Consider the following 144,179-nt stretch of genomic DNA (forward strand, 5'->3'; position numbering starts at 1 on the left):
TTCGTTCAAAATCGATATTTAGATCTATCGATCGATATTTAAAGATCGATATTTAAACTAGGCAATCACAACAAAAACAAACTTTACCATCTTGTTGAACAAATAACTATTGTTAATTAAATTGTATCCTCCAGTGCCAGCCCTACCAAAATAGTTATAAATTTTGCTCGCTTCTTAGAAGCTTTGCCTCTGTTTGCTACTCTATGGTATAACACCATGTTAGTAAATCTTAGTATATTTTTAACCGACTTTAAAAAAAGGAAGAGGTTCTGAATTCGTTGGTATCTTTTTTTTTATGTATGTTCCCCGATTACTCAAAGACGCCTGGACCGATTTGGATTTTTTTTTTGTTTGATAGGGTATACTTTGCAAGTGGTCCCATATAAATTTGGTAAAGATCTGATGAATATCTTTGAAGATGGAGAACAGAACTCCTCAATGGATAAGAGCAAATTCAATTTTTTTTTTAATGTATGTTCACCGATTGCTCAAAGACGCCTGGACCGATCTGGATTTTTTTTTTTTGAAAAGCTAGGTATACTTTGCAGGTGGTCCCATATAAATTTGATGAAGTTCTGATGAATATCTTCTGAGATGGAGAACAGAACTCCTCAATGGATAAGAGCAAATTGCTCGCGATCAGTGTAATTGCTTAGTAAACAGTAGGGTTTTAGCTGGGCATGGCATATTATTATAGTACAGTGGGGCCACTAAAAATTTTGAAATAAAAAATTTTCAAAATAAAAATAAAACCGACTTCAAAAACCACAATAACTTAAATTATTTTTTACTTTTTAGTGTTTGTGATTTTGAAGTCGGTTTTATTTTTCTTTTGAATTTTTTTTATATTTATTCTGGTATTCTGCTTTCTTGGATATGGATCCCTCTTGGGTATCCCCATTTCTCTCTGTCTTTGGTACTATCAAGCTAATTTTCTCTCGCGATTTGCACAATAGCATTAGACCAACGCGTCTTAGGTCTACCTACCTGTCTTTCTTTCATCTGTAAAAATCGATACAATATGACCATTTGCATTTCAGTTTTAGGGCATGTCTCAAGGTGTCTGTAGGCTTTGTCTTTTTTCTTATGTCTTCAATTCTCACTTTGAATATTTTTTGCTTAATTTATGCACCTTGCCATCGCCCTTTAGCAAGTCACTATTTCTTTTTATATTCTTTGTCTGGACCCATGTTTGGCTGGCATAGGTAAGGCATGGCAGGATGCATGTATCTATAACGGATCTTTTAAGATGTACTGGGTAAGCTCCTTTCATTCTTTCCTTTTGTGCCCAGTAAAACAAGCATACTCGGGCTACTTTGAGAACCCATTAGCAGCTAACAGCAAGGCCTGGACTCAAATTTTTATATGTGGAAGCTGTATTTCCTCGTTGCGTTTATGAGCAAATAAGAATAGTTAACTACTTTTACTAAAAAAAAATTTTATAATTTGGCGCAAACCATCTAAACACCATGATGATTATTATTTCTGCATTGTGAATATTACCAGAAGAAACAGCAAAAAAAATTGTTCCAAGCGGCTCTATTGTAACTTGCAGTCTTCTAAAACAGGTTTTATTTATTATTATTATGTAAAATAGTTTTTGATTTATCGCGCAAAATGTAGAAAAAAATATACAATAAGTCAAAAACTGAAAATCTGACATTTTTTTTAAAATTCCAAGGCGAAAATATACTTAAGAATTTATTAATAGGAATCGAGAGTTTATGCACTAGATAGAGTTCGTTCATTCACTGAAATTCCCAGTTCATTTACTGGCAATTTATCCTTTTGTTAAATAAAATAATTTATAATAATTAATACCACGCATTTTTTTGCGTTTTTGATATTTAAATAATTTAAGAGTGTATACCTACTGTGTATAGACACAGATAAAAAAAAATATAAAAATTATATATAGAACGATTCTCATATATCTTAATTTTAGGTCAAAGTCAGGGTAGTCCTTATTCGTTCATGTACTGGATCTTTTACCCTCCTACGTCAAAATACTAAAAGTCCGCGTAAATTTCGCAGATTGAAATGTCTGCTTGATTAATTGTCAATAGAGGGTCATGACATGTCAAAATTGCTAGTTTGAAGGGGAAATCGTCAATGTCATTCGCATAGGTTTTCCTCTTAATCTAATTCTATGCATTTAACAGGTAGGCAACTGTAGCCTTAAAGCGGTGATAGCTTATTGGTTAATAAGTACTCGGCCTCTTATTCGCGTCCTGAGTTCGATCCCGGGAACGTTCCTACGTTTAAAGTTATGTGCATTTTAAGCAATTAAAATAATACCATTTGCCTTACTGGTAAAGAAAAACGTCGTGAGGAAAGCTGCATGCCTGAGAGTTCTCTATACTTAGTAAAGATGTGTGAAGTCTGCCAATTTGCACTTGGCCTGAGCAGCTACGTAAGTTACCATTAGGTAATACCTATGTGTGTGATTATTGATAAGGGTCATGACCCTTATCAATGAGAAATACGACGCAGAGAGAGAGAGAGAAATAGATGATCGGTACGTAAAGTGAGTCAATAGGTAGTTGAATTGTTCGATAGAATTAAGACGTTATGCAAACCACAAGAAACACTGTTCTGGATCTGGGTGTTCGTTACATTTACATAGCTACTAGCCTATAAATAAATACCGGCTCACACACACGTGCACAATATGACGTTGTTTTAAGTTTATTTTATTTTTATACACGACGTCGGTGGTGCTCGCGCCGCCTGTAATTTCGCGCTGTTCGCGCGGCGCAGGCGCGTACGCACGCCGGATAAAGATGGCCGCGGGTTTCCACAGAAAAACCCTTTAGTGCTTATTATAGACAATGAAATAGATTTTTTTTTCATAAAATCTTTTTTACATTTTATCGGCTGATTTTGTTATCGAGGCGATTTTGAGTGCAAAGGAATATGTTATCACAGTAATGTATCAGAGGTTACGGTGCTTCAGATTTTAGAAGATTAACAACATCCAAGTAAGTTTACATAATATTAAGTAGTTATTAATTATTATTAGATTAAGTATGTATCATATGAAATCACTTGCTCTCTGCGTATAATCCTCATTGCTGAGGATCGTGAGCTTTCCATAAATGACATACCTACCTAAGTACTGTTACCTAATGGTAGGAGTTTTCTTGGAATAATAGTAATTTTTTAAACTAAAAATAGGTACTTAAAGTTATTTCCTATAAATACCTACTAGCGCCTTTTAACAGTAAAGTTCTGTGGAAGTATTTTATTTAATTAAATCTGATGAATAGAGAGAGAATACAAGAGCTCATCTTTACCTACCTAATGTGAAAAAGTGTCTATGAAAATATCAACTCAACTGCGATTGGGCGTATGTAAGTTATCATTATCTGAATAATGTACCTACCTATCTAAGTTTTACTTACTAAGTAGGTATGCAATGTTTGAGAACTCAGGTAGGCAAGTATTAGTAAGGCCGCCAAATTGTACCTACCTGCCTATATTTTGTTGTGCTTTATGTGTTTTTTCTGTACTAATTTTGTGATGTGCAATAAAATTATATTCCTTCATTCATAAGTAGGTACCTACCTAGTACCTACCTACCATATACTTAGGTACCTACCTCATTATTAATTTAATGTTTAGGTACTGTAGGTAAAATAATTATTTGAGTACCTATAATAATAAAAGGAAAAGCTGATATCTATCAACGCACTGCTCAAACTACTGGTTGGAGGCATAAAGGGCTGAAATTTGGCATGCAGATACTTACTTAGCTTTCATGACTTAGACATCCGCTAAGAAAGGATTTTCAAAAATTTTCAGAGGTTGAAATCCGTGTAGTCCTCGCGAACGAAGTCGCGGGCATAATCTATAGTCATTTATAAAATTTCTACCTGATTTCCGCAATTTCATCTGCGTGGATTTAGTCATTATACTTACTTAAACTTACGTAATCCGGGATAAAAACTAACCTCTCCATGGAACAAAATCAAAATAAGCCAATCCTTCGCTACATTGCAGCGAGCTTGAGGAACAGACCAACAAACAAACACATTTTTGCATTTAGGTAAGTAGGTAGGTACTATGCCTAGGCAATAATATGGGTTGATTCGTAGTGATAAGAATAAAGTTTCTAAACCTCAAACTTTAGGCGAGCATAACTTTTTAGGGGTCACAAAAATCTAGCTTATTATTACTTATTTTAAAACTAAACTCTTCTGAAAACCCGTATCGCATGACATAAATACTTTCCTACAAGGAGGTATATTGGTAGGTACCTACTATATAGGTAAGTAGGCACCTCCTATCGTGACTGAAAGAGCAATCAATGATAGTTCGATTTTCACGACTAATATTCGTGCGGATGATACTGAAACGAACTTCGTGAACACGTTTGCATTAAAGTTATTTTTTCTTGATGTCTGGGTCGGTTTATACTTAGGTAGGTACCTACTAGGGATTGCAATGCTGGATCCGCAATCCAGCAATCCAGCTGGATCCAGCACGTTTTTGGGGCTTGCTGGATCCAGCATCTGACGCTGGATCCAGCGGTGCGGATCCGCACTCAGCTAAAAAACAAATAACTAACTTTCTTTTCGTGCAAAAACTATAGAATGTCTTTCAGAAAAGTAAAAAAGAACTGTAACAGAAATGAGAAATGAAATGAATGAAACAGATATCTATTGTCAACAATTGCAAACCTCGATAGAAAAGCTAGCCGTTAAACAACTGAGACTGGTCAATAACTGCTCTAGTCCATTGCTGCTTCAGAGTAACGCTAGATCTCATATATCACGACAGACGATCGCTAAATTAAGGAGCTATGTTTGGAAACACCTTCCATACTCCCCGAACCTTGCTCCAACAAACACTTTTTCGGAACATAGACAGTTTCTGGCAAAGAAAAAATTCAATTTCGATTCAGTTCAAAGGTTCTATTGCCTCCAAAGATTTTATTAATTCTCGCTTTCACAATTTTTCAGCAATGGAATCAATGAATTACCTATAAAATGGCGATAGTGTATAGATAATGAATCATACTTCGATTGATTAAATACATACCTACCTAATTTCATTAAAAAAAGTTTTTTTGCCATATGAAACGCTTTTTTCATTGATAAGAACCTCATATTATAACTACAAACAAATATAGGTAGTTAGTTATTAAAGTTTATAAAGTTAAACCAAAAAAAAATGTTGCATTTATTTGAAAAATCAATAAGTGCTGGATCCGCGCTGGATCCAGCTGGATTTGCTTCAATCCAGCAAAAATCCAGCTGGATTGAAAATGCCGCTGGATTGCAATTCCTAGTACCTACGTAGTACCTAGGTATAATACGTGCTTCTTGGAATGGCAAAATTTTTATCGCAAGCCCGTTATCGTGGCCGATCATAAATCTGTTTTCAAATCGTGAGTCGCCATTGCTGGCGTATAGAGCCGGTGCAAGCTCATGTAAGTAGAATCTTTGCTTTGACCGAAATTGGACCATTCTATGAAAGTCATAAAGCCTAATTTACGATAGCCACTAACCTTCGTTTGCTACGTTCGGGAATTTAAAGGGTTTATTGTCGCATTGTACGTAAGTATTTGCCAATGCACGTAAAATACTAGGCGAGGTTCTTAAAATGCCAGACTTATTTACAGTTCAAGAACGTATTTCCTTACGGAATTGAATTGAGCCTTGGGAAACGTTATGCTACCTTTAGGTCGGTAATATTGTGGAATCAAATCAACAAAATGTTGCTTTTTCCAGGACATATTAAATTATCCAAAGCTTTTGCTTCCTGAATACCTAAGTACCTACTTAAGAAGCAAGGCGGGCAAGTTCTAGGTAAAGCTATAAGTACAAATTATATCGTGTATTAACACAGAACACCCCACTAAGTTAATCAATCGAAGATGAGTGGTCTGGTTTCGTACCCAAGTTTATTCAAAAACTTTACTGTCACTAGAATACAAAAACACTTTTAGGTATATTGCAAAATTTGGATAGAAAATCTAATTATTTCTATAATTACCTATAATAAATACATATAGATAATAATGCGCTAATAAATACCTACCCAGGTATTTATTATCGCTCTCTCTTGAAACTAAATAACCAACTAAGTAAGACATCGACAGACAGACCATAGGGCAGAAGTGGAATTTTTGAAGGGCCTGGAATAAATTCCATGTAGGTAATGGTAGGTAATCATATTGACTTCAATGTTTAATTAAATCTACATTACTTATCTATGTAATTTAAATTTACCTACACTAATATTATAAAAAGTACCTAAAGATTTGTTTGTTTGTAATCGATCAATAGGTAGGTAGGTAGGTACTGTAAGTTTTACGATTTGTATAGGGAATTCTTTCACCATTAGAAAGCTATTTTATCCAGAAGTACCTATCTAACATAGGGTATAGGTATGGGTACCGACCTATTTAAAATATTTTGTTATTGTATACTATGTCTAATCTATAGGTAGTTATATAAAATTTCACCGAGCGAATCCGGGTGGATCACCTAGTTGACTCTATAGATACTTACGTATTTAACACAAACTTTTCTTGTTCTTTCAATGTTTACATGTTTTACTTAGTTTGTAATTTTTCGGTACAAAATAAATAAATATTGTTATTATGTTTGGTTTAAAAACTATATCAAAGAAAGTGTTTCTAACTCTGTACCTTATTCATCTTAGGTAGGCACCTACTACTAAGACCTAGGTAATTCACACGAGCTTTATAAAAGCTTTGGCGGATATTAACGTTGTACGTGTAAAAAAACGTTGTCGTGTGAACAGATACGTGGGAATGATGATTCAAATAGAACAAATGGTTCTATTTGAACGCTTTTTTAACGGACGTTAAAAAAGCTCTCGTATGAATGAGGTCTTACGGTCCACTTTAAGATTGCCATGGCGCTTTTGATTAGACGGGTAGGTAGGTACTCAGGATGATAAGTATCAACAATAGGTTATTATTATTGATAGGTATAGATAAAATCATAGGTATTATGTAATAGAATTAGTTACTTTTTGTACCTACCTACGAGTATTTAAAATAGCACATTCACTGACACGTTATTTAAATAATTTAATCATTACTAATCAAAGTTGTTAACTTGACCTCTAAGGTGTATGGAAATAAATATTTCATTATGTATTTATCTATTCAACGAAGCAGTCGCTGATTATATTAATATGTATTAAAATAGCGTTATATCCACCTTAAGCTAAAGGTTCTATAGTCATTAAAATTGAAGGTAAGTAAGTAATGATTTATTAGCGGTTAGGATAGAGATACCTATCTACCTTGCCTACAAACATGCTAAGGTAACTTTACTTTGACATTCATTTGTACTTTGGGTGTGTAGGTACCTACCTAAAAGGATTTTCGATCAGAATTCAAAATCCTTGATCAGGATGTTTGAAACAGAAAGAACTTCCAAAAATAAAACATGTGTGGCGACCGACCACTGTAGGTTGGTTGGACCGCGTTTTGGTCGTCGCGCAACTAATGAATAGAACGCATTCTGTTCCATGTAAATAATTAGTTAGCATTGTAAATACAACTTTAGTGTAAATTTTCTTATTGTGTATTATATAATGTGGGTAACAATAAACCAGTGTACATAACTTTGGGTGTCTCATTTAACACCAGCGGAGTCATATATATATACCCCACACATGTAAGTAGGTAAGCATGCAGCTTTTTGAATTACAGAAATAAAAGTTTTTACATTTTTATTAAATAAAACTCTACTTAAGTATTTCTTTATTTGATTTCAGTTTGATAAAAATGAGTTACTTTCCGAATGCAATAATTAAAATTCAACTCTTTGTCGTTCATATTCATAGAGGTACGTTAGTAGGTAGGTAGATAAATACTTATCCTCTCTATTTAGGTATGTATACCTAAAGGTTTTCCCGCGACTACGTTTACGTGAATTTAGGTTTTTTATAACAATCACGTAGGAATTTATCAAAATCCTTTTTTTATTGGGGGTCTAGGTTAAAGATACCTACTCGTACCTACAGAGAACCGTAATGCAAGATCTCAAGTAAGTAGATATCCTTGTCAGTCAGTTAGATACTTATCCTAGATTTTGGAAGTTAGAGTCAACGTCAAAGATAAAAAATATTTCCCTGCGATATATACCTACCTAAGTAGGTACTTACCTACGTATCTACAGCTTATTTTGTTACTTCCTACTCTAAATTACAGCGCACCATTAATCCCTGAAGTTTCAGACTTTTACGATAAAGCCGTTATTATAAAATGGAAACTTGTACCTACCCGCAGAATTATATGATTTATCGCCTCGAGATCTAGCGCAATTAGATATAGTGCGGGCAACTGCGGGATTGATTTATGATGATTTACAGTAATCATACTTGTACAGCCGCGAGCCGGTCAGTGAGAGTGTGCCTCGTTTATGACAGACAGTCTCTGATATAAATGCAAATGTTATAAATGCGACGGATGACGTTGTGCGGTTTCGACGCCATTTTGTGGGGACACTGCGAATTGCGGTTACGTTTGGATTATTGGAACTTGGTGAACGTTTCAATTTAAAATCTTGAATTGAGGAGTTAGATAGGTAAGTACCTACCTAATTACCTACTTACCTACCGTGGTAAAAATGAATGGTAAGTAGTAACCTAGTGGTTACAACGTCAGCCATCTATTCGGAAGGTCCAGTGTTCGATCCCGAGCACTTGTAACTTTTCAGAGTTATGTGCGTTTTCAGAAATTAACTATCCCTTGCTTTAACGATGAAGAAAAACATCGCGTGGGAACCTGACCTGAGAGTTCTCCATAATGATCCTAAAGATGTATCTAAATCTGGCAATTTGTACTTGCCCAGCGTGGTGAAATATGACCTAAGTCCTATTCATTGTGAGAGAAAACCTCCACTCAGTGGTGGGTCGTTGATGGGTTGATGAAGGTAATGAAAAACTTTCAAAGGATAGTAGCGCGTTTTACACGTATTCAATTGGACCGTGTTCCTCCTAGATACTAGCATTACCTCAAAGCAATAAACAGGGCACTAAAGGTGGCACACATAAAAAGATCTACTTTACACGAAGCTGATACCGCGTCATCGCTGTCGTCGAGTCGCTATAACCGATAAACAAATCGTCGACTCCACTCAACCCCCACTATCGTGCCCGTAAAAACTTAACTATCCGGTAACACGAACACACCTGAATATAAATCACAACACTGGTAAGGCACTTATCAAAATGTGTATGACACGATCACGCTTTATTCTTTTCGTGCTCACGTTTCCTGATAGCATGAATGTTCAAGAAATATGCGAAAACCACGCGATGTCTACCCCGCTCCAGCCTCGAGCCCGAACTATTTACATGCAAATACTTACAGACTTTCAAAATCCGAATCACTTTCGTTTCCCACAAAATCCAAAATATTTGCCCAAGCCGACCAAAATTATGCAAATTCGACCCTTTCATTATAAAGGACGCGACAGATAATGCCTATGATTTTGGTGCATTGTTTCACGTTTTTACGGGCCCGTACCTCACAAAGGGCGACAATTTGCCTAATGCGCATCGATAATTTATGAAAAGGTTGCGCGTCAGTTACCGTCGTCGATGGCCTGACTTTCGATTTCAGCGTACTCATTTGCATAACCGACTGAACTGACAATGGGTGGACACCCTTTGAATAATCCTTTTCGTTTCACTTTTAAAATGGTTTCATTGTTGATATTCTGTAAGAGCAATAAATAAATCAGGCTTTTTATACGATACTGCGCATGTGGTGTTGCACAACATTGTTGCCTTATGTACCTACCTACCTACTTGACTGACAGGTTTTGTGAGTAGGTATGCTTGGTATACCTAATATTATTTTACTATGCTTGTTGACTTGAAGTTCGAATGCTAGTTGCATTTTTCTTTTAACGTGGTAAATAAGTTTTATTAATTCAACACTATCAAAGAAACTCGTAAGTAATATTATGCAGTTGTATAACCACGTCATTAATCTGAAAAGAGTCCCATAATTTTGTGACCATCTAAGTAGGTACAATATAGGTAGAGCAACCAATATTATCAAACTTACAACCTGCAATCGCCTCTACATAATTCACCATCCGTACAGGTACACTCTCATAGACAATGAATTATCTTTTTTTAGACTGGGATTATAAGAGTGAAACTAAAGGCTATTGTTATGACGCGTATTAGTTTCATGAACATTAAACGGCCAAGCCTTACTTTTTACCAAGATGTAAAGTCTGTAGAGTCAGGGCTTAAGTAGAGTTACTTATTCGTTATTAATTATTTATTGTTATAGATGTGGTACAGTAAAGAGTACTTAAGAGCTATACTTTGGACTTGGGACAGGTTCCATGGTTAGCACAAATCGAAGCTCAGCTAAAGGCTTGGCTCTACTAAAGATCCTATAACTTTTTAACAGTAAAAGTATTACGAACGTGTGAGGAGGTATAATGCTACTGGTGTTGAAGGTATAGGTACCTACTCACTACATCAGAAAACTTTGCGCAAGTCCTAAGAATATTATTGTTCAAAGTTTAAGCACAATCGGATGAACAATGAGTAAACACAATAAAGGTAACGAACAGATAGGCATACAAATATTTTTTTATACAAGTGTAAATTAACAATTTATAATACCCCCGACAAGTGAAGGTTACAGTAACTAGAAAAGAGCTGATAACTTTTAAACGGCTGAACCGATTTTCTTGAATTATAACTAAGAACACTCGATCAAGCCACCTTTCAAACAAAAAAACTAAATTAAAATCGGTTCATTAGTTTAGGAGCTACGATGTCACAGATAGATACACAGATACACACGTCAAACTTATAAAACCCCTCTTTTTGGGTCGGGGGTTAAAAATGTGTTCTATTAGAACTATAATGAAACTATCATAAACGATGAAGTGCTCATTGATGGTAAAATGGTTGAAATAAATACCAATAACACACGTCATTATGGTGTGTAATATCGTTTTACAACTTTAAGGCAATAAATAAATTGACTGCCGTTTGTAGGTACATTTTATTACGATTTAAAAGTCGACGAATGTTTCAAACGAATAATTGATTTATGCCGGTTATTAACGTTAATTTGATGCCAACTTAAGTAATACTAATTTTCCAATTTTATTGTATGTACCTAGGTATATTGACCTAATTTATTTACAAATAAATTTAATTAAAGCATAGTTTTAACTGAGGAATTTTATATTAATTTTATTTATTTAAACAAAATTACAATTTTTAGTTAGAATTAGGTATACCTACTTAGTTAGATATTTATGGAGGTAGGTAAGGCGGTTGTGTACCTACATTTTACTAAAGTAATTTAAAACAGTAGGTACCTAAACCTAGTATAGAAAAAAAAAAACAAAAATTATAATCACAATTTTATCTTATTTTAAAAAAGACGAAGAAGCACCTACCTACCTAATCAGAATAAAATCTAACCATCACCTGATCATCGAAGCATGGTCAGTTCGGTTTCCTAGTTGAAGTTGCACAAACTAATTATTCTGGTTTTCAATTTATTTCTCTTCTGAAAATATAAGTTTTTATCCTGTTTTTTTTTCAGATTTATCAATTACTTATACCTACATACTTACGAAAATGTATAGAAAATAAGTAAAATTAATTATAATCTGTTATAAATATTAATCTTAGAAGGAAATTAGGTAAATTATATTTTATTCTTAATTTGATGAAAATCTAAACAGTCCCTCATAATTGAAACTTTTTATTACCTACTCAGTACAACATAAATTGTGTAACTACAAAATTAGGAACTAAATTGCCATTAAAATAAAATATAGCCATAATTACCTGGTGAACCGTAATATAAACCGAAATATCAGAATGGTAATTCATCACACTCATATGTTAATGATCGGACTTTTCTACAAATGTTTTAGTCTTTTAGTCGTTCAACACGTGTTAATAACCAATAAAACAGTTTAGTGGTACATAAAAAGTTGGGATTTATAACGAATAACTTATGATCGCGCGTGCCCGCTTTACAGTGTGATTAAATCTAGGCGTTTCTATGGTTTGAGTTTCATTGACTTTCACTGCTGTTTCGCGATTATTACTTCCGAATTCTACGACGTGCGTTTATAACCGTTTAAAAGTCACTATATTTTTATATTACCTGTATCTTTAGTTTTATAGAATACTACTCCTTTTTAAACGCTATAAACGTTTACGAGTATTAGTCTAGTAATTTATACTGAGGTAGTCCAGTGGTTGTAAACCGTTGGACGTTGCGGCCAGTTTTAATTGCGATTTGATAATACGACATGAGAATGTTTAAACTTTGTTACAAAATAAACTTAAAATACGAGTCGGATAAAGGAGAGGATATACGTTTATGTGTTACAAGATTATGCACTCACACACGCCGTATATGAGAGCCCTCCGATCCAATCAGAATGCTTCTAAAGGTTCGTTATTATGCGAGCAATATCGATAAATTTTGTTCAATGTTGTTTCGATAATACTACAAACATATACCGTGGTCCGTGTAGGAGGTAAATGGAAATGAGGTAAGGCCCTTTCACACACGCTATAATTAGTATCCATAGAGTAATAACCTAATCATAAATACGTAAATAATTATTGGAAGCTAAATACCTACCTAGATACCTAGTAGATATTTGTTGGGATGTGATGATATTACCCATTAGTAGGTAGCGATAAAACCCAGATTAGGTAAAGAAAAAAACTAATATCCACTTAGGTCTCCGCGAAATTCATTCAGAGTGCATTTTATAACTAAACAGCCATACTAGCAGAGCATGCCAACTTCACCTGAGTTAAACAAAATAGATACTTACTTATGTAGGTACTCTGAAAAAATGTAGCTTTTCAAATTGTAAAAGAATTTTTCAAATAGGTGCGCAGTAGTTCCGGAGATTAACCTTCACATCTACACACAACGAATTCGCTAACATTCTTTATAATACTTATTAATATAGATGTAGGTACGTTCGCATACTTACATTTACCTACTAGGTATATTTCAAAATCATTAAGACGCTATCAGATTAAAACTTACATTATTAAAACAAGAAACATGAAAAATATACCAGAGAAATAAAAATAAAAAGCGTTTTATTCGCGTAGGAGCTTAAGTAGCTATATATTTCGGAAAAGTTGAATGCTTTATCCGTTTTTAGTGAGTGAGTAGGTTTCAATGCATTTAAGGTTCGTTGCACCGCCCGCCTACCCGTGTGAAGGGACATGCCGGCGTGGGAGCTGTATCTGGAACGGGCTGATCTGGCGGACGAGTCGTAAACAGAATTAGTGCTCCGAACTAACCGGTAACAAAAAACGCCGTTTAAATATAGACGCCGGGTAATCTGAATCCACTGCATACCTACCTCTTCGGGTTTTTAGTCTGTACTTTTAAGGTGATTGGACGATACGAAATATTTTCATATTTTTATAGCTGTAAGCTTTTTGACACTGTAATTCAGAAAGGAAGAACTTCTAAGACATTTAACAAGAGTCAACCTTCAGTCCCATATTACTCTATCTATACCTATCTATATCTACTTTAAAAACGAAACGAAACTTTACAAACGAAATACCACTTGAGGCCCGGTCTAACTAGGTAAGTACCTATAGGTATACTCCCAACAAACATTTATGAAGTCGCCATAACGTGCCGAATTTAACTTTTGGTTCCATAAGCTGGTCGTAATTACGTCGCTGTTACGTCGATACAACCGAGAATGGGCCCATTTTATACGAATAAGTGTCTTATTAGAGTCACATAACAGTCATGTACACGATGTATTAGTCGTGTAGTGGTCGTATAGATGTAGTGACATCGCATCGCATCGACATCTTATCGCATAATGGTGTTTGTTACCATTCTTTAACGACATTTTTCCGAATGACAGTGCTAATCACGACTTTTATATGGAATGTTGATGTAAAGATGCAGTAAACTTATACATATTATGACACTTTTTTGACAGAATATTTTATGCAGTGTTAAGAAAAGTTAGTAAAAAATAGGTGCAGCCATTTTTATTTATAATCTAATGTGATTCATCTTTGATTTTGTTGAAGTGGTGGTTATAGCTCATTAATCAGTTGGGAAATTAATGTTATTGAGTAATATGTGCTAGTTTTCTTAATTTAATAAACGCGCCGTAAAAATTCTTAAAATTAAACAATATTTCCGCCTATATTTTAAACAAACGTGCGAGTAGTTACTTTTATTCGAGTTAAGGGTTATTATACAACCGCAATACTACTTACAAACAACTTATGTGTTTTGTTTGTCAGCCATATTAATAAAATTAGGGTTCATTATTGAAATAAAATTTTAAAACTCACAATCAAGTTGTGATTTATATATCGGTTATCTTGCTTATAATAAAAAATGATAAGTGATTTAATGGACATTGATAAGTTTTTAACCAAGACAGATTTTATAATATTGATACATATGTCTTTGAGATGGCCATGGACATCTACACACTTTATACGAGCGACTCGCTGTTTCGGTTGTGAATTTTTGATAACTAACGACGAAATCAAGCCTACGCATTTTATAGTTACAAACGAAAATGTTAAATATTTGATAGATTTGGATTTTTTCTGGTGCCCACACTGCGCAACTTTTGCTATATACAATCACTATCCTGAAGATGAATGTGAATATTGTACTTAATAAAAAAAAAAAAATTATTTAATATTAAAATTAATCGAATGAAACACAAACTTCAATATTTGTAAGTAGAGTCACGCGTTATTCAAACTTCAGCACTATATCCAATCTCTTAGTTTTTTTTATATTTACATCATTTTGCAGCATATTTCTAAAATCAAATAACTGCGTCCTTTTCGCTCCTCCCTCCCACGCCCCGCCCGGTCAGTCAACGCAGCCGCAGCGACTCATCACTCAGTGCTTAGCGGCTCAGTTTGATTTGAGTAGCCGTGGCGTTAGTGTGTGTCGCACCGCCCAGCTATCATACGACGAGTGTAAGTGCTTGTTTACGTCGAATAGCATGTATTGTAGCAAATGCAGTCGCGAAAAGATCAATCAATTTCGTTGTCATTGATATTTATAGATAATTAATGGTCATACTTCTATTCCAGGCGTTTAAAAAAATGCCATTTCAAATCATAGAAACAATCGAGCGAGGTAAACGATTAATCGAAACAGTTCCTTCAACATGGACAAGAGATGGATATCTATTTTGGCCGAAAAAAAATTTTTTGTCATTAAAGAAAATTGAAGGGTCCATACCCCAACATGACTGGAAACCTTACCCTTGCATTATACTACGGGATAACATTTTGGATTACAAAGTTGCAGAACAGGAGGTGGCTCTAATGTCCGATGCCACGGACACAGACGATGGACACAATAAGGAAAATGAGCATCCTGAAAAAACGAAAATTGCATTAGATTTAAATAATTTAGTTATGGAATGTATACAGGTAAGTTGGTTAATCTTTTTAACAGCATTAATATCTACTCGTACTTTATAGTGAAGTGTATTTATCATTCATTACCGCTACAAAAAGTATTATTTTCATGATTATACCGATTTACCAATTACACAGTGTGCCATGTCCAGTGTGTATGGCTTGTATATTATGCCAGTAGAAGCAAATGCGTATGTTCCAATGCCATGGTGCATGTACGTATATTTGGGTAGGTAACTTTATAATTAAATTGTAGTTTGTTTATTTTTTAGCTAAATAAAGCCGCCAAAGAAGTATCCCCAATGGTGACAGCTGAGGAAGCATTCCCAAGGGGTCCATCTGAAGAAGCATCCCCAATGGTGGCAGCTAAAGAAACACCTCCAATGGTGGCAGCTGAAGAAGCACCCCCAATGGTGTCAGCTGAAGAAGCACCCCCAATGGTGGCAGCTGAAGACGCACCCTCAGTCATGGTGGTGGAATCTAATACACTTATGCCTATGGATGTAAACAACGTCACAGTAAAAGACCCCTCGCAAGTTAGTTAACTCTATTTATAATATTATGTATGAAATTATGTCAGTACCTTTAGTTCTTGAAATAAAAAAATTTTATCTGTCAGACACTTATTTTATACGTGAATATGGGTTTATCTTAAAATTGCTATTTCTTATGACATTTTCTTTTTATCACCTAAAACATCCTTTAATTTTTCAGGAAACTGTGAACAACGCTCCAAAAATCGCGGTTATTCAAAATAGTATTCTAAACCCTGATAAGAATTTGTTATTGGCGGATTCGAGTCAACGTCTTGATTTTCAAATTTTTGATCCCCAAACAACCGTAACCGAATCTATAAAGGTTTCTGAACAAGTTGGGTATTTAATAGAACTGGTAACAACTGTTCAAGAAAACCAAAAAGTTCTTTTCGAAAATCAACAAAATATACTTAAAGCAGTTGTTTTAACAAATACTAAACTAGAAGAATTCATCACAAGGTCACAGTTACCAGTTCAGCTTGAACGACATGAAGTTGCATCAAATTTTAAAACGATTAACAATATAGAAGAACTTAAATTTTTTGAGGAACAATTAAAAAATCCCAGTATGGAAACAAAATATCTTCAGGAGTTATCTATTATTTGTAGTGAAAAAAAAACAGGGCATAATAATGCGTACGCATTAGTCGATGCTATGTTTGATCGTCAATTAATGACGCGCTGTTCCTGGGGAGGAGGCACTAAAGGGGAACCTAAACATTGTTTTAAAGCATTTACAAGAATAATTAACTTATTCCTTAAAGTTGTCCACCAATATGATAAAACATTCACTAAACCAATTTGTGAGGACTTCTTCAAGAACGTCATGCGACACTCTATTAAAAGAAATATAGCTAAACGTGTACGCGATTCCACAACAAAGAAGAAGATGAAAAAAAGTGAGGCCACAAAGGACAGACAAGATCAGAACACGGCGGAAGCAGGACCGTCTAATGATAATAATTCAACTTAATAATTTTATTGTGTTGCAATATTTCGTAACTGATTTATAAAAGTACTTTGATTTATATTGTTTAGTTAAAAAAGGTTCCTATATTTAAAAAGTTTGATTTATAATACTTATGCCAAAAAGATACTAGTGGTAAGCTTTGCTCCAAAGTTTAACAAAGATAGTTTAGATATTACTTATAGTGCTTATAAATACAGTAAGACTTTTCGGAGTAAAGATATATAACTCTTTTGCGTAGCAAAGAGATAATTAATGTCATTTTTATTTTATACTAGCTGACGCCCGCGACTTCGTCCGCGTGGATTTAGGTTTTTCGAAATCCCGTGGGAACTCTTTGGTTTTCCGGGATAAAAAGTAGCCTATGTGCTAATCCAGGATATTATCTATCTCCATTCTGAATTTCAGCCAAATCCGTCCAGTAGTTTTTGCGTGAAGGAGTAACAAACATACACACACACACACACACACACACACACACACACACACACACACACACACACACACACACACACACACACATACAAACTTTCGCCTTTATAATATTAGTGTGATAAATTTTTGTTTAATGACAGCGTTAGTGTCTAACAGTGTATTTTCCTTTTCGTTACGCCAACTAGCGCCGTCAATTAATAAAAATTAATAAATCCTAAATAAAAGTGAAATTGTAAATTTTCTTAACTATATGCAGTCCAAAATAGTCTTGCTCTATTTATAAGCACTAAATTATAATTCTTAATAAAGCCATTTAGTTTTGTCGAGTATTCTTAAATAACTAAAAGTGGCTACTTTTGACAGATTAACAATACATAATTAATTCTATACGACGAACTTTTCATAAGAAGTTATCAGCGCTAAAATACCCCCCTATAGTGAGATGCTCGGCAACCAAAGGATGTTTCTAAATCTTCAGTAGTTTAGTTTTAATAAAAGAAAAACATCGAGCGCTAGCATCGACCCACAGTTACCACCTTAATATTTTTAGTTCCCATTATTTTGATTGATTAGGCTTAAAACTTTTGATTGTTTTTTGTTTGTTTACAATAAATAAAACCCACTTATGTATTTTTTTATTACAATTTTATTTACACCTTTTATTTCAGAGTATGAATTAGTGGTACATAATAATTGTTTGAACCATATTCTATAACAACTAACTTACACTTTATATCAGCAATATTAAATGAAGTTTTCAATCTTCTTATACTGGTACAATTGGTCATAAATATATTTAAAAATGACGACTTAATAGGCTTTTCAAAAACCTCGCTGACATTTTGAATAATATTCCCAATGAAACTTATACAAGTGTCGTAATTTACCATAGATATAATCTCGAAAACATCATTGTTGTTAGTTAAGAACCACTTATTTTGGTTATCTGTGGAGAGAATAAATGAATCCAGGCGAATCATCGTTATAGAAGTTTTTTTATATTTATATGTTTTAATAACAGGTATATTGTTATCATTATTACTGAATTGTTCAATTTCTATTGTATTTCTTTCCATTAGTCGGTTACCAATTTGTTGAAGAGGTTTGTTACCTTTTCTTATTGTTCGTTTAATAGAACTTAATTTATTTTCGAACGGATACGCGTTGAAAGTTTGTAATGGACCGAATCTCTTGACTTCGTCAACAAGATGGATCAAGTTATGGACGTTACTTGTTATATATTCTTTACCATAGTGATCTCTGTAATGTTCAACAAAATATAACAACATCATTCGTGCAATCGGCAAAAACTGAAAATGCTGTTGGCTTGAACAAATCGTAACAGCACAAAAGAAATTCAAGAAGTGGTGGTATGGACCATAAGCCAAAACATCCTTTAATATAATAAAACTAGCATAAAGAAGAAATGTGCGATATTCAGTAGCTTTCCAGTTGGATAAATCATGTAAACCTCTTAAATTCCTATGAATTTCCCTTGGCATACGACAGCTCATTATAAATTGCGTCACTTTTGCAATATCTCTAGTCGACCATTTAGTTGTAAGTTTTCCTAAATTCCCATCTCTCCATCCAAACAATAACCGCTTCATGATGCCTAAGTCAACCAAATGAAGAGAATCTCCGACGGGGAAGTCTTCAACCATGTCTATTGGTAATTGGAGAAAAGGAGAATCACGTTTGTGGTGGTCACCATATTTTTTGGCACGAAAGTCTGTATCATTTCTTCTTACGCTATTCGTTTCTTGAAATGTGACAGTATGAGAAACATGAGAGTATTCACCAACTACATTGCATTTAAGACATCCATGTTTTGCGTTAAAATTACATACTCCTGAAAAATAAAATTAATTATAATAGGTACTTATATAATAAGTTTATGCTGAATATTTGCAAATTAATGAGTGAGTTTCATTACAGGCTAAAATAAAATAAAAGTTTTTAAAATACTAAAAACATTATTGTTATATTCATGAAAATGGATTTTAAATGCGGTACCTTTAATTAATGCTCTTGCAGGAGAATCACATATAATAGCTCTCAGGTTTACTGTGGTTGTTGTTTCAATATTCTGTTGTGTGGTTAATTTTAAATTATTACGGTAAAGCTCCAGTAATTCATCAACAAACGGTTGCAAGAATGAGTTTAAATCTACAGGTTTATTTGTGCCCTCATATACACCCACCACCAACGGTGGGATGTTGGGGTATTCATGAATGTTGCACAAGATTGGCCACACTTGATGCTTAGAACTTTTGAATAATGGTAAACCATCAATATTTACATTAAGAGATATTTTCTTTGGTACAGTATCTAAATGTTGTAAAACCATTTTTAGGGTATTGATTAGTCCATTGTGCCAATATTGGCCAGAATCAATTGGAGTTACTGATATATTTATTTTCTGGCAATTTAAAAGTGTCCGAGGATCCTTTGGAACTGAAAAGGGAAATCTTTCAATCAAAATTTTGTTTAGCTCTCTCAACGCATCGTGTGTAATATTAAACTGAATTGCCCATTTTTTTAATTTATCTCTAAGTTTATCATTTTTGCTGGTTTCACTTTCGCTTTCATAATCTGTTTCACTATCACTAAGACATAACTTTTCAAATATTTCATCTACTTCGTTTTCTTTTTCTTCCACTATTGCAGAACTACTAGATTTATTTTCTTCGCTTCGAATAACATTTTTTTGAGACCCACTCTGCACTAATTCTCTTGAGTTTAATATTAAATTTTGTACGGAACCCACTCCAGTTTTTTTTAAATTAACTTGCCTTGGAGAATTACTCAATCTAATACAATCGGGCGCAAGCAGTGCAGTATAGTTTTTTTTAACTTTCCTTTTAAAGCCACCAGTTTTTTTTACCCCTGCCCACCTTTTTCTATCCATTTTAACGAATTATTTTTACAAATCTAGAAAGTAACTGGTGAATTGTAATGATGCTACACTTAACACTTATAGAACTTTCAGTCATTTAATGGTAGTATAATAGCTGCAAAATTTATTACACATCGTGTAAGAGTGCAATACATCACTCTTTCACAATCGTCACGTTAAAGTAGTTATCGGGACTCCAATGCCATTGATGTCGATGTACAAGCCGTATAGACGTTACCAGGACGACAGCATCGCTTATACTACTCAAAGCTGTGTAATAGTCATTAAAGACAGTCGCAAAGAAGTTTATACGACGTTTTTATACCAGTTTAAGTTGTATAAAAATAAGTGGCACTAAGTCGTATAAAAATCTAAAATTACTTTAATACGATGCTTAAAGCATATTGAACCGTATAACTTTCACTTAAACGACTGAAATGTTTGTTGGGCTGTACCTACCTGCCCAATGTCAAAGGAATAAATGTTGTAAGATGACTATATCCCCTCTCACTGTAGGTATACCTATCATTTATTTTTCAACAAAAAGTTAGCTAGTTGATTAACTTGAAAGCAGGAAATCTATAATTTATTTATTTACCTAGGTCTCTCTGTTTTATTATTTCTTCATTGTAATACCTGCTTAATATACTACCTACTGATGAAACGTAAAAATAGGTATGGCATTACATTACCTACCTAGGCCTACCTAAGTATTGTGTTCCTGATTCATGATAGACGTGGCGTCGCGTAGCGTAGGTATAGAATAGGTATCTACGAAGTATTTGCTACGTAATTTGTTAAATTGAAAAAATTCAAATTCAGGTCCAAGGAGGTAGGCATAGGATTGTGTATCTAGTGGCCACATTAAAGTAGTTAGGCATATTATATGTTTAAATAGAAAAGTAAATAGGAGGGTATCATGTTCTAATACACAATATTTTAGCTAAAAGCTTCCCCTCAATTTTCCACCCTTTACTGTCTCTCGTGACCAATTAGTGGGTAACAAGGGCTCCAGCCTATTAAAACTTTTCCCATCAAACTATCACTAAATTAAAACATAGAATACCCCTATTTTTTGATCCGGTTAGAACTTGATTTTATTTCTATAGGCACCGGTTATGACAAAAAGCTTAGCGAAAGGGTGGGAGTGTGTGAAAAGTTCGTGCGGGCTATCATTAAAAGGGAAATAAATTAAAATTACTACTACCGAGTTACAGTGGATAAACCACTTTTTAACACTTAAGTACGATCTCATTGTGGAAAATTAAGCACTTAGGTACACACGTTCTACGAAACCGTAGACGTTAGGTGTTGTAGACAATATTATAGGTAGATCTACTTGTGTGATTATCTTCGGAGAAATGCTTTTTATAATAAAATAAATAATTTAATAAATACCTACCTTTAGAAAAACTTTATACAAAAATCGTGGTATACATTAATACTGGACATCAAGGTGTAAGCAAAAGCTCCTTGCAGCTTTCAAAATTTTTTGTTCATAGAGGTCCGTGGCGAGTGACGCGACGTGTCCCTTCATCATCTTATCAGCTACGACCATTGTGAAGAGTACACGATTGAGCAGAAGAAGAATTAGTATAAAATGCCTTAGTATTTCTACTATTATCTTTAGATATAGAAACATCAACTGCGTGTTTGTCTAACAGATATGCCTAGTACGAGTACTTAAGCTATGTTAGCGTTATCAACGGGGGTTATGACTTATGAATAATGTATGTCATGTAAATCTTCAAAGCATCACAGACCATTTCACCGGAACTATGAGCCGACCAAAATTATCTAACACAAGGATAGCTAGGGACCGAAGGATACGCCGGGGAGATAGACTTTTTTATTATTTATGTAATATTTTGTAATTTTTTAAATCAGAAGGGTGGATCCCCTCTAAAGGGTGGGCCGTAGCTGAATGAATTTATTGTCCTTTGTAGATAAACATATCAATTTGTTAGTGTTTTGTTAGCGACGTAAATATGTGTTACAATTGAGGACGGATTATGTCCTCAGTACTGCTGGTGGCGTTTCACTGAGCACTTGGTTATGAATGAAGAGTGTCTTTACCTATATCTTTAAGTGTTACTAAAGTGTAGGTTTTTTGGATCTAATGAAGGCCTTATAATACTCTATCTGCTGTCCCATGTAAGTGATACATTTGTACTTACTTACTTATCTAAATAATTACAAGTAGATACAATAGTAGGTACCTAGATAAGTAGATAATTAGGTACTACTATATAAAATTTTCTTTGTTATTTCTATTGAGATCTCCACTAAAATATTTAACTAAATGTGTAACCATAAAAGAAAGAATTTACTAGAGTCATCTCTATATTTAGCTAAGTATCTTACTTAAATATAAAATTTTAAAGTTCTATACCTTATTTACCTATTTGTTCTTCAATGGCTTAGCGAATAAGATTTTATTTATGCCACCAACCAATCCCACTATTTTCACCTATCTATTCATCTAACTTGGCTTTATTTTATGCTTTAACTTGAATGTTCATCATCCTCAAGTGCCTTCCTTCTTCTTGTAATACCATCTCCTATATCAGATATCTGCATCTTGGACGATGCTGCGCGGAATAAAGATCGGATACTTACCTACTTTTCCCATACCATTGGCGTAAATTATCTAGCCAAAATATCCATCTTAGGCCAGGTGGTTTTCTGCAGGCTGTTTTCCTCAGAACTATGAGTCTTAAGTGTGTCAAGTGCCTTAAAATTATAATTAGGTTTCCCATTTTCCTGGTCCAGAATAGATCATGAGGAAGAGCTAAACAAGCCAGCTTCACCATACTTTGTTTATCCAACGCTGCATCTAACCATACGTATCCGCCAACCACTTCCTCGTGTTGGAAAAAATTGGAATATACAAGCCAAGCGTAATCTGCGAGCGATTTTATCCGTGAATCGATTAGAAAGCGAGCGAATAAAATCGATTTTCCCCCAAATTGAATAGTCGTAAAACGTAGGTAGCAGTTTTACCGTCCGGATTGTTTACGCAGCGGCGTCACGAGTGTAAACGCTTGTCGATAATTGATGATTTGATTTACAACATCACTAAACAACCGGTGTTTGGGTGATCGATACGGTTGCCTTTGAATGAACGGATGCTTTACTATAATATTTTCAACCAGTCTAGTCTATATTTCTTAAGATCAAATTCGTCACTTACGCAAGTCGTGGATTGATATAAAAACAACGATATTGTGAAAATTGAAATAGGCAAAGTTCATATAAATTGTAAATAGTAAATGCTTACTCAAAATGGCTAGAGTCCACTGAGATTTTTGTCGTTATCATTTGTAGGTATATTAGATTAAGTAACAGAGAAAGCGTTATACTAAATTCTTTTCGCGGGTAGAGTTACGGTCTGTAACTGTACTTAGCTACAATTTCGGTAGGTAGTATGTCCATACAATACAACCATTGATGTCGCAGGGACCTACCTACTACGAATAAAACCCTTCGTCTTATAACTAAGAGTACCTACCTACACTAATTGCATCAAAGGGAAACAAAAAGCCTATATTATTTTGGCAGCAGTCACTGATATTTTAAAATTGGCACGTCATAAGTACTAATAGGTATATTTTAAAAATGCTGTGACGAACTAAAATTATATCTACATAGTTTGCCACACTATAGCTTGCTTACTTTTACATTACGCTCATATATTCCAATTTCCACAGCATGTTATTACCAATGTGTAAAAGAAAATCGTAAAGTTAAATCTAAGTAACTAATGTCCAATTATTCGCAATATTACTTAAACAGTAATCGGTGCGGTGCTTTATCAGACGTAATACAATACAATATTTATAAAATCTTGCTCAGCCATTAAAATGCGTAATCAAGCAATTTAAAGGTCGACGACATTACAAACTGCACTCGTAACCTTAGGTACTATAAAATTTATTCGATAAACAATGAAACAATCGCTGTAACACCCAACTTTTGAGGCAGGTTATGGGCTCTTTGGAGTCGTTCCGTGTTTAAATGAGAACCATAGTAGGTAAGTATGTTTGTTTGGAACGGGAAAAGTAAGTTTTGCCGAGACCAGAAAGAGATACGTAGAAAAAAATAAAAAAAATATAAGTAGGTGTAGTATACGTTGGTATGTGTTAAAATACTTACACTTAGGTGAATTTAAGTTAAAATAAAGTAAGTAAAATGAGATCGATTGCGACGGTTACAATAATTATTGTAGGTATTAGTAATGGCGTTATCGCTACTTCATAATATCGGTATGTGATACCTTTTATACCTGTGGTCTACTTTCATAGCCCATAGCCACAGAATAGATAATAGCCATAGCGCACTGAAAGAACGAACTGCCTATTTTTAATGGATTCCTTTACCGATTGGGGTAAATAGATAATTAAGGCATGTGCGGTAGGAATGGCTCAAGCTCGCGCAATAAACTTTTATCGCTTGTTCTTTCAAGTATTATTTGACAGTGTTGATGCGTTAAATTGCGATTAATAGATGATTAGCCATTCAGGGCCCCGTTTATGGCGGTCGCGTAATAAATTCAGTTTATTGCGTATCAATCATGGGTATGCGGAGGACGGACGTGCCCTCAGCTTCAACGTTTTGACCTCCAAGACGGTTGCTAGTAAATTACTTTTTATTGTGAGTAATTTGTTGCCACGTCACAGGCCTACCACGGTGTATATTAAATGTTGTCTTTGCTTATTTGCATTCTTTAGCAGGTGTTTAGTAATAAAGAAACGAAAGGGTCTACGAGATCGCCGTAGACCTTTGAGTCTACGGTGACGTAATATGGCGTAGCAGTGTTCAATTTTAATTTTTAAAATTATGAAAGTAATTCTTTTTTAAGGAGCTGTGGTTTCATTGTTCTAAGGGAAAGGTTGAATATAATCTAGGCATTTTAGGCATACTACATACCTAGGTAAAAATAATATTACCTATCTCACTGATAAATAATCTTGCACGGAGCACTTCTAACATACCTAGGTACCTACCTAACCTAGGTACCTATATCGGATAAAGAAACAAGGTTTATACACTCATCTTTTACTCTTAACCACAGAATTCTCAATGTATATAAATTATAAATAGAAGTAGTAAAAAAGCGTGAAGTAAAGGAGCGTGAGATTGTAACCGCGTCTAGTGAAACATCATTCCGCAGTACTACCTACTATGGTAGTTGTAGTAAAATAGATGTGGTACCTACCTATTTGAATACTATTGCTATGGATGCTAAAGCTAATATTATGTTTTTCGAATTATATTAATTTATGCAAGAGTGTGTTAGCAAAAATCGGTGACAGGCCCCGGTATCAGCAGATATGAGATACCATTTCTATGACCCTGTTAAGTATTTTGTGATAGCTACAGTGGTTAAAGCATAGGTAGAAAAATTATATAAATATGTAGATACCTACTGCCTACATACCTACTTGATATTCATGTGTCGTCGTTGCCTTATTGTAGTCATGTTAAAAGCGCAGCTGTGCCCCGTAGCAAGCAGCTCAATAAATAAAACCTGTTTGTGCACTAACATACATTATTTACCGCCACATAGCGAGATAATCTTTGCTAAGTGCACATTGGCTCGAAGCTGGGAGCCGGCTGGTTTATGGTAAGTTAAGCAAATATTAATGGCGGCAAATTTATAGCCGCTCTGAAACGGTGGGCTTTCTTTTAGTTGGTAAACGTGTATTTAGTTGAAACAAACATAAGTGGCTGTAAAAAATGACGATAATGGATAGGTAAGCTTTCTTACGGACCAACCAACCTTTGTAGGGTTCCCTATCTTTAGAGAATAGGTAAAAGGAACCTCCATACTTAGGATCACTTCGTTGTCTGTCTGTCTGTCTGCCCATTTGAGATTCACTTTTTATCTTTTTTTGTTACAGATCCCATCAAGATGGATTAGATAAGAAGATTCAGTTAAAACTACGACAAAACTTTGCCTTTAAGGTAAATAATACCTATATTTAATTATTGTCATAAGATTCTTACACCCAATAAGGGTCTTTATTTAAATACTAGGTATAAATAAAACTTATTGCCCTATTAACTTTAATCCAGGGGGTTTTAAAAACTTACCTAGGTACTAGGTATACCTAAACAAAATTTTATGAAGTTCCTATAGCTAAGTAATGGTGGAAAAAGTAATCCACTTCCTTTGTTGATTTAAAAAACTATTTAAGTACCTATATCATGCCAAAATTGTCACCCGGGTTAAGGACCACACTAAAAGACCACTAATAAGGACCACAATAAAATTGATTATCCTTATTGGGTGCAAATACCTACCTTATTTTAAATTTTTTTTTTAAATATTCATTTAATTAATTTGTAACAAAATCTTAAAATTTCTCTGAGCTTTATTACCGCAAATTTTATTTCTCAAGAAAACTATTTCAATAGTTTCGTTTGGGTAATACCGGTAGTATAGGTAGGTAGGTAGGTAAAGGTCGGTGACCTACCAAAACAAAAGCTCTAAGTACTAGTAAAAACCTAAGAAAACTAAAGTTACTCTTATTTGATCACCCCTATAAAATTTATTCGGCGCCATAATCAAAAATACTCCAGCAAGAATGCATTGAAAGCTCCGCCATGCGACGCTTTTAAATTTTTCATTCCCCTCTCAAATCACAAATGAATCCAATCTACTATCAATACACAAAGGAGATGGCACTACATTCTTTACCTCATGTGACACGTATAGTTTTCTTCGAGATAGAATGAGATGGTAGATAAACAAACATGGCGTCGAGGAAAACGGGTATGGCACCTGAAATTCTCGACCACACATGCAAATTGTTTATGTGTGAGTTCTATCTTACTTGAATAAGGGAGGGTCCACTGAACAGATGTTCTAAATCTTTGGTAATTTTATATTCACGCAGACGAAGTCGCGGGCATCATCTAGTATCGAATAAACTTTATAACCTGTATATTTATAAAGTTAAAGATACTCACTATATAGATTTATTATAGATACTAGAAGCACTACTAAAATGTAGAAGTTCCTACCTAAGTATGCCTAGTACTTACCTACGTAGGTATTCTTTATTAGTTACCTGTTACTTGTGTTCCCGTAACTATCTGATCCGCTACAGTTTTTCGTTCGGGTGTCCTTTTCGTCCTTAGTGGTCTACGTTGTAGACAAAGACTAGGTAGGTAAACTTGTAACAAGTGCAAAAGGTTGACGACATCTGCTACATACGCGATGATCATTTAGTTCTATAAGTAGCACATAGATGGCGCTGTTCAACAAAAATAAAAAGCTCTTCAGGCTGCGCTGCTGTCTCTACCTTGAAAAATTTTTCAGATAAAAATACATAGTATCTAAAATAAGGCATTTTATTGTAGGCTATATCTTCAGTCTTTACCTATTTGCACAATATAAAATGAAAGATCGAATCACCACTTAGTGTTATAATGCTCTCTTTAGTTTGGGAAAAATATTAACAGATGCCTAATTTTGTAAAAAAAAAATCTAAGCCAGTGTTAGAAAAAACATTCAATAGTAGGCATCTAAACAAAACACTGTCTATCTAACGCTTTAAAGTGGATCTTCTTTCAGGCTTTTTAATCTATCTATCTAGATAAGTAGGTTAATCACCCACCCATATTTGGTGGCATTGAAAATGGGAAACTATAGGTACTGTATGTTGGTCCTAAAGTTTAAAATCATATTAACTTAATGTACCTACCTACTACTAATACGAATAGAAAAGACATTCGACATAGAGGCAGAAAGCTCGCTGATTCTTGCCTGCAGCGTATTCATCCACAAAAGCTCCGGAGCTTCGAAGCTTGTAACAGTTCAGAAGTATTCCACTAGAGGGCGTTAATCAGCATTTAACGTGGGTCCGTATATTGGAGGTAGAGCAAAGCTCATAAACGCAAAACATTGCAGGCTACCTGCACTCCCAGAAAAAAAATAGAACTTTCTTATAAGATGATCTGTTGAAGAAATTTTTTGTACCTAAAAGGTAAATGCATTAGTAAGTAAATAGGTACCTAAGTTGGTACAAGGTACCTACCGCCTAATTAATTATCTACATACCTATCTGTCATTAAGTAGGTATATATTCTTAGTCTTACGTCCGTCTGCCGATTTAAATATAAACTATAAAAGCTGAATTTAAAGAAAATTACTACTAAGTAGGTAGGTACTACTAGGTAGACGTACTTATGTATAGGTATATCCTACTTAATATTGTAAACGCGAAATTTTGTATGCATGGATATTTGTTACTTTTTCACGCAAACTACTTTCATCCAAAATGGATTTGGCTGAAATTTGGAATGGAGATAGATTATACTTAACCTGGATTAACACATAGGCTACTTTTTATCCTGGAAAATCAATGAGTTCTCATGGGATTTACACAAACCGATATCCACGGGAACGAAGTCCCGGCCATCAGCTAGGTTTTAAATATGTCCTGAAAATGAAAAACTTGAATAGAGAAAAACTACTTATAAGGGTTCCTTTTTTACCCGACTGCAGTTCCTAAAGCCTAAAAGGTTATGATGTTTACTTTTGAGGTACGGTACCTAGCAAGTAGGTACCTACTAGGTAAGATATAAAACACCTGCTAAAGAATTCTATCAAAAATATGGAAATGGTCAAATGACCCTATTTAAGTAGGTATGTCACAAACAGTAGGTACAATGTAGCAATAAAGCTTAACTTCTTAGAATAGTGTGCTGGCCAAATTTTGTATGAAAATTCAAATTAGTTTTTTTTGCTAGTGAAGAGAAAGCTTAGACGAAGTCAGTGCAGTTTTAGAGTTTAACCGTGAAAGTAGTGTGCTGTGCAGTAATATTTAGATTTCGGTCATGTTTGTGTTATTTCCGCTTATTTTTGATATGAAAGTAAATATGACAACATGCGCTTGCGACGGCTGGCATGTCGCCAAATGGCTTGTGACAAGATGGAAAACCAGATGGCGCAGGACGGCCGAGGAAATCTACATAGGTATTATCTAACTAAATTAATTATTTAAAATGGCACCTATATATCTGCTTTCAGCATTCTTACCTAAATGCTAGTATAAAATTATTACTAACTGTCTTCGGGAGGCGACTTCGTCCGCGATACATCCATCCATCCATTTAATATGATATATTTATTATACCTAAGTACCTACTGATACAAAAAATTATAGATTATGTATTATTAGAAAGTTACAAAAATGCTATGTATTTAACTAGGTCCTATCAACTAGGCGCGTGAAAACCATATAATAATAATAACCACGTTAGCATGTCCAACCACGGCATTTAGGTACCTAATTGACTTTGAAAACATACTGCTGGGTTGGTTTATTTTAATGCCAGATAAACTTTAAGCTCAAGTAAACTAGAAGTTAGGTAGTCGTACCTACCTAAGCATTAATTATTTTATGAATAAGTACCTACCTACATTAGCTCGTGGTAACATGTTAAGTTTATACATATAAGCAATTAACAGATACATATCTAAGCTTAGTTTCATTACCAAGCAAATGCCTACAATTAGAAAAATAGTTATGTAATTTTGTTCATGTTTGGTAGAGTTAATTATTGTTTTCATGTAAAGATAGAGATCTTCTTGTAGGTATGAGAATCTTTATGGACGTTAAATGCGTTTTAGGGTTCCGTACCCAAAGGGGGAAAACGGGGCCCTATTAATATCACTACTGTCTGTCCGTCTATCCATCTATGCGTCTGTCCGTCTGTCTGTCCGCCGGTTACAGATCTCTAGCTCATAAACGAAATGGCTTACAAATCTAAAACTTTGACGTTGACCCAGGACCGAATACCTATCAAATTAGAAATTAAATTCAATTATTTTTCGGGGAGCGGGGGGAGGTTTTTTTTACCCTAGTAGGTAGGTAGGTATGTGGGATATCATTGTTTAGACCTCATTGAGTAGGTACGAACATATTTTTTATTTTTTTATCTTACCTACTTACTTACCTACCTACCTACTTAAAATTATATAAAGAGTAGGAAATTTTCTTATGTAGCTACCTAGTAGATACTTATATTCCACATCATCGTAATAGGTATTTTAATAAGCAAGATATAATAAAATAGCAATTTAAGGATTTTATTATTATTTTAATTTTTGTATTGAAGTGGATTACAAAAATAATAATATTATTTTTAATTTTTTACAAAAATTAAGATTTATTAAGGTCATTTTAAATAATTTTATTACCTCCATATTTAATATGATACCTAGGTACCCACCTAAAGGATGTCTGATTAAATTATTTAAAAAATTAACTACTCAATCGTATTTCGCAGTGTGTGGTCTTTTACATAGTTTTATTTCAAAAAGCTTTATATGCGGACCGGCCTTAATTAACTTTACGACGACTTAATTTATCGTAAAGTGAATTCGCATGAGAACAAGTTATTAATTAGGTAGGTATTCGGTGATTATCTACTTAAGCCTTTTGTTTGTAACAGAGTTAACGACGGCGAAATGTGAATGTCGTGTTTGAATGCCAACAATGCAAGTTGTTAACGTGATAATGGTAAAAAAACTATGTAGCTACCTAGGTAGATTTTATTCGTGTGTGTAATTTAAACAATTTTTTAGTTACGTTTAGCAAACTACTTCCAACCCGCCCTTCACACATACCTAAGTAGGTAAGTAACCTACTCACTGTATGAAAGTGTTAATATTATCTACTAAGTTAGTAGGTATATAAAAAAATCTACTAGGTATTTGATACTTTGGAACTTATCTATGTCGAAACAATTAATGTTAATATTCTGTCGGTTACTTTGCCATAATAAGGATTTAGGTATGGCTTAGGGGTTTTTATGTTGTCAGGGTTTTTAGCGTAAAATCGAACTTCAGCTGGTAAGTAACCCTTTTTTTAACCCACGACCCAAAAAGAGGGGTGTTATAAGTTTCACATGTGTATCTGTGTATCTGTCTGTGGCATCGTAGCTCCTAAACTAATAAACCGATTTTAATTTAGTTTTTTTTTGTTTAAAGGTGGCTTGATCGAGAGTGTTCTTAGCTATAATCCAAGAAAATCGGTTCAGACGTTTGAAAGCTATCAGCCCTTTCTAGTTATTACTGTAACCTTCACTTGTCGGGGGTGTTTTAAATTTTTAATTTACACTTGTTCATTCACGTGATCCACACAGATTAGGTATGTATTCACTAATTACTTACTGTACAAATCATACGTTGGAAGCTTAGATTATAATAATTATCCTATGTTAATGGTTGGTAGGTAGCTAAGTACTTATACCTACTAAGTATAGGTAAGTAAGTACCTAAGTACCTACTGGCTGTATTTCCACAGTGACCAATTAAACAGATCTTTTGCGTTTGGTATCTTATTAATCTACATAGTTTTAAAGCAATCAAATGCCGGTAGCGTTCAACGCGGGTGTTCCAAGAGGCGATGTGATATAAGTTCGTCGACGAACATCTTTACGATACGAGATAAAAAGCTGCCTACTTTCTTTACTTATGAGTGAAACCGGTACAATTAGAAGAAAGCGGTTTCTTAGATAATGCATCGTCACTACCACTCTACTTACATAGAACTTGAGAAGCGTACGTGCCAGCTCACTACTCGTATAACCGTGGGTAAGGTACCTATCTGACTAGGTATTCTAACTAGTAGTAGTTTTCCTGCCTATCTAAATATGTAAAAAAAATATTAGTTTAAGCTCTGGTTTCCTTAAGTTGAGCTTTAATCACTTAACAGCCACTAGGCGTAACATAAGTATAGGCGCAATTCACGACAGTAAGGGAACTTTTATCAAAACGTTGAGGTTTCGACGTCACTGACAGGCATCAAATGTTAGTGCATTTGACGCAGGTAGCCGTCAAGTAGCCCTATTTTTTTTATTTTACGTCACCATAGCCTAATATTAAGTATTTGATTATTATTAAGTATCGTCGATTCAGAATTAAACCGAAACTTCACTCTGGTATACCTAGGTGTTATAGTATCAACTGACGTCAAATACTTGCTATTTTATAATCGACTAGCTCATGACCACGACTTTACTCACGTAGATTAAGTTTTTAAAAATCATATTGAATTTCCCTTTGATTTTCCGGGATATAAAGTAGTCTTATGTCACTATCCAGGGCTTTAACTATATCCATGCAAAAAATCACGTTGATCTATTACTCCAGCATGATAGGAAATAAGTTTTGGTGTCAAAAGGATCTCTAGGAAACCACGCTGGCTCTTGTTTCCATACCTACCTAGGCGGTCCCATAATGAATTGGCCTAGCTATGAAATAGTCAACAAAATGAAATGAAACCAATTTTATTTTTATATGTAATCTCCACTAATATAAACACACTTTTGAAATCTGAGAATTAACACCTCTAAACCTTCATAAAAGTGACTTCAATCTTTGTCTTCAAAATGACTAAAAACGGCCACCTGCAACTCTTCATCGTTTGAAAATTTCCTTCCTCTTAAGCCCCGCTTTAAATTTGGGAACAAATAATAGTCTGATGGGGCCAGGCCTGGACTATACGGTGGATGTTCCAGTTCCGTGAACCCGCATTCACAAACTGCAGCCTTCGGAACACCGGCAGTGTGAACGGGTGCGTTGTCGTGGAGCAACAGGACGCTTTAAGACAACTTGCCTCTGCGCTTCTCCTTAATCGTGTCTCGCAGTTTATATAGTAATGAAGCATAATATTCGCCGTTTACGATTATATTACGTTTTTTAAATTCTACCATCAAAATCCCTTGAGAATCCCAATAGATTGTACACAAGACATTTTTGTTGGATTTTTGCACCTTTGCCTTACTAGATGGCTTTTCACCCTTGTAACACCATTCCATTGACTCGCGCTTGCTTTCTGGATCATGATATAAGACCATAGTTTCATCACCAGTAACTAGCCGCTCGATTACATTCTTTGGTTTTCGTCACAAAGACCTAAAAACTCGGCTGCACAGCGCACTCGCTCTTGTCTTTGGACAGCTGAAAGAAGTTTCGGAACTCATCTTGCACTAACTTTTTTCATACGAAGATGGTCATGGATTGCACGATGGATGGTACTTTTAGAGAGCCTAAGTCTAGCTGCAATTACTCTAATCTTCAAACGTCGGTCACTTAAAACCTCCTCTTCGATTACAGCAATAGTTTCAGGAGAGAGCACTTCCACCGGTCGACCGTCATGGCCGAAGTCTTCGACCGTTTCTCTCCCGAAGCGAAACTCTTTCACCCAGTTTTTTACTGTGCTATACGAGGGGAAAGACTCCTTGTACACATCATCTAATCATTCTTTTATTTGGGCGGGAGATAAGTCTTCTTTAAACAGAAACTTGTGACGCTTCGATATTCGGTTTTCGACATTTCCAAAAAACACGCGAATCTTGATGTTCAAACCACTGCTGAGCTGAGACTACGCTTTTCATGTCGATGCATGTTAGTATATAAAGTAACACGATAAACGTACTGTCCGATGTAACATAACATGTATCGATATGTTGCTTAGAACTATATCAGGCCAATTCATTTTGGGACCGCCCACGTACTTAGACAATATTTCTATGACATTATTCGTTATACTAAAGCAGCCGTATATACTTAATGCCATGCATAATAAAAACAAATTCACAAACCTAATCTACCCTTGAAGTAGCTACTTACTTAAATAATTATTTTACAACCGGAATTCACTCAAGTCATTTGTATTTTAAAACACGAACAACTGAATGAAATATTTCGTTTAGATTTTTATGAGTTTCCGTACAAGAGGGGTGTAAGTGAAAACATATCGGAAGCGGGGAAATCCGTGCAATAACAATAACTCATACAGTCCGCGCACCCCCCGCTAGATGGCGCGCCGCGGACATAAGTAATCCATTTATTCTCGGGGTGCGCTTTATGTAGCGCACTCTTAAGGAAGACTCATATTGTTTTATATTAATATACTCTTAGTTAAATATCGTTGGTTCGTGTTCAGACTGACGCCTTTGGGATTATGAGAGGGCATTTCTTAAGCCACTATGTACCTACTTAATGTACAACTGAGATAATTATTTTTTCACACTTTCATGAGTAGATATGAGAGCTTATGGCCAGATACTGAAACGTACTTTAAAACTCTTGTATGGATCGCATTCCGAATACACTCCTTTGAGTATTTTCAGTAACAGGAAATTTTTGGTAAGCGTTAATTCAAAATGAGAATAAAGTAGGTAAATAGGTACCTACATTGCCGTTGGCAAGCGAGAGACATCCAAAGAATTCGCGAAGTCATTACTGCTGGCAGAGGGGAATCTGGAAAGTTCCCGAGGCTCGGAATTTTGCGGATAAACGTTTTAATTGGATCGCTCGGGAATATTTTGTAATTGCAGCCCACGGCTTAGGAATCTGGGCACCTTGTAATTATAACGTCTACGGAATACAGATAGGTGTATATTAAAAAATGGTGGAGGCGGTTTTGAAGAATGTAAATAACCCATATTTATCTATACTTACCATAGAGAGGAAAGATTTATTTGTTTGTCTGTAATCAATGAACTCTGAAACAACCAAAGCGATTTTGACAAATCTTTCACCATTAGAAAGCTATTTTATCCATGGTTGCTATCATGACTTTTTCCGCGTGGACGACACAAATGTTAAACTCCTATTTTACCCCTAAGGTTGAATTTTCAAAAAATCCTTTTTTAGTGGATGATGAATGAGTGAATATATTTTTACGTACCATTATGAACCAGTGGTAGATGCTCTCGACGATTCAAAAGTAGGTACTTACTTGTAAAAGTCTATTTGAATAGGTACCTACTACCTACCTATTTGTATTTCACCCGAGCAAAGCTAGGCAGATCAACTAGTCTTTTATATCTAGAAATCCTACCTATTAATTTGATCTATTTCATCCTTTTCATACATTGCTCTTAATCAGCTCTTGATCTTCTTGTTTCTTATTAGAAAAATCTATAGGTACATACTGCCTAAGGGTAGGAAGGTATGCACGTAGTAAATGAAATACCTAGATACATACAAAGTATCGTAGCGGTGTTAAAATGTTATTTAACCCTAGAAGTTTGCAATTTTCCCTCCAAATCGGAGCGTTTGAGCCAAATGAAAGAGTTCCGCCCCGATAGTATCGGATAACAAAGAAAGTTTTTACGGCCCAACTTCTAGTTCTTAGATTCGACCCGAGTCTGCGTTTCCAATTTAAGGAAAGGTGGTAATAAAATCTTTTACTTATCCGTGTATTTACTGATTGTATGGACTTTAGTTACGATAAGTTATCTTTATTTCTATTTAGATATATTCTACTCGTCTTAACTTTAACAGCACTAATAGCTTTTTATTTTATTAGCATAACATCTTGCTTATAATCTCCTTGCACCGGAGCCTATTCATTTTAACAGTAAGAGAATAGGTATCCAACAATCAAATTCGTTTTGGCTGTTACAATATTTAAAACACAACTGAATGCGGCAGGCGGACTTTATATTTGAATTTAAATTGATGCAGTCTATAATAATGTCTTTGAGAGATGCCGCGCCCCTCATTTCTTTTTCCTTTTTATAATGTAATTTTCTTAAATCACCTCCGGCACTCCTCCACCCTCCAACCTGTCTATTAACGTCCACACCGCGAGCTAAAAAGGTGATATTTTTCTTTTATCAGACTGAAAATAAAACGTGAGGTAAAACAAAATTAAGTAGGTATGTTTTTATTAATCTAATCTAGAGTAATTTTAGATTATTATCTTTTGCTGTACATTAACTTATTTTTTAGCTACCTTAGGTACATAGAAGTTTCTGTGCGTGAACGTTTGTAGGTGACGCTTTATTAACATCTTAGGCTAGGGACAAACCAAGCGGTATTTCACGCGCGGAAATCTACGTACTGAATTTCGCTACAACGTAAATGTGTAGGTATCCTACTAATAGTGACGTTATCTTCGAGGAGCGAGATAATCTACTTATCTGCGTGGAAAAGACACCCAAGATAAGCACGCATTTTTCCGGATGCGGAATTCCGTTGATATGTCTTTAGCCTTTCTTCAGAGCCATAAAGAAAATTTTACGGCTAATTTAAAATGAAGAATGAAATTAATCACACTATTATAAGAACAAGACTATAAATCCAGTAATTGCTTGTCAAAATGTCAATAGCATTTTACTCATATCCAATTAAGGACTTCTTTTTCCTGTGATTTCATTGCGCAGACGCAACTAAGAACGAGCGGTCGTGCAGGGTCGTTCACCCCAAACATCTGTTCCTATATTTCAGTCTTCGTATCAGACGGGTTCGAATAAATATCAACTTGTACGTACTGCACTTGGCCTGTTATCTTGCTATTAGAATACATTAGTCTGTAATAAAACTAAGTTTATCATACCGATATAGACGGTTAACACCTAATTTTCACTTTGCATAGGAAATGAAAAACAAACTTGGATAGATAGGTACCTGCCTGCCTACTAGGTAAGTAGATAGAGACACGTGTGAATTAAAAGTTGCTTGTAAAATAAAAATCAACAGGTATAAGTAGGTAGGCAAGTACCTACTTACTACCTACTTACCTGCTTCCTACCTATATTTTTATAACTTGGGCTTTTTATCCAATAAAACGGTTTTTGTTTGGAATAGGTAGGTCTACGCGTTTATTTCGGACGAGTTATTTATCTCCTAAAAAAATACCCTGATACCAAATTGAAAATAACTTGACATTTACACTTGAAAACTTTAATCCTTATGAAAGCTTTTGATGTTTTCAAGCTTTTTACTCAGTCCGCATTGCAGCTAATTTAAAATTTTGTCTCCGCTCCAAAATCCAGTATACGTCTGAGGGTCATTTTTAATCTGATATAATAGGGAGTTATAATGCCCATTAGGTCTCCGCCATATTATAACTTCTCAGCGGAATGTTCTGATTGGCGCATGAAGCAACATGGTTGCCGTGTATTTATAAAAGGTGCCCGTTTTGTATGGACCCGTTTCTTTCCGAATACCCGATTACGTTTCACATGCCGTCAATAAAGATTAAACCTTATGCCTAAAGATTAGGGTTACTTTTTGAGTATTGAGGTGTTGGATGTCTCATTATTCTAAAAGGATTTTATTTTTGAAAGCTAATAATAGGTATGCTACGGATTGAGTCCATGATTTTTTTTTTGTGAATGTTTTAACCAGCTATTTTATTTTAAGAAAATGATATTAATAAGTACAGCGTTCACTTTTAAGCAAGTATGAAAATATAAGGATAATTATTATTTAATTATGTTTAAAGGTAGGTAAAATAGATTGTGTTGTTTTTGTAGCAACGCTACGTAATTCCGTAGCAGTCAATCTAGGCTACAAATTTTTTTCTGTTTATTTTTTAAACTATTCTTTTTATTTTGGTAAGTAGGTATCCGTTAAGATTTTACATTCACTTTTGAAAATTAATATTATTAAAAATAATAAATAATGGGCAGATAAGTACCTATTACAAAATATAGTTAAGTATACCTATGGCAAAAAAATATTTTAGAGCCATTTAAGGGAAGTACCTACCTATGTCAAAAAATCATGTGCATATAACTACCTACCAAGGTCATAGTTTTTAAAATGCTAATGTATAAAATGGCTTTACAAGTAGATATAGGTATATTTTGTTGATATCTATAGATAGTTGTGAGCGATCGCGTCATGTCGCTTATTTCCATCCAGCGGGGAGCAAGATTTACGAGCACTTAGGCGTTCACCGATTCGGCACATTCAGTCTCCGCAAACATTACCTACGTACTGACAATTCTGTCCCGTTATTTTGCTGAATTAAATCGATTATTTCTTAGTAGACAAATCCCATTTGAAAGAGTTTTATTGGTTTTAACTGAGTTTCCAATTTTTATTCGATAGGTAGGTAGGTAGGTACCTACTTACCTACCTAGATATCTATGTAAGAATCTTTCGAGAAGAAAACGAATTTTTTAAAAGCATTTTACCGTCATTTAAGCTGAAAGACGTTCACTGCTGGAACCTTGCAAGGAGGAAGAAAATCCTTGCTGGAATGGAAAATGGAAATCAAGTAACTGAGATCGTCCTGGTTCATTTTAGAAAAAGAGTTGGTACCTACCTTCCTACTTACATATTGCATAATTTATATGAATATTATAACAATAAATTAATCATGCTTTCGAGTTAGGACTATAGACATTAAACACGGTGAGTTAGGAATTTATTACGGATAGGTACCTAGGTACCTACCTACCTAAGCACTAAAACGGCTGGTATGCAAACTGTTACGCATGCGAGAGGAACTATATATTTTAATAGTTTCACAATTGGTAGCTTGTTGCCCGTCCTCATATATCTGTTAAACAATGACGTCTGTTTGTGTTAATGGGAAGAATCCCTTCTGGTTTATGTAATTCCAAATGATTTAGAGCATTTTCTACTACAAAATAGAGTGTAATATTGGTTGAATTTGATATAGTATCTACGTTGCCTTGCAAGTTAGTGCTCATGAGATTAATTTCTAGGCGGGAGAAATTAGGAACTAATTTGTTTTAACAAGTTCTTAATTTTTATGCTAGCTCTTCTCAGTAGGATGTGTTTTCCGAACCGGTGTGATAGAGTCATGACATAAGTAATCATAAGTTGCTCTACATGAAATAAATACATTTCATTTCATTGAGTAAGTACTTATGGCTTTAGAGCAGCGACTTGAATCTTTTTTTTTAAACTAAGTAGGTAATAGGTATACTTAGGTATATGCTTAGTTACTTACCTAGGCTTGCACTTGACTACAATCAGACCATATAGGTAATGCAGTGGTAGATAGGTACATTTGACGATTCAAAAGATCTACGTACCTACTTGTAAAAGTTTAATTGAATAGGATTTTTTTTAATATAGCCGGGAAAACGGAAGCCCGAAGGGCATTCCATATTCTACTTCTAGCAGTAGGTAGAAACGAGGAAGAGACGTATGTAGGTAGGTACCTAGGTATTTACTTAACTTTGTAATTTGTAATTTTTGTCTCAATTTTGTTTTGCAGATATTCCAAGTTTTGTTATTTAGTCCAGAATACGCTTTATAGACAATCAAATATAATCCGGGCCTTCATTTAGAGAAGGTGCGGTCGGGCTTAGCCTGTCCTCGAGTTATCCAGGCCGGCAGTTTAATAAATACCCGCCCAAAACAGTTCAGTAACTCGTTGGGATCCCGGCCAAATTACATCCTCGGATAAGTTATACCTACGTAACCCGAGCGTAAAACGTGTGGGGAAATAATTTTGCTAAATAGACTTCCTATCTACCTACACATCAAAATTTGTTGAATTTACATAAGTATGTACTCACCTATCTACTTAGGTACCTACTTGATTTTAACAGAACTGACATATTGTAATAAAGCAAGCGAGACTTGTTTTATTTATAAAGAATACCTATACCTACCTACGTACCTATAGTTCGCGACAGGTTGACATGGCAATCCCCCGCTTCATACCCCGATTGCCATGTCGACTTGTCGCGCACTATCCTATCTACGCACTTACCTACCTAGAAAAGATGTTGATGATTTTAATTTAATATCTAAGTATTTGTTTATATGATGAGTTATTTGTAAGCTTTTGCTTACCTTACTAAGTAATGATTATAAAAAATGTACTCAGTTAAGTATTAGGTAGGTACATCCATATTTAAGTATTTATATTTAGTTTCGTCAATAACGAACCGTCACATTTTGAGCCATAGATAGATAAGACTTACTTACAATATGCAAATATTCGAGTCAACGCTCCCTCGCACACAAAAAGTTTTCCTAAAAAATCCAAAAGGACAAATATCTCGCTCAGCGTGGCCCAATTTCGCCAAGTAATTCATTCATATTCATACCTTTCACCCTTTGTTCCTTGTTACGCAACCACTCTCTATTGTCCCTTTTGTACCCCTTTTCTTTTGTTAATTTTTATTTCCCTATATTAGCTTATTGTTATTCAAATAATTTAGAAATTTTAGTATCAGGACAAATTGTTTGAGTATAAATGACCGACAACCATCTCCTTAAAGCCTCCTTGCAAACTTAATTATTTAACTTTCGTTATTAAAAAAAAGCGGTGGTAGCTTATTGATTAAGGTCTCGGATACGGCCTCTTATTCGGATGGTCCGGGGCTTGATCCCGGGTATGCACCTCTAACTTTTCGGATAGCAATAGGTACGTTTTAAGCAATGTTTTGTGATGCATAAAAAACTTGCTTTCGTGAGGATGCATGATTGAGAATTCTCCACAATGTTCTCAAAGGTATGTGAAGTCTGCCATTTCGTACGTATTCAACCAGCGTGGTTGACTAAGGCCACAACCTTGACATTCTGATACGAGACCTGCCATAGAAGTGAGCCAGTGATGGGTTGATACCTTACGTTAAAATACGATGCAAGAGAGTTAGCGTTTCGGTACGACGACGTGGAACGAAGGGGTAGGTAGGAGTTTTTATCAAACTGTTATACCTACTTACCTTTTCCCAGTTAGCCCACTAAGTACCTTCTTAGACTGCATCATTTAGGTACTAAGTACCAGGTGAGATCGCAGTCATGGAAAGGTAAATGGAATAAAGGGCTATCTTGAAATGAATTAAAAAAAAATCATGTAGGTACCTATCTACATATAAATGCCTAGATAAAAATATCCTGCATAGCAAAACAGCGATAGTCTTTCTTGATGTAAATATTATGTTAATCTAAAACACTCAGCACGGAAAATAGAATATTTGCCAGGGAAGGAAACTCTTTATCATTTACTTAGGTGCTTATGAAGGCGCGATATCAGCGCCGAGTGAGTCCTGCAGAAAATGGCTTATTTGCATTTGAATGATAATAACTTGGACCCGACCGGCAACTGGTTTTTACACTTGCTGTGGCAGATTAGGGCACTTTAATTTTAATTGGAGCAGCGGCGTAGCTAGGTAATTAAGGGCCCTAGGGCAAATCAAAAAATGGGGCCCACTGCTATCTAAACTGTTCAGGCGTAGGTTTCATCAAGTAAAAATATTAAATATACAAATACTTTTAAAAAACTCGCACCTTCAAATGCGAGTCAGACTCACGCACTGAGGGTTCCGTACTCGAGAATTTTTTCGACATTTTGCAGGATAAATTAAAAACTATACGGCATAAAATAATAAAAAAATTTGACTTGAATTCACAATAAAACGCATATATCGCTATCCGTCAAATTGATAACACTGCCAACCCACAGAAAGAATTTGGGGGAATTCCCTGGGTATAACTTTCGAATTTCTCTCAACTGAGTTGCCATGATTGAAGTCGGGTTGCAACCTGTCATATTTATTCTAAACATGGGAGAAATTTTCAAAAGTTCAGTTCAACCGAGATTTTCTGTAAGGATTCGAAGGCCCCCTGAGCTTGAGGGCACTGGGGCACTGCCCCGCCTAGCCCCTAGGTAGCTACGCCACTGAATTGGAGTTTCGAGTGGCGGCGTATAAAGATGCCTTACATGCACATTTTATCAAATCGTTTTAAGTGGCTCTGGTTTCTCACGGACTCAAAGCTTAATTAAGCATAACAATGTCAGAACTTATATAGCTACGTATTATTACTTCGTGTATTTCAGACTTATAAATATATATCTAAAGCACAAAACTAGATACTTACTTAATCGCTGTTTCTACCTACTTTACTCAATCAATCAATGAAATACCTACCTATCTGCAAAATGTAATTTTATAGTTTGGTACTAGTGTTTTGCTCGGTGCGCGAGCTGCTAAAGCAGCTCGCGTGACGTGGTAAGGTTAACTTTTTATTATATAAAACCAAATTGATTTATTAAGATACATAATTCACCCCGAAATTCACCATAAAAAGACACCCATATCGATTTTTTTCTTAAAAAATGCATGTCCGCCATCTTGGATTTCAAAATAAATGTCGTTACCAAAATCAGCACCCTGGAAAACTCTGAAAACGACATCCATATCATTTTTTGTAATAACGGGGTAGTTGAGGCTAATAAAGTAGGGTGCGTGGGTGCGCGGACCACTAAAGTGGTCCGCGAGCATGCAGAGTTTGTTCCACCGAGTAGACCTTCGGACCCTGATCATCTTTTGCCAAGAAACCACTCTTCCATCTTTTATAGCCTCCGAGATAGACATCGACGAAATTTATACGGCGGCCATCTTGTTTTTCCAAAATTTTCCACTTTTCCTATTAATCGTTTACTACATTCTTCAAAGATTGCGAGTTTCAACGAAATCGGTTGGAAAACAAAAGAGTTGCAAAAATCATGTCGGCCGCCATCTTGTTTTTCTGAAATATCATAATTTTTCCCTACTCATATCGTGCACCCGAACATATCTCCCGAACATCATCGTATCGTTTATTGTTTCTTTCTAGGAGAATAAAACATAAAATATTCGCCATACAAAATGTATGGAAAAATAAATTCCGCCATTTTGAATTTTTTTTCTATTCATCGAGTAGACCTATGGATTCTGATCCTCTTTTGTCAAGAAACCACACTTCCATCTTTTATACCCTCCGAGCTGGACGCCGGCAAAATTTGTATGGCGGCCATCTTTTTTTCGCCATTTTGAATTTTTTTTCAGCTTTTTGGCAATTGGATGACGTCATGAATGACATTTGGTCGAGCACCCCCCACCTATCTTCAATACCTTGAGCGGACCCTTCACCCGTCTCCGACATCCTCGATCATCAGCTATTTCCAAATTTTTCCTCGATTTTTTTTTTGTTTTCTATACGAAACCATCAGTGGAAAAAAAAAATTTCATACAAAATTTTACAGGAGGAGTTTTTGGGGAGAATCTCGAAAATCTCCCCAAATGTGGAAACACTGTTTACATATTTTGATACTGCTGGTTGAGTCACACAATCGATTGATATATGTCGACTTTCCAAAATGTTGCCAACTGCCTCAAAAACGTGGTCAAAATTTCGAAAAATAAAAAAAAATACAAAATGGCCGCCAACTCGTTTCACAGAAAGATTTTACACGGTTTCATAATTTTCCTATTAACTACAGGATATACCGCTCCCGATGACGTTTCAATCTTTCCTCTCGCTCGCACCCACGCGAAAGGGGATACCGTGAAAAAGACCATGCCAAAAATCACTTTTTCTTTGATAAATTCCAGTGTTGCCAGTCTTCGGTGACAAAAATACCCAAATGTCATTTGTACAAGCAAAACACATAATCGCTCATACTCGGATTTTGCTAAAAGTGCGTATTTCGAATTTTTACAATTTCCCGAAAATCTTGAAATTTCCCCAAAAAATGGGGTAATTTTTTCCCACCGATCTATACCTCGAGTCTATACGTACAACCGCTTCATAGAAGCCGAATCGCTCCGATGCTGCCAACTTTGAGATATTTAACTTTTAAAATTGCGTTTTTTCGTACCTCGAACAAAACAGCCGCCATGACAGCCGCCATTTTGAATTTTTTAAAACCACTCCCATTCTGTCAAAATACAGGATAATCGTGGGCGAAACACGAAAAAATAGTTATCCTCGACTACCCCATCTCGGATCTGTGGCGCCGCGGTTCGGGGTCGAAAAATCAAAAATTTTGAAACGCTACGACTCGGCCGCCATCTTGTTTTTCCAATTTTTTCGACATTTCCCATTAATCGTTTACTACATTCTTTAATAGTTGCGAATTTGAACGGAGTCCCTTAAAAAACAAAGGAGCTGCAAAAATCACGTCGGCCGCCATCTTGTTTTTCCGAAATGTCATAATTTTTCCCCAGAGGGTTCCCGAATCCGAACACATCTCCCCTACATCACTATATCATTTTCCGTCTCCTTCTATGAGAACAATTATGTCAATGAGTGAGTGAGTCAGTGGTAATTGAGCTATATATAGTATAACTAGTGTTTTGCTCGGTGCGCGAGCTGCTGAAGCAGCTCGCGTGACGTGGTTAGGTTGATAAGTATTAAAACGAATTTATTTATTAAGATTCAAAATTCACCCCAAAAACACCATAAAACGACACCCATATCGATTTTTTTCTTAAAAAATGCATGACCGCCATCTTGGATTTCAAAATAAATGTCGTTATCAAAATCAGCACCCTGGGAAACTCTGAAAACGACATCCATATCATTTTTTATAAAAACGGGGTAGTTGAGGTTAATAAAGTAGGGTGCGTGGGTGCGCGGACCACTAAAGTGGTCCGCGAGCATGCAGAGTTTGTTCCATTGAGTAGACCTCCGGACCCTGATCATCTTTTGCGAAGAAACCACTCTTCCATCTTTTATAGCCTCCGAGATAGACACCGACGAAATTTGTACGGCGGCCATCTTGTTTTTCCAAAATTTTCCACTTTTTCTATTAATCGTTTACTACGTTCTTCAAAGATTGCGAGTTTCAACGAAATCGGTTGGAAAACAAAAGAGTCACAAAAATCATATAGGCCGCCATCTTGTTTTTCTGAAATGTCATAATTTTTCCCTACTCACCTCCCCCACCCGAACACATCTCCCCTACATTATCGTATCGTTTTCCGTCTCTTTCTAGGAGAATGAGACATTCAATATTCGCCATACAAAATGTATGGGAAAATAAATTCCGCCATTTTGAATTTTTTTTCTATTCATCGAGTAGACTTTTGGATCCTGATCCTCTTTTGCCACGAAACCGCACCTCCATCTTTTATACCCTCCGAGCTGGACGCCGGCGAAATTTGTATGGCGGCCATCTTTTCTTCGCCATTTTGAATTTTTTTTCAGCTTTTTGGCAATTGGATGATGTCATGAATGACATTTGGTCGAGCACCCCCCACCTATCTTCAATACCTTGAGCGGACCCTTCACCCGTCTCCGACATCCTCGATCATCAGCTATTTCCAAATTTTTCCTCGATTTTTTTTTTGTTTTCTATACGAAACCATCAGTGAAAAAAAAAAATTTCATACAAAATTTTACAGGAGGTGTTTTTGGGGAAAATCTCGAAAATCTCCCCAAATGTGGCAACACTGTTTACATATTTCGATACTGCTGGTTGAATCACACAATCGATTGATACATGTCGACTTTCCAAAATGTTGCCAACTGCCTCAAAAACGTGATCAAAATTTCGGAAAATTAAAAAAAATACAAAATGGCCGCCAACTCATTTCACAGAAAGATTTTACACGGTTTCATAATTTTCCTATTAACTACAGGATATACCGCTCCCGATGACGTTTCAATCTCTCCTCTCGCTCGCACCCACGCGAAAGGGGATACCGTGAAAAAGACCGTGTCGAAAATCACTTTTTCTTTGATAAATTCCAGTGTTGCCAGTCTCCGGTGACAAAAATACCAAAATGTCATTTGTACGAGCAAAACACGTAATCACTCATACTCGGATTTTGCTAAAAGTGCGTATTTCGATTTTTTACAATTTCCCGAAAATCTTGAAATTTCCCGAAAAATGGGGTAATTTTTTCCCACCGATCTATACCTCGAGCCTATACGTACAACCGCTTCATAGAAGCCGAATCGCTCCGATGTTGCCAACTTTGAGATATTTAACTTTTAAAATTGCGTTTTTTCGTACCTCGAACAAAACGGCCGCCATGACAGCCGCCATCTTGAATTTTTAAAAACCACTCCCGTTCTGTCAAAATACAGGATAATCGTGGGAGAAACCAAGAAAAATAATTATCCTCGATTACCCCGTTTCGGATCTGTGGCGCCGCGGTTCGGGGTCGAAAAATCAAAAATTTTAAAATGCTACGGCTCGGCCGCCATCTTGTTTTTCCAATTTTTTCCACATTTTTTGTTAACCGTTTACTACATTCTTTAATAGTTGCGAGTTTGAACGGAGTCCCTTAAAAAACAAAGGAGCTGCAAAAATCACGACGGCCGCCATCTTGTTTTTCTGAAATGTCATAATTTTTCCCCAGTCGAATCCCGCATCCGAACACATTTCCCCTACATCATTATATCATTTTCCGTCTCTTTCTAGGAGAACAATTATGTCAATGAGTCAGTGAGTGGTAATTGAGCTATATATAGTATAATTAGGTAGGTAGGTACTTTGTACCTAGATAAATAACCTATGAATGTTAAAAACCTACTTAATAAATTGCAAGATTTTATTGAGTTAAGTACCTACCTACCTATTTATAAGAAGTAACGTGAACTTTGTTTACTTACGTCATAATTTATAGTAGGTAGGTACATCTCAGGCAAAATGTAAACACAAACAAAATTATGTAAACAGGGGATTTGCTTTCATTATTCAGCATATTTACAGTAAGTTTTACATTTCTTAGCAAAATAAGTAATTAGGTACGAATATCGCAACTTCGGCGAAAGCTTTGTAAATGTAGCTGTACCTACTTATTGAGGAGGGGTTTCTTCGATAAATAAATTGTATGAGATGAGCTGAAGGACGTCAAAAAATGTCCTACTGTTATTTACCTATAGATAGGTATAGGTAGATGAACTGAGATTTAAAAAATCATGGCGTCAAGCTTCACAAACTTCATGAATCCCAATGTTCCGGAAAATATAACAAGGCGATTTATATTCGGGGGTGGTTCGGGCTGCGCTCGTTTTTCTATCAGCAATCTGGGCCGAGATGTGTGTACCATAAAATATACCTATCAAGGTAAACTTTATTAGGTACTTGAAATTATTTGTAGTGGTTATATTGATGATTGTCTCAATTTAAAAGGTGTCTGACAGATTGAGGTCTTCTAATTAAAATCATAAGTAAGTAGGTAAGTAGGTACCTACCTACTTAGTTACATTAGGTAGATAAGTACTGACTTGTCTAATAAGTTTATTTTATGTTAAAAGAACCTTGATATTCCCAACCAAGTCACGAAAAACAGTTGCATCCTGCTATACACAAGCCGCGAATCACAAACAAAGGGGTGGCGTAGAAATTATTTCTAATAAGAAACCACCGCCCCGAGACAAAAGGTCTGTGTTAAGGGACGCGTTATTTTTATACAGGACGGTCACTGAATAACAATACAGGGATTTCTTCGTATAAATATCTCAATAAAAAGTCCGGGGAACGTACAATATTATATTATTCTGATCATGCGTCTACTTGCTTCCTTTTTCACTGAGCGTCAACGAAATGATTTTGGTCCTTTTGATTTATGTTCATTATGTATTGAAAGATTTATATTTATTTAAAAGGATGTTATTTGTTATTCGTTGTCTAATTTGCCTGTAAATGTACCTATTCAGACGGGATCCGTTTCGTTGAGTGAAATGGGAAAGGTGCGCTGGCCGCGTAGTAAACTCTCCCCTGACGTATCTTTTTATATTTCCTTACATTTGTGCATTCACTTCAAAGTTAATTAGACTTTATAGAGCGTTCCTTCCCAATTCTGTTTCACTCTCGCGTCTGACGTACGCCAAGACTTATTCATTGGAGGGAGGAATGGGAGTGCGGGTATGGGAGGGGAGGTCTGGCCCGAAATAGCAAATAAATGAGACGAAAATGTAAATGTTGCGCTTCAAAGATGAAAAGCGCGCCGCTCGCTCGTTCTTGTTAAGCTCATCGCAAATGTACCAGAATTAGAAGCGGAGCTAAAAAAATTTTTAGCCCAGATGTACCTACCAAACCAACGAGGTTACTGTGTACCTACCTACCTATATTATGTAATATCATTTCATAATGGAACTCAAAAAGAATAGATACCTACTACCTACCTCGTCATCGTCAACCCATCACTGGCCTACTCTCATGATAAAAAGGATTCAGACCATAGTCCGAGACGCTGGCCAATTGCGGATTGGCTTCCCTTCGGGATTTCTAAAGATGTGTGAAGTCTGAACACCCGAGAGGTATGCAGGTTTCCTCACAATGTTTTCTTTCACCGTAAAAGCTAGTGATATGTAGGTAAGTAATTGCTTAAAAACGCACATAACTCCGAACAGCTAGAGGGTGCCCTTTGTCTGTCACTACTTGAACGACGATTACCTAGCACGTCTAAAATACATGTTGCCTACAATGATGCATATCTGTTATCAAATATTTTCGTTTTTGTTTAAAGATTGTTGTTCATAGGTAGGATATAAATAATTATATACCGACCTATGTACTACCTATGTAGTTTTAATAATATTCTTTTAGACAACATTAATCCAGAAAGTTGTCATTCATAGGTAGGAATTTTTCCTACAAATAAATACCTACCTACGGAAAAATTCCCGAAGTAAAAACATAAAGTTTTAGACATAGAAATGTCCGGTACTATTACGGCAGCCCGTCTCCGTTCCAGGAAGTTTAGTTTGTTATGGGGAACACGTCTCTAGCCAAAACAATGGAATCCATAACCCGAGTAAATGAGCTCACGGCATCAGGTTGCCGCGAGTTCTGACTAAATTATATCATAGAATCTAAAAAAAAAATCTACTTGCCTATTAAAGTTATTTTAGTAAATGACCTAAATAAGTATCTAATAACAAATGAATCTTTCTATCAGTTATGTAGGATAATAACACAGGCGGGTAAGTAAAGAACCGTTGCAGATTTAATCATGGTATGTATTTAGGAGTTTCATCACGACGTGGACGGTCGCAAAAGTTAATAAAGTCACTGCACAATATCTGCGAGTCAGCCAACGTATATTTTCCCGAATAAGTCCGCTTAATAAAAGTCGTGACATATGTCCGTGTATTGCCATTGCGGCTCCCCCGCTTATCTTATATTGCATTTGCAATAACCGATTCGGATAAACTTGTTTCATAATGCAATTCAATTGTATTGAGGAAATTGTTTTAGCGGATTTGGAATTTTGAAATGAAATTGTGGTTTAAAAACTTTTGTACTGTAGGTGTAAATGTTGAAAATATTTACCTACCTATACTACCTGCTGCTTATTTTGTAGATTTCTAAGCCATTTATGAATAAACAATTTAGTGTTGTTTAATAATAAATTAAATTATTCAAAAGTAAAATAAAATAAATATAATGTAAATATTGTAAATATTGAATAGCTACCTAGCTAATAGAATACACAAATAAATAAAGGTATATACTGATTATATTATCAAATAATATCTTGACTTATAATTCTTAGATGGTATCATCAACGCCAGGTGAGATTGCAGTCAAGGGCTAACTTGTATCTGAATAAAAAATATAAAATTTTCCACTGAAAAATATGTTTTTTTCATAATATCTACTATTACAATGTTATTTATATTATAAAAAAACAAGCACGTGGTAGATACGTGAGCCACCGACAGTTACGTCGCGACTTCGCAATAAAGCAAGCATAAAGTCGCGAAACAAAGAGATGCATTTATCTCCGCCCTTCTGAATATGATCTCTAGTACCTAGGTATCATAAACGTTGTCATGATGCACTTTTGTGCAGAAATACCTATAAGTATACGCATGGGACATAGTACATACCATTTACATACCCAGTTAATAAGTACAAGTTACGAGTAGGTACGTTGATATGCAGATAAAATTATCATAAGTAGTAGCTAGTTAATAGTGCAGTCCTCAACTACATTTATATTTTTAAAAACAAATGGATAAATATTCGTCTTTGTTACTCTACTATACGTATATAATAGGTACCTATGCCTATCTGGTAGACGATTCTCTAAAAAACCGTGGTAGGTACCTACAAACAAACAAAATGTGTGAAGGGTTATCTTAATCAAACGACTTCATTTAACTCGTGGCCTGAAGAACGTTATCCTAAAGCACATCGCTGCACCGTAAATGGCCTCGAGGCCTCCACGAGATCTTTGATACTGCAGTTCTCGGAAAAGTGCACTACCTTTTTTGCATTTTGTGTGCTTCCTTATACATAGCATTGCATGGCCATTACACAGTGTAAGTACTGAACTAACAAGTTCTTAAAGTTTTATGGAATTTAAATGTAAGTATTTACTTACCTACTTAACTAAAAAATTGCGCAGACGCGACCTAAAAACATTCGATGTAGGTAATCTATCTCTATAGAGAGTTTCTCAGTGTGTAATATAAATCAAATAACACGCTACTTATATTATAAATGCGATAAGTATATAAGTCTATATTATAAACCGACAAACTATCACAGTTTGTCGGTTTGCCCTCCACTCACGCAGCAATTTAAGGAACTTATCGGCGTGATTTTTTACATAGGTAGATAAATCTTAGAATTAAAGGCATGGAGACTAACATAGGCAAACATATTATTACCTATCAAAGAGTTCCTATGGGTTGTTGGCATTGTCTAGTTTATTATACTAAGAACTAACTTATGCCGGGGAATTCGTACATACACGAGTCGTACCTACCTATAATTTATAGGCCATACCAACTTAGAGCTCGGGGATAATGTTGTAGTAGCTAAGTAGGTATCTAGGTAATAGGTATCAGTGAAATAATTTTTGAAATCGGATGACTAGTTTCGGAGATTGTCTTCCTCCTACATCCAAAGTTCAAACCTAAAACTAACACTTTATACCTAATATTAGTGTAGAAACAAGACTGTTCAAAAACTACTTAAATTAAAATTAGCTTTCACTGATCTACCTACCTATTTGCCTGCAAAGCAACGATCTCTATGTACTTAAGTACTTACTTTATTTCAAGACTCTACACAAAGTGCCTAAATATTGCATCTAAATTACACAGATAGGTACTTAAACGTGTCGTTAAATCTTATTATGTAATGAATAATCAGGTACACATCTTGTTTGCGGAAGCGAAATCAATTCGACAAATACGGAGGCTCTTCTCTTGCATTTCGAACCCCGTAAATATTTTATGGCCCAGGAAAAAATACACGAACAAATTACGGAAAAATATTGGGAACATTTTTCAATCTTATTCCTTAAGTGGAACAAACGATAAAAATAAATTTAGCGCTTGTGGGCATTTATAGCTGAGATTTCTAGAGCTTTCTTGGAGGGGGCACGCCATTTCCCTTCTTGCTAATGGAGGCTTCAAGCATGGGAAAGGGAAAACTGTTTTATTACTTTTTGTAAAGTATATTGAAATCTCTCTCGTATCGGAGCACCATTTTTTGAAGCATCAGTTACCTTCAGTCACCAGTCAAGAGGTAACTTGTATTGGAATAAAAAAGTGTTCACAGGTGTCAAAAGATGCGTACCTTATATCTAAACCACCCTGCATTGATATCTACGAGTAATGTACCTACTTAATCGGTGTCACACACAATATAAGCGTACGAATATGTCTTCACTTTTGGAAATACATACGATTGTATGATCTATCTGAAGTTTTTTTTTATAATAACTTCGTTAAGTATATCAAATCCAGGGGTTACAATTTTTAAGTTGAAAAATATTTTACTTAGAAAATTCAAGGCTTTTATATTTTGTCTACTCTCTTTGTCTACTGTCTTTGTAAACTCTAATCAGTGTCCCAACTCAGTGTCATCAATAAGCTAAGCTGTGATACATAGCTCCACGCAGGTATTTACATAAGAAGGTACCTAGAGGTATATTTTTGCTATTCATACAACCTGCATAATAATATTACGATAAGTAGGTCGTCAGTTTTCAAGTCACTGCCACCGAGAATCGGGACAGAATTAAATTGTTTAGGTAGTGCTTTAAATAACCGAGGTGTCGACAAAATTATCAGATGAACCACCGCCGCTTGACAGTTCGTAAAATTTATAGTACCTTCTACCGAATTAAATTGAGTGCAGACGAAGATTGCTCTCACCTTTGCTGGAGGAAGGACGCCGTTCTTTTCAGTTTTATTTTATTAAATATCATTCTGTCTTTACCGGCCTATTTCAAAGGCTTGTGATATTTTATCAAATCAGTCACAAAAATGCGACTGTAACCTTAGTTTGCGGCTTATTTTTGGTATAGATAGGTACCTACTTAAGGTTTTATTTTATCTTATACCTATAGTAAAACGTATAAGATCTTAGTAAAATGACGGTTCAAATAAACTATTTTAAAGATATTTTGGAGGTGGAATTCTTAAGTCAGATCAAAAAAGAAAAAAATTACTTTTAAGTATAATAATTAAGTAATTGATCGATTAATTAAATTTTTGTGGAACATAAATAAAATAATAATTATGTATGTGGAGTCATGTTATACCTACGTAGGTAGGTAAGAACATAGTGTTTAGGTAAGTAGATAATACATCATAGTCCCGAAACGTACAATGGGTTTCTGTTGTTTTATTAAGTTTCTTGAGCCTTCCTACAAAGTTATAACAACGAAAATATTGTAACGATTTTTTTGATAATTACGACCGTTTAAAATTATTATTTACCTACTTCTTCCTTTATTCCCTGTATATTTTTATTACCCTGAGTCCAAGCAGACAGTAGGCTACAGAAACATATAATCAAAGGAATTATTATACTCAATGGCAGTAAAATTTAACTTGTTATGCACATTTGCCTATAGTATAGTATACGAGGTAATTTAGAATGGATAAGTATGAACAACCTTACAATGTAAGCCAATGTGTACTTAGGAGTGAAAATGAACCAAGTGAAATAAGTTGCGTAAGTTGATACAAGCTGCAAGGACTTTGTAACTTCATACTCATTTTAAATGTACAATATTTTTTCCATACTAGTGCACTTGAAGTGTCAATTTTAACTCTCGGTACGATCGGCACAAAAAAATAGGTACCTAACAGTCATTTTTTATCGCACACGTCTTTTAGCGTCCTTACATATTATGTCTATTCCAGCAACTTATCTATACTTAGCGGCTTTAACCGTTTGTTATTCTTGTCCTTTGTTTACAAGGAAAATGTATAAATCAATATAATACTGTTTTTCCAGGCGTGTTGCGGGTAAGGCACGGGCGCGGCGTCCCTCGCGGTCGACCTTTCTAACAGGTGAGGCGGCGACGCCACACAGAACATGATACTAAGGTTTGAATTTGAACTTTATTTTTACTAGGATAGAGCGCATTTTGATAAACTGCATGGTCAGCTTGTTAATTGCAATTATGGCTTGACCTTTCGTAAGCTGCAAATGAGAGAAAACCAAACGGTTTACTTTGAACCTTGTTACTGATTGTGCATTTTTATTAGCATTTTATATTTTTTTAACTGAAGAGTAAGGCTAAATAATGCCTAGGTACCTACTAGGTACCTTGCACAGTAACGTACAGCTTTTGATCGTATTTTTTTTAAACAAACTCATGTTGAACAAGTATAGGTAGGTATCACACCCACGGCATATTCCGTGGGTGTGATATTATCATATTAATACTTATACTTAGGTATATACTTAGGTCCTGATGTTTTATTTCTAACGAATGGCATGTTGAAAAATAGACTAGATATCGTTCTACTCGTAAAAATCTATTTATTGGCATGCGCATAGACGTACAATTTTCGCTTCGCTCAAAGACTGACAAAGCGTTGGAGCGAGAGGTAGTCAGATTAGACCCACTGCCGCGAGCGAAAGCGAGATAGCGAAACAAGATGCCAATAAGTCATTGTTTACGTGAGAAACGGGCCGTAAGAGTTCAGCCTGTTCCAAGTCGAGGTGATTTTTTGCATTTACTAAATAATTTTACGATTAAAACGTAAAATCTATGTCTTGCCACCATGGTGTCTTGTTCAGTGAGCGAATGTGACGTTACAAGACGTTATAATTCGCGTAAATACACGTTTCACAGGTAATTACTGATTATTTATACTAATTGTTTATAATCATTATTTCATCATTTGTTGTTTGAAAATTAGGCAAAATAGCTATTGGAAGCTTAGATGATAGGTTTCCCTTAAGACTTATCATCAAATTACATTGCTAAATGAAGAATTTTTGGATATTTTGTGTAAAATTTAAAAACGTTTGTTTACGATAGGGATTGACAAAGTAATGACGTCACAAGTATCGATAGTCGATAATCGTGTCTACCGGTAGGTTTGATGTGATAGGTTTCATGTGATGTATGTAAAATACAATACAAAACACTAGGTACTTTCCAATAAAAGAAAAGAACGAAATAAATATTTTCACTAATTTTTATTTTATTTAGCGTAACTTAGATTTCATATACAGGGTTAAGGGTAACCCGTACATTACTGTATTTAAGTGCTTATCGGGGAGGTCATTAGCTATGAATTGAGCGCCATATATACTATTTATTTTTATTAACTTGTCACTTAGACATTATATCAGAGTGTTATTGTAATTAATCAAATTAAATTTACTTGCACCCTTTAAAAAAATAAAGGTGGAAAACCAACAAATTCCGGTAATTTATATGAAAATCCCAAAAATTGCTCTATTTCTCAAAAAAAGATTTTTTTAAAACGTCTTTTAATAGTTTTCTATCGAAATATCAATAAAAAATGTTATAAGGGGTTAAAATAACTATAAGTATCTCAGAATTCATTAATAAATTATTTATATAAAATATTAAAGTCATTTCATTAATAAATAATAATCTGTTACCTAGCTTTAGCTTTGTTACTATTTGTGTATTTGAAATGTATTTGATTTTTTAAGATTATAAGATGCTTTTTACTTCACTTCGTTAAACTAACTCATTAGTGTCCTATGATTTCGCCAGTAAGACTATCGATAATACAAATGCTAAAGTCAGGACAACTCTATTTCACGCACACATTTACGTTTCATTTTTTGTAACACCGTTAATCTGTCACTGTTGGTCTTGTAAGTCTTTGGGCATGCGTTTGTGCGTGACTATAGATCACTGTACGGGGAACCGTGTAAGTAGGTAGGTATATCATTCCACTAGTGCTGCCAAAATTATACGATTTTATGGCGTAAGGAAACTTTTTCATTTTAATATGTTCAACATTTGTTTTGTTCCCACGTTCAGTTTACGTGGACGTTAGAATTTAAAATGCGCTAATCTTTATAGTAAGATAGTCTTTATGCATCCAGACGTGCCTCAGTCGAAATTCGCGCAAGCGCATTTGCATTTTTATTGCATGACCCTCAGGCCTTGCAAGTAAGACTCGTTTCATGGCAGATTTATAATGCAGTAGGTAGGTACTTAGTATGCATTATCTACCTGCAGTTCAAGCATTTCAAATTTATACTAAGGTACCTAGATTCTACAATACGATGGTTACCTATAATTCTACAATGTACTTACTTAATCCGCCCAGCTTCGTTTGGGTCAGCGTGTAATTTGATTATGTAAATAATAGGTATATAGATAGTTACATATTATATCTATAACTTAAGTTAGTTCTTGATAAAGTAGTTAAAATAGGTTCAATAGTTTCAAAGTTCATTGATTAAAAACAAACAATTAGATTATTATCTTTCCTCTTTATATCATGGATTTCTTTTTAAATCTGATATCAAAAGGTAAAATTCGGCAATGCAATAGGTACACCGTACCTACCTACTTACCTACATAATTTAACATCGAAAAGTTTTTGTAATTACAATGGTATGTACTTAAATACTAATAAATATCTATTATACTTAAATAGATAGTAAGATATACCTACCTAGACTTACCTGTTCCAATAAAAAAAACTGAATTTTTCTCCATGTTCACAATATTTATAATGCCTCAGTATCCTACTAAGATATGTATATGTATCTAATAATATTATGCATGTTAAGATGTTTAATAAGAAAATATTGCAGTAGGTACCTACTATAAATAATATCGTTTGACTTCGCCGCCACGGCAAACTAATTCAATTTTTTAATTTATCGCTCTCCAAATTACACGCGTATGAGAATAAAAATGCCAACATTGTTGCGATTAAGTAGTTTATTCACGGTGATATTTTAATTTGTTTATTAGGTACATTAACATATTTAGAACATAATAATATTATATAGGTAGGTACCTTTACCTACATATCTACCAAGGCTCCTTTTATTAAAATGCTAATTTGGCTTTACAATGAAGACATTAAAATATAGGTAAGTAGGTATTGATTTCAAAACATAATGCGTGATTATATTTTATATAGTAGGTAGGTATATTTGGATGATTTAGGTTCATGCCGAATAGGTATCTAGTATGCAGGTATATTAGGTAGGTAATAACCTAAGTATGTAGACTACCTCTTTGAGAAATTAAAACACAACTATCAAGGAATAAATATTACCTATTTATTTCTACAACAAATGAATTTTCTATGGTAAAGAAAATACGTCATAGGTATTAATTAAGTAGATATAGGTACCATCTACCTATGCCTGTAGGTATTTGGCTTCCCAAGATCTAAATTTTCAATCAAATCGTAGAACGCTTTAGCCATTGTAATTCACTGATCAAACTTTATATCGGATGATCTATTCCGGGCGATCCATCGAATCACAATGTGTGTCCTTGAAGATAAAAATCAGGCATAAATCAACCAATCGAATACTGAATAACAGAGACCACCGGCTGGTGGGTAGTTGGTATGTAAAACGTGCTTGTATGTCCTAAGTGGTACGAGGTAAGGTCAATGTTCCGATGGGAAACCTACTCGTATTTGCTGCTTTTTATTTTTTTTCTGCTTGTGTTCGTACGTAGACCTATGTAATAATTATTTTACTTGGCTGCTTTGCATGATAATTTCTATAGGATTGCTGCTTTTAAATGTTCCTAGGTAGGTATGTGTGAAGGAAGAGTATTAATTTTTGTCGGTTATTTTATTACACCTAGCTAAACTTATATTGAAGACGTCTTTGCCTGGCTTCCGAAACTCAGTTGCTTTGCGTTAGGTAGATAGGGTACGTTTTTGCTTTAATTGCGAATAGTCTTTATCTTATTCTAATTATTATTATTTAAGTACTGTTATGTTTTCATATGAGGGTGTCATTTACATATAGGTATGTGATATTTATATACTTACTTAAATATTTTTTTTAAACTTTTAAAGACATAAAAGAGAGTTAAATATAATTTTAAATTCACAGATACCGAAAACCGAAAAACATGTAGATAGTAGATACTTATAAGTATGTAAATCTTTGAGCCCATGTAACTTTGATACTAAGTACCTACCTACCTACCTACCTACTTACCTACACACATTTTTATGGAAATCTGAAAACCACAGATAGAGACATATTTTGTTTCTAGAACGTATCTACAAAATTTCATTGAGTAGGTTAAGTAGTATTCAAATAAGAACCAAACCAAAATGAGAGAGACGTCCAAACTATTTTTGTTTGGAGCGCGCTACGAATAAACTCCTCCTAACTTTGAGAACAGTTGTGAACATATTTTCGCCTATTGTTTTGACAGAGACGTTGAAGCGTTGCTAAATCGCAGTTGGAATTGCAAATGAATCGGCCGTTTACATCGTGTCGTAAACGCGGTGATATGATCCAGTCAGTTTCGCACCATTAAACTCTTGGACGTCCTCCCCCGATGTTATTGTAAATATGTCCTATGTGACGTAAATACATACATTTCTAATGTGTCTTCAACTTCTGTGTCCATACTATCCATACTCAACTGGAATGCGAAAGTGTGTCTGTCTAATAGCTTTTCATAGTCCGTTCGCTTAAATGATTTGGACGAAATAGACATAGGTAGTCCCGGGGATGGAAATATGCGACTTTATACTCCAGGATAATTAACTCCAGTAGCACTGAAGTTGTGGGTATCACGATCGTATCTATTTGATACAGAGATAGCTAACATTTCGTACGCACGCATCTACCTATACTTATAGGATTCTTTTTATTCCGAAAAATTGAAGAGTTCCGTTGGGATTTTTAGAAATCTAAATCCAATCAAACTAAGTCACAGGCGTCATCTAGTTATAAATATTTCCTTGAAAAGAGTGATCAACTTTTTACCAAATATTTTTTTTATCAGGATCGACTTATCTTTAACAAAATGCAACGGAATTTCATGACAATCCTAAAGCTTTTAAAATGCAGGAATGGGCGTTATTTTGAGTGTACTTTCGAATTTATTTTAGTATGGAAGTATTTTGTTTTTAAAACAACCGTGGGAGAGGCATTCCTTGAGGCACATACTTGTAACAGAGATAACGCGGCCTGCACTGTTGTAATGTGCGGCTAAACTCGTCCTGTCACCAGACCTATTGAGAACTGTATTGTATGTACCATTATAAATTGAACCCTTGTATTATTTTTATATTCCATTTTCTCCTCGCTGTAATGATACCAGTGCATACTGGGAAGGTCCCATTAAATTGGTTTAAATACACCCGCTCGACTAGCTCGCGGCTTGCTTTGGAATTGAGTCGTAAATGTCGACTCCAGTGCACTGCGCCATCATTCTGCTGTCATTTACTCTTGAAAAAATAGTTAACAAAATATCCGACTATATTACTATACACCATATAGGGTTAATGCATGGAACTTATTAATGCTTACTTATACAGATTTATAGACTGAGCCTGATACCAGTAGAAGTAGATCACGCACTGCCATTTATTTTGCACTAGATACCTACTTACGAGTACGTTACGTAAATCTTTTTCGGCTGTGCCCACTCTTTAAAAATTTAGATAGTGGTGAGATTTCTGACAGATAAGCTCGTCCGCGTCGGTTCAAAACGCTAGGTTACAAGAGGGCTACTTTGAATTTCTCGATTTTTCCTGCCTTGTCTTGATTTTACTGCAAACTTCGAGCGTCTGATGTTAGATTAACAGGGCTCTCTCCGTCACTCGTTTCCACTCGTTTCATACAATCGTAGTTCCAATTTCATTTGAATATTAAGCAACCAAAGTCCATGAAATTTTGCAGACATATTCTAGAAACTAATCTGTGTCTGTGGTGTTTTAGATTTTTCTAAAAATATGTAGTTTTAAAATTACAGGGGCTCCAAGATTTGTATGAAAATTTTAAGACCGCGTAACTTTGAAACCGAATATTTTAACAGAAATCTGGAAAACCACAGACATAGATATTAGTTTCTAGAATATGTCTGCAAAATTTCATGGACTTTGGTTGCTTAATATTCAAATGAAATTGGAACTACGATTGTGTGAAACGAGTGGAAACGAGTGACAGAGAGAGCCCTCTTAAGTAGGTACATCTTGTACTAAGTAGGTATATGGTCTGTTTTAAATCAATCATTACGGAAATACGGGTAATTGTTATGAAGCACAAAATGAAATTTACGATCACTAACATGTCTAGTAAAGACAGAGATCGTTAAAGAAAAAAGCCTGTAAACATGTTTTTTTGCTTTCAAACATAAGTAGGTTGCGTTCCACACCCCTTGGAACTTGGAAAAAACCGTAGCAATCGCAAATCACCTATTTTATGTAAACTTCGTGACTTTGCGCCGTATCGAATGACTTAGAAAGGATTTATTTATATTCGTATCCAGCGGTTAGAAAATAAAATGGTGGAGCCAAAGAGATGTATTAGCTTTGTCAATAGGAAGGTGGGTGGGGTGCGGTATGGATCAAAAATAAACTAGGTACCTTCCTACCACGGTCATCAGTTTGTAATTTGAATAGGTACACTAATACCTAGTACCTATCTAGTAGATAAAGTACCTACCTAGGTATATGTAAATGCAATGAGTTACCTATCTGAGAAAGATTTATCTATGTCATAGTTAAACATAGTTGTCACTATTATTATTTCTATAATAGGTAACACACTAATAAGTTAATTACAAGAAACTAGATGATCTCCGCGTATTTTTCATTTTTATAAATCCAGAGGGAACTCTTTGTTTTTCTGGGATGAAAAGTAGCCTAAGTAAGTATGTTAGTACTTAGTATGCAAGCTAAGTAACTCTGTAAGTAGGTACCAAACGTCAAAATAGACAGACAGTTTCGCTTTTATAATACTAGTATGGATTTCCTCAAACTTGGAACATAATATTACCCACCTATACTACTTACTTATAAGTTTTTAAAGTTATGTTACCACAATTCTTTTTGACTCTTGGGTAGAGATACCTAATAATATTACCTACCTACTTACTTACCTACATAGTAAAGGTGAACATTCTTAATTTATGAACCTTTTTATATCTAAAGTTATGATAGCCAATTAATATTATCTATAACAATAAAAGCACTAATTAGTATACCATTTACTAAATAGGTACATTTTATAATAAATATGCTTTTTTTACAGGTTGCCCTGTCCGTTCACACAAACTTCACTAGCCAGTTTACGACAAGGTGAATATCTTATCTTGGTATTTTTTAATTATGGAAAGCAATAGAAAATTTTAAGTTAAGTTATCTTAAATTATGTACGATATGTATCTAAGTTCAGTGTATAGGTATAACAAAGGTTTATTGCGTACCTACTTACTTACTTAGGTACGTAGGTACCTACTTAGTCAAATTCTTTCACAAAACTAAAATGTAACTAACCTAGATACATGTTGTTGAATGCCATTGATTGTTGATAAAACCGCTGGTCAGAGCGGCGTTTTTGAAATGAAAATAATTAAAATCAAGTCTAATTAGCACGAACTAACCTAATTGGAATCTTTATGCATCAATGATATTATATTTCATGCACCGGTAACCAACAGATTTAGGGTAAGTACATAAAATGTTAAAAATTTATGGTTCGTCCGACAAGAGAAAGCCGCATTAAGTTGCAATTAACGCTGACATAATTTTTTAGTTGTATTGCAGTTACTTATTTAGGACCCGTACGTAATTTAAATTTAATTCAAATTACAAATAAAATTATTACTTAATGAAAATTTTTACAACTAATTTATACTTGCCTATCTAACTAAATGTATTTTTTTTACAATAATTAATATACTTCCTACTCCGTCCACTTTGATCACTAAAATTGGTTTTTAGGATTCTGTACCTCATGTTGTTAATTTTCAAAGAAAGATAACTACCTATACCAAGTGGGGTATCATATAAAAGGACTTAACTTGTACATTTTAAAACAGTTTTTTTTTTTTAAATATTGCGTAGGTATACCTACTTATTTTCCACTTACCGTACTATTCTACCTTAAACTAAGATAATTCCTTGTGCCCAAGGCACTAGTGCTATTGTCACGCTGGATCGACAGACACAGGCGATGTGCTAAATAAGCGCCTAGCTCTTAAGTCATCATCTGACGCGTGTATCAATTTCGGGGACTCAATAATTTTTTTTTTTTTTTTTATATAAATTCATTAAAAAAAGAAAAGTAAGATAATAATCATTATAGTCAATTACTACTTTACCTACCAATACTTATCTAAAAATTAGGCGATCAGTCGTTTTTGAGATGTAAAGATTTTGCCAAAAACGTGGTGGTGTTGTTAATTAAACGCTACACTAGTCATTAATATTTTTAAAGGTATTTAATTTATGAATAATAATTATTTATTGGTTGGCCAGTTAAACTGTGCACTGTAATCATTTTGCAAAACTGTACCTACCTACAGGTTTGCTTGACACGCAGGTTACGGTTTACCTAAGCTCTCAAACATAAACTTACTTATACCTCTGCACAAATGGTCTGCATCAAATTAAAAAACTAAGTTCTCGTTACATTTCCATCAATCCATACTCCATACTAATATTATAAATGCCAAAGTGTGTCTGTCTGTCTGTCTGCTACGCTTTCACGGCTCAACCGCTGAACCGATTTTAATGAAATTTTGTACAGACTTAGGATCCGTTCCGGGGAAGGACATATGCTACTTTTTATCCCGAAAAAACAAAGAGTTCCCACGGGATTCCTAAATACTCATTCGCTTGATCGATTTGTATGAAATTTGGTACCGAGGTAGCTTGTGCCCCTGTTATTGATATAAGCAACTTTTTATCCCGGAATATCAAACAGTTCCCACAGGATCTTTAAAAACCTAAATCCACGCGGACGAAGTCGCGGGCATCCTCTAGTACAAAATATATTCAAACACATAGGTATAAAACGTTTTACGATACAAAAAACCAGCGTAGTTACAGCGTTATATAGTAGGGTAGGTACATAGATCGTATTCTATAGCTCTACCGCGACCGGCGTTTGCGCAAGAAACACGCTTGAGATAAGAAAGCGCACTTTTATTTACTTACGCATACAGTACAGCCGATCATTGGCCTGGCATGTTTTCTAACGTAAATATTTATAGACAGGCCGAGCAACGCGCACTTTTGTTCCTCTGTTTGCTTCTGTCATTCAACACGACTCAAATGAGTCTTGTCCGTTTTCGGTTTCATTTGCAGCCCGTTTAAATGCTCAACTGTAATGTAACCAAAGAAAATCGTGATTATCTTTAACCTTGTAATAATTTAACACTTTCACATAACATTCACGACATTGAAAGTATTGAAACTAAACATCAAACGAATCACAATAAGTCGCTGGTTCTAGGGCTTAAAGCACGACGATGACGTGTGGACTGTGGACTGTGACTTTAGGGGGATATACCTACTCAAAGTGCCTACCTACCAATGATATTTTATTTGCTCAAAATACAAAATAGAACCTGTAATCCCTTTAATAAAATCCATGAACACGTAGACACATAATTCGGCAAATCGGCTTAATGTCGCTGACAGCTCCCTTTGTAGAAAATTTGTAATTGCTCCTTCACTGTAGTTAAGTGTGGGAAATTAGTGATCGCATATTTTATTTTGACAATTCGGTTGGTTTTCAATTATCATAATAATAAGAAATTGTTAACAAGAGTGATAACATTACTCAGCTTGTTATATGTATGTTTTATTATTGTTCGCCTGACAGATTTTATAGCCGTGTCTTGTGTAAACAGAACATGTACTTACAATAGGTGTGAAATATTGTAAGATTTATCGGGAGTACGGCATTGTTCCCTTTGACTGTATATTATGTGAAAAGGAAGGGTGTGCCGCCTTTATAAGGTTATGCGTCTTGAATTACTTCAAGGTCTTTGAAAGCCCCAATTTATTTGCGCAAGTAGCATGTAATTAATCTTAAACCTGACATGAATATGTACATAGATACATAAGTACACATTACTCGTAGGTAGGTCTCTATCTACAATTAAATAAAGCGGTAATTAATAAGTCTAATAAATACTCGTAAACTAAAAAAGAAAATGTAGATAAGACGTCATGCTTATAAGAGAATTTTGTATCTAAAATATGAGGCAGTGGATCACGACCTTGCCATTGACATAAAACAATATATTATAAAGTGTCTAGTACTATGATTATTTGTGGTAAAATTAACAGGCGATAAAATTAAGTTTATACTCACAATAAAACGTGAGTGAGTTGCCGTCATAAAGTCTCGACTTTTTTATCGGTGGCAACTCGGCGATGGTCGGTGACGCTTGCAGTTTGGTTAAACGGCAGTTTATGGCTATTTTGCCTCCATTAATCGCTTTACTACGCACCCGCGCCCGCAGCCGCGCGGCTAACTCACAAATTGACAACCCTTGCTCTCATTCACTTCGATTGTCTTGCGACGAAAACCATTTACCTTTTTATTATTAGTTGTTATTAGGTAAAACATTAACTACTTATTAAAGATTACAAAATACTTACATACCTACTTGTTTTTTTTTTTCAAAAATTAATTAAATAAGTGTGAACGTAGAGTGCAAATACAAAATAAACTCATACTAATTATTAAAAAAACGTACATACTTACTTGCTTAACTGATGAGATCGCTTAAAGGATTTTTTTCGAAATAACAGTTCAGGATTTTATAAGAAAAATTAATAATGAAAAATGAGAATGTAGAGCCGTGAGCGGCGGGCGGGCGGCCGGCTGCCGCCTACGAGTGCGGCGACGGTTCGTCCGCCCGCCACTAGATGGAGGCGCGTCGCGCGCCTGTGTGCTCGCCGCCGTGCGCTGCACACCGCCGCGCGCCACCACTCCGCGCTCGACCGCGCTGCCGATCGCGCGCTTTGTGTTTTTCTCTTCATCTTGCAATCACATTACGATAAACTCGCGACTTCGTTCTCGCCGATAGGAAACTACAATCAGTGCTTGCAAAACTTTTCAGTCGAGACCTGTTTCATGTCTGGGGACTATTAACGATACGATTTTTGTTATTATTATTTAGAACTGTTTCGTGCTATCTAGACTTGATTTTTTCTGATAATATCCTGAACGACCTCACATCGTCGAAGCGTTGACGGGCAGCGTTTTCCGAAAGTTTTCCGATAGTGTCGGGTCGCTGCGGTCGTCTCCCGTCCGGCCGGCGAGCTAAATTGGGAACCGCGTTTTGACTTTCATGTGCCGCTGCGTGGTCGCGTGTGCGCGTGGTGCGATGTGCCCGCGACGCGCGTGAACTGCCGGCCGCTCCCTGCTCCCCCGTGGCTTGCCCGGCCGCCACCCTGTACCCTGACAACCATGTCGGGGGCCTCGGCGCCTGCGACGGGGCCGCCGTGTCGCCAGCGCCCGCCTCCGGGCACTCCGCCGGGCAGGCCTGGTGGAGCATGATGAACGGCGTGGGCGGCGCGCTGTACGAGGAGGCGCACGCGTCGCCCCCGGGCGGCTCGCCGCCGGCCGCGCCCGCCGCCGCGCCGCCGTCCGCCTCCAGCGCCTCGCCCGCGTCCGTGGGCTCCAACCCGCCGCAGCCGCTGCACATCCCCGCCAAGCGCTACGAGCCCGAGCCGGGCGTCATCCGGCACGCGCAGCAGTCCTGGGGCTACCCGCCCGACGCGCCCGCGCCCTTCGACCACCAGTACCCCGCCGGCCCCACGTACTACAACCTGCCGGTCGAGCGAGAGCGCAAGTCGGCGCTGCCCTTCTGGCCGAGTGGGGGTGAATATAAGCCTTACGCAGATGGCTGCCACCAAGGTTTCACCCAACCCTGTTGGAATTATCCCTATGGAGCCCCTCGCGGAGACCAGCCGCTGCCCTACGTCAGTGGGGAGGAGCGACGAACTGCCGTCTCCGAAGCGTCCGGTTTCTCTCACGATGCCTACGGCCTTCGAAACTACGCGCCTGAATCAGTATCCAGCGCGCCCTATCCGCCCCCGAGTGGCCTACCCGGTCAGTATTTTACCATGTGTTGTCTAATCTAGATTCGTAAACCACTTCGAACCTTGAGCACACGTTTATTCTTCCGATCACGTCACCATAATGTTTGTAATCTTTTCCCAAGCTTATCGAAGGCACATGGGCTGCAAAAACATTTCTTAAATTTGTCAACAAATAGCTCTGTGCAGGCTCAAGGTTCGAACATCTACCTACTACCTGTCCAGCTACTTAATGAAAAATTTGTTTATGACCTTATTAGATATCTCTTTAGTGGACAGATGAATAGATTTGTAAATATAAATAATTATTATTTAATATGAGTTTATCAACCTTGACCCTTCCAAGTGTGGGTGGTACCGCTAGCCGCTAGATGGCAGTGGCGCAGCGCACACAGCTTCACGAAAGACCAATGTGTGCGTGAGGTAAGTAGTGTGCGTGCCGCACACGACCTGGCTTCTCGTGTGGGTGTAAGTTTATCATTATCAGCTCCATCCAATGCTGCAGACTGCAGTGGCTGCAGTCTTTATTTAAAAGAATGTTACTAAGGTTGTAGTTACACTTGATTACTTTTCCTACATGAAAATCTTTATCTGAATTCTTGCACTTTTTGGGTGTGGGATGGATATTTTTATCATGGAGAATACCTAATTGCTATCTGAAAGTTCTACAATTAGGTACATTGAGAGTTCCGTAAAAATCTCAAAACTCCATAAAATACAGTTTCTACAATCATCAGAGTAGGTATTGTGCAAAAGCATACATAGGTAGGTACCTACCTACGACACTCAATCAAAACATTTTCTCACAGAGCACCATAAATCTGATGAATGAACGAAACACGTGCTACAAAATGTTTAAAAGCGAACCGTAAGCATCGTTTTATAGGCAATGTTAAACGGCGCTATACAACCGACAATAAATTAAAGTTTACGTAAAATAAAGCGCTAATAAAAATGTATAACTAATAAATAAACACCGATACCTGGGCGTTAAGATAATAAACAGACGATCTTTGAGTAGTGGCAATAAACCAAATATTGCCACAATAAACACTGTTTAGGCTGATGAGGCGATAAAAAACAAACTAGATCCTGGGGGCGAGGTATACCGTACGGTGTAGTACGAAAACTACGCCAGTAAGATGTAGATATATCAATTATCAATTTTATGATCGTAAAACCACGACTACGTCATGCAATAATAACAATACTGGTTTCTTCCCCAAATCACTAGTAAGTAGTAATTAGACAGCCTCTAGCGAGTTGTCAATACAAGCAATAAAAAGTCTTCATTCATAAACGGTCGACGCTAGTTCGCTTTCGATCGCTGAACCTAACCATAAAGATGAGTTTATCGCGCCTCTGTTACGGCAGAAGGTGTAACTTGACATAATTTTGCGTAAAACGTGCATATAATGGGCCATTAAAAGGAAACAATTGTTGAAAAAGTTATACGAGTGTTCACGTCACTTTATGATTGTGTGTTTACGGCCCACCTGAGGTTGACATTGACTTTGATTTGTGCATTTATGGCTTACGAACGGTTTGAAGAACAGTTATGGTCTGTTCGGAAACCAGACTTCGCGCAATCCGGTTTGCTTTATAGGCACCTACCTACTCGCGATCGCGGTTTTCAAGCCTATTGAACAACGTATACCTACATTTCTATATCTTTATTTACGAATTAGTTGATGGAGACTAAATCTATATTAAGTAAGTAGATTTCCCAGTAGCATACTTTGAATAGTTTTTAATGAATTGTCAACAAAGTGTCTCCAGTAGGTAAGTAATCCTACTTCAGCCAATCAGTTTCAGCAGTTTGTAGTACCTATATTCCTAATTATCATATTATTATGTCTATTCCTATTCAGCATAACAATCCTCTTTTGCCTCTGGTACAATTTCTCTTGGGCCGCAAAAAAATCAATATTAATTTTCAAAAACAGCATTTGCTATTTAATTATCAACAATTTCCAGATTTTTCATTTTCTTTAAAACGCTATTTTCAACGTGAATCGCTAAATAACCCTCTCATTTTAAAGCTATAACTGGAATGACAGAAACAAAATGCCAGCCTACACCGTAAAAGACTTTGAACCTTAAGTCTTTGTAACAAGCAAGGTTATCTTGTTAAGGAGTCAGAGCGCGGTCTGGTAGGTAACTTTTATGGGCGAACGGAACCCGCACTTTTATTGCCTCTGATCGCTACCTATCCCCACATAATTGACAACTCCACTCGTCATTATGCCCTCTTTAAACAATTGTTGCTTTCCATAGGCGACACTTAGATGAGAAACCATAAACTTGGTATTTATGTTTACGGAAACTGATTTATTTTCATAGTTTCCACATAAGTAGTATGAACCCGGGTCATTACTCTCATAGCTTTATATATAATATGATATTAAGTAGTGACAATAAGTGGTCTGATAAAATATACCTAATATGTCACATTTAGTGCGACCTTTTCAAAACGAGCTTTTTCATTGAAATCCCTAAAAAAAAATTGACATCATTGTCATTAAAGAATACAACTGGAACCTGACCAAGCGTTCCAATTTCAACCAATAGGTCCTAAGTTATTGTTAAGAATTTCAAGATAGTTATCTGATGTCTTGTCTCACTAAAATTATAGGATTCAATCCAAATTCAGAAAACAGATCGTTCTATGTCAGATACAGTGGATTGACATGGCAAAACGGTGGATTGGATGGATTGGTACGATGCTATAGATAGATGGTGAAAAAGCAGACCCTTGTAAGTCAGGTCTAACGCTAGGAAGAAGAAGAAAAAAGACGTTAGATATATTTACAAAAACTGTGCAAAATTTCAACTCAATCGCATGAACAATACTCGAACGCACTGGTATCGAACGAACAATATTAGGCATAGTAAGAACTACCTAATATATCAATTAAGTAGATATAAAATTAATTTTCAAAATGTGTTAAAGTTTAGTTTTAACACATAGGTAGGTACTTATCTCAGATCCGTACGAGCAACATTTCTGTAAAGTGGGCGACGTTATTGCGGTAGGGCAGTTTTATGAACCTCACACTTAGGTGTCGCTCTTGATGGCATCAAAAACTTAGGGAAAGGTTTATTCGATATTATCCACTGTACAATAACTAGGTTAAAATAACTGATTGAAATTACAGAACGTAGAAAAATTTTAACTAAAACGCTTGTCAAAACTGGAAAAACATTAAGTATTTATTATTTAAGGAAGTTAAAAAGAAATTAAATATAATCTGTGCATATTTAATACAATAATGGTAATGATACAGAAGTGAATGAGTAGTGTGATAATGTGATTTCAATGTTATAAGAGGAAAATGTTCCTATCTCAGAAAAGCTAAAAATTCCAGTTTAGCTTCATCTTAATACTTGATGTACCTGCTGAGTACTGAAAATAAAGTGTACGTAAAATAGTCGTAAAAATTATAAACGAAGTAAATACCAAGTTTACCAACTTTTGGTTTTGCTTGTGTCGAATAGAAAACGTATAATCTCACCTCATGTATCACGATCAAGCTGGAATGCAATAAATTGGTGTGTCTTAGATGATTCATGAGAAAGCAAATGAATTATCCGTTGCCGATGGTCCGTTGTCGAAGAAAGTCTTATTTTCTTTACTGAGATTTATTACAACACATAAATCTGTTCTCGAGGCAAATGACGTATTTCTATGCGTCTGACTTTACAATGACTGTCCATTCCGATGTCCATGTTCCAGTCACTTTCTTCAATTTTCTTTTCCATCTCGATTCGATACATTCATCGACTAGAAATCACTACCCAAGAACAGTTATCAGTGGCAGTGGCTGTCTATCACACTTGATAATGATGATGATGATGATCATGACAAGAAGCAGGTAGGTATGTTTTGTGCGTCTTATTGCAATAAAACTATAAACTATTACCTACTGTAGGTAGTAAGTAGTTTAAAGCTTTATTGCAACAAGACACACAAAACATATGTAGAATAGAAAACAGAAGATGAAATGTTTGCCAACAGATATTTCGATGTATTACGCCACAGCTTACGCTCTTCGCTAGGGTTAGACAATGAGGCGTCTATTTCTCAACTCGAGGTACCGTTTTGCATAATAGGAAATAGTGCAGAGAGTAGCCGGGCATCGAATATCGAAAAGGTCGTGGGTCGCATACAAAGTGTATGAGCGATGATCTCATCAAAAGAGCCGCTCACATAAATCGCGCTATATGCATCTTCTAACGTACCGTGAGCCAGCCTGCGATTGTTTCTTTGAACGTTGCATAGAAATAGCTGGCTATAAGCGAAACGTACGGTCACGCAGCTCTACGTGTGCATTCTTGGTAATTAAAACCTACCTACAACAACGTGAACACGAATATTTTTAAGTCTTTTTCCAACCGACGAGTAAATCTTACTAATTTATACATCCATGCCTGTAGCATAAATTGATCAAGTTGAATAGAGAAGAAATGTTTTGAATTACTAGGGCTAATTAACACGCAAGCCTATATAAATTACTTAATATAATATTAACTAAAGGATGCCCGCGACTTCGTCCGCGTGGCTTTCTATAGATCCCGTGGGAACTGTTTGATTTTCCGGGATAAAAAATTTGCCTATGTCCGTCCCCGGGATATACGCTAACCCTGTACCCAATTTCGTCAGAATCGGTTACACTTTTGGGCCGTGAAAAGGTAGCAGACAGACAGACAGACACACTTTCGCATTTATAATATTAGCATGGATTTTGATTGTATGGGCTTTTTTGATGGTAGAAAATAAATTATCACAATATTGTGTACTATGTTGTATTTTAATAAGGTTTTTTCTCTGTGCAGGATCTCTGTCGATGTCAGTGGGTGTCGGCGTCGGTTGCGGGTCCTCGAATCCCCTAGATTGGACAGGACAAGTCACTGTGCGTAAAAAACGCAAACCCTATTCAAAGTTCCAAACCCTCGAGTTAGAAAAAGAGTTCCTTTTCAACGCTTACGTGTCGAAGCAAAAGAGATGGGAACTCGCGCGGAATTTAAACCTCACTGAGAGGCAGGTGAAAATATGGTTCCAAAATAGACGGATGAAGAATAAGAAGAACTCCCAGCGGCAGGCAGCGCAGGCGGCTCAAAACAACAACAACAACTCGAACGCGAACAACCACAACCACCACGCGAGCCACCACCACGCGCCGCACCACGTGGCGCTGCACCACGCCCCGCCCGCCAAACATCATCAGTGACCCGCGCCTTTCTCTGGGACTTATCCCCTTCACCACGGTATAGCTAGCTAAATCCGCCGGGAGGAAGTTCCAATAAGGACTCAGTTGTGTTGTGCTCGATGGTCGTACTTAAAGATCCGAAAGATGTTCGTTACCCGATAGACTGTAGGAAAGTTTGCTGTACCGATCTGTACGTAATGTGGACGCTTGCCGGACGAGTGCCGGTGCGCCGCGAGTCCCAGAGAATCTCACCGTAAGATAAAATTATTGTGTTGTCGATTTGTGTATAGTATTAATTACGAAATTATTTTCTGTAATTTTAACGAGACTAAGTACATGAGTAGACGATTCCTGATATTGATAATAGTATCTAGTATAGCGCTGATAATGTATTTGAGAATTATTTAAGCGTAGAAGCTCGAATGAAATAGAAACGTCACCTATGAATTATTGTATCTAGATAGTTTATTGAAAATGAATTTTGTAAAATATTTTGTGAGACTGCTTTATTGTTGTATTCGTATCGCTGTTCAGAGGGTGGTTAAATCTTGACTAGTTAACTTTTATTTTCGTTACCAAATTGTTGAATTACTCGGGTTGCTTTGGTGGCAGTTGTAGAAATATTTTCGTATGGAGTGCGTTGGATACCTATAGATCTTAGATTTGTTAATTGGCACATTGAAGCCGGTTAACCCTAATACTTAAGAACGTAGCATCGACGTCGCTTATATAAGAAAATATAATTAAAACGCAAAATGATCAAATATTTATTACTGTTTATTTTCTGTCTCATTATTCATAAATTTGTTATTTAAATTATCGATTTCTGACAAAGCTTTAACTCGGTTCCAGTAGAATTATGCATTAAGTTACTGTTATGACTTTTTGAAATATTGAAGTTGATATTATAATCAATATAATTAGGTTATGGGCATGTGCATTAATACTGTCCTCTATTGACTCATTGTCCTGTTCGCTTAGCCTGTCTATTGCTTTTTTTTATTATTTTTTGTTTTAGTTGAATATTTTATTATTTATTTATACACGAAAATAGCAACAATCTATGTAATAAATATATTATTATAAGTTGTATTTTTGGTCTAGTACATCGAAGGAAAACGTGAATATTAGATGTACGTAATTGTACAGCTGTTTAAAATTATGGTGTAATAGATACCTCTATATACAAAATATCTAGTTACAAGAATCAGCCCAGTGTTAGAATTTAACTATGAATACTATTAAACTTACTAGCTACATCTTCCCTATTTTTATCTTATGTCTATGTAATAAATGTTCTATCGTAAATTAGTAATTTACTCGGATCTATTTCAATATGATGTCCGTTACATTTTAATAGTGTGTAGTAGTTTTTGTACAATAATGGCGACCTCGTCTAGGTAACCGAATTTCTACATAAGCGCAAGGCATCTAAGAAATATTCTTATGATTGTACGAGTAGCAATTCGATTATGAGGATATGGGCACCTATCTTCATAGCAAGCTTAATGTACCATCAGTTTTTACGACTCAAATTTTATTTATCACTCAATGACACAATATGATTATTAAAATCTAATTGCTTCATTACCTTAATAGTTGACTAAAGATTTAAAGAGCTATAGTTTAATATTTTATATGGGAATGTGGCCATGTCCTCGTGTGTCATGTTATCAAAAATATACTTTGTATGTTCCTCTTTACACTAAACAAGATTGAATATTTTGTAAATTATTTATTTCCCATACCAACCATTCTTAAATTCCGATTATTAAACTCGGTCATAGTCAGAGAGACTGTTTGGATATCTACCTATACTTATGTAAAAGGCTACTTGAGCAATATTTAAGTACAACTTTCATATGTTTTTATGGTCTACCTTTTGATTTATTCAACTATATTTTAATTATGTTAAATTAAAAAATCTACTCTAAATCTTATAAAAATATTGAATAGAATTCAGTTCAGTATTAAGATAGGTTTTGCATTAAAAACTTAACGCAACATAATTTTTATGATATTAGCTGAGTAGCTACTTATTTTAGAAAATAACCAAATTCGCCTGTTTTTTATGAAATCAGAAATAGATAGATGCATTACGTACCTACCTATTTAAAATTATGTTTACATTCTTATTTGAAAAAGGTGTGAGCTACTTGTTTTAGATTCCAGACAGTTTCCTTTATACCAGTTTTCATTTTATCACTGATATTTATTTTCCATAGATAATGAATCTATAGATATTCTTTTTAACTATGTAATAATAATTAAAGGTCTCGTAATTATCACTGTACAGATAAATTAATGTAGTAAAAGTCACACCTGCGTGTGAGGTCTTATTAAGTAATAATGTATAATTAAATGAATGTGCTCCGACAGTTTTATGACGAATTTAGAAAAGAATGTATGAAAGGGAAAAGAATTAAATATTTCGTCGTGTCTCGGCCTATTTTTTTTAACCGTCCTATAACAAGTTTAGCTACACGCTTATCTTGTGTTGTATGAATGAATACAGCCAACTCATGTAGGTAAGTTTGAGAGTTATAGGGCCTTATCACTTTTCTACAGTTTTGGCTGGTGAATCAAATCATTAACTTTCACTCCTTCCTTCACCGAACATAATATTGGTAAACTAAGTACATCTATGTATATAGGTACCTCTAGTTCTTGCAGAAATGCGAGTTTTTCAGATTAAGGAATTAGTTTTTGAGCTTAACTACTTAACGTTCATATAGGTAGGTAGAGATGTCGTCTCATTACTTGAAACTTGAAGTCTAAGATGGAAAAGACGGTCCAACGATAGTGCTTGGTAAGTCAGTCAGATTGATATAGGTAACTACGTCATGAACGGAGCTTAAAGCAGGTACCTGATAGGCAGACTATACGGCTTCTTTGGCAGTCTTAGGATATAGGCACGCTACTTCGAAAGGACTGGTAGAGTTGCGCCAGCGGTTAAAGCTATCTACTTTGATCCTCGCCTTGCATAATAAAATCTACCTTGTGGAAATCTAAGCAAGATGAACCTAGATTTCACATGTAAAAAGTAAGTACGAAGTTGTCATGATATTCCTAGGTAGGTAGGTGGCTGATCTCAATTTTAATTTTTATCTAGATATTCCTTGTAGTTATCTACCTAATTGATAGTAGATAGGTAGGGTAAGGTATCTATCTATCTTAAAAGCAAGAGGGTGGTAAACAGACCTTAAGAGGGGTCTCTCCGTCACTCGCTTCATACAAACGTAGTTCCAATTTCATTTGAATATTAAGCAACCAAAGCCCATGAAGTTTTGCACACATATTCTAGAAACTAATATCTATGTCTGTTGTTTTCCAGATTTCTGTTAAAATATTCTGTTTCAAAGTTACGCGGTCTTAAAAATTTACATACAAATGAGCCCCTGTAATTTTAGAACTACATATTTTTAGAAAAATCTAAAACACCACAGACACAGATATTAGTTTCTAGAATATGTCTGCAAAATTTCATGAACTTTGGTTGCTTAATATTCAAATGAAATTGGAACTACGATTGTATGAAGCGAGTGACGGAGAGAGCCCTGTTAAAATTAAATGGCTAGAGGAAAATATTGTATATTTTACTAATGAACTTTTTTATTATTAAACTAGGCTCAATTCAGCCATGCTTCGCAGTGGCTTAGTCTGCTAGTTATTAATAATTAGGTAAATTCTTGTGTAAGTAGGTAATTAACGTTCCCATGGGGGAACTTCGGGCTAAAAGGTAAGTATATAAAAACTCTTATTATAGAAATGTAATGTTAGAAACATTAGGTAGGTATACAGAAATGCAACGACACAAACATGTGAACGCCGAATTTTTATGCATTACAAGATAAGCACAATGGCGCCCTCTTCAAGGAAAATGCGGGCTACAAATCGTTCAACTTAAATCTTACTTAGAAAGCGCCATCTTTTGACGGGTACAGATTGGAAGATTACTTTCAATATTTTCGAACCACGCCTAAATTTTTACACTACATAGGATGTGGCAGACGAAATATTTATTATTATATTTATTTATTAAATTATTGTTATTAATCTTGGAGGTTGAAACGAAACCTACCATCCTACCAACCTATCAAGGGTTTACCTAACGAAAATTTATCTACCTTACAACCAGGTGAGATTGCAGTCAAGGGCTAATTTGTAAAAAAAAAGGTGAGTCAGTAGATATACTGACGTGTGCAGGAAGGAATAGGGCAGGTAGGTAGGTACATATTTTTTTTAAATGTTTCACAATATACCTAAGTATAAATATAATTACTTACGATAAATATAAATACTTACTTATTTTTAGTGCTTAAAGTGAAGCATTAAGAACAACGTAAATAAGTATTAACTTATAACTTTATTGTGCCTACTTCTTAGATATACTTATCTAGATCTGAGAAGTAGGTACAAAAAGTTATTCCTGTAATGATATACCTATGTGCTACATTGTAACCAATAGGCACATGTACTGACCTACCTATGCAGTCTTACCGGTTATTCTGGTGCAGGCCGCCCCCTCGCCAATTAGCATTTAAATGAACCGACCGATACAACTTTATACCACCGGTTATCAATAAAAGACCTACCCGTTTCCCGATCTTTGAACGCACGGCCACAGAATATGGCACGACTCAATAGATGGCACAGAAATAGTAAAGCTTCGTTCACAATAACTGAATTGAAGCGAACAAAAGCTTCAGGAGTTAAGGTGATTGAAATCATAGCGAAAGGATTTTTGAACTTATGCGGTTTTCAGGTAAAATAAGTAGATACAAAATTATAGGTTTGATGAAAAAAATCACCTGAATCACTTGGAGCAGGAACACCCCACTGAGGCTGATTCAGCTTTTGAATAAGTAGGTAGCTAGGTAGGTAGGTAGGTAGGTAGTCATGGTGACTCAAATAATACATATGTAGTTACCTATCTAAGTAAGTATGCAAACAATATTTTTTTCAGTTGGAATTTCTTGAATGATGGAAAATTATACTTTTAGGAAAATAAAATATTATGAATGAATAGAAATTCATCATCATCACGAATCATGCTTACCGGCTCACTACAGAGCACGGGTCTCCTCACAGAGTGAGAAAGGTTTTGGCCATTGTCTACCATGCTGGCCAAGTGTGGATTGGCAGACGGCAGACGAATTGAAATTACATAAGTAAGTAAGTACCTACCCCTTATTCATCTACCTCTATCATTCACTTGGGTAAGTATAACATAACGTAGCTAAGTATACTTATAAGTAAATATTTGTTGTTAATAGTTTACAACTGAATAGGTACAGTCAAAGGCCGTAAATCGTTTAGCATCTTTACCTACTTACCAATAGGTACTTTTTTGGTATCTAAGTAGTAGGTATCAACCGATACTGTTTATTAAACTTAACTTTATGTAGAGGTAAGTATAGACTGCAGCTGAAATGGTATTCATAATAAGTAGGTACCATAATGAAAAGCATTTTAAATAAACAATCGAAGATTAGTAAGTACCTATGTTACATCTAAATGATAAAAAAGCATGGATTGGACTCGCTCCAGCAATGCGCGGGGCTGCAATTGCTTGCAGGTATAGTAAGTATGGAATATTATTGTAAATTGATCAATTGAAAAGAGCAAACGCCGAGTTTCTTGCTGATTCTTCTCGGTAGGAACGGCATTCCAAATTAGTGGTAAATTATTTTGACGATTCAAAAGCACTTGTAAAAGTTTATTTGAATAAAAATGTAGGTAATACGTATTCTACATAAATGGATAAATTAATTTCTATTCTATATGGACCCTTGTCCATAATGATTAATTATTTTATCATACCTACTTGTGGATAAAACTTAATACCTACTTATATGTGGAACAAAGGATGGTTTACGATTCCACAAACACTGATTGACCGACCAGTTCCACCATGAGTTGGTAACCTACCAACTCATGGTGGAACTGGTCGGTCCTAAGCAGATATTCATACAAATCCAACACTATTTCGATGTGCAGAAACGCACACAAATCTACAGATCGTTGGATGTCTACGTTATTGAATGTCTGCAACATTGTAAGAACTTAAGATTGTAAGTATAAAGAGTAGGTAAATAAGAAGCTATAATAATGTTGTTTACTGTTATTGGATCGCTTTGATCTAAAGATCACATTTTATATTCAAAGGGCGAACGAAGTAAGTAGGTATATGCCTACGAGAATTTTATCACGCATAGGTATCACATTTTTATTGAGGCTTGAATTTTTCTTAAATCATCGTGCCTAAATTACTGCAGTTTTGCTGATGCCCGGATTTCAGCCGCGTGGATTTATTTATCATTTACTTACGGGATAAACAGTATCCTATGTTAGGTACCTATTAGGTAGGTACTTAGTTACCTACTCTACGTGAATAAATAAATTTTTACTTCAGTTGAACGTCAAAGATTTTCTCAAATTCGTTAAAGAAGAAGAATTAACTTTAAGAACTTTCATTAAGTTGTACATAGGTACATTTAAATTTTATGTACTTAGGTAAGAAGTGTTTTTCTTTACTTACCTATATCTAACACTAATTATTACTTACATAGATATCTATAGGTAGGTACTTTTCGTATCATTGTATTCGCATCAAAATCCAATTGATCGAATGCACTGCTGGAGGTCTCTAGGTAGCTTTCTGCTACTAGCATAAAATCATATTATGTGTCTCGCAATATCACAGCTGTTGTTTCCTGAAACTTTCATAAACTCTAAAACTAAACAACAGAACTGTAAGTGTTAATCAGATAATGTAATTATGTAGTGAGTGTTACGGGACACCTCGGCTCACTCAGCGTAATTGAGTGCCCCCCGACTCTCTCCCGCTATTAGGCAAATCGAATCTCGTCCGACCCGCCCTCTGTAGGTACTCGTATGTTGGCTGTGAACCAAAGATTCAATTTGCGCGAATGTAAATAAAGTGCCTCGTCAGAACGTATTACTCAATTTATCACAGTAGACTTGGAAAAATTTATACCTATGAATACGTAATAGATGCTAGGGATAAACAGTATTCTTTCATACCTATAATAAATACTTAGCATAGGTAGGTACTAATCACACTTCACACTAATATTATACAGGCAAAAGTTTGTGTGTATGTGTTTGTGTGTGTGTTTGTTACTCCTTCACGCAAAAACTACTAGACGGACTTGGCTGAAATTTGGAATGAAGATAGATAATAGCCTGGATTAGCACATAGGCAACTTTTTATCCCGGATAATCTAAGAGTTCCCACGGGATTTCGAAAAACCTAAATCGACGCGGGTGAAGTCGGCATTGGCTAGTTAGGTATATAATTAGGATGATTTGGAAAAATGTGTGTGCATAGGTAAGTAATACAAAATATTACCCATTTACCAAGATGTAGAGCTTAGCATATTCAAGAGGACTTGGTTCCTAGCGCGCTCCAAACAATCTTATTTTGACTCTCTATTGAATTAATAGATACCTAATCAAACTCGACGAAATTTTTTGGATACGTTCTATAATCTAATATTCTTTAAAAATAACGAAACTTCTGGAAAAAATATGTACCTACCTAGTTTTAAAGTCACGCGGTTTCTAAAATGTAATTGGGTAATTAGGTACTTATTTACAAACCTTTGAGGCTCTGTAACTTTGAAACTACCTCGGTACTTAATTAGGTGTATATTTTTACAAAAATCTAGTAAATATAGGCAGACATATAACCTTTTATTAGTTTCTTAAATGTGACTACAAAATTTCAGTTTAATGAGTCGATTAATTCAAAAGAGAATTAGGTAAACAAACTACGTTGAGGTACGATAGGAGAGCGCTAAGGAGCGCGCTAGGGAAATTCTCTCAAAAGCTCAAAAAAAGCTCACTAACTCGATGGCCGCGTCGCGTCGGTTTAATTTCTCGGTCACTTTTATCATTACCTTCTGGTACGAGGTTTTGGCCATGGCTAGTTACCACCCTAACGGCAAAGATGTGATTTAGTGTTTTGGTAAGTAAAAAATCATGGGTAAGTATCTATACGTACTCATGGGTTTAATTAAACGGCCATATCCCTTTCAAATTAGTCCGATTTCATCTTAGACTGCATAATCACTTTTTACCAGGTGATATCGCAGTCAACTTACATCGGAATAAAAATGAAAAATAACTGGATGTGACCATAATGTTCATGGGCGGGCGGCATAATCACTTAACACCGAGACGCTTGGTCGTTTGCTCGCTATTTTTATACATATAAAAAAAAGTGGAACACATATAAGAAGTAGTTTTTACATTTTACTTAGATAAGTACTTGTTAAAACAATATTAATGTTTTGATTTTTAAAACCAAGCTTTTTACAAATAAGTAGATAAACTGATTGGAAATATTTAAGTATTTCGTTTGTCATTTGAGCTTTCGATCTAGTACCTATACATTTAAAATTAAGTTTTTAAAATCATTGACTTTGACGGGATTTTTTATTACTTACCGAGGTAGCATTAAAAAGCATAGTTTTTAAGGATCAAAAATTAATAGGTAGGTAGGTAGGTACTACATTTCATGTGTGTTAAGCAAAAGCTCTCAACTCGAAAGAATGTTAGAGTGAAGCTTTCGTCTCCCATTGTTATTTTTCATTGAACGATTTATAAGTAAAAACTTGAGAAAAACTTGTAGGGATATGAATGTTCGATCCGAATTTTTGTTTGTGTATTGAACAATAAAAGTTCCTTCAAAAATATCGCTCCCTTTTTTTCGTATAACTCTGTCCCCCTCGGCGGCGTCGGCCGGCACGTCCGGGGACCATAACACCGTTTGATGTTCTGCTCTCCAATGCTGTTGGAGGCGATATAAAGCAAGATGTACGACTGCGCTCTGGGCGACGCCTATATTTACTAAACATCTTTCGGTGTTATAATTTCGTGCGCTATGCTCTTGTAAGTACGTTATTTTTTGTTTTTTTTTTTGTCGCTTGTATTTGTTGCATATTTTTCTAATAGCCTATTTTATTAATTTGAAATTCTACGCGATTAAAAATTTACCCATTTCGCATTTCAAACTTATAGTTTATATTTTGACGTGTTTTTGAAATTAAAAGTAGGTAGGCACCTGTTGCGATAATAGGTATTAATTTTATTATTTAAATTTCATAAAGCCAACTTATCTAATCATTAATTTTATGTTTCCAATAATCATTTTCTTGAAATTTTCAGGGGGCTTAAGGGAAACACGAATATAAGGACGTACGTCATTACAAATCCACGCCGAGTACGAATATGCAACACGGCGCGGTACGTTACAGAGCGGATACCAATTCTATCAACAACCTATAAACCGCAACCTTTCTTTGTCTGGCCTTTTAATACCATCGCGAAGGTGAGCGAGACGGGGATCTACGAGTTTAATGGGCCGTTACGTGAGAAAAAATCAGTTCGCATTCGCGAGCGTAGATACGCGAGTGATAGTGGCAAGACGGAAGGATATTCGTTGTTGGTGCGCTGAGTGACATTGACAGTGCTGTGATACTGATCTACTACTTGTTGCTGTGTACTAACTTCACGTGAGTATTAGTTCTTATTTATATTTCAAGTGCGCAGATTGTGGTGACCCGCGATGGCGCGTCGTGCCAGCCGGCGTTGTTAAGTTGTACTGAAGCGTGTTCAGGCTTCTAACGCCAACACAACCGGTTCCTGCATGATACCTCTATGAAGAATCTAATATACCTACCTATACTAGATTCTGTGAATACAGTTTTGAATAACTTGAGCCTCCTCAAATCCATTTTGAAAGCAAACATTGAAGTAGGCACGGTTTTCTACATGAACAATGGAAATTCTTGAGTTTTCCTTGTTTTGAGCTTTTATTACAGCAGTTTTAAAAATATGATTTTAAAAGTAATAACACTGACAACAGCAACAACCCTTCTCATTCTGAGAGAAGTCCCGTGCTCAGTAGTGGCCTGGCGATGGGTTGATCATGATGATGATGAATAACACTGACAGATGACTGTAATCTGATAATAAGTACAATAATTCTAAATAATTCCTAAATAACTAGGAAGTAGGAATGAACTTCAGACTATTGCACTATTGAACCACTCGTCAATTTTAAGTTATCAATATCTCACCACTATTTTAAGTACTTATTTTACAAAGTTATGTAAAGCGTACTCTATAAGTAATATCCGTTGACTTTCACCTAATTAGCATACCTAGTATAAGCTGAACAAAAAGAGCGGTTTCAAAACCTTTCATTGATAAATGTTGGAACACTGAGCTTTCTTTCCTTATTGCCTTATTTGCATTTGACATTTTGTAAATAAACCGTTAGACACCGTTTGTTTGAGAAGATAATTGAACGGCATCTTTGATTTGCCTTATCGTATGTAATCAACTAGCCTAGAGTGGGTTAACCATTTTGGGCTTGACACTAACTAACCTTTCAACTTATTGCATTATCCACTTAGACGATACTTAGATTACCATTCTAGAAAGGATCAACGATCAGTATGGCTGCTAGGTACGTAAGTACGTATCGGGCTGAAGTTTGGCATGCAGACAGCTGTAGGTATTATTAGGTAGACAACCGCTAAGAAAGAAAATTGAAAAATTCAAGTCTAAAGGGGGTAAAAAAGGGTTTGAAATTTTTGTAGTCCATTGTGGATGAAGTCGCGGGAATAAGTAAGCTAGTTTCGGAAAAAAACTTAAAAGTAAGTTGATTGATTGAATTTTTTATTTAATTTGATAGCTGATTTGATTTAATATCAAAATGAAAAAATGAAAAAATATTGGCATCAAATCTCATACTTAAGTAAGTACCTACCAAGCTATTTAAGAGTAAGTGCCTAAATATTACTTTACTTACTCTACTTAATTATTACTTAGGTAGGTATAAGATATAATACCTAAGTACTCGTATAAGTATTAACATTTTATTTAGAGCACGACAAAAAAATATTTGTCGTTTGCTCCTACAGGAGGCTCGGCCGGATTTAAAGAATGTAGAGTTTCTCTTGATTTGCATAACAAAGAAAAGTTTCTGGCCTGAGCTGACAAAATTCGACACTTGGGTACAACTGTCAACATTTTATGAATAACAAGAGCCCATCATAATAAATAGGAATTCGACTTTATTTTTAATAAAATTAAAAGCATTAAAGTATCTAGGCCTATGACAAATAGGTACTTATTAAGTTTTGCATATTCATATACTTAAAAAAAATGATTTTTAACCATCCAATTCCCAATTCCCCACTTAGTAGGTATCTATCACAGGTTAACTTCCATCGCCAGTTTAAAATGTTTAGATACTGCAATTCAGTAAATTGTGTTTGATTAATCAAAATTGATATAATTTTATTCCTTACTAGCTGTGCCCGCGACTTCGTTCGCGTGGAATAGTGACTTTTCGGGCAGCATATACTCTGTACGTTAAAAATGTTCGCCGTGATTCTTTAAATTGACATAACTTTTTTATTTATGAACCGATTGACATGAAATAAACACTAATTGCTAAGTGAAGCTTACTACAATATATTAGTGAAAACCGTATCTAAATCGAACAAGCGTTTTTGATATTAGCGTGCACAAACACACAGACAAACAGACAAAAAAAAAATAATTACAATTTCGGTACGGCATCGATATAATAAATAACAACCCCTGCTACTTTTTTTTTATATATTTCCATTGTACAGACACCACTTTTCTACAATTTTATTATATGTATAGATTACATAGTCAGAGCTTTTCTTTACATAGTCGCTAAATAATCCAATAGGTAGGTATACCGACCATGTCTTATTAGACGAACTCACGTAAAAGAAACATCAAAATCGCAACTCCATCCATGTACCTGGTACATGATGAGATCGCATGCCTTCGACATATTTTGGTACAAATTCTCTTCAGATATGTTAATTAAATAGCTAACAAAGAGCATTTCGAAAGTCGGTCCCAAGCTGTTTTTGTTTGTCGAGGGAGGGCTATCATTTTCATGCAAATCAGTTTGAGAGAATGCCTTACTTCTGGAGTCTGGGCTATGAATGACTTGAGCATTGAGTTTGTTGTTTGACGTAATACCGGTAGTTTGTGCTCAGTGTAACTAAGCATACCTATTGCCGTAGAATTTTTACTTTCAAAGTTTACTGAGTTATTGTGGATAGTGCTGCTATGCGTTAAAGTGTGAATAAGAGTTCTACAAAAACAAGTGTCTTCTCATACCTATGGATTACTAGCTGATGCGCCCCGGCTTTGCTCGAGTGGAGCGCTTGTAAATTGGTAAGGGGGTGAAACCCTGAAATACGTAAATGCGTAACCCTGAAGCAAGTAAGTAGTTACCTACTTAAGTTTTTTCATTTGCGATCGAAAGCTCAAATACCAATTATCTAGGTACCTACATGGATAGATATAACTTTAAAAACCCGGTCAAGTGCGAGTCGGGCCTCGCTCTTTTAAGGTTCCGTACATAATTATAAAAATTGTATTTTGGGTGTATGAAATATTTCTTTTCCGAGCTAGGGCATCGCAATAAACCGTGAAAGAAAAACTCAAAAAATGTTCCTTATTTTTTGCCAAACTATTTTATAATTAGTTGATTTCAGTTTTTTTGTTGATTAAATACAGTATATGGTATATACTGTAAATATACTGAAATTTCATGTTCCTAACTGGTTTAGTTTTTGAGATAGCCCCCGTCACAAAAATGGTAAGGTAACAATTTTGACGGCCGCCAGTTAGCTTACCTTTTGAAATAAAATAAAAATTAAAAAATGTATTCGTACTCCATGAGCTCTAAACAATGATAGCCCACATTTTAAGTAAGAAAATTTTTTTTCCGGCTTCTTTTTCATTTTTGGGAACCCCCCTGAAAAATAATATAATTGGATTTCTAATTCAATATTTGGTTTTGGGTCAACGTTCTACACCAAATATAAAAATTTCAGGTTTGTAACTTATTATATAGTATACAAGTTAGAGGACCCGTGACATCCGGAAAGACAGACAGACAGACGGACCGACGCGACAGCCAGCGGAGTGACATTAATAGGGCTCCGTTTTTACCCTTTGGGTACGGAACCCTTCATCCTTCATCATCATTGTGTACCTATGCCTTGTGGGCATAGTATGCCATAGGTACAAACAATGGACATACCTACCTAAGCCTTTTCAAGAGCATGCCACCAAACAAGGGTGACATCCACCAGCTTCCCGCTTCCTTTTTCAGGACATCGCTCCAGTGGCCTGCATGGCCGTCCTATATTGCGATTACGCAATCTCTGCTTCAGAACACATCTGTTCCATCCCTAACTAAGTATCTATTATACTATATATAGCTCGATTACCACTCACTCACTCACTGACTCATTGACATAATTGTTCTCCTAGAAAGAGATGGAAAATGATATAATGATGTAGGGGAAATGTGTTCGGGTGGGGAATTCGACTGGGGAAAAATTATGACATTTCGGAAAAACAAGATGGCGGCCGACGTGATTTTTGCAGCTCCGTTGTTTTCCAACCGATTTCGTCGAATTTTGCAAACTTTGAAGAAAGTAGTAAACGATTAATGGGAAATGTCGAAAAAATTGAAAAAACAAGATGGCGGCCGAATCGTAGCGTTTTCAAAATTTTGATTTTTCGACCCCGAACCGCGGCGCCACAGATCCAAGACGGGGTAGTTGAGGATAATTATTTTTTCCTATTTCGCCCACGATTATCCTGTATTTTGACAGAAAGGGAGTGGTTTTTAAAAATTCAAGATGGCGGCTGTCATGGCGGCCGTTAGGTTAGAGGTACGAAAAAACGCAATTTTAAAAGTTAAATATCCCAAAGTTGGCAACATCGGAGCGATTCGGCTTCTTTGAAGCGATTGTACGTATAGGCTCGAGGTATAGATTGGAGGAAAAAAATTACCCCATTTTTGGGGAAATTTCAAGATTTTCGGGAAATTGTACAAAATCGAAATACGGGCTTTTTGAAAAATCTGAGTATGAGCGATTACGTGTTTTGCTCGTACAAATGACATTTGCGTACTTTTGTCACCGAAGACTGGCAACACTGGAATTTATCAAGAAAAAGTGATTTTCGACGTGGTATTTTTTCAGGGGCGATCGTTTCACGTGGGTGCGAGCGAGAGGAGAGATTGCAACGTCATCGGAAGCGGTATATCCTGTAGTTATTGGAAAAGTTGTACAACGTTGTAATTTATTTCTGTAAAACGAGTTGGCGGCCATTTTGTATTTTTTTGAATTTTTCGAAATTTTGATCACGTTTTTGAGGCAGTTGGCAACATTTTGGAAAGTCAATATGTATGAATCGATTGTGTATCTCGGCTGGCAGTATCGAGATATGCAACCGGTGTTGCCACTTTTGGGGAGATTTTCGAGATTTTCAACTAAGAAACTCCTGTAAAATTTTGTATGAAAAATTTTTTTTTCACTGATGGTATCGTATAGAAAACAAAAACTTAGTAAGCGAAAATTATGGAGAGAGCTGATGATTGAGGATATCGGAGACGGGTGAAGGGTCCGCTCAAGGTATTGAAGATAGGTGGGGGGTGCTCGACCAAATGTCATTCAAGACGTCATCCAATTGCCAAAAAGCTGAAAAAAAATTCAAAATGGCGAAGAAAAGATGGCCGCCATACAAATTTCGCCGGTGTCCAGCTCGGAGGGTATAAAAGATGGAGGTGTGGTTTCTTGGCAAAAAAGAATCAGGATCCGAAGGTCTACTCGATGAATAGAAAAAAAATTCAAAATGGCAGAATTTAATTTTCCATACATTTTGTATGGCGAATATTGAATGTCTCATTCTCCTAGAAAGAGACAGAAAACGATACAATAATGTAGGGGAAATGTGTTCGGGTAGGGGAAGCGAGTAGGGAAAAATTATGACATTTCAGAAAAACAAGATGGCGGCCTATATGATTTTTGCAACTCTTTTATTTTCCAACCGATTTCGTTGAAACTCGCAATCTTTGAAGAATGTAGCAAGCGATTAATAGAAAAAGTGGAAAATTTTGGAAAAACAAGATGGCCGCCATACAAATTTCGTCGGTGTCTATCTCGGAGGCTATAAAAGATGGAAGAGTGGTTTCTTGGCAAAAGATGATCAGGGTCCGAAGGTCTACTCGGTGGAACAAACTCTGCATGCTCGCGGACCACTTTAGTGGTCCGCGCACCCACGCACCCTACTTTATTAACCTCAACTACCCCGTTTTTACAAAAAATGATATGGATATCGTTTTCAGGGTTTTCCAGGGTGCTGATTATGATAACGACATTTATTTTGAAATCCAAGATGGCGGACATGCATTTTTAAAGGAAAAATCGATATGGGTGTCGTTTTATGGTGTTTTTGGGGTGAATTTTGTATCTTAATAAATAAATTTGGTTTAGTATAATAAAGTTAACCCAACCACGTCACGCGAGCTGCTTTAGCAGCTCGCGCACCGAGCAAAACACTAGTTATACTATATATAGCTCGATTACCACTCACTGACTCACTGACTCACTCATTGACATAATTGTTCTCCTAGAAAGAGACGGAAAATGATATAGTGATGTAGGGGAATTGTGTTCGGTTTCGGGAACCCTCTGGGGAAAAATTATGACATTTCGGAAAAACAAGATGGCGGCCGAGGTGATTTTTGCAGCTCCGTTGTTTTCCAACGGATTTCGTTGAGTTTTGCAATCTTTAAAGAAAGTAGTAAACGGTTAATAGAAAATGTAGAAAAAATTGGAAGAACAAGATGGCGGCCGAGCCGCAGCGTTTTGAAAATTTTGATTTTTCGACCCCGAACCGCGGCGCCACAGATCCGAAACGGGATGTCGATAGTAATAAATTTTTTCTTGTTTTGCTTGCAATGATCCTGAATTTTGACAAAACGGGAGTGATTTTTAAAAATTCAAGATGGCGGCTGTCATGGCGGCCGTTAAGTTAGAGGTACGAAAAAACGCAATTTTAAAAGTTAAATATCTCAAAGTTGGCAACATCGGACCGTTTTGGTTTCCATGAAGCGATTGTACGTATAAGCTCGAGGTATAGATTGGAGGAAAAAAATTACCCCATTTTTAGGGAAATTTCAAGATTTTCGGGAAATTGAAAAAAATCGAAATACGGACTTTTCGCAAAATCCGAGTATGAGCGATTATGTGTTTTGCTCGTGCAAATGACATTTAGGTACTTTTGTTACCGGAGACTGGCAACACTGGAATTTATCAAAGTAAAAGTGATTTTCGACACGGTCTTTTTCACGGTATCCCCTTTCGCGTGGGTGCGAGCGAGAGGCAAGATTGAAACGTCATCGGGAGCGGTATATCCTGTAGTTAATAGGAAAATTATGAAACCGTGTAAAATCTTTCTGTGAAACGAGCTGGCGGCCATTTTGTATTTTTTTTAACTTTTCGAAATTTTGATCAAGTTTTTGAGGCAGTTGGCAACATTTTGGAAAGTCAATATGTATGAATCGATTGTGTATCTCGGCTGGCAGTATAGAGATATGCAACCGGTGTTGCCACTTTTGGGGAGATTTACGAGATTTTCAACTAAGAAACTCCTGTAAAATTTTGTATGAAAAATTTTTTTTTCACTGATGGTGTTATATAGAAAACAAAAACTTAGTAAGCCAAAATTATGGAGAGAGCTGATGATTGAGGATATTGGAGACGGGTGAAGGGTCCGCTCAAGGTATTGAAGATAGGTGGGGCGTGCTCGAGCAAATGTCATTCATGACGTCATCCAATTGCCAAAAAACTGAAAAAAAATTCAAAATGGCGAAGAAAAGATGGCCGCCATACAAATTTCGCCGGTGTCCAGCTCGGAGGGTATAAAAGATGGAAGTGTGGTTTCGTGGCATGAGATGATCAGGGTCCGAAGGTCTACTTGATGAATAGAAAAAAAATTCAAAATGGCGGAATTTATTTTCCCATAGAAAATGTATGGCGAATATTGAATGTCTCATTCTCCTAGAAAGAGACGGAAAACGATACATTGATGTATGGGAGATATGTTCGGATGCGCGATATGAGTACGGAAAAATTATGACATTTCAGAAAAACAAGATGGCGGCCTATATGATTTTTGCAACTCTTTTGTTTTCCAACCGATTTCGTTGAAACTCGCAATCTTTGAAGAAAGTAGTAAATGATTAATAGAAAAAGTGGAAAATTTTGGAAAAACAAGATGGCCGCCGTACAAATTTCGTCGGTGTCTATCTCGGAGGCTATAAAAGATGGAAGAGTGGTTTCTTGGCAAAATATGATCAGGATCCGGAGGTCTACTCAGTGAAACAAACTCTACATGCTCGCGGACCACTTTAGTGGTCCGCGCACCCACGCACCCTACTTTATTAACCTCAACTACCCCGTTTTTACAAAAAATGATATGGATGTCGTTTTCAGAGTTTTCCAGGGTGCTGATTTTGATAATGACATTCATTTTTAGATCCAAGCTGGTGGACATGCACTTTTTAAGAAAAAATTGATATGGGTGTGGGTTTTATGTGTTTTTGTGGTGAATTGTGTATCTTAATAAATAAATTTGGTTAAATATAATAAAGTCAACATAACCACGTCACGCGAGCTGCTTTAGCAGCTCGCGCACCGAGCAAAACACTAGTTATACTATATATAGCTCGATTACCACTCACTCACTGACTCACTCATTGACATAATTGTTCTCCTAGAAAGAGACGGAAAATGATATAGTGATGAAGGGGAGTTGTGTTCGGATGGGGGATTCGACTGGGGAAAAATTATGACATTTCAGAAAAACAAGATGGCGGCCGATGTGATTTTTGCAGCTCCGTAGTTTTCCAATCGATTTTGTTGAATTTTGCAAACTTTGTAGAAAGTAGTAAATGATTAACAGAAAATGTGGAAAAAATTGGAAAAACAAGATGGCGGCCGAGCCGTAGCGTTTTCAAAATTTTCATTTTTCGACCCCGAACCGCGGCGCCACAGATCCGAAACGGGGTACTCGAGGATAATTATTTTTCTTGGTTTCTCCCACGATTATCCTGTATTTTGACAGAACGGGAGTGATTTAAAAAAATTCAAGATGGCGGCTGTCATGGCGGCCGTTTTGTTCGAGGTACGAAAAAACGCAATTTTAAAAGTTAAATATCTCAAAGTTGGCAACATCGGAGCGATTCGGCTTCTATGAAGCGGTTGTACGTATTGACTCGCGGTATAGATCGGTGGGAAAAAATTACCCCATTTTTAGGGAAAATTCAAGATTTTCGGGAAATTGTAAAAAATAGAAATACGCACTTTTAGCAAAATCCGAGTATGAGTGATTACGTGTTTTGCTCGTACAAATGACATTTGGGTATTTTTGTCACCGGAGACTGGCAACACTGGAATTTATCAAAGTAAAAGTGATTTTCGACACGGTCTTTTTCACGGTATCCCCTTTCGCGTGGGTGCGAGCGAGAGGAAAGATTGAAACGTCATCGGGAGCAGTATATCCTGTAGTTAATAGGAAAATTATGAAACCGTGTAAAATCTTTCTGTGAAACGAGTTGGCGGCCATTTTGTATTTTTTTTAACTTTTCGAAATTTTGATCACGTTTTTGAGGCAGTTGGCAACATTTTGGAAAGTCAGTATGTATGAATCGATTGTGTATCTAGGCTGGCAGTATGGAGATATGCAACCGGTGTTGCCACTTTTGGGGAGATTTTCGAGATTTTCAACTAAGAAACTCCTGTAAAATTTTGTATGAAAAATTTTTTTTTCACTGATGGTGTCGTATAGAAAACAAAAACTTAGTAAGCCAAAATTATGGAGAGAGCTGATGATTGAGGGTTTCGGAGACGGGTGGAGGGCCCGCTTGAGGTATTGAAGATAGGCGGGGGGTGCTCGAGCAAATGTCATTCATGACGTCATCCAATTGCCAAAAAGCTGAAAAAAAATTCAAAATGGCGAAGAAAAGATGGCCGCCATACAAATTTCGCCGGCGTCCAGCTCGGAAGGTATAAAAGATGGAAGTGAGGTTTCTTGGCAAGAGATGATCAGAATCCGAAGGTCTACTCGATGAATAGAAAAAAAATCCAAAATGGCGGAACTTTTTTTTCCATACATTTTATATGGCGAATATTGAATGCCTCATTCTCCGAGAAAGAGACGGATAACGATACGATAATGAAGGGGAGATATGTTTTGGTGCGCGATATGAGTAGGGAAAAATTATGACATTTCAGAAAAACAAGATGGCGGCCTATATGATTTTTGCAACTCTTTTGTTTTCCAACCGATTTCGTTCAAACTCACAATCTTTGAAGAAAGTAGTAAACGATTGATAGAAAAAGTGGAATTTTTCGGAAAAACAAGATGGCCGCCGTACAAATTTCGTCGGTGTCTATCTCGGAGGCTATAAAAGATGGAAGAGTGGTTTCTTGGCAAAAGATGATCAGGATCCGAAGGTCTACTCGGTGAAACAAACTCTGCATGCTCGCGGACCACTTTAGTGGTCCGCGCACCCACGCACCCTACTTTATTAACCTCAACTACCCCGTTTTTACAATAAATGATATGGATGTCGTTTTCAGAGTTTTCCAGCGTGCTGATTTTGATAACGACATTTATTTTGAAATCCAAGATGGCGGACATGCACTTTTTAAGAAAAAAATTGATATGGGTCGTTTTGTGGGTTTTTGTGGTGAATTGTGTATCTTTAATAAATAAATTTGGTTAAATATAATAAAGTTAACATAACCACGTCACGCGAGCTGCTTTAGCAGCTCGCGCACCGAGCAAAACACTAGTTATACTATATATAGCTCGATTACCACTGACTCACTCATTGACATAATTGTTCTCCTAGAAAGAGACGGAAAATGATATAATGATGTAGGGGAGTTGTGTTCGGTTTCGGGAACCCTCTGGGGAAAAATTATGACATTTCGGAAAAACAAGATGGCGGCCGACGTGATTTTTGCAGCTCCTTTGTTTTTTTAGGGACTCCGTTCAAATTCGCAACTATTAAAGAATGTAGTAAACGATTAATGGGAAATGTCGAAAAAATTGGAAAAACAAGATGGCGGCCGAGTCGTAGCGTTTCAAATTTTTTGATTTTTCGACCCCGAACCGCGGCGCCACAGATCCGAGACGGGGTAGTCGAGGATAACTATTTTTTCGTGTTTCGCTCACGATTATCCTGTATTTTGACAGAATGGGAGTGGTTTTAAAAAATTCAAAATGGCGGCTGTCATGGCGGCTGTTTTGTTCGAGGTACGAAAAAACGCAATTTTAAAAGTTAAATATCTCAAAGTTGGCAACATCGGAGCGATTCGGCTTCTATGAAGCGGTTGTACGTATAGACTCGAGGTATAGATCGGTGGGAAAAAATTACCCCATTTTTTGGGGAAATTTCAAGATTTTCGGGAAATTGTATAAAATCGAAATACGCACTTTTAGCAAAATCCGAGTATGAGCGATTACGTGTTTTGCTCGTACAAATGACATTTGGGTATTTTTGTCACCGAAGACTGGCAACACTGGAATTTATCAAAGAAAAAGTGATTTTTGGCATGGTCTTTTTCACGGTATCCCCTTTCGCGTGGGTGCGAGCGAGAGGAAAGATTGAAACGTCATCGGGAGCGGTATATCCTGTAGTTAATAGGAAAATTATGAAACCGTGTAAAATTTTTCTGTGAAACGAGTTGGCGGCCATTTTGTATTTTTTTTTATTTTTCGAAATTTTGACCACGTTTTTGAGGCAGTTGGCAACATTTTGGAAAGTCGACATGTATCAATCGATTGTGTGACTCAACCAGCAGTATCGAAATATGTAAACAGTGTTGCCACATTTGGGGAGATTTTCGAGATTTTCCCCAAAAACTCCTCCTGTAAAATTTTGTATGAATTTATTTTTTTTCACTGATGGTTTCGTATAGAAAACAAAAAAAAAATCGAGGAAAAATTTGGAAATAGCTGATGATCGAGGATGTCGGAGACGGGTGAAGGGTCCGCTCAAGGTATTGAAGATAGGTGGGGGGTGCTCGACCAAATGTCATTCATGACATCATCCAATTGCCAAAAAGCTGAAAAAAAATTCAAAATGGCGAAGAAAAGATGGCCGCCATACAAATTTCGCCGGCGTCCAGCTCGGAGGGTATAAAAGATGGAGGTGCGGTTTCTTGGCAAAAGAGGATCAGGATCCAAAGGTCTACTCGATGAATAGAAAAAAAATTCAAAATGGCGGAATTTATTTTTCCATACATTTTGTATGGCGAATATCGAATGTCTCATTCTCCTAGAAAGAGACGGAAAACGATACATTGATGTATGGGAGATATGTTCGGATGCGCGATATGAGTAGGGGAAAAGTATGAAATTTCAGAAAAACAAGATGGCGACCGACGTGATTTTTGCAACTCTTGTTTTCCAACCGATTTCGTTGAAACTTGCAATATTTGAAGAATGTACTAAACGATTAATAGAAAAAGTGGAAAATTTTGGAAAAACAAGATGGCCGCCGTACAAATTTCGTCGGTGTCTATCTCGGAGGCTTTAAAAGATGGAAGAGTGGTTTCGTGGCAAAAGATGATCAGGGTCCGAAGGTCTACTTGGTGAAACAAACTCTGCATGCTCGCGGACCACTTTAGTGGTCCGCGCACCCACGCACCCTACTAAATTATTATCTTAATTTACAAAAAATAATATGGATATCGTTTTCAGGGTTTTCCAGGGTGCTGATTTTGATAACGACATTTATTTCGAAATCCAAGATGGCGAACATGCACTTTCTAAGAATCAAATTGATATAGGTGTCGTTTTATGGGGTTTTTTGGGGTAATTTGTGTATCATAATAAAAAAAATAGGTTTAATACAATATAGTAAAACCTAACCACGTCACGCGAGCTGCTTTAGCAGCTCGCGCACCGAGCAAAACACTAGTTTAATTTTATATAGATAGGTACTTCCGGATTTTAATTAAGACAGAACAAGTTTTTATTTTTAATAAAAATTCTCATTTTCAAACTCACACGGAATCGTGGCTATAATTTTTAATGTAAAAACTCGACTAAGTATTCGTAGTACTTAGTTTCATTACAAGTGACATTTGCATACAATAATAAAGTCAGTATATTATTGCTTTATAGCAACTAAGTTGCCTTCAATAAATTGCTAATGCAAAAAGATGGCGAACGTTAGCGTGTGGCTGTTTATGCGAAACTACCTATCGGTTATTTAATTGTAACTTAATTATGACACATGACTTTCAAGTTTCAGTTTATGAAATTACATTGTGCCTAACTACTTATAATGTACACAGTAGATAGATACAGCTAATTAAAAGTTATGTTAGAAAAAAATTCATAAGTTGGACTTGCTTATTCTATAAATTTCAGTCATTTCAGCTGTTAGACTGGTTTTGTTACTTACTAAGTAGCTTACAAGTAGCGTAGATAGATAGATTTTTTGTAAACTTAGTCAATATTTTAATTATTTTAATATTAAGTAACTGTTTTGTTTCATATTTCAGTTCTTAATTAAATTTTCAAACACTTGAATAAACACTACTAAAATATTACCCATAATTTCATTTTATGAAAATACATAAGTAGGTACCTACCTATCCAAGCTTTAATTGGCACACAAACATTTTCTTAAACTCCAACGTTGCAGTGAGTCGTCGTTTTAACCGGTTATCCAAAATATCGAAGTGAAAACGACCTATAAACTTGATCAAAAGTATCGACACATTCCTTAAACACATTCAGATAACATACTGATCAAAACAGCCCGATAAAACGTGCATTGGTTTAAACCTTTAAAGGCATTTCTCGTAAACAAAGTCCAGTTTGACTTTTAGTAATATAATCAAGAGCTAAAGTTATACCTAACTAAATAAAAGAGAGTGCAACAAACTTGCATACAGCCTCCAGGTAATTGTCGGCTTGTCTCTTAAATTGTAACTAAATGTAATATTGAAACGCCTTCAATTTCATTTACCTACATACGGTAGGTACCTAGTCGAAGGTAATGTTAGCAGAAAAAAATGTTGAAGATTTTCCTGGCTATAAATTTTAGGTAATTATTGTACCTGGGAATGGGTAGCACAAAGACTTTAGTTTCAGTAGAAATAACAACCAACAGTCAAGGATTTTGTTTTTCACTATGAAATTTCATTTTCATCATAGGCTATTTACAAACTAAGTAGCTAGACTTAGTTATTACCTATTCTAGGCACTGATGCCCTCAAACGACCACCTAATCACAAGGTGTCTTATAAAACTTAACTGTTTAATCTGTTATATAGATATCACTTGCCCTATAAAAAGGGAACCAGTTAAGTAGTTATCGTTTTTTTCAAGACCACCCACAGTTCATATAAGCAACTCCTAAAGGTCATTTTTTTTTACTTAGTACTAGGTAGTAGTAGGTGGTATTCTTGTACACCTAAAAATTAACAATTAACTCTCTAAAAGCCTTTACATGTAGGTACATGTAAAAGCTTTTAGAGAGTTAATTGTTAATTGCAGATATTCCTGTATTTATTAAATATATCGATGTTATAATTTTATATATTACCTAATTGGATGTTGAAGACGCAAGCATATGTACTATGAGTTAAAATACCTACTACCTAGTACCGTGTTATCCTGAGTAGATTAGTGATACCTAACAATATTATTTTCAAAACTTGTTAATGCAATGCAGGGGAAAATAGTACCTATGGCTATTAAGCACAAACACCAAAGATCAATAAACTGTAGACCTAAATTTAAATAAAAATTATTTGGTAGGCAGCTCTATTTTTTTGCTTATCATACATACTTACCACGATGCAAATGTGAAAATATCTTCGTTTTGTTTTGCACCACATAACTTGGATAGGTAGGTACCTACTTATATTATACCTACTTTAGTTATGCCTGCTGCTAACTGGATTTATCCATCCATACTGTACTAATTTATACCAATTTATACCTAAATGCAAAAGTGTGTCTATCTATTGCCTATCTGGAGTTTAACTTTGGAACTATCCACCTCCAAGAGGTTGACAGAATATTGCTATATAAGGTGACCGACAGACTGAATGACTGATCTACAAACTACTGAACAGATCGGGGTGAAATTTGGCATGCAGATAGCTATTAGGTACCTATAATAAAAATTAAACCCCTAAGGCAGTAAAATATAAGCGTTTGAAATTTGATCAATTGTAAATCTATTCAATTCAATTCAATTGTACATCAACGAACTCATTAATTACTACTTCTAAATATTACCGATGTCCTCAATTTTTATTTTTTTCATGTCTGAATTACATAAAATTCATTAAATGGAAAGATTTTCCTGTTACATTCAAGATTGTCTCGCTATTTATACAATGATGGCTCATTTACTTAATTATGCCATTCAGATTAAACTGGGTCACAAAGTACCTACTATTCGTTTTAATTAAGCTTCCTTATTCATGAGGCCTTCCTATTTTATAGTACGCGGTCCTCTCAATTGACTCCTAGATTCAGAGCAATTGAATACAGACAGCTTCGTGTCGCAGGACAATTGCTTAAACTATGAAATATTATAAGGTTTAATGAAATAATATTTAGAACTAATAAACTCAAATAAACTTCAATACTTGGATTGATCAATAAGTCAAGTATAAGTCAGTTTTATCAGGCAAAGTAATCAAAGAACACCTACCTACTTACCTACCTATAGGTACTTATAGATATTAAAAGATAGAATTTTGATTATAATTATAATACATTTGCTAAAAAAGGAACTTCTTAATATTTTAAAAACTTTTTTATATTTAAGCCTGTTATTTTATATGAAGTATAAATTTTCCCAAGAAAAACTTGCTCGGCTAAAGTCTTAAGGGAAACTCCCAGGGGTGTCCTGGACCAAGAAATGTTCTTTACAACATCCATAATATTATATCCTTTGCGACTCAACATAGTTTTTACAGGTAAATTATACCCAGATATACTTAGATATGTAGATACTTAGGTAGATCTAATGTAAGTAGCAAGTAGGTATAGGTTGATATTGCACCTATGTTTCATATGAAAAAAATAGTAGGTATGACTTAGGTAGGTTCCTATTCATATTATCATCGTAATTGTAATGTTCTAGAACTAACGTTTTAAGAAAGTTTGATAAGAATTATTCAATATGTCAATAGTTTAAAGGCTTTGGTCGCGATGAAGTTTTTTTTGAATGAAGGCGAAGTCCAGCGCTGTCTGGGCAGTAGATAGATACCTACGAGATGCGGACCTGTCAATAATCTGATGCAAATTCTGGACGAGACCTGCAACGCGCATGAGCAACGAATATCCGATCGTAAAACTGTTAGAGCTATACCCCCTTCCCCCCATCGTAACTTCACCCGGTCTCTTTGTTTTGGCACCGAGGGAACCTTAAGACCCCTTAATGCTTCTCTGCGGTGGAACTTGCTTTGTCTTCGAAGGGGTTGAGATCAGAATTCCGCCTTAATGTGGTACTTAGTTTGCGCTATTAGAAGACTTGTGTAATTGGAAATTACGACTTTTATAATTAGTTGCAATAAAGTTAAAGATAATATAAATTATTGGATATAATTCACCTAATTGTGTATCCTATCCATAGTTTTAAAAGGAGAAACTTATTAACCATCTTATAAGGTACCATATCTCTACATTTTTAGGTATGTACCTATATAGAACAGGATAACTATGATTTTAAAACATAAATTTTTTACCAACCTAATTTCAAGTTAAAATTATTGACTTACTTTAATTTTAGTTTTCTCTTTCAGTTCTATAATATAAAAAAACATCATACATACTGTATTTAACTACTTATTTAGATACCTGTAGGTATATGATTTTACATTCCGTGTTGTATAAATATATCTACACATCGGTATTTTATAGAAACGTGACGGTATTTGTAATCGCAGATAGGGTGAGCAGGTAGAGAACTTCTCTGACGCAATCGTGAGAGCAAAACGTCTCACATCACTAAGTTGTAGCTGACATCGTCTAACCTATGGGAAACTATTTGACTACAAAATCTTCTTGATGGAAATATAAATTATTATATTATGGGAGATTATAGTACTATATTTTTTGGAAATATGATTATGGTGGTCTCAGGACATTCGCACACGGTGTGGAATTGACCTACAATATATAAAATAAATATTATGTAGGAATTTTTATAGTACGTATGTCTAATAAATGAAAACAAGGAGGACCACGCTTAGGTGCGCAGACCCGGTCTTGCCACGCACGGCTATTTTATGCCAAGTCAAATTAAATAAAATTTTAGTTTGGGTTTAGGTCTGTGTGCTTATGCCAAAAAAGACACCGCGCCTTGCAACTTAATTTTTGTTCTAGAAAACTAGTATACCTATGTATTTGTAAAAAATAAATGTCAGCGCACTCGTAGCATTCTCGTAGCATTTTCGTAGCAATTAACAGACCAGCTGCTGTATAAATATTTTTTACTATTATTAGCGTCATTTTCTGCATGATGTGTTTTTTCATACTAATAGTTGTATTTAATGCCTTATCTTATAATTTATGTGATTGGAATAGTTACGAACAAATTAGAGTTAAAAGGTACAGAGTTTGAAATTAAGATAACATTAAAATATTATAGTTTTAAATTGCTTTTAGATAAATATTTACCTAGTAATTATTTATCCACCTGCTTGTACGTGGGTAGATAAGTCTATTAAATACTTACTTTGTCATTAGAATAATTGTACCTATAGGTATTACCTACTACTAAATGATGATCGCGACTTTATTGGCTTGGATTTAGATTTTTAAAAATGCCGTGAGAAATCTTTAATTTTCCAGGATAAAAACCTTATAACTATCTTTTATCCGTCTATAAAACGTAAACTAATTCAGTGTCTTCCTTTAGGTTGTTTGAAGGGTTGAACCCTGAAAATAACAGACAGACACACATTTACATGTAAAATACTTATTTTTAGAATTAGTAGACATCTAGTATATGCATCATAGAAGTATGGATATAAATACATGTACCTATGGAAGAATGCTATTATAATGCACTTTTTTATTAGCTCGCTTTTATTGTCGGTCTCGTTTGTCCTCGTTTGTCTGTTCGGCACTTTTGCAAAACATTTTAAACTTTAAATTTTTAACTTCCCGATTAGCTTGAAATAATTATGAACATAGGACGGAACAGGATGCTACATTAAGTAACTTGCTTTCTTGTTTAGGTAGGTATATATTTTCTGTACAAATTATTTCTAAGTTCTTCGTTTCCATTCCTCTTTTTGTTTTTCGATTGAAGGTTAGAATTATGCATATTAGGTGAAGACAACACCTAAGTAGTATATAAATGGCATGGATCGAGGTCAATGAATTTAAAAATATTTGGGTACCTAAACGCGTCCTGACGTACTAACTTACATGTTAATTTTTGTCCGTCAGTCATTTGATTGTGACATGAATGTTAATCGGTTAACCGGCAGTCGTTAAAGGCTACGGCTATCGATCAAGCAGATTCAATCCAAATCTCGGAATCCCTCTCTTATAAAAGCCGGTTTTTTACGAATACTCACAACGAAGAATTTAATCTTGGCTATAGACGCCTGCTAGAGCCAGGGCCAGTGCAGAGCTCCCAGTAATCGTTTATTATAAAACTCTGTACTTGTAATTGTAGCCGTGTAGGGAAGTACCTACATAGGTCCAATGTACCTTGGGGCATACAATCCCGCTAGGTACCTAGGTCTAATTCAAAGACAGATGTAGGCCGCCAAAAGCTGCCAAATTCAACTTGGCTAGCTGCCTAGCCAAAAGCTTCGAGATGTCTTCTCGTATAAAACTTCTCAGTGCTTGAATGCCGAAGTTTTGCGTGTTGCTAGTGACGATATACCTAAGTAAATATGGATCCGAGATATGGTCACAATCTATGGGCCTCATATTATAAGAAAGCTCTGAGTCACTCAGCGGTCGATGGAGAAAGCTATGATTGGAATTTCTCTACGTGGTCATATCAGAAATGAGGAAATCCGTAGGAGACCCGGTGTCAGCTCAGCTAGGTACCTATAGGTTTTTTGACAGACACGACGGACGGACGGACGGATAGACAGACAGACAGACAACAAAGTAATCCTATAAAGGTTCCGTTTTTCCTTTCGAGGTACGGAACCCAAAAAAACCGATAAGTAGAGTCCCAACTCCCAAGGTGCAGGAATGGCGACCTCGCACCGGAAAGCGGAAAGTAGGAATAGAACTTCCAAACCTATCTACTACGTGGATAGACGACACAAACTCAGCCGGGTATAGGTATACCTACCTAATAATAAATTGCTTACCTACGTCCTACCTACTTACGAAATAGGTGTTTAAAGTCAATCATAATTAGGTACGTATCTACTAATTTTATTCAGAGAGCTACTGTTAGAATAAATACCTAAGTAGTTTCAAAATCTTATTTTTAAACTACTTAATTAATTTTGATAACCGTCATACGTTAAAATCGAAGGAGTTCAGTAACCCAACAGACGAGAACGCATAAATCCCTCCCACATGCAGTCTTATTATACATTCAACCTACGCATCGGCATCTTAGCCCATATCAGATCAATACATTCAAAAAGATTTTAATCAGGATGTTCTCGAGTTACAAACGCCTTACTTTTGTTCCTCTATGAAATACATTGACTTAATTGACTCGTTACTTATTTACTTCAAAGTCCCCGTTATAAACTCGCACGCATACCTAATCTTGATAAAAATCTGGAAAAAAAATCCACCTACATCGTGAGCCCCCTTCCGTGTCAATTAAGTCGGCGACACCCAATAATAATTGTTGATGATTAGTGACTAATCCGTCTCATATTCAATCAATACCCAAAACTTTACCCACACACCTCCACCCTCTTCGCCCCTCGTCGCGCGACATTTAATGACACCCGTGCAACGCTGCCTGTGCGCCAAAATACTCCTTAGCCTTACCACATAAGGGTTACTGTCCCCCGAGCACGCCCACCGCGTTATATAGCACCGAGGATCTATAAAAGTTACGTCTGTAATCTAACATAAAACTCGGGCCGTTTAGATGCGAACGCGGCCACGGACGACACATCTCGGCTCGCTCCGCACTTTTACCGAAATTCGACGGTGTTTTTGTGTGAAACTATGAGTTTTTCCACGAGAAAATCGCGCAATTGTCTGTCGTCGCGTGGCCGCCGCCGCGCGCCCACGACGCGGCCTCACGCGATGTGTTTCCCAACAAGTTTGACGTTTCCACGCGAGGAACTACCAAAACAGTGAGTAGAAAATTTGAATATTTTATCAGAGATAATAGATAGTTTAGTTTATTGCTCTGCGTAGTCTTTTAAATTTACCTAGCATTACAGAATTTAAAATAAAAGCTACGTACAGCTTCCTATGTAGTTATGTACCTACTTACTTGTAAGGATCTATGATCCTGTAAAAGTTCAGTTAATTATAGAATTCTGAAAAATGATTTCTTGTTTGAAAGCTCAGTTCACAGTACTTATAGCTACTTATAGTTTAACACCAAAGGGAATTCAGACATAAGCTATTGTAAATTAGGGAGGCACAGGTAAGTAGGTACATTAAAGAAAGGGTAGGTATTGATAAGTAACGTAACTAAATTACCTAAATATCAAGACAGGTAGGTAAGTTACCTATATTTAAGTCACACTAAATAAAGTAGGTGTTTTATCTACTCACCTATGTACCCATAGATAATCTAAAAATGACCTAAAATAATTGTAATTATTAAAAAAATCGATCTATTCCTTGTAATCTACTTATCTATCGGGTTTCTTCAATAAGTACCTACAACCTACATGATTAGGAACTCTGAAAAATCATTTGTTTAGGTGTACCTCTGTCTAGCTATAAATAGGTAGATAGGTAGGTACATAGAATAGATATTACTTACCTACCGATCGAACATGTACAATTATGTATTCTGGCTTAGATTATGTGCTCAATATCTTAACTTTGCCATAGGATATCTATACCTATCTAAGGAAAATGGGTAGGTAGATGACCTGCTTATCTATCAAATACCTACCTTTTATAACTGGCAGCCGTTTATAGGTAGGTAGGTACCTACACCAGATTAAAAGCACCTAGGTACCTAGGTACGTACCTAGATAATGTGTAGGTCTCTATGTATGCATACCTAATATTATGAAATTATGAAGTACTTAGATCAATTTTAGATGAGGATACCTAGATAATTATATTAATTAAGTAGATATTCACTTTAAGTACTTAGGTAAGGTACCTACAGGTAAAAAAGGTAAAAAAAGGTGCCTAGGTATAGCTACCTAATACCTACTTACCGGTGTACCTAGGTATTTTAAAACTAATCTACTCAATGAGGTCTAAATAATGATACACCACGTGCTAGGATAAGGAAAAAAAATCCGCCTCCTTTTTCATCCTAATGGGAGCTCCCATACTTACCTAATTTAATTGAATTTGATTCAATAGGTTGCTTTTTGGGTCAACGTTCTACACCATATACCCACCTACCAAAATTTCAGGTTTCCAACTCATTTCGTCTACGAGGTAGAGACCTGTGACACGCGGACAGGCGGACAGACAGACGGACATTAGGTACCTATTTTTGTCACTCCGTTTTTATTAATTCAACTCCTAATTACCTAGTTAATAGCGATTTAAATATTATTATTTTTGAAACGTAGTCTATACCTATGTAGGTTTAGCCTACTAGGCTTCTTTTTTTACTTACTGGATACCTACCAACTTAAAAAAAAACATAATTTTACTAAAATAATTTTTGTCTACATTCTTATTAGGTACCTACTTCAAATAATAATACACAACACAACAACCTAAATGCAACCTATACCTACTTACCTACCAATACTCTATCCGCAAAAGAAAAGTTAGGTACCTAGTTGGTAGGATAGTGCTATCTCTGTAATTTAATCTGTATTAGGTAGGTATATAGGGTGTCACCAGAACGCTATCAAAAACAAAGACAGGTGATAATACTGATGATTACAGATAAGATAGGTACCACACAAACGCGAAAAAATAAAAAATTCTGTATTTTTTAAAAGTTCACAATATACCTATTCCAAATAAAACATCTGACTGCCGCTAGAGGTCAACGAACGTTGCGTAGGTAAGCCATTCGGAGTCAATGCCGCATTATAGGGGGCCATTGACTCGAATTTTGCACGCTATACAATGCGGGTTTGAAAAATACTAAAGCGCTAAAATTACAAAATAAGGCAATTTATTTATTAAGGTTATTGGCATTGGATTGTATTTAGGTAGTAAGTATAATAATAACGCTTAGTTTTTGCTAGCGTTCAGCAGGGCGATTCAGAACACTTCGATAACATAACGAATCGATTCGATTCGGTATCGATCTCGAATCGAACAAATTGTATCGTGCAATTCAGAACGTTCGACAAAAGGATTCGATTCGATTTCGATTACGATACCGTTTTCGATAAGAAACATTGCGATTACATGTGCATTTATAAAGTATGTTATGTTACCAAAATTTTACTTGTTTTTAAATTCAAGTTAAACATTAAAAAATAACTTTTATTCATCTTGAAGGTAATTTAAGTCATTACTTAAAATGATAGCTTATTAAATTATTGATTTCGAGAGAAAAACATCGAAATGTACTAGTGAAGTTTTATTAAAGCTATCCTCGTAAATACAACACAAATGTCAAACATCAATTACGTCTGTCAATCAATGGCAAGTTTGGTTTTTTTTTATTAACTGGTTTTACGGCTCTGGGTTCTAGCTTTTTTAAACTCGGTGTTGTGATTTTTGTCCGCTGGTTTTAGGGTTTTGTACCCGAAGGGCACCAACGGGACCCTATTACTAAGACTCCGCTGTCCGTCTGTCTGTCAGCGGGCTGTATCTCGTGAAGAGTAATAGGTAGAGAGTTGAAATTTTCACAAAATGTGTATTTCTTGCCGCTATAACAACAAATAATATTAAATTTCAAAGTTTCAAAACTGTTGTTTCTTGTACGATGGTACGAAACTAGGTAAACAAAAAGATATCGAATGCCCTATAGCTTTCGATAAGTAAACATTAAAAATTATCGGACGTTCGACAAATATTATTCGGTTAGGTTGTTGTGAATAGCGTTTGATAGTTGTAATCGAACGATATCTACGTCTGTTCGATTCGGTTTCGGTTTCGACAATTTCACTGTCGATTCGGTTATTCTGAATTGAAAATACATTTTATCGAACGACAACTTGCCGAATCGATCGACAATTATGTTATCGAAGGGTTCTGAATCGGCCTGCTGGTTACACACTGTAAATACTTACATAGAGATAAAAATCTCAGTGGGCGTTAATCATTTTGAGTCATCAACCAATCACAAACATGTTTTCAAAAAAGAATCGAAATTCAATTCGAAAATGTTTCAAAAAACATCGAAAACATAGTTTTGTTTGCGATTGATTGGTGACTCAAAATGATTAGCGCCCTCTGACATTTTTGTCTCTATAATTTGTATGGGATTACGTAACAGAGAGAGTAAGACTAAGTAGAATACCGCGGATAGAGTATAAGGTAGTAAGTAGGTAGGGGAAGTCCGGGAGAGTTGAACCGCTTTTTGCTTAAAGTGTCGTATTTTCTTATAAATGAGTCTTAGTGATTCAATTATAATTATAAACAGTAGCTTATTTATTTAGGATTACTTATGCATAATTACATTTTCGATATTATAATACTGAAATATTTTATATATATTTGAATGAAAAATGGGATTTGGGTCAACTCTCCCCAACCGGAGGGACACTTGAACCGGAGTCTGGGGAGAGTTGAACATCGCATTTTAAAGGGGAAAATAAAAACATTTTGTCGCTTAAATTACAGATATATTAAATAAAACATCACAAAATGAAATTAAATTATAGATAAACTAGCTTTTTCTTTTCTTATGAAGAAAAAACCGGCCAAGTGTGAGTCAGACTCGCGCACTCGGTTATTTTTTCCAACATTTTGCACGATAAATCAAAAACTATTATACATAAAAATAAATAAAAATCTGTTTTAGGATGTGCAGGTAAAGCCCTTACATATGATACCCCACTTGGCATAGTTATCTTATTTTGAAAATTGAAAGACATTTTAAAAAAAAATTAAATGATGTAACCACAAATTCGCGGTTTTCAGATTTATTCCTGTACTTTTGCTAGACGACCTACCTATAAGGGTTCCGTTTTTCCTTTTGAGGTACAGAACCCTAAAAAAAAGAAAATTTCAACATATTCTTTAACATTCCACGATCAACATAGTAGTTAATTATTTATTAAACATTTTGTCAACAAAGTTAAATGTATAACGTTTCTTTAATCAAATTTGTTGGTCTTTCTTAACCTTTTTATCAATATCTTGTGTAACTCCTACGCATATCTCATGGACATAATATCTTCGGCATAAACCACATAAACGTATAGTCATAATTTCTTCTGATGTGCAAACAAAACAATACCAACGATCATTCACGTCAGGAATTCTGCAAAATCACTATTACTGGAACTATCAGCGTAAGCAACATCTTCACATACGTCTTCACACTCGGTTTCACTATCATCATTAACATTTTTATTTTTTTTAGCCTTTTCCAGTTTTCTTTCTCTGGGCTTTTTGTTTTGAACCTTGTTTAGTTTTCAAAGTTTTCTTTCTAAATTTCTAAATTTATAAAATAAAACTTCAAATTTCCGCATACAAACACTGTAGAGGGAGACATGAACCACTGGTCATATCTCCCGCACCCGCCATGGTTCAACTCTCCCGCGTATACTACTTTGACATTAAATTTTATTCACAGAAAAAACAATCAATCTTAGCGAAAAAATACTTAGCACATGTCAAACTACAATAATCAGGCAGTACAATAGTAATAACACACAATACGTAACTCTATAAACACGGCCGCAATCTCAAAAATACATAAATTAATAAAATTTACTCCGCCGTAACAAAAACACCTTTCCGAACCTGATAGCCAAACAAACCGGCCATTGTAAAAAATGGCGGCGTGCTGGTTATTGGCGTCCCACGCTTTACCAATGATCGTCTTGACGTGTCATTAGCGCGAAATTTAAGTTGAATTTTAAAAGGTGGTTCAACTCTCCCATCTGATCAAGTCTCCCGGACTTCCCCTACTCTACCTAATCAAAATAAATCTTATGTAGGTATGTTAAAAATGGAAATGAATGTAACTCTGTGTACTTATATTTGTCCATTATGCGTTCCTATATCATTTTCTGGGTGCAGTTATTGTTGTGACTTGCGTAAAGTCTGGCATAGAAAACGCATTATAGGTAGCGTACGAGATGTTCGTACAAAATGGTAGGTATTTTAATGTATGCCGGGCATTACCTACCTAGTAAGTAGGTAGGTAAGTAAGTAGGTATTTTAAAAACAATGTACTTATAATCTTTGTCAGCCCTAGCACTGACTAGGTACTGTACGTTCTATTTGGGCTGCAAATTGCAAACACCAGTCCTATCTAGTGTTTTCGTCTACAAAGTTTGGTATAAAATGTTCACTTTTCATTAGTCTGTAAAAAAATAAAATACCTAAATAAAAATTACCTAATTAATTCTGAAAACTACATCACTATAAATTTTAATAACTAGTGGCGCCATCTATTTAAAACTTACCGAGTTTTCAAGCTAGAAGAAATGGAAACCATTTTTATTCGATCTCATTCTAGCGTACCAATTCAAGATATATCTTATCTCTTCTAACCAGTTCAAGTGGAATGACAGCTAAGTATAAAGATGCAATCGAAATAGAACCGTCCTGTTATTATGATAAGGTTGCACTTCTAATGCAATTGAATCACGCCGTAGTAACTACAATAATCATTCGAACCTCATGTAGTTGCACCTGGAAATATAGCTATCTCACTTTAGATTCTTGGTTATCTCTGTTAGATGCATGTTATTTTTATATAGATATCTCGTTTGGTGAGCGATAAACAGATGTACGTGGGCTGTAGCTGTATGTTGGGTAGCATGCTCACCACCATGATGGAAAAGGCGTGGCGCAGACGGATTTTCAATTCTAGCATGCTAATCATATCTAAATTGTTCGAGCAGACAAAAATGTTGTGTTTCAATTTTTTTAAGTTTTACCTAAAAAAAGTTATTTTCAAATATTGCTTAGGCATATAATAATTTGAAAGTTCATAAACTGCTACAGTCGGGTAAAAAAACATTAGGATTATTCTGATAACGAGTGTTTTGCGAGACATTTTTTATTCGTTTAGGAATAGGTATGTACCTTCTAGGTAAGTAGGATAGGGCGGAGCCGAAAGGTCAAAATTGACTATTTTGAATTATAAAATATATATACCGAAAACTGAGCCATATACCTACCTATTAAAATAAAACAAAACACAAATCAAACAAGCAGTTAAGTAAGTAGCTGTGTTAATCTCAATTTGTAGTTGAATTATCATAATAGAAATAGGTAGGTTATATAATTTTACAATTTTTCTAGACCTTGTCGTCTGTCCCTTTTTGCCTCATAGTAGGGATAAAAAGGTCCCAATTTAACCGGTTTCACCCCGATTGACTTACCTATAGGTATGTAAGTATTGTGGGTGATTGTTATGTTCCTCTTTTTCATTAAGTACATACTACTTTTTTACTTTTTACAGGGTGCAAGCGTCCACATGTCACTAAAATTAATGTGAGGAAGTTAAAATATATGCTGCAATAGTCCTCCAAAACCAATACCCAAAAGTTCTATAGAATGATGCAATAATGGGCTCACGAAAGTTGTGCTGAACAAAAATTATAAATCCGAATTCACCCCATACCTATGGGTCAAACCGGATAGGCATTTTATACTATAGGGGTGAATAAAGATACTAAAAATAAAAAAAATATTCAAATTATTCGCAGTTTTTGCCATTTTTGCATCATTGGTTCCATTCATCTGTGGACTTAGTTTGACTTTACATCATCTTCTATGGAAATTTTGGGTATTGGTTTTGAGTGACCATTGCAGCCTATATTTTGACTTCCACACATAAATTTTTGTGACAGGTGGACGCTCATACCCTGTAAAAAGTAAAAAAGTAGTTCTTAATGAAAAAGAGGAATATGACGATCACCCACAATACTTACATAATATAGGTAGGTCAATCGGGGTGAAACCGGATAGCCGAAATCACCTCGTCCGCTTGTACCCAGCAGGTACCATATTCGAATTTGTAATAACTAACAGTTATGTTTACACTCATAACAACAACAAATACCGTTTTGGAAGGCTAAACATGTAAGGTAATTCCGGGGGAGATGGCCGTACGGGAGAGATGGCCAATAAATAAAAATACGTCTATTGGGCAATAGATGGCACTAATATTTATTTAGTACGCTTCGTTTCGCGACCGGCGACAAATGTCCGTGAGTTTTTGTCAAAAAAATAAATGAAAAGGTAAGTAAATTCCACTTTTTTGTTTGATTGAATGCTCAATATAAGGCAAGGGGTTATCATATTACGTGGTCGCAAAAAGATTTTACAATATTTGCATGTTTTAGCACAGTTATTGTAAAGTAATTAAGTTTACACGCATTCTAACCTATAAATTATGAATCATAGTGGTATGTTTCTTCTTTTAATTCATATGGCCATCTCTCCCGAACAATCGGGATAGATGGCCTATTATTTTCAGGGTGAGTTAGCCATATAATGTTTTTATGTCGTTGCGGTATTTTAGTTTAGGTATAGGTATATATATTAATCAAAACATTCTTTTACAGATGCCCAATACCTACGTGCGTAAAGCAACAGCTGCTCGGGGGGTTTGGGAAGAAGAAGATTTAAAAAAAGCCATGGCTGAAGTGCGAAATGGAAATATGTCGGTGTACAGGGCTTCCATTATTTATAATTTACCTAGAAAAACGTTAGAACGAAGACTTAAACTTAATAACGACCAAAAAGGGCCTATGGGTCCATCTTCTACGTTTGGCACTGCTAATGAAAAGAGATTATGTAAACACATAAAAGAAATGCAGGCTAAAGGATTTCCGTTGACGATGGACGACCTAAGAAAAATTGCATTCCAGTTCGCTGAGCAATTGGAAATTAAACACCGATTCAATGAATCAAATGAGAAGGCGGGCTATGATTGGCTACAACTCTTTTTAAAAAGAAATCCTGGTATTTCTTTAAGAAAATCAGAAGGAGTATCTTACGCAAGAGGTAGAGGAATGAATAAAGACGAAGTAAGTGCTTATTTCGAGATGATTGAGAAGACACTGACTGAAAATGATTTGCTTGAAAAACCTGGCAATATATTTAATATGGACGAGACAGGGTTACAACTAAACAATAAACCGGGATATGTTTTGGCTGAAAGGGGCTCGAAAGCTGTAGCTATGTCGACGTCCACTGAAAAAGGCGAAACGATTACCGTCATAGCCTGTTGTAATGCGGAAGGTAACTTTTTGCCCCCCACATGCATAATGAAAGGGAAAAGAAAAAAACCAGAATTTGAAGATGGTTTGCCGCCAGGATCACTGGTTTTTAAGTCCCCAAAATCGTCCTACATAACCTCAGATTTATTTCTAGAATGGATGAAATCTCATTTCCTGCCTAGGAAACCAGCCGGGAAAGTGCTGCTTTTGCTCGATGGTCACTCTACCCATTGCAATTCTGTCAAAATGCTGCAATTTGCCAACGATAATGACATTATCATGCTATCGATGCCAAGTCATACCTCACACTATCTACAGCCACTAGACGTTGCCGTTTTTAAGTCTCTTAAAACTTATTTTTATGAATCGTGCAGATTGTGGATGAAACAGCACCCTGGACGGCGACTCACGAGACATCAGTTTGGATCCCTACTTAATCAAGCTTGGGGAAAATCAGCCACCAGTGATAATGCAACATCCGGATTTAGAGCCACTGGAGTTTTTCCATTAAATCCAGGAGCTATACCCGATTACGCTTTTGGTAGCAACCTGGAAGCACTTGGAGAAAGTCAGCGTGAGAACCTTGAAAGGACTCAATCAGCGCAGCTAGAACTTGGCCCGAGTACTTCCAAAACTCCGATATCTTATTATGACAAACCTACACCAACAAAAGTACTGAATGAAATATCGCCGTTGCCTAACAAAATTAAAGAAGCCTGTAAACGCGCCAAGCAGGTTAGTATGCTTTTGACGTCTGAAGATTACATCGCCAAGCAAAAAATAAAAGAAAAAGAAAAGGAAGAGAAGCTCAAGAGACCAAAGAAGATTAAACAAGAAATAGAGACTGATAGAAATAAGGAAAACAAGACTGTTAGAAAACGGAAAGCCATTCGAAGGATCTCAGACAGTAGCTGTGAAGAAGTCCCCATGTCCCTTTGTGATACTTCTGAAAGTGAGAACGACGACAAAGAAGAAGATAACTGTAGAGGCTGTGGAGAAAATTATTATAAGACCCAACTCGTCGAAGACTGGCTGCAATGTAATATTTGTATGCTCTGGACGCATGAAAATTGTACGGAGTTTGAGGATATGTGCTCCGTCTGCGGCAATAAGAAAAAGAAGGAGTTGAAAGGACGTAAGGGCAAAGGGAAAGGGAAAAAGAGTACTGGCTATCACTCCCCCACTCCTATGGCCATCATACCCGGACAAACGGGGAGAGATGGCCAATCGTAAGATTTTTATTTCATGCCTGAATGATTATTTTTGTTTATTTTAAGACTGATTATTGTTAACATTTAATAAGAAATATAATTAAAGTTTCGTTTGTGATTACAGTAATCGTTTGATTTATTATGATTCTTTGACAATCAGACTTCAAAGTTAATAGGGCCATCTCCCCCGGAATTACCCTATTACTTTTTGAAAAATATCTAAGTAGGTACAGCTGTAAATGATAGGTTATAACTAAACTCAATAATAACACTGTATAAAAATCAAAATATTAGATAACGTAGGTACCTACGTTTGTTTCCAATTTTCATGCACGCGTTGAAATGTTACAGTTGCCACCAGCAGTTGCAGCCAGGTAACCTCTCCGTGTGCTTATGAGTGTTGCGAGTAACAGCAGCCCTTGGACTGGTGTACCCTGGTAACACCCTTAACAATTTCTCTTCATGGCATATTGTCAGCTATGGCTAATTGACCTGTCAGGGAGAGGGTGATGTCCCTCAGAGTGCGTCCCTCTGAGTGCTCCGAGCAGAGGGCGCAAAGCATAGCCCCAGGAGCGAAGGGTGAGGCTGTGTTGGGTGGTTGTGGATAAGTGTTTCTTCACCCATCCAGTCACAACCATCCAACATAACCACTGTGCTCCCCCGTGGCCAGTGGTATCCATTACGAATTTTCCTCACAATAAAAAAAGGTCAGTGTAGCAATACCGACCCTACGTAGAATATTAATTATGATTATTCTAAACTATCTGTTTCTAGGTCATCCTTTAGTTTTCAGAGAAGTTTTAAGGACCTTATGGGTTATGACCCAAATCAAGTACCTACTTAGCTTGTCAAATAAGATTTAGAATCAGGACAGAGCGATCTTTCTCTCTTATTGGAAAACTGCTCTCCATATATAGCTTGTTTCAGTTAAGACTAATTCATCACTAGATATTATAAACCCATCCCCGGCCCACTGCTGAGATCTCAGACTATGAAGGGCTTAGGCCATAGGTATCCGTATAAGTAGTCTGCCACTTTGGCCCAGTGCAGATTGCCAGACTTCACACATCTTTGAAAACATTATGTAGAACTCTCAAGCATGCTGATTGCCTTACGATGAAGATCAGCAGGAACTGTCAGGAGACGATCTGCAGGTCTCTTCCCCTCCCCCCCACCTCAGCCACCATAGTCTGCTATGGTCCTTCTCATTCTGTGAAGATAACCGTGCTCAATAGTGGGCCGGCGATGAGTTGATCATGTACCTAATTGTGGGACTGGAGTACCACCTACTGGTACTAACCAGCTATTACAGCAAAAAAAAAACCAATGAGATCTCATCGTTACCTATTCGTGTCTTCCTAGGTTTTATTTATTAAAACATTTCCTTATTAGAAAATATTATTGATTTACCATAACGATTCTTCTATTCCACTGTTGGACATACCTCCTCGTACCTACTTACTTTAGTAGGTCTCTCGTAGTTACGCCACGGAATCTAAAAGGTAGTGACTCTTTGCGACTTTTTAATTTGATGTCGTCTGTCCTAGGGGACTACTGTCTCCAACTTCCAACGCTGAAAAAGGCCAACGCTGAAAGTGTCTACCAACGCGGCGCTTTGCGGTGCGAAGTTGCTATTCTAGCACCTTGGGACCCCAACGTCTATCGGTTTTTCGAACTATGGGCCCTGCCCATTGCCACTTCAGCTTCCCAACTCGTTGAGCTATGCTTGGAGTTTGTCTACGCGATCAAATCAGAAATATATAGATCAGTTAGGAGTGTCAAAGTAAATGTATTCTATGTTCTACTTATAGCATTTTTTTCCTCAAGTAAAAATAAGGGTGTCGTTCGTACCTAAGTTTGATTCGTTTGGCTTGTGCCATAGGTACCTAGTAGCGCTCAAAGGGATGAACCGAAACTACTAAATTATGCAACAACAAGTACAAGTTTTTAGCAATACTATTTAGATCATATTAATTTATGAGGAGTTTTTAAGCATATTCGAAAAAATCTATAAAGTCTTGATTAGATAACTAGGTAGGTATACAGTTTTTAATGATTTCTAGAAAAAATTATCTAGGTATAGGTAATAGGAAATGTTAGGTTCTATTCCTCACCTCCTCATTTCAAACTTATCGATTAAAAAAAAGTGTTATTTATCTTTTTCAGGGATTAAAGTAAGTACTTACTTATCTAAAAAATGCTTAAATTTTTCAGTTTTCAGAGTAGGTAAGTGGAAACCTACCTACTGAAACATACCACTTGTTCTATTTATTAAGTAAATAATTTTCTGAAGTACCTAAGTAGGTAAGGCAACACAAACAACTATTTCTTCGACATTGAAATGGAATATATTGCCCTATAGTTCATACTAGAGTCTAGACTCTAGACCGAACTTTCAACCTAATCTCTGTTTTGTCTTGTAGAGTGTCGCCCTAAAGTTGGCGCGAAAACAATTCAGTAAACCATAAAAGGAACACAACACATTAAATTATTGCACGAAATCAAAGGCCCTAAGTCATGAAATTACAAGCCAATAAGATTCTTATGTGTTGGTAATAAGTTTTATAACACCGTAATAAAATTGGAAGGCTTTGGTAGTTTACTCCGAAGGGCAATTGCTTAGTTCCAGCTTTTTTCGCTGCAATCACTGGCAGCACTGGACATCAAAATAAAAATGTTTCTTTAAAATTCTTTTTTCAGGGTCAATAACTCATATTCATTTTGATATTAGTGTTCCAAAATAATTAATATAATAATTTGTGTATAGATATTATGAGGAGTTAAAAACAACAGATTTTATTTAATATTTTCAGGTCTTAGGTTTAATTCATTTTAAATCTACAATTAATTAAATTAAAAAAAGTAAAAATATATGAAAAAATGTAATATTAATAGTTATTTTTGACAACAAAATTATAAATGATCTATTTAAAAATTATACAAAATATACAGACTAGACTCTACATTTTGCATAATAATAGCGCCATCTTGTATCGAATGGCAGAACTAGCAACTTAACCCACACTTATAAACCATCATCAGTGTACAATGTCGTGCACCAATACATGCATACGCAGGTATATATAGTCCTATTATTATGTATTGAATATATTTCATAGAAAGAATTTTTAAAGGCACCGTGCCTCTATAGAAGGCTAGGCTAGGGATACTTAATGTTGGGAGGCTAGGTGGGTATTAATTTTATAAAATGAACAGATAGACCGTATCACAATATTCAAGGACCCTGAATTAATCAGAAGTTTTCTGGAGGGCAAACTAAAACTCTACCATTTCGCCATACCTAAGGGTTTAGGTAGGTACCTACCTACTTAGGTACTCAATATTAAATTTTTGCATACCAATTTTTGTGGAGGATTAGGTATAGGTACCTATTACCTATATTAAATATCCTATTAAAACTATTTACCGATATACCTACTTGCCTGCCTATGTAAGTATCTACCTATTTAGCGAATAAAATAATATCAATTAAAGTTATAAAACTACTAGATGATGCTTCCGACTTCATCCTCGTGAATTTTGATTTTTTTTTCTAAGGGAATTCGTTGATTTTCCCGGATAAAAAGTAGCCTGTAAGTATCTCTATATAAGTACCAAATAGACCTACCTACCTAGTACCTACCTGTGACTTCGTCTTTCTTCGTACTGCCTTAATGTCTAAAATCTCGTGGGAACTCTTTAAATAATTAGTATCTAATAATGAAAACAAACTCTTTTAATTTCCGGGAAAAAGTAGCCTATGTTCATCCCGGGGATGCAATCATCTCTGTAGGTAGATTTCGTCAAAATCAGTTAAACGCATGTGCCGGGAAAAGCTAGCAGACAGACAGATAGACAAACATTCGCATTTATATAGGTAAGTAAGTACTTAAGATATAGATTCAAGGTTGATTGATTTAAGTAAGTTGGTACACTTACCTACTTGTCTTTGAAATTTTTAAAAATTATTGCTTGCCGACATTTTCCATGTGTTTCTATTTACTTATTAAAAATAAGTTTTTTGCCTTTATGATCAGTGTTTTCAAGAAATTACAAAAGAGACGGTTAATTTTTTTTTTTTCAGCCGTTTTTACGCAACACTGATAATGACCACCGCATTATTTTCAAACTGTGGTCCGGTAAAAACTAGAGCAAAAACGCTTTTATAAAACCTTACTTTAAAAGGGTTGCAGTACAATACCTATGCGGACAAATTTTTATAGGGTAATATAAATTTACAATGGCCATATGACATTGTACTAATAGTCTACAAAAATAACTGTACGGTTTTACGAGAAACGTTCGTTTAGTTGGGATTTTTGGCTTATGCCGTTAAGTCACATTCGTGTGTGAATTAAAAACAAACGAATTAAAATAATAATTAAATATTAAGATAAATACCTTTTGAAATCGTGTGTGAATTATAATACCTACAATCTACATACACCAGTTGTGTACTTATACCCTGATTACTTGTGAAATAAAAATCAAACATTAATTTGTAATTTTAACATAGACAGTAGACTCTAGGTACATAGTTTTACATGAATAACCTAATTTACGAGTGTTAATTGTATCAATTCAAATCTTTTTTAATTTAAATGGGTAAGGTACCTAATGGTGATAATAATTTTACATCAAGTTAAAACTTAAGTTACAAGGGTTAAACTAATATCTTATTAATAAACAAGTGAAAAATGCCAAATATTTATTTATTTAGTGTAATCAATCTAGGTAGGTGGAAATAAAAGGTGAGTGAATAAAAGACTACAATGATAAATTATTTATTTACTCCAATATGTATTACCTGTTTTTTTACATAATATAAAAAATTGAAAAGAAAATGCGATAGATTATTTACATTTTTTTTTCCTGGACAAAAAAGTACCTATGTCCATCCCTGTAATGAAAGTTGTCTCTGTAGTCTGTACCAACCTATCTTTTGTCAAAACTTGTAAAATAGAGGTACCCTGAAAAGCTGGCAACCCAGCACATAAATAGACAGACAGGCAGACACACTTTGCATTAATTAAGTATAGGTAATATTAGTATGTACTAAGGCAGATACCTATGTATTTGATCAGGACTTAGGTAAATTTACTTACCTATTAATTAATGAAGTAGTTACCTATATAATATATGTATGAGTACTTAGATGTCATTCTTTAATAACAATTAGGTAGGTAGGAGGTACGCAATAGCGTTGGATGCCAGTCACACGCGACGCCATTGATTGAACAAATAAATTCATTAGGAATGTTAAGAGCGACTAGTAGAGGTTTAAGTGGAAAGGTTTTTTTAGTACCTAGGGAATGTGTTATATTTATATTTTGGTTGCTTGGCGATGAGTATAATAAAAGAGGTACCATTGAGTCACCGATTTAGGTTGCTGAATGGACTTAGTTTGGTCGGATTTCCCCAAAATCCGATTTTTCCATCCTGACGTTTTCTTATAGAAAATTTCCCTGAAATAGATAGGTACAGCAATGCCTGTACTGTTAGATAGACATGATCCCATTGCAGTTTTTAGTCTTATAAATAAGTATATACTTATTGATTTCGTTCTTATATAAATTCTAAATAACAAATTCCTACCTAGGTAATTTGTTATTTAGAATTTATATAAGAACGAAATCAATAAATATTTATAAAAAGTTTCCTCAGAAATTTTCCTTGAATGAAATACGTGCTGTCCTGCCTAGAGTAAGTATGTACCAAAGTATTAGCAGATACCTACACATAATATTGTAAGATTTAATGGCAGTTTTTTGTTTTATGTTATGTCTGAGAAAAATATGTATCTATTAATTTTCTTTTAATAGAATAGTTTTTATTTAGATGAAGTTTAGATGCAACAACTTAAACAATAAGCACTTACAAGATACGTAATATACCTATCTACTCAATAAGGAAGTCGATAGTGATAAGGAAGTCTTATGGATACCTACCTGTCTTTAAACATGCAAAATAATAATAACACCTATGATTTAATTTTCTATGTTTGTGTACCTAGGTATTACCAGTAAATAGGTACCTACCTTTATATATTACATATAGACACTAGACAGGCACTTACGTCTACAGATATCCTAGAGTTTTTTTTAATTATTAGGTACTCAATTAATAATAATTACTTATTTAATTTAATCGTTTCCGAACAACACGACTTAAATTCTAACATTTACAATCCTATGAACATAAAAGGTGTCAAAATGAATTTATAATTTCAGCACGAATGTTTGCCGAAATTTATAGCATTACCAAACAGCATAACAATGTTATCTTTATTTATGAATCTCATTGTATGTATTCCTATATGGCAAGGTGTTACGCCCATTCATTCAACTAGGTATGCATAAAAAGCCTGGTAGAAAATAAGCTAGGAACCTAGGTATGTTATGTTCCTAATTCATTTAACAGTACCTAAGTAGATTCTACTAAATTAGTTGGATAAGTACCTTGTTGAACTTAATTGTAATGCATTCGCTAAGCTTATAAGCAGTTATAAAATTGTGATAAAATTCTTTCGATGATCGTGTATACTTGTATACGTATAGGTATGTTAAAACTAGAAAATATAAGAATTAGTAACTGTCCTAGTGTAAAAAAATCTCTTTCCAATAATTTGGCCTTTTTGTAATTATGCCATGTAACTTCGGAATTTTTCAGGAAACAGGTAGAAAATTGAAAATTTTTAGACGTCACACACCCTAACTGAACCTAAAACATTTAAGCAAATACACACCTATTCAAGTAAACATGTCAATTCACATGGAACTGTACGAACATCAATATTACGTCAATATACCATGGGCCTACATTTGCCAGCCAGTTTATGTAGAGAGGGCGGGCACCGACGGACACGAAAGCTCGCGTGCCGACGGGCACTTACACCACATTTCTCGTCTTTCCCGTAAAGTTTCCATCTAAAAAAATTCTAATTACACCCTAGTAAGCCAGCAGGCACATATTGAATACAATCTACTGTTAATTTGCACGAACGCTAGGGAAGTTTGCGCGTTAGCGTTAAATGATTGTACGAAAAGTAATCATTTTTCTTTCGGTGGGCGGAAAAGAAAACTCGTGTACCTAAATGCGACTTTCTTACAGTATTATTATAGGTTTACTAAGCCGTAAGTGTACGAAAATAAACTTGCAAACAATTTAATTGGCCGTTTTGATTAGGTGTACTTAATCAGGTATATCTACCTACTTAGGTATCTACCTAAATAATAATTGAAATTAGCTTTACGTACCTAGATAAGTAATCATAGGCAAAGCGTGAAGAAATGAATTATTTATGAATCTATTTTTGTTTATTTTCTAAAGTGTATTTTTAAATAGATCTATATTTAAAGTTTATATTATAAAATTTGTTATGAAAACTCGATGAACCCGGAAAAACAGGGGTACAGTTTTTCGATTGGTCTACTATTTCATATTTTTTATTATAAACCTGTCACAAAAATGATGATATTAAACCACTGTGTGACGTTAATGGTACCTTTAGACCAGTTTTATTTGAAATGTTCCGACGATAGCGTGAAAAACACATGTAAAAGTCTACTAATGGTTCGTTCGTGGAAAATTTACTTACCTAATTATTGCTCCGTAAATTAGTTGAAGGAAATTCTTTTCTTTTCGCTTTAAACCACTGCAGTAAATAAATACATACCGACTATAGAATACTAATATAAAAATATAAGTAATGATTATTATTATTGGTTTACATCGAGCTCCAAAGAGGTACGGGTACCTACGCAACATTAAATCTGTATCATACGACATTAGGGTACTGTATGGATGAGGATAATACTTTTATCCCAAAATAAGTACACATACAAATAAAATATCGCCCAAAACGAACACTTCCAACAAAATGTACACTTAAGGAAAGAATTCGAATCGCTTAAGCCTCTTCAATTCGGGTAGAGTCACCTAACTGAGAGGTGACCTTTACATATTTTATCTAAAGTACGTTTAATCGCCGACCCACGACTGTAGAAAGGACTACAGTATTTTCGAGAAAGCCAGTATGTATTGACCCGTCCTTCCTTTTACGGTTTTAACAAAATTAAGCTGAGCGAGCAAAAGAAAATACTTCTCAGCGCTCTTTTTATATTGGACTGGGTGTAGGTACAACTTAGATACTTACTTACAATATATTTCGAAGGTAGGACTTATCTCGAGTGGAAAATTAATGTTTTAATAAAAAAAAACTCAAAAATTATTGATATTTCAGACGTAATGATTAGTGCATAATTTATGCGTTTCACAACTAAGCAATAACTAGGTAGGTATAAATGCATTTTAATTACCGAATACCTATTATATTGAGCAAAATTCAAGTATAAAATCCATTGACAGTTGTTACTAAGTTACGAATAGGTATTTAAATTAAATTATCTACATTTTATTATTTTAATGAGTTGGAAGTTCCTTGGAATGAAATGACGTAAAAATTAAAATAAATAGATGAACATAAAGTTGATCAGATCGACCCGCTTCTAGAAAACTCAATACCTTCAATGCTTTGCAAGTTGAATAAATAATCACAACTTCTATTAAAAAGTTAACAGTGACATAATGTTTGATATTTAAAAAAAAAATTAATCTTACTAGGTACTCGATGATGCCTGCAACTTTTCCCACGTAGATCTAGATTTTTTTATATCCAAGCAATGCAAGCTATCTCTATACCTACGAAAAATCGTGAAAATTTGTTAAAGGTAACAGACATACATACCCCTTTCACATTTATAACATTAGTAGAATAGAACGTGCAGTGGATGTTTTCTAGGTAAATACGTATTTAAAGACTATTTGTATTTAATACAGAAGATAGCAAGCACTGCTTTGCCAAAAACCGTTGTCGTTTGGTTTTATTATGATCAACATAAACCTGATATTAGGTATTTAACTGCAAACCCCGTAGAAATATTTCCTCCCTGCATCACCTCCTCGGCGGATAAATCTCATTTGCATTGACCCGGAAAACATTTGGTTTATTTAAAAAATCAACATTCGTGCCAGTAGTGTTTGTAAATTTTCCCTCTGACCTACTTGAAGTCAGAGCGTCCAGGGCGACATGACATACCGCTCCCTCCTCTTGTTCTAGGAGGTAAATATGTTTTGGGGTGGATATAGATAATTTGGGGGGTCTTGTTATGCTGGTTAGATACTACTACGGATCGATAGGACTCTGGCAGGTCGCCCGGCTCTGTTCCGCATTATTGTTATTGCAAACTGTCTGTACGTACCTTCATCTTCTACGGCATTGGTTCTGAGCCTAGTAGTAATACCCTTAGATAAGAAACGTGAGCGTATTGGGAATTTGTCGATCGGAAACCCACAAACATACGCTATGATTATAATATTTTATAAGAAAACGGATCAGACTAAAATATATAATATATCTAATGTATTTGATATCTAGTACGTAGTAAAATATCTAATGTAATTGATCTGCTGCGTCATGAATTTGGTTTTGTTATATCTACTTAGGTACTTACTTATCTACTTACCTAATAGATATTGACTACTATATAGATACTTACGCGACACAGACTAAGTAGGTAGACCTATGTAGGGATTTTCTTTCTTACTTTCTTCTCCCTGGGCTGGTTTCCGCACTTAAACGTTTCCATCTGTTGTGCGTGCGTTGCCCCTCCCCACCGAAATCTTCACTCCGGCCATCCAAGCTCGCTTCAAAAGCCGAGTAGACCATGTAGAGATATTGTATACGGTTTTTTATTTTTTGAAGACGTGTGGCCATATCACTCCGTCTGATGTGGTTAAGCAACGTTGATTCAAGTCAGTCAGACTGCGGGAGTGACTTTGCAGGTCGGAAATCGACCTCCTCGTTTCCTCTGTGCCTACTTAGTTAGAGCCATCGGTTCCAGTTATTATCACTAACATCTGTGATCTGTATTTTTAGTCGAGTCGTAGCTGTCGTAGCGGAACTGTCTGGGAGTCCACCGCATTATCATCCCAAGAAAACAGCAAACCATTATGTGGTTAATGGAAGGGGTCAACACCCTAAGCGATAACGAATGCGATTAATGAAAATGTTACCAACTTATAGCTAAGTAGTCCAATCTAGTCATACCTGCGTGGAATGGTGTCATAATCCTATTGAAGCATTTCCGCGCTAAACAGCCGGGCTGATTCTTTTTTACAAAATACAGCATTAAAGTTATACTTAAACAGTTAATTCTTGTATCTAAATAATTATCAAAATGATGATTGAATAGTCAAATTCTTTAATTTTATTCCTATAAGTATTATTTTTATCTCATCTAAACCCGTTGATAACTTCTAACAACTTTATACTAGGTAAGTACCTAGTTTATGTTTTTGATTGTTTAAATTGTGATGATTGAGTCTTTTTATAGTCCCGTGGAACAGAGAGCTGAAGCAGTAATAATAAATAATTTCATGGTTCCATAAGAATACTTAAGTAGGTACCTACTACCTACCTACCTTTTTTAGGCGTTGGTTGTCCAACCATATCTCCTTCGATAAATTTGTTCTTAAAAGTACTGATTAGAAATTACCAATTAGGTACTTCAGTAGGTACCTAATTTGTAATTTCTACTCTGAATTCTGTGAGTACTCGCATTATACCTTCTGGGATTTTATGGAGTTAACTCCTCAATCCAGCAAATACCTACCTAATCGACTTGAAATTTTTTTGCTTGACTGAATTTTACCAAATATTGGTGTGGTTTGGTACTACTAATTCGATTGCTTCTCCTACAGCTACTTACTGAGAATTTCTTACACAATAGTTACCTATTAGCTATGAGTAGGTACTTACTGCATTACGTATCCATAATAAGCTTTCTAAGTGTTTTAACCTCAAAGATGATATCGTGTGCATCTTCATGACCGGTGAATAATTCTTTGTTGCGCCTATGCTGATAATGTTATACTTAGCACGTGTATTCGGTTACTTTGTCTCCATTGGTCTTCATACATTCTTCTCTAATAGAAAGATTGTTGCTCGCTGTAGACCCCACACGTAGCTACTCGCTACCAAATTGGAGAGTTAAACTATTCAATGTTTAGTAAGGAAGGAAACATTAGTAACCATACGAACCTTACGAAACTCTATCAGTAGAGATAATAGGTAGGTATATAGTAAGTAGTAGATAATAAGTAGATACCTAAATAACAATCAATTTAAAAACATATGGGTGGTCATTTAATAGATTTTCATTTACATTTAGGTACCTACCCAAGTAAGTAGGTATAGGTAGTAGATACTTGTGTCCAAACATTTTGAAATATTTGGTTAATTTGGAGGCCCTTTTAAAATCTCACCTCAGCGATAAAAGCAAGTAGTTACCTACTTACGACCGATACTTATTATGAAGTTGCTAAAATTACGAAATTCGAATACCTAAGCTTAATTTTAGTCATCAGTTTACGCAATGTTCCTTACGAGATCGGGCTTAATGGTTTCAACCTTAATGAGGTTTGATTTTTAAGTAAAACCCATTTTTTAAGTATTTATTAGGCACCTACTTACTTGATACCGCTATGCTACGAGCAAATACCTACATAAAAATTTGCTCCCAGGTTTAATGATCACTCGCTCTTGGTCCATTAAATCGTACAAAATATTTCGGGCCGGTCGGTAATCTTGCGTTAGATAGGCTATTCGGGATCCAAGATTCGAAAATAGACTGTCAACTAAAGTTTGAATATTTCCACGTTTACTCAATCGACAGACACTTTCTAGTACGTAGGTAAGGTGGGAACTTACATTAGGAAAATAAATGCTTAAAATATCTGACACTTTTATTCTGGACACTTCGAATGCTGGTTTTATCCTCATAATATAAAGTTTCAATTTAAAGTAAGTGCGCACTTGTTTCGTTTTATTGGCAAATTTTAAATACATTTTGAGTTTGGATGTCATGTTGATTGGAGTAGTTTGGAGCTAAGTAAGTGAGTAAACTACATAAGGGAAAATGTTTGGGAGATTTGTAGAGGTAGGTAATTAAGTAGGTTGGAGATGTTAAAACGATCGTTTGTTTTTTGTTGCTTATTTTATACTTAAATACCTACTTAGGTACCTACCTACCTTACATGGGTGTGTGTTTAATTTAAGTAGGTAGATACATATCTAGCTATCTTTTCATGACCCATCCGTTTAACCGATTTTGACGAAAGGCAAAGAAATAGCTTGCATTCTATTTAGGCCATAAGTACCTACCTAAAGAGGCTATTTTTGTCCCGGTAAATCAAAGAGTTTTCACGAGATTCTTTAAAACTAAATCGACGCCGACATTCTCTAGTGAAAAATACATAGGCCGACATAGATGGCGCCGAGGAGGTATTTTGCGTGGAATAATTGTATCCACTTTTAATAGAAAAACAATAACTTTGAAACAATTGTCCGTAACGGTGGCGGTTTCAATTTTCTCCTCGCAATAAAATGCTGTGCATCTGGCGCCTTCGTGAATTGTAATTTTATCGCCGCGATGACATTCTCGCGCGATTCAATTAATTTTTATAACTTTAACTGGGCGACAGTCTTGGGTATAGATACTTGTATAATTATACAACCTATTTATATATTACGTGAGATAGGTACTTATAGTCTGCCACACAAAATGACAGTAATTTTTGCACCGATTCGGAGTGCCCCACGAAGCGTAAGTAAGTAGGTACCTGAGTACCTACTTACCGGAAATTAGTCAAAATAATGGTCCTCATGTTGATAGATGTTTCATCATTAACATTAGCCTTCAGGCTCAAAATGTTCCGAGTACCTACCTACCTACACTCACAAAATGACGCTCACTGCCTGCTACTTATCAGTTAATGGCGCGGTCATCAAGTTGCTTCAAAACACGGCGTCAAATCGCATATCTAGCGTAGGTACTTACCTACTTAGGTACCTAGGGTACCTACCTCTTTTCAAATTATTCTAAAATAGATCTTGAACAGCTGCGACACTGCGCAGTACGAAACAGCAAAAGTGATATATATCATCAGAGATTTGTGATAAGATACCTACCCTGTACCTATCGCTTGTTCACAATCAATATTTGGAATATAGCGAAGTTAAGTATAAGTACATACTTAAGTAGGTACCTACCTATGCAGATCAATTTAGCACTCTACTCATGTGTATATTATAGTATACCTAGTAGGTATGTTAATGATAGGTACATATATAGGTAGGTACCTACTATCTACCTATATCGTAAGATAGATAGGATGGTATACCTATACTTAGTAAGATAGACAATCACATGTTATACAAACTTACTCAATTAAAAGTCTGCTGTTTGCAATATTATAGGTACCTAGCTACATAATTACGTTAATCAATTCAATTGAGGTCACTGACTGCAAAACATCCGCTTTCTTGATTGGATGCAACGATTCAGTTGCGAGCGTCTGCCAATTTCAACGTCGCTTCCCCCACTTTCACTGCCCACTTGGTGACACGGGCCGTAGACCGTAGCACGAATAAAATATAAGTATAAAAGTGTTAGAAATTAAGTAGTTTTCCAGATTTCCGTTAAAATATTCGGTTTCAAAGTTACGCGGTCTTAAAAATTCACATACAAATATTTGAGCCCCTGTAATTTTAAACTACATATTTTCAGAAAAATCTAAAACACCACAGGCACAGATATTACATAGTTTTTAGAATATGTCTGCAAAATTTCATGGAATTTGGTTGCTTAATATTCAAATAAAATTGGGACTACGATTGTATGGAGTAAGTGACGGAGAGAGCCCTGTTAAAAAGTATTTTTCTAAAATTTTTATTTCAAGCTACGGCGCTTGTCACATTTTTTCTCCTTTTTTATTTCATTCACATCGACGAGAGGTCAACGCCCGCTCAGATGAAGAACAAGATAAACATGCGATGAAAATAACCGAACCCACTTTCGACTCTATCGTTCCAGTATCAATTTCCAAATGCAAATTTAATTTATATTTTTGTTGCAGGTACATAGTGCATCGTGTGAATAAACTTTCGTAACGATCATGCAGGTTGGTCGGGGTTAAAAACTTAATTCAACCATTTCTAAATTAAAATAGTCTCTATCCAACTAAAGCTTCATTAACACAAAGGTTACGTTTAGAAGTTCGCGCGAGTTATCACGGTTTCATAATGAAGATCCCTTGGTCTCATTAAGAAGTCGGTGTTGTATAAAAAGCGACTTTATACAAGAAGTTAATTCGGCATCACACCTGTCACGGTCGTAACTTTCCCTCGAATAGCTTTACAATGAAGCCTGACCCCAGCTCTATTATTTTGCCCTTAACTTATCCATCTTAGCGGCGAGCTCAAAGTAAAATATAAAGAATTCAAAATCTTAATAACGCCCGCATTTGACAGCTCAATTTATGTAATATCTATAGCGATTGGTTCATATCGACGCGTTGTGATAACTACCTACAAGGTGCACAGGAAAATTATTTGTTACTAAGAGGAAGTTTACCTACTCAACGATGAAAGATTTGAATGTCTTATATTTAATATCTTTTGAGCCCGTGTAAAATAAATCTAACATTTATACAAAATCTGGAAAAACCACATATACCTACTTACAGATATTAATTTCTACAACATGACTTCAAAATTCATTGAGTTTGATTGGTTAATATTCGAATGAGAACCAAACCACTTTGTATAAGGAGCACTGGTTGTAGAGAGCGCTAAGAAAACTCTTAAGTAATTGGAAAACTCCAAAAATACTTAAATGTCCTTCGTAAATATGTTAAATTAAAAACCTAATTGTTATTTAATTTAATTTTACTAAGATACCTGCACTTACATAATTAAACTTATCCGTAGATTTCTTTGTGCGGTAGTTTTCTTTTGTAAAACACACTTTATATTCCGTTAAGAAATCTTATATCCTGCCTACAAGCAGCCGACACTGTACAACATTTCTCCACGGTCATAACCCAGACTTCCGAGAAAAACATGGCGAAAATACAGTAGAAGTTCGCAGGGAATATTATTTTATTCCATTCGCTGAAATTGACTTAAATGGTAGCTAAACGTAAAAGTATGATGGTAGACCAGGGCTAAGTAAAGCGTAGTGAGATGCAAGCGAATTTACTCTGAAAGTTTCGCCTCAGAATGATCCAATTCCATTTCGGTAAGAGACTAATAATACTTTTTTTTCGTCTTTTTACTTCTTACTTCCACCCTTTACTGTTATATACGTAAAAGGAAAGGCATAGAGCTGCCTAAGTGTTTATAAGTTTCCATTACCAATTTTGTAATCGAGGATGTACTTACCTAGGTGTCTAAAATTCCTGTACCTACCGATCTTCTCTCTTTTTTTAAATTAATTAAACGATTATTATTAATTAAACGTTAAAATACGTTAAAAAGTTTAAGCGAAAAGTAACATAGGTACAAAGTGAGGATTGATTAGATACCTATCTACCTAAGCACCTATTTTAAAATTGGTGACCTAAAACCTACCTACTGTTTCGTTTATAGTTTTGTTTGCCATATAAGTACTTACTATGAAATAAAAAGAATAATGAGCGAATGTATGGTATAATTAATAAATTATGAAGTAAATTGCAATATTTCGAATTCCTTATTAAGTTTTCTATTTGAATACCCAGGTTACCTACCTACTTACTTGCACAAACAAAACTGTAGATTCCATCGTAAATTGAATCTTATTCATGTAGGTATTCTTGAGTTTAAATTCAAATTAATTAACTTTAAGTCGACTCTATTCTTTCCCTGTGACAGTAAAGAAATTGCGAGCGGACAGCGGAACCCGTCAATTATTTAGATTGGCGGCGGCGACGCACTGCCCCTTCTCTTTACAGAGTAGTACCTACCTATACCTACTTACTTATCTAGGTACTTACTGCGTATCCACACTCCACACAAAGTATTTTCTTGATCAATATCTTGATAAGCATACATTGTATCAAACGGTTTTTTAAAATACGAATAATTACGATATCTTAATGTACGTAGGCAGGTAAAGTACCTACCTAGTACCTACCTACGTACATTAAGATATCATAATAATTAATTAATAACTTGACTTGGTGGCCTAGCTTTATTTATAGGAGGCTTCTTGATGCGTTTGGAACCCTCGTTGCTAGTTTTAACTTTACGTAGATAAGTATAATAAGTGAGCCCCATTACGTCAAATTATTAATTTATCAAATTCAACAATCATTCACTAAGTATCAAAGAAATTACAGTGGTAACGATTTTTAACCCCCGACCCAAAAAAAGGGGTGTTATAAGTTTGACGTACGTGTATCTGTGTATCTGTGTACCTATCTGTCTGTGGCATCGTAGCTCCTAAACTAATGAGCCGATTTTAATTTAGTTTTTTTTTGTTTGAAAGGTGGCTTGATCGAGAGTGTTCTTAGCTAGGTATAATTCAAGAAAATCGGTTCAGCCGTTTAAAAGTTATCAGTTCTTTTCTAGTTATTTCTGTAACCTTCGCTTGTTGGGGGTGTTATAAATTTTTGATTTACACTTGTATTATTAGTATCATTATGATATACTAATTAAGAATATTATTAATAACAGGCTTTCATTTTGACTTGAGTTATGGTTTTTAGGCTGAAACCTTTCAGTTATCTACCTATCTATTTTTTATATTCGAACAAAAGGAATTTCTGAAATTTAATTTGACATAACTTGTTATTTAGGTAGGTACATACCTACTTACTACATTCTCTGTGCATACTACCTAAGTACTTGTCTAATAGGTAATTTTTGTAGTCAACCGTTGAGACTTAGTAAAGTAATTTAGTGTTAAGGCCGAACCTCATGATTAGGTACCTACTATTATCTTCACGTAGGTAGGTATACTATGTAGGCTTATATCTAGACCACTGATATAAATTTTCTTCCAGCGTAATGCAGTAGAGCTTACGTAAAAGTTCCACGTATGAAAAGGTATAATGGCGTTGGTCTAATTCATAAGAAAAAAGCGGGTGGCTTGATCGAGAGTGTTCTTAGCTATAATCCAAGAAAATCGGTTCATCAGTTTGAAAGTTATCAGCTCTTTTCTAGTTACTGTAACCTTCACTTGTCGGGGGTGTTGCAAATTTTTAATTTAAGTACACTTGTATTTCTATATTTTTCTATAGACTCTAGCTTACTTATCTCGGCTACACACGAGTAGCCTTCAGTATTAACATTATGTACTAGGTAAGCGTTGGTAGTATACAGGAACATCCAAGCCATACTCTCAAACAATTTTTAGAACTTTTCAGAATGAGGTCTAACGCATAACCTATATCTGTAGTGTAAAGTGGAGTTATGCTCGTGGCATGGCAACTTTTTTGATAAAAAATTAACCTTTAATTAGCAAGGTGTGCGCTTACTGTCGGCGCTTCTATGTTAAATTAAATTAAGCTTATTTGACCCATTAAATTGTTTCGGTTTAACTGCACTCTGCAGGTGTGATTTGCACCTAATAAACAAATATGTTGTAGTTCCTTAATTTGATACTATTTAGTGCTGACTTTAGTGAAATGATAGTAGACATAATATAATGAACAATCAACAAATATAGGATACAAAACGGTACTAGTCGCCACTCTTGGTAGGTAGCTAGATTCCTACTATTTATCATTTTAATTTGAGATGTTTATATTGTGTTGGCCAGTTACAAATTTGATTATTTAGGATATCTCAACAATCGTGATAATTAATGACTAGATCAGTTGTTGATTATAAAATATCAATATTAAAATACAAATGGTTGAAATGTGCTAGCAAAATGGAAGTAAACACAATGATAAGTAATTTTCAAAAAATATGGGTTAGGTATTATTCTTCAGATATTGCAGTTGGTATTTCTAATCGCTCATCACATAGGGCACACACCAGGCGTCCATGCCAATAGTTATAAGTCAGCCCGCGTTTGCTCAGCGTATATCATTGCCTGTCGACGCCTGCAAGCTCTCTTGCCTTATTTGATATCAGGTGTATGAGAGCTATATTAAATAAAGAAGAAAAGTTAATACTTTTCTGTGCCAAGCTTTCCTGCGCTAACTCTGTCTGTTTTATATCTTACCTACTTGGTTGAATTCATCCAAGCTTACCTACCTATTTACTTATAGATATCTTTATTCCTACCTAAGTATATTTTTGTAGCTGTGTCGGTCTTACCCGGCAAACAATTATCTCCCACTACACCTTTTCTGGTCCTAGTTGTTTGCCGGACACTGTACTTTTGATTTAGAAAAACTGTTTAGCAAGTTCAAATGCCTACCAAGTTTTTTTATAAAGGGCCATGTCAGAACGTCTCTGCAATCAGTGGAATATAAGCAGGCTGTTCTTTATTTTAGTACCTAACTTTTACCTTACATGCTTACGCGGCAAGAATAAAGTTAGACAAATTGTTATAAATTAAGATATAAAATGAGGAATACAATGCAAGTAAAAATGGCTACTTAAACCCAACTTTTGGTTTTGTTTTTCAACATAATCTAAACATAAAATGTTTTCCCACGTCAAAAGCCATCTCATGAATCATTTAAAGGGACTGACATCGGTTAGGTATATGAATCCAGATCTACTTACCTACTTGTTATGTATGTATTAGTAGGTAGGTACCTACTCGGACATAGTGAGATAGCAAATGGTGGTTATTTACGGTTGTAAAGAAGCAAAGAGCTTTTAAAATAGACATTCTTATTCGTCCGTTTGACAGTTGTGTCTATTTATATTATTGAGACTACTTTTGAGTCGAGGTAGCGGCCGTCTGACCGGATCGTGTAGCTTGTTCCCGCATACATGAATATCTTAATACGTTTTAATCTTCATTACGGGACCCATCTAGACACGGCGGATATGAACATTATTGACCATATCTAAAATAACTATGATTTTGACGGTAAGCCCTCATTTAGACGAGAGTTTTTTTAACGGACCTTAAAAAAGCGTCCAAATAAAATTAAATAGGATGTATTCCCAAGTAGGTATATGTTCACACGTCAGCGCTTTTCTAACGCGGCGTTTTTTTATTGCGCAGTGTTGTACTTATTTTAGGCGGAGCGTTCATAATAATATTATATTGAATAGATTATGGATAGTTCATCATTAATAAAATAAACTAAGTATATTATGATCTTCCTTTTAGGTACCTACCTACCTACCATAAATATTAAGTAATAATATTATGCATTTCAGAAAAAATAAATGATTTCTTTATCTACTAAGTATGCCCTAGTATTCAAGCTTTACAATACCTATATTTTTCACCGATGTCCATACGATAAATAAGAATAGGTATCGGTAACCTTCAAGTTGGCATTAACATAATAAGGTGGAATTTCGAGGCGAGCTCAGTGGTGTCAATGACGCTTGACTCGAAAGTCCACCTTTATTGAAAACTAGCTGATGCCCGCAGCTTCGCCCGCGTGGATTTAGGGTCTGAAATCCCGTGGGAACTTTCCCGTGGGATTAAAAAAAATTACGCAAATCGGTTCAGAAATCTCGGAGATTTCGGTGTACATAGGTAGAAAAACACAACTCGCTTTTTGGAAGTCAGTTAAAAAAGTAGCCTATGTTACTCCCTGGCCAATCCTGTACTTGTCTGTGAAAATCCCGTCAAAATCGGTTCAGCCGTTCCGAAGATTAGCCTTTTCAAACAGACAGACAGACAGACAAAAAATTTAAAAACGTGTGATTCAGTTATGGTATCGTTCAAATAACCATTTGAGCTTAATATGAGGTAGCTATTTTGAAATTACAGACAGACACTCCAATTTTATTTAATAGCATAGATAAGTATAATCTACCTAAACTGAAAACCAATATGAACCTTACACAAACATTGATGCTAACCTCGCTGCCAAAAATAAACCAGAAAACACCCGTGGGGGGTCCCATTTCTCAAAATTCATTTGTGGAGGCAGCTTTACATTTGCATCGAAACTGCGGTTCAAAGCTGATTATGCAAAAGTAATGTCACCACCAAAAGAGAGCTTCCAATTTGCAGTTCACTTTGCATTATAATGCCGTTCTGTGTAATGAGATGTTACTAATGTTTTGGAACTCAAGACGATGTACTTATTAATATATTTTTTTTGATGGTTTTTGACATTGTTTATTTATAAAATAATTTAATATTCAAGTAGGTAAGTATGTAGGAAGGTGTTTTTCAGTAGGTAGGTATTAAATACCTACTGATAAATGTTACAGTTAAAGATTTAGGTATACCAACCTGTTGGAGATTAAACGAACTTACCTAGGTAGGTAGGTACTTATATACTTGAAGTGAAGTTCTATCCCAATTAAGGTACACGAGAGGCTTCGTTTTAATAAATTATGTACTTACCTACTTAGTTGAAAAATGAATAGTAGGTAGAGTATAGAATAGAATTACAATATATTTTTATAGAATAGAATATAATATGATTAGGTATAATGAATAATTCTTTAGACGATGAAATTATAGATTTTAATTGGCCAAGAGACCAACCCTCCGTTTGGGCAGACGGGACTATAAACTCGCCGATAGGCTATTGTCTTTTTTGAAATCCCTACTTTCCTACTTCTAATACGTTTCAGACGTCATGCCTCGCTAATTAGAATAAATTAGCTTCCCTGTGTCGATCTACGTGATGAAACTTTTAAAGCTAGTCGTTGATACTGAATTGACTGTCAGCTAAATTAGATTTCTGCTGTTTTAGTGTTTTATTTTTGGAATGTTTCCGAAAATAAAGATGCAATTACAGTAATTTTTACTTAAATTTTATATTTTATTGATTGATAACTTAGTTTCGTTTGTTTGTTTTGAGCATACCTCTAAGTATGCATTTATTAGTAGGTAGGTAGGTACTAGGTGCCTAATTATGGAAGAACTTTAAGAAGAGAACCAAGCTCTACTCAGCAAAAGATAAAGATAATAATAAGATAAGTACCTAATGTTCAAGTGAAACACGACTGACTACGAAACTATCTAATAAGCAGTTTTCTGAAAGAGTTTTTAATTCATAACTTTGTGCGTACTTATTTATAAAACAATTTAGATTTCTTCTCATTATGTGGAAGATGTGGGAGTTCAATCGAAATGTTCTGGAAGATAGAATCAGTAGATACCTATATAACCTATTTGTACTTAGCTCGCGTCAACTATTTAGTTTAACAAAGTAAGTTAGGTTAGGGCTCTTAGTTATTCCAAATATCGTCAAGTTGCAACCACCTTTACGAGATTGTACCCCAGGAAAGGAATTTTCGTCCGACCAACCTGTACGGCCGTAGTAAAACACGAGTGCAGTGCATTTTTAAAGGGAACGCCCCGAGACCGTTGTCCGAGCATTTCATTATTTTAAATAATTCAGTGGTGTGCAGTGTGAGATCCAGCTACCCCGATTCAGTGTGGTAAGTTTTTCCTTTTATTTTTGATTAATCTCTAACTTAAATGTACAATTAAATAGCTTTACCTACCTATAATATGTTACATTAGAATGTAGGGAGGTATAAATACCTATGTTGCTCGCAATTTCTTACATCTGCATTTAGGTTTTTAAAAATCCTGAGGGAAGACTTCGATTCTCCGGGATAAAAAGTAACTTAAATCAATCTTCAGGTTATAAGCTATTACTGTACCTTTAGTCAAAATCAATTCAGTAGATACCCACGTAATGGGCTGTGAGTTAAAGTAAAGACAAGACAGACAGACACTCTTTCGCATTTAAAATATTAGTAGATATTATGGGCATGTGCTTATCAGTTTGTTTCTCTAGTTTGAAACTTAATAGGTTACAATAACATACCTACTTGGTTGTGAACTTAGATACCTAATCCTACCTACAGGTAGGTATAAGTAGGCACTTACGTACTTAATATAAGTAAATTTAAATTTTATCAATTCACAGACAAGTATAGATAGGTAAGTAATAGTAGTAGTAGTAAGTAAGTAATAGTAATAGAATAGGATAATGAAACTAGAAAGCTCTATCCATGAATTAGTAAAAATATCCACGTCTTTAGTATTCCAATAAACAAGGCCTTCCGTCATTGGACCTACAAAATAATTACCCAAAACGTTGTTTCATCATAACCATCAAAATTAACCGTCGCATCATAAACAAAATAAAGTTATACCCTCAATATTAACAGAACAACTTAGGGGACTCATTGTCTCATTAGTTCTTATCACAGCTTTTACGAAACTCGTTCCCAGGATAATTTGCGTCCTTGGTCCAGCATTACATAAGCATAACGCCAGGCCCTGGGACGTTGGACGCCCGACATAACCTTATATTAAGCTCTCCCAAGCCCCCGTATTGTACAATTATTCCCCAAAGTGGAGCCCTTCGCAGCCTTCAATTACCTTCCATTCAGTTTGCGCCCGAAGAAATAAAATAAAATTGACGTTCAAAATAAAACATCCAAAGATTCAAATTACCGTACCTACTGTAAATATGCTGCACCTGTCAATCCTGAACAAAAGCAATCAGACTTTATGTTCACATGTTTTCTTATCAATTTTTATACAATTGTAGGTACTCATTATTTATCAATGTGAAACTATCTAATCAGTAAGTACCTACCCATATTATAAATAGTTTATTTATAAGTTTGTTCTTCAGTCACGCTGTAACGGAGCAATGGATCTACCAACGTAATTTTTTGAATGGATTAAAGACCTCGAGAGCGACATGTGCTATTTTTATCACGTAAAATCAAAAAGTTCGCAATGGGTTTTTAAAAACCTGAATCCATAAGGGCGCAGGCATTAGCCAGTTTCTATTCCTATAGGTACAGTACAGGTGTAACTGAATACTAACAAAAACTAAGACAGGTGACAGTACTGAAACTGATGATTACCTACTAATATCTAGAAAAAAATAAAAACCTGTAAGAAGGCATTTTTTAAAAGTTCGCAATGTATCGCAAATGAAACATCTGACAGGCACTAGAGATCAACGAACGTTACGTAGATAGGTATCGCGAGGTCAATGCCGCATCACAAGTGAGGCATTGACCCCGACTTTTGGACGCTGTCCATTGCTGGTTTGAAAAATACGACTTATATCACCATAACTAAAAGTATAAGGCAAATGGTAATGGGTACTTAATACTTATTGGATTGTGTTTAGGTGCTTTAATCAATAGTGCTAAGTTTTAGCTAGCTTTTTAATTACATATATCTACTTAGTTTGTTGGTCTTATTTTTAGTATCGATTGGGGCTCAACTCGATATACCTATACTTACGGTTAATACACTACTTACCTGAGCAGGTATGTGTGCTTCTGTTTTCAAGATACTTAGATATAATTAATATTCAGATCATGTGCTTATGTTAATATAAATACTTTGTAATTTATACTAATTAAGTGCAGCCGCTCTGAAATCCCACGATGTCTGGATTAAATTGTAAACATTAAAATTCTTCGTTTCAAATTGTAACTTGTAATTGAGCAACAAAGTAGCGTACAGTCATGCAAAGAAGTTACGCACCGGACCTATCTGGCTGCACGCAATATACCTATTATAATTATTGTTATTATAATTTTTAGATATCTCACACATAGGTAGTTACATACCTACATATACAAAGGTAGGTATATGTTTGTTTTTGTGTAAGTATGTAGGGATATTAGTAGGTAGCACTCCCGCTTCCGTTCCGTTCCGCTAAGTAAATACTTAGGTATAGGCACCCACCTATAAGTAGGTCCTTCCGCTTTATTTAATTTTTATTATACCCTCAGGTTGCCTGGAGGAGATCGCTATTTTAGCGTTATGGCTTATTCTTTACGTGTATTGTAAGTACCTACTTAACCTACCTACTTAGATAAATATTACAGTCACAAGTTATAACCCCCTAAACAAAGTTAATTTAGGTATGTGATTCAAGTAGGTAGGTACTAACCTCGAGTTGATATAGCAAACAATTCAGACTAAAGTATCTAATGGATACTAATCCTTCAGTTCAATGTATTCAGGAATAACAAAAGGGCATAACCCGTCCGTACGTCACAAGTTTTTCCTGATAGGTAATCTTCACGAAGCGTTAAATTTATTTCTGCCCCGAAGCGTTGTGTTAAAAGCTGCCTTAATCCTTTCAAAGCGAAGTTAACCTAATACTTATAGGGTTGCCTGCATCTGTAAAATATATAAGCTAGGACAAGGAGTCAAAAATCTGGTACCTACTTACTTTCAAGCGCAAACCATAACATTCAATTAATATTTTTTCTTACAAAAATTAATTAATAAAGTACCTAAATAAGTACCTATAGGTATATTGTTATTACCTAGGTTTATAACGCAAAATATCTTGAGCTTTGGTAACAATAATATCATTTAAAATCAAGGTGTTATTCTCTCATCATTCAAAAACTGAATACGAAATTCTACGTAAATCTTAATCTTAATTCCGAAATAAAACAGAACAGTAAGACGTAAGTACCTACCTATGGATATTTCAAAGCCCCCTTGGATATTGGATACTCCTCGGACGTCTTCTAAACTATAGGACAATTCCAAGGATGGAATGGCAGCCCTAACCTAATATCATAAAGATGGAATAAACCAACTTGTACTCCAAGAGAAGTCAAATATTATCCTTTGAACAGATTACAGAGTTATTAAATTTTCGTTCACGATCCTCTAGTGCGTTGAGTTCACATTTTGGTTGAAAGATTCACTGCCCAATATTATTATCAATAGAACCTTCAGTTAAGTAAATCTAGCTACCTACCGACGGGTATTTTAATCCAAAATTTGTATACCTATAGGTAAAGCAACTGCTTTTTATATGTTTTGAAAAATCATTTTGTACTTAGTAAGATACAGTCAAATAATATAAAAATATTTTACGAATTTACTATTGATAAAATTAAAGCAACAAAATCTAATTTACAATTAGGTACAGTTGAAGATAAATCTAATTCTTCCAAGGACGGAACCCTCAGAGTGCAAGTCCGACTTGCATTTGACCGATTTTTTCGAATTTGGTAGCTTTCTTAACTTCCAAAGTTAAAAGAAACAATGTAAGGTATCCTTGCTCCGTTCTGTGATTATTATTAGAACTCTACATGGGCTCCACAAGTAAGCCCTACACCGAAGTTGTGGTAACATTAAATTCCTTAAAAGTCTTAGCAAAACGTTGTTGCAAAAAACGGCGGACTTATAAACCCACTGGCGAATTTAAAAGGATTGGGCGCAAAATAGTTGGAATGCAAAAATGAAAGAAAGAGCAGATCAGCTGTGAGGCGAGAGTCGGCCATCTTGAAAGCGGGCAGGGCAGGGGCGGCGCATGCTTGCTCCGCTTGATTTATTTCGTTAACGCTTGTCATGCATTCTGATGGTCAATCTTGAAAGGATCACAGTTTATCGAGATTATTTTTGAAAATTTAATTCCCACTTGAATGTAGTCGCGGGCCATCTATTTGGTTCAGATATAGACGGATATGGATTGTTTTTTAGGGTTCTGTACCTCAAAAGGAAAAACGGAACCCTTATAGGATCACTTTGTTGTCTGTCTGACTGTCCGTCCGTCCGTCCGTCGTGTCTGTCAAGAAACCTATAGGGTATACTTCCCGTTGACCTAAAATCATGAAATTTGGTAGGTAGGTCTTATAGCACAAGTACAGGTATAAATGGAAACCGCGAATTTGTGGTTAAATCATTAAAAAAAAATTAAAATGTGTTTCAATTTTCAAAGTAAGATAACTATATCAAGTGGGGTATCATATGAAAGGGCTTAACGTATACTTATATTCTAAAACAGATTTTTCTTTATTTTTATATATGATAGTTTTTGATATATCGTGCTGTGCGTGTATCGTGGTGTGTGTAAAATGTTGGAAAAAATACCCTCAGTGCGCGAGTCTGACTCGCACTTGGTCGGTTTTTATTTTTGTGTGAAAATCAAAGAGGTCCTTTGGGATTAAAAAAAACCGAAATCCACGCAGACGAAGTCGGGGGCATCATCTAGTATTTTCTAAATGCAAGAGCATAAAATACAGTGACATAATTAGGTACAGACGCACTGTTGTAGGTTAATGTAAAATTATTCTCAACATATTTTATCATTAATTAAATACCTACATAACATTACGAATGCATGATGAAGGAAATACCCACTTGGCGTTAATTTCCCCGCGACATTTGTTCATGTCACTAACATTACAATGTATGAAAAGGACTCCTTAGATATGAAACATCTTACGAGTAAATGAGGTTTAAGCTAATATAATCCTTAGCTGATTCAAATAGAGTTTATATTTTCATGGGAGTGTATGGAGATTGAAACTTTAAATAGAATTTGTTTTGGATTGAGACGCAACATTGTTTTATCAAGATTAGCCGATGAGTTCAGCGTCCTTTTCTTACACGAATAAAGATATTGATTTTGATAAGAGCATCTCTTGTTGAGTACTTACTTGCTACTTATAGTAGGTATATCTACTTATTGTGTAGGTCCTATATGAAAAAGCGCCAAAAGGAATTTTGGTGAAAATGCCCAAATTCCATTTTTGTGAACTTTGACCTTGAATAAGAGTATTTATTCGTCCAAGGAATAAGTATGTATATATTTTTTGCAAATGTGAGATCGATTGGGACTTTTTACAGTTCATTCATATCGGTATTCCCAACATTCGTACCAATTTTTAGCTCTATGCGAATTATTGTATCCTTGAATGTCTATTTTGATCGGACTGTAATATATATTATATGCCATAGTCTAAAATGAGCCATTTCTCGTACATACCTATCTATCTCAATTAGAATATGAATAAAAAGTTGATGATTATTTGGTTACATTTTAATAAGAAACTTAGATTCGTTGAATAAAATAACGGCTCAAAAAGCTTTTGAACTAGGGCTTTCATGTCACACTACCTAAATGTACTAGGCACCTACTTAGTCTAAGAATAGTTACGTACCTACTTAATAATTCCATGGATCTTTTGCAAGGCTAAAGCTTAACTTATAATGAAACCTACAAAACATAAGGCCGGGGATAATACAGCAGTAAAGATATTCTGTTTTATCTGAGCGACAAAATTTCCAGGGCTACGGAGGTTAGGCATTTTCTTGGTTAACGCGGAACGCTTTTGCACGCGGATTGCGAAAATATCGACCTCGCTGCTTTTCCTTCTTAGTCTGTAGGCAGGTAGGTTTATATATAACCTACCATAAAAATATATGAAATTTAGTTAGCATAATAGGTATAGGTATCTATTATCGGTAGGTATATGAGTTTTAAAAATCTTTAGATGCATACTTACCTACTTAGTTTTCATTTTAGAATATGTAGGTACCTACTAGCTGTGCTGAGCTGCGTAGCTGTGATTTATTTAAATAAGTAAGTAGTGTTAAATCTTAAATCCTATATCGTTAAATATCTTTTTAAGGTAAATTACCGTAGAAATAGGTAGATAGGTATATTTAATTTAATTTTACTTACTTAAATACTTTAGTTTTTCTTCGTAGTTTAATTGAACTTTTTTTAATTTTACCTCAATTTGTACCTTCCTATCATGAAATTCGCCTTAAGGATAGGTAGGTACCTATTGAAGAAAAAAAGTCAAAGGGAACATAAGTTAACTATTTGGTATAGGTGCCTGCCTACCTATTCCATTAATTTTGTAAAGACTAAGAAGATCTTACCATATTACTTACTATCCCAAGAAACCCCCTACCATTATGTTATTAATTGAAAGGGTCACGATGCTCAGCAATTAGGAATACGACGCAGAAAGAGAAGAAGCTTAGAAGTGTAAAAATAAATCTAAACTGAAATCTTGAGTTCAAATTATTATCAAGACATTATGGAAGTCCTTAAGCATTTCGCCTAGCGTCCCGGTAATTTCACAATTTCACGCTGAGGCGGGTATCTCGTTACTCGCCGGGATTTTGGTCCCAGCATTTGGGACGCTAATGTACTGGAACGAATCACTCGTATGTGAAAAATAATTATAAAGTCATCCGCTGGCTGCTAGTGTTTCGTGAGAACTATGCCTTGGACGGAAATTAATTGTTGCAAGAAAAACACATTTCACCTTTCTGTCTAAACTTTTGAAAGGGGTCGCTGTGGGAGGCGCTTCGACACTTGCTTGTTAATGTTGGAATTTTTACGATAACTGTTAATTACGGTGATAAACAAAAATAAATGTTTATTTATTTTACTAATTTTGATAGAGAACAAGTCGAATTCTTTAAAATGTAGAGAGGTCAACTTATCAACGCCTGTCTTGATCATTTTAAAGTACCTACTTAGATGCCTATACCTAGTCAATTATTGCAGAATAACATTGTAGCTCATTGTGATAATAAGTGCAAAAACCAAATTACATTACATTGGTGTTATTTTATACTAGTTTATGCCCGCGATTTCGTCCGCGTGGACTAAACGAATTTCAAACTCCCATTTTACCCCTTTAGGGGTTGAATTTTTCAAAAAAGCTTTCTGAGCGGATGTCTACGTCATAAAAGCTATCAGCATACCAAGTTTCAACTTGGTCCAGTACTTTGAGATATGCGTTGATAGATTAGCCAGTCATTCAGTTAGACCGCTTTTCCTTCTAAGTATACTTACATATATAGAAAAATGGGGGTATTTAACGACTAGAGCCTCAATAGCTCAACCGGTAAAGGAGTGGACTGAAAACCGAAAGGTCGACGGTTCAAACCCCGCCCGTTGCACTATTGTCGTATCTACTCCTAGCACAAGCCTGACGCTTAGTTGGAGAGGAAAGGGGAATATTAGTCATTCAACATGGCTAATATTCTTTTTAAAAAAAAGAAAGAAAAGACTTTTCTTAAAGGTAACAGTCGGATATGGCACCACACGTTTAACAGTAGATATTTAATAAAGTAATACCAACTCTTTTGTTACCGGCAGGATTGCGTCTGCAAGATTAAATTAGAATTAGGTTTTATGTCGCTCAATCCCACAAAACTCTTGTCGGCGGTGGACGATAATCCAACGCTTAGTCGTCGTTTTTTCTGCGTAAAAAAACTTTTTTCTTTTGAATAACTCCCTTATTTTTTCCAGCGGCGACCCTCTTTATTCATAAGCCGCTGACGTAACTTGGAGGACCTTAAATGAATGGTTGTTCGTTGTTTTACGCGTCTATTCACAATGGTTTAGGTCGAAAACTTCTGAGATTTGCCCATGGAAAAGTACTTTCGCTACGAGATTTAGCTATGAAAACTCTGACCTATTTTTTCAGAATCTATCCGCGTGTATGATAGGGAAAAAGTTTTTTATACTGAACATAAACAAGATCATCGATTTTACTATCGAAGCAAAGAAAACGAAAGATTTTTACTACAAAAAGCTCTGTTATCTTTGATGAAAAGTCTGCCTCAAATCTTAGGTACCCACCTTCGTAAAGAAAAAAATCTTTTATATATACTTACCTAAGTTCCCTGAGTGATATAAGCGAAACTTTTGACGTTTAAGAGTATTATACCTATATCCTATAGGACATAGGTAGGTACAGTACAAAGTAAGGGCTAAACTAAGTACTAACTAGAGCATTATTGTACAACTAGCTGACGCCCGCGACTTCGTCCGCGTTGATTTAGGTTTTTAAAAATCCCGTGGGAACTCTTTGGTTTTCCGGGATAAAAAGTAGCCTATGTGCTAATCCAGGATATTATCTATCTCCATTCCGAATTTCAGCCAAATCCATCCAGTAGTTTTTGCGTGAAGGAGTAACAAACATACACACACACACACACACACACACACACACACATACAAACTTTCGCCTTTATAATATTAGTGTGATTACAGATACACCTATTTCCGCCTTATGGTTGTAACATTTACATAATATTTAACTAGTGTACTAAAACTATAAACCATTAATTTTATATTATCTTCCCAAGATCTTACTTATAACCTGCCTATACCTAATTACCCCCAGCTTTGCATGGATGGGCTTCTTATTCTATAATAACCAATACCTACTTAATATTTAAATGCTTAATAAGCGGTACAAAGTCAAACAAGTGTAAATTAAAAATTTATAACACCCCCGACAAAGTATCTGAGTTTTCCAAAACATCATTTTCAAATAAATAATTATGTATCAAGGCAACGTCCATCTTGACAGCTTGACATATTTTGTCAATTGACATAATATTATGAACCTAACGGTTATGTAACCTTCTTTTCTACAAGAAAACTAGAAAAGAGCTGATAACTCTTAAACGGCTGCACCAATTTTTTTGGATTATAGCTAAGAACACTCTCGATCACTTACCTTTCAAACAAAAAAAAGTAAATTAAAATCGGTTCATTCGTTTAGGCGCTACGATGCCACAGATAGATACACAGATACACAGATACACAGACACACAGATACACATATACACAGATACACACGTCAAACTTATAAAACCCCTCTTTTTGGGTCGGGGGTTAAAAATATGGACTGCGACTTTATTTGAAATAGGTAGGTAGGTACCTACTAGGTATTTAGAGAAAAGATATCGCACAACTAGATCAAAACTGTTTCAACTAGGCAAACAAATGCATTTTTCTAAGTTCTTTAACTGAGATTTTTTTTAAATAGTCTACTGGGGATATTAAAATTCTAAAAAAACTTTAGTAGGAACCTAGGCATTTTGTACTAAATTCAAACAGCGCTTTAGGGGTGCGATACCTATCCATAACCTTGGTACAAACCGAAACAAACTAAATTACATTGTTTGCTGTATCTATACGTCTCACAATTCGGAACTGCAGTTGAGCGAAAAATTTGAATACAGATATTGGTTTGTGGTAAAAAGGATTCCGAGATCTTCGGTTTACGAGGTCGACTAAAATGCTGCTTGCTGGAACACTGTTTAGTTTATACGAAACGGAGGCGAAGTATCCTAGCCAGTGCGAGAGTCAAATGGCTACCTCTCCCAGCAAATGCTGCGGACGGTCGTTTCTACGGGAATGAAAGTCTGGAACCTTATTTCGTGTCTCCATTGTAATTGAACTTTGATAGTGACAGCGATTTATGTCTGTAAACAATAAAAATTTAAATTTCGTACATTTATTACGTGTATAATTAGGTTATCGTCATTATCATCATCTCAATCGGTAGCCATCCAGTCAACTGTTGACATTTAGGTCTCTTGAAGGGATTTCAAAGCTTCAAGGTTTTATGTGAACAACTTCGACTGATCTGATAACTGCCCAAAGTGAATTGGTTAAAAAAGACTAAAATTACAACTAAGTATGCTTTAAAAAAAAATTAAAATTTTTAAACCCGTAGTAAACAGGTGACTGCTTGTTAGTCAATTAGGTAAGTTAATAAGTACCTACTTAGATATTTAAAGGTTTATCAACCTTTACAAAAACGAGGACATGTCAAGCATAACGACATCCAAAAACTTGATCTCATCAATACAATAATAAATACAATTAATTATGTAGATAAGCATACATTTATAAATTACTAGCTGACGCCCGCGACTTCGTCCATGTGGATTTAGGTTTTTCGAAATTCCGTGGGAACTCTTTGATTTTCGGAGATAAAAGTAGCCTGTGTGCTAATCCAGGATAGTATCTATCTCCATTCCAAATTTCAGCCAAATCCGTGTCGCAGTTTTTGCGTAGGAGGAGTAACAAACATACACACACATACACACAAACATTTGCCTTTATAATATTAGTGTGATTAATGATTATTGATACGTTAGTCACAGTGCCATATCTTCATTTCGATGGCCAGGGTCACGCATACCTACTTGCTGTTCTTTTTTTATACATCGATACGTAATAGGTATCATTGTCAGGCCCCTGGAGGAAACTTACTAAGTCCGTTACATACAAATGTCTTTCATTAACTTGTCGATGTTTCGTCCGAAATACGGTTGGTACGGAGCTATTGTGTTTTAACTCGTTTTGCGCATCAGCCTTAAAAATTTAATACCCTCAGCTTCTATGTTTAGGAACGTGATACCTAACATTTCGACGAGTTTTTTATTAACATTTTCTTTTTTCGGGTAGATAGGTACATTTTTAAACGGTGTGCGTATATTAACAACAGGGCTATATTTTTGATTATTGATTTTGTTTTCTACCTCTATACATAGAAACTAAGTAAGTACTTACATACCTTGTCTTTGTGCTAGATGATGCCTGCGACCGCTTGAATTTAGATTTTTGCAAATCTCGTGAGAAAACTTCGATTTTCCGGGATGAAAAGTACCTAGTGTACCTAGTGTAGTGTAATTTATTAATGAAACGTCTTTCATGTCATTTCGCTGCTTCAGTCCTATGCGAAATGACATGAAGGACATTTCATTAATAAATTAAAAATACCAGAGATGAATATACTAGGTACTTTTCATCCCGGAAAATCGAAGTTTTCTCACGAGATTTGACACTTTTGTATCCAATACAAAAGTGTCTAGGACTGAATAAATAAAACTGAAACTGATTCAGTACTAATTATGTCATAGCTGTATTAGATATTTCTGTTTGTTTCTTATTTACTGTCGTAATAAATTTTGGTCTGATAAATAAATCAATAGATAGTTAGATTCCAAATAAGCACAGAGTTCACAAGCATTAGGTACCTACTGATACCTACTTAAAAACCATACAAAGAAAAGCTACGATGAAATTAACAATATAAAAAAATTGCTTGTCGCATAACCGTTCAAACTCAGTCATCAATATTCTATGCCGGTTTGTTTGTTATTTATTCCGTCATTTTCCTGGAAGGCCGAAGAAAACAAAAGGGAACAGAATAGCTCTGTTATTTAACTCGTTTCCGATACGGCCTCTCGTATCGACGAATCAAATTTCCTCTCCTACAGGAATAAGTCTGAGAGGTTTCGCTCTACACGAGGACGACAGGCGACCCGGGAATAACAATAGGTAAATTTATGTAAATGAGCGCTCTCTACGCAACAAAAAGGAAATGAGGAGCTGTATACACGGTTTGATAGTCGAACGGTTCTATGAACAGATATTTTTTTAAATTTATCTCATCTCGTAGGAAGCAAATGTGTCTTGGACTTTGAATACGTATAGGTAGGTACTTTTGACTATTAATAGGTAATTTTACGTTTTAAGTAGGTAGATAGTTGACGTCATCATAAAGGTTTTCGTACATTACACACACTCACTCCGACTCTACTCCGACTCGACATAGTTTCAGATGGCCATAAGTTACGATGCGTCAATCACGCGTAAGTATTTTACATATCGTACAGTTGAAAGCAAGAAAGCAATACTTACTTAAAGAAAAACGTTTCTTTCTTAAATTGATAAAATTATTTAGTTCTTTTAATTATTTAAATGTTGAAAATTTTACCATAAGGAAAATTATAAAGCTCACATTTCTATATTTACTTACTTACTTTGAATCGAGTTGGAGTGAAGTTGGCGTCGAATATAGATATGTACAGTACCTACCTAATGTGCGAAGATCTTAATTATTGTGAGGTAGTTAAGCCTCAACTGAACCAAAGCTGTAGTTCATTGGATACCAACTTTCATTGGATTATTTTATGGCATTTCCACTACATGGCAAAACTTTCGGTATTACATGCGACGAAGTTGTTATACCTACTTATCTACCATTTTTACCGCGGTGTTTTCTTGGCAAAACTTGTAAAGTTGCATCACTAACATTGCTTTTCCAACGACAAACATGTCTGTACTTATTCGATAAAATTTCCTTTAGTTGAGCCACTTTAAAATAAATACATTGTTGCGTACATTTCGTTTCGTGTTTTCTTACATTTCACCTCTAAACTACGGTACTTACGTCGTCTAGTTCGAAGATAATTTCTGCTATCTACGTAACTATTTTGTAGATAAAAAGCTTCGTAGCAGCTTCGAAATAAGGCTGGTGACGACGGTACGTTCACACAGACACATCCGATTCTTTACGGAAAGTTTTTTGTAAGATCCGATTTAATGGCACAATACGTACTATGATCTAGTATGTACCTACCTATTTCAATGCACGCGTTCACACAAGCATTCGAATGCAGGATCCGGCAAAAAAGAACCCTGTTGAAATTATCCGATTTGCGACTACAAATCGGTCCGGCCGTACTGAAAAATTCAGGATCCGATTTAGTGGTAACAGTGTTTCAATAAGTAGGTACTACCTACATGTGTTTTATACAAATATGGATTCTTTTGTGAGGGGATTCCCGCAAAAGGATCGTAGGATCTTATAAAACCAAAAGGCCGTGTGAACACACTATCCGTTTTTGCAGGTTCCGACAAAAAGTAAGTAGATACTTACCTACCCACCTACTTATGACGAAATTTGACGCAGTATGAACGAGCCGTTAGATTGCACAAATAGATAGTAGGTATGTCTGCTGGTCTCCACAAAACGAGTGGTTCAGGCTTAAACTTTCAAGCTCAGCAAACTTTTCCTCATGCCATGGCGTGCTTCAGACTGAGGTTAAGGCAGCCTCTTTAGCTGTCGCAGCTACACCAATTGAAAATCACTATCACCATCATGAATAGCCAATATGTTGGTATTCACTGTTGGAGATAGACCTCTTTTGATAGCGCGAACGTTGCCAACACTCGGCCTTTTGCATCCAATCGATGCAGCCAGCTATTTTCCGGTCGCTCCACCTAGCTGAGGGGCGCCTATTACACTCCGTTTGCCAAGACGCGGCAATCTGAAACTAAATTACTTTGGGAGTAAATATAACCATTGGTTTTAATGGTTATATTTATTGTTATTAAACTTTGGGAATATCTTTTGAAAGTACTTTTTGTACTTAGATAGTTTAATTTGTTAAATTAAAAAAAAACGTTTTCACGTAAACTTTCGTTAATACCTAAATATTTTCAGCTGACAAAACAAGTAGTACATTTGTAAGGTACGCGTATTTCTTGCGACACATCCAAAATATCTGCCAATTTCATTTCTCCTCACCTCCCTGGAGCGCAGTAAACACTCCCCCCCCCCTACCTTTTGCCGACGACGCTTGTATTTGTCCGATTTTCTTAAAGATACACATTTATACATACTTTACAAGAACCCTCTGCAAAATTGTAGTTTCTTAATTAACCCCCGACCCAATAAGAGGGGTTTTATAAGTTTGACGTGTGTATCTGTGTCTGTGTATCTGTCTGTAGCTCCTAAACTAATGAACCGATTTTAATTGAGTTTTTTTGTTTGAAAGGTGGCTTGATCGAGAGTGTTCTTAGCTATAATCCAAGAAAATCGGTACAGCCGTTTGAAAGTTATCAGCTCTTTTCTAGTTACTGTATAACCTTCACTTGTCGGGGGTGTTATAAATTTTTAATTTACACTTGTTCATACTAGTACTAGCTTATGCCCGT

General features: G+C 35.5%; 3 protein-coding genes across 5 annotated transcripts; 2 read left to right on the forward strand and 1 right to left on the reverse strand.

Annotated features, from left to right (window-relative positions):
- The first annotated feature begins 2,747 nt into the window (after positions 1-2,747).
- LOC123868837 (homeobox protein abdominal-B) lies at positions 2,748-72,723 on the forward strand. 3 transcript variants are annotated; one of them, XM_045911483.1, is made up of 6 exons: positions 2,748-2,981; positions 26,188-26,251; positions 53,023-53,114; positions 60,262-60,308; positions 64,486-65,085; positions 69,909-72,723. In XM_045911483.1, exons 3-6 carry the CDS (start codon positions 53,104-53,106, stop codon positions 70,301-70,303), a joined length of 1,053 nt encoding a protein of 350 aa, XP_045767439.1. In that variant the 5' UTR covers positions 2,748-2,981; positions 26,188-26,251; positions 53,023-53,103; the 3' UTR covers positions 70,304-72,723. The 3 variants fall into 3 exon arrangements, with proteins under 3 accessions (XP_045767439.1, XP_045767441.1, XP_045767440.1); XM_045911485.1 differs by having other exon boundaries at positions 53,023-53,078; XM_045911484.1 differs by lacking the exons at positions 2,748-2,981; positions 26,188-26,251 and adding an exon at positions 39,604-39,613.
- LOC123869091 lies at positions 18,045-19,891 on the reverse strand. The gene is made up of 2 exons (XM_045911827.1): positions 19,402-19,891; positions 18,045-19,237 (listed from the first exon to the last, which is right to left on the reverse strand). The coding sequence occupies exons 1-2, from the start codon at positions 19,733-19,735 to the stop codon at positions 18,045-18,047; spliced, it is 1,527 nt and encodes a 508-aa protein (XP_045767783.1). The 5' UTR covers positions 19,736-19,891.
- A 34,401-nt stretch (positions 72,724-107,124) lies between the features above and the next one.
- LOC123869092 (MFS-type transporter clz9-like) lies at positions 107,125-108,918 on the forward strand. Its single transcript, XM_045911828.1, has one exon. It carries the CDS (start codon positions 107,125-107,127, stop codon positions 108,916-108,918), a length of 1,794 nt encoding a protein of 597 aa, XP_045767784.1.
- The last annotated feature ends 35,261 nt before the right edge of the window (positions 108,919-144,179 follow it).

Source organism: Maniola jurtina, chromosome 10 (assembly GCF_905333055.1).
Source record: "Maniola jurtina chromosome 10, ilManJurt1.1, whole genome shotgun sequence".
Taxonomy (NCBI): Eukaryota; Metazoa; Arthropoda; class Insecta; order Lepidoptera; family Nymphalidae; genus Maniola; species Maniola jurtina.

Coding starts and splice junctions, on each gene's coding strand:
- LOC123868837 (XM_045911483.1), top strand. Junction 60,309..64,485: donor ACTAGCCAGTTTACGACAAG/GTGAATATCTTA, acceptor CCGTGTCGCCAG/CGCCCGCCTCCGGGCACTCC. Junction 65,086..69,908: donor GCCCCCGAGTGGCCTACCCG/GTCAGTATTTTA, acceptor TTCTCTGTGCAG/GATCTCTGTCGATGTCAGTG.
- LOC123869091 (XM_045911827.1), bottom strand. CDS start 19,735: ATGGTTTTACAACATTTAGATACTGTACCAAAGAAAATATCTCTTAAT. Junction 19,238..19,401: donor TGCAAGAGCATTAATTAAAG/GTACCGCATTTA, acceptor TTTATTTTTCAG/GAGTATGTAATTTTAACGCA.
- LOC123869092 (XM_045911828.1), top strand. CDS start 107,125: ATGTCGGTGTACAGGGCTTCCATTATTTATAATTTACCTAGAAAAACG.